This window comes from Leptinotarsa decemlineata, unplaced genomic scaffold (assembly GCF_025532065.1).
Source record: "Leptinotarsa decemlineata unplaced genomic scaffold, Ldec_3_MD MMD2_tig00026282_RagTag_RagTag, whole genome shotgun sequence".
NCBI lineage: Eukaryota > Metazoa > Arthropoda > Insecta > Coleoptera > Chrysomelidae > Leptinotarsa > Leptinotarsa decemlineata.
In genome coordinates, this window is record NW_027412668.1 from 8,673,215 (window position 1) to 8,778,876 (window position 105,662).

Below are 105,662 nucleotides of genomic sequence, written 5' to 3' on the forward strand. Positions count from 1 at the left end.
TCAGGACCTGGTAGAAGAGCGGCATACTCTGTAAGTGTCCCGCAGCGAACTGGATCAGAATTTCAACTGTTTACAAAACCGCGACATGTGTTTCACTATACAATGTCATCTTCGATATCACAATACTGACCCAGTATTGTGATGTCTGAAGATGCCATTGTATAGCAAAACACGTGTCTTAGCTTTGTAAACTATCAAGTAGAAATCTCACATTGAAGTGTTTCTTTGAATACGTCGTAATAGATTTTCATCAAGTATCGGTCAGTTTCATCATATTTTTCAAACACTGGTCAAAGTATACCATTAAATAAAAAATAAAATCCAATATTCTCAATCATCTCATTTTATTCAAATTCGGTACAGTGGTAGACAAGAGAATCTGTCAAACAAATTAAAAACCTAATACTATCACAGATGTACAGATTCAACTCTTCTATATTAGTGACATAGTGTCAGGTGCTAGCAGGCATCATCGAAATAAATAAATAAATACATTACTCATAATCTCAAATGAATCCATAAATAAAAAACTGGTCTAAGTAGGTAACTAGCATGATACAAGGAATGTATCCAAGAAAATACTGAAACATTAGATTATGGTACTCCTACCCCGTGAACCGAATTCAATACTCTGAAAAAGAAAAAACCAATTAGTTTATTCATGACATTTCATAAAAATAAACAATAGTGAACTTCAGAATAAACTGATAAAAGCATTGAAAAGTAAAATTTTTAATCAAATCATATATCACAATACACCTCAACAAATATGGGCAGACATATATATTGCTTATAATCGTATGTAAATTTCACAAAGGTGAATCAAAAAATAAATGTCAATAGTAAACAAATAAATGAATACATTCACATACATAAATTCACAATTCGTTCTTAACCTTAATTTATATCTCTTAGAATAAATAGAAGATATGGTAAGAAAAAGTATTATAAAATGTTGAAGAAATAATTCAAAAACAATTTTTGTGAAATTCTTCAATTATAATTTTATAACAAAAATATTTGGATTTTTTTATACATTTCAGGTAGCTTATCAATTATAAAAAAAACTATATACATATGTTTGCTGTGAAATTGTTTTTTTTCCTCTTTCTGAGGACCAAGTTGATTAATTTTTTTGCACTCATGTTTATATTGAATGATTGATTCAATTTTTATACAGTCTAATAATTATAAAAAAAATAACTGACATATATCCATTCCTATACTAATTTCAAAAATAAGTTTACTTGAATAGTCATATTATTTATTGAAGATCATCTACAGAAAGTATTTTTTAATAATTTCCAATTTATTCAAGACTTTGACTCAATCCTTCCCAAACAATATATTTGAACCAAACAATATATTTGGAAAAAAAATTGAAAACTTACGTTGGAATCTGCTCTGCTTGTTATAACCTCCACCTCCGCCACCATTACCGAATCTCGTATGAGATTTTGGTCCGGAGTTTTCCCGTCCCCTGAAACCGCCACCATATCCCCATCGGCCACCTTTGCTACCCCCATAGCTGCCAGCACGATTAGCAATTTCACTAAGTTTTGGATTAACAATCTGAAAAATGAGACGAGCATTAGTATTTTTTTTCTTGTTCCACTTGTGTTTACAGTGAACACCAAAAAATTTGCACCATATAAATAACTTTTCAATATTGATTTCTCAAAAAATGTTATCCTTTGTTCCAGAGTAGTATACTTATCTTAAATGTATTGAAAATTTCAAGTTGATACAAAATATACTCAAATTTGCAATAGAGTCATCTACTCTGAAAATATTTTCAATTTCTTCCTTGTAGTGGACACAGACTTTTGTTATTAGCTTCAATATATTTTTTACTCCACTTCATTCAAAGTTGAAAAAATAATTACATTTATTCTATATTTATTATTTTCTCGGTCCCAAAGAAACACAACATAGTCAAAACCCTAAAACAAGTACAGCAAGAGCCAAACGTGATGGCAATCCCTCCCGATGCGCACAAGCTCATTTTCAATGAGCTTGTGAGCATTGGCTCTTGCAAAATTGTTCTCCAATGCTGCTGGCATTTGGCATTGTCTGAATAATTTGTACTTATGATGTACTGTTTGGAACCTTTGGAGTAGTAATGAATATTACTGGAGTTGTTTCCCAACACCAAATCGTTATTTTCAACACCTCCACACGTGTTTCGATCACCAAGTGATCATCTTCCTCTTGAAGATGAAACACTTGTTGAGGTGTTAAAAATAACGATTTGGTGTTTGGAAAAAACTCCTAACAAAGTGTGTATCATATAACAATTTAATGAACTATACTACTACCTATAATACTAAATAAAATATGAAAAGAAATTACAAAGGAGTCATGTTCCATTTGCTACCCTAATTAAAACTAATTATTGGTAGACACTGGCAGGGCAAAGAACTTATTGTGATTCAATAGTAATTTAGTTAGGAGAGTCTATACCTGTGCGATCGCTGGCCATTATGTGAAATAACTTTTGTTTTGTGTAGAAAGTTCCAATTGCCAAACCGAGTATAGTTTGTAATTGACATTTCTCTTCATAAAATTCAAATTTGACATCCCTCATACACAATGAAAAACAATATGAAATTTGACTGATACATTTCGAATAGACCGTGCCTTAACTATTATCAAGAATAATTTTTTTGAGAAATTAAAAGTAAAAACAGTTTCAGGTGCAGACTTTTTGGCAGGTACTGTGATTCATTCTCTCTGTATGATGAAAAGTTCTTCAAATTTGATGTGTCAACTAGGTTCGAGATAATACAGGACCTTTTCAAAGAGGACAATCTTCTGACAAATTGGTAATGAAAATTTCCCATTCACAGAAAACAATTTGAGAGACAATACAATAATAACTTGAAAATAGTGTTGGGTAACTTGAGGATGGAATCCAGACAAAAAAGTGTGGACACCGAAGGCATATTACCCATCAATTTATATCCCTTCCAAAAGCATTCATGCTGCGCCGAAAGTACTGAGCGCAGGCACACCAAAATGAAAGGTAAAAGTAAGTTCCTTAAAAAAAAAATCCTTACCTGGTTGGCCTCTGTTAGAACCGATACCAAATCTCTGGCTTGTTTGAAGTTGGACGGTGTGAAGAATGCATAGGATGTACCAGTACTTTCAGAACGTCCCGTCCTTCCTATCCTATGTATGTAATCTTCGGACGAATTTGGATAATCGTAATTTACTACATACTTGATTCCATCCACATCTAAGAGAAAATATGTAATTAGCAATTGGTATTAGTTGCAAAAGTATAATTGCAGCAAAAGAGAAATTCAAGTGTTACTAGAGCATTAACATCGTTCCACTTTCTCTATTGTTTGAAACAATAACGTTGCCAAGATTGGAATTGAAAGTTAGTTATGACATTGTTCAGTTAGTGAATAAAACCAATTTTTTTTTCTTTGATCAAGAGTGACAGCTGTATTAAAAGTAAACATCTCTTTCTTTTCAATTATCTACCAGAATTCTCTCAATGGAAATACATGGTCTCACAAGTTGGGATCATTTTGTTATAAATATGTATAGTTTATTCTCATCAACCATTTTCTGAAAAAAAATTTAGATAAAATCAAGAGTTTGGGATGTAATTTAAACCTAAGACCAATAAATGGAAACAGCAGTCAAATAATTTGGCACAGAAAAGTAATTATGAAATCATGTCACATTGTTGAGAAATAATAATGATAAGAAAATCTTGCCATGATCAAATAAGATTAATATATTACATCCAAATACAACTTTATCAGCCTCAGAAAAAAGATTTCTCAATATCTCAGAAAATGAGGATAGTGTGATAAATTGAGTAATTACTTTTTTGTTTATAATATACTCTATAAAAAAAGTTTCAAAGCCTTTTTATAGACTTTTGTTCATGTTTAAACTATAAAAGAGAACAATCCTAATGAGAAGCCCTCTCATTATACTTACTGGTCAAACCACATGAAAAAATGTCTTTAGTACTTCACATATGTGGCGACATTATCTGTGTCAGAATTAACCAGTTTTAAATGTTAACTTCCAGTGAATATAGAGTTAGAAAATAAAGGTGAAGAACCCACTTATAGTAGTAGGCTATGAGAGTTCCCAAGATACTTCAATTTTTACAAACACGAATCTTTTGATTTGAATGTTTGATATTTCAGAGAAAAATAAAACCTCATCTTATGGTATAGTTTCAAAAATATTGATAAAACTTTTTTTGAAACACAAAAAATTTTACATGGATTTGATACGACTTTTTTTCAGTGAAATAATTTTAGTGAAATAAAGGTCCACTAGAAAAATTCAACCAGATGGAATGTAATCAGCAAATCCACTGTCTAATAGTCCTTGATTATGAAGATCCAATCAACAATGTGTTAGCAAGCCAAAATGACCTCCATATTGGTCTGATTTTAATTGAATGGAACTAAAGATTATGCATAATTAGATATATGCAGAGTATAATTCAATCAGTTACAAGAGAGTTCTTTTGATTTATTTTAAACATTTTTTTTATTGATAGACTTCTATAAATATAATGTCATGGCAGACTATTACAATATGAAAATGGTTCGCCGTTACTTGATAATATATAACAAATTCAAGGATTCTTTAAAAGTAATCAACAAATATGATCCCAGCATATCACAAGAAACTTGTCAAAAACCCCAAACACAGCAACGTACTCTAGGATAATAAAGAAACAAATTAAATACTAACCATTTCTCAATCATGGCAATAGTAGCAAAACACTGCCTGCTTCAGTACCACACAAAACTTGGAAGACAAATATCAAAAGATATGCATGGCAAATATTCGCTGATCGGCATAAAATCATCCCACGATGAGATAAAGCCGAACTATCCACTTGCCAAGCATCGTATATTCCACTGGTCTTCCTTTTTTCTGAGGTAGGCAGGAGCCCAGAGGCACCGCAAGAAACAGAATTGCATCCTCAATGAGAAAGCAACAAAGGCGTATCACTTTTTTTTTTCAGATTTTAGTAGTACGCTCATCCTGCATGTGCCTCTGAAACAAAATGGACACCCAGACTGATTAACATAACTCTAAATGAATAGTCAACTTCCAAAGTAAATTGAATAAGCTAAATAAAACTATGGTGTTTAAAGAAAAAGGCCTTCTAACATCATCGCTTGTCTAATTTCATAAGCATTAGTTTAACTCTCAATAAAAGTGCATTTTTTGCAATATCTAGCTTTTCTTGATGACATACTCCACTAAAATCGACTTTCTTCAACTGTTCGACAGATCAACAAGATTTGGTCAGGTGCAACAGCAATTTCGATGTTTACTTTGAAAGATAATTTATCTTTCAAAAAACATTTTGATGCGAGATTTCTACTTGACAGTTCACAAAACCGCGACACATGTTTCGCTATAGAATAGCATCTTCGGGTGCCACAATGCTGGGCATTGTGTATCGTGACACCTGAAGATACTATTATGTAGCTAAACCCGTGTCGCGGTTTTGTAAACCAAGTGGAAATCTCTTATTGAAGTTTTTTTTTAAATCGTTAAGTTATCAGTAAATTCTGTCATAATTCATCTTTCATAAAAATTGGCTTTAAAAGCTACAAACTTCTCAATTACAAATCCGCTTACCAATACTGTCATAAGTAATTTTTCAGAATTTTCTATAAATTGATTTGTTTTAATGCACTATAAATTTTAAGGTGGCAGTGAAAAGACTACAAATATACAGTTAACTAAATTTCAAGATTGGAAGAACCACTTCTTCAGAGATAAAAATAGACCACGTTTAAAGGGCATCTTCAAGGGTGATTATTAGTAATGGATGTTACTAAAACTAAACTAGGTATGAAAAGGTTTAAAATTGATCAAATATTTTTCCATTCAATAAAAACTATATAAGAAATGACTACTTGAAAACTGTCTAACATATGTCAGCACATTTCAGAACATTAAAATGTAAATTTACATTCGATATAGATTGATTTCATTCAAGAAAAAGTATGTTAGCAATTTCTTGGCAAAGATTAATGGACACTTATTGCTATTGAGAATGTTTCAGGGAAACCTTCTTGTAGACCTATATTTGAAAAGCTAAATATTCAATTGTATACATAAATATTGTTCATTGTATACATTAAATTAAAAGCAATCTTACATAACGCAGATTCTCATGAATATCAGATTGAACATAAGTATTACATTCTAAGTCAAAATAACCTCTCCAAATAACATTTTATTATGTCTCTGAATTTTGAAGTTTTGTATTTTGAATTTCATGATGTAAAATATTTTGTGCTGTAGTATCAAAAACAATGTTTTTATGTTGACGCCAAAATAGCCAGAACATATGAACAGTTGCATAGATAGGGACATTCATAAAAAGTTATGAGTTGTTTACGATGGTCATTTATGAAGTAAATTAGTAATTGAAGTAATTAGTTTAAAATTTTTTAGGCAATACTTGAATACTAAAAACTATTGAAACCCTTCATCTCGACCATCTTGACCAGCTCCATCAGTCTATATTATCAATTCACAATTAGCATGAAGGAAGAGTTAAACTTTTTCAGTCAAATTCACTTTGCCAATCTGAGTAGAAACTTTTCTCTCAATCAAATATACAAACTGCAGCCATGTTGAGAAAACTAGCAGAAACTTATCTAAATCAGTCAATTGCTTGACTGATATTTCTTTTGCATTTGTTTTTACTTCAACTTTTACATTGTGTTAGGATTTCAATATTAAAACTTCCTAGTCAATTTCTATATAATGTTTTACTTTATATATATCGACACAATAAGAACATTTCTATTATTTTTCTTAAAGCAATTGATTTCAAAGTAGGCAAACTCTTCCTCTAAAGTTGCATATTAGGATAAACTATCATTCAACTACTTTCTCTCATATAAATTGTTAATTGCCAGATAAAAGAAGCTGCAATGCAATCTTCTCAGAAATAAAAATATTCATAAATTGATTTCCATCAATCTTCCTGAATTTCTTAGGTAAATCCAAATGAACATGAATTGGAGAGCCAATAATATGGTGAAGGTAGTCATTACTCAATTATAATTTATTGCTCAACTGTAGATTTGATGAATTGATATACACCCCCTGATCACATGTTCAGCTGTGTTCATTTTGAGCTTTGTTGAAAAAGAAAATAATATAGAATGTCTAATGATTTAAAAAGTAGAATATGAATCAACCAGTCTGGAACTACAAATCCATGCTACTATGCCACAGAATATATAAAGCTGCATATTATTTTTATATAACAAAATTTGAAATAACCCAAAACTGAAAAACTAACAATCGAAAGTGTACATAAAAGTGTGCCCAAAATTATCTAAAAAATGTTGAACCAAAAACTCACCTAATCCCCTAGCTGCAACATCAGTAGCAACCAGAATGGTAGCTTTGCCATTCCTAAACTCCCTTAATACATAATCTCTTTCTTGTTGAGATTTATCACCGTGCATGGCAACTGCAGGCCAACCGTACCTACGTATAGATTTTGTGATTCCTTCTACTTTCCTCTTCGTTTCCACAAAGATGATAATTTTAGAGTCTGGTTCACCATTTGTTCCAATTTCTTGCAAAAGGGTGCCTAATCTAAAGGACAGAAAGGCGTGTTTAATCTCAACAAACAAATTCAATTCTGATAAATTAGATACAAGAGCGTTTTCAGTTCTTCTTAGAGGTAAAGGGTGTGCGACAATAATAATCACAGTTTTCATAAGGCTGGCTCATCATTAAAATTGAGAATCATTGAAGCAAATCAAATTTAGATAACTTTTATCTTTCAAAATCATCTTTCCAAATAGAATACAAAGCATAATAATTAATGCATTGAAGAGTTATTGGTAGGTTATTTGATTACATAATTCGTGTTTAGAATAAAGACAGTGTTACTACATAACATCAAAATTGTCACTGATATTCAGTGAGTAAGATTTTTTTCACTTTCCGAATAGAGTTAATAATCGCGGTTATGCTCTTTACGAGATGTAGTAGTCAGAATCATTCAAATATTAGTCATTGAATTCATTTACTACATAAATGTATATGAAAATTGAAGAGCTTGTGGGTGTTGAAATGAGCAATTTTTCATAAATATGTTGAAATAGAAACCTATTAAGAGTGATTCAACGTTTTATTTGATCCTCTTCAAAAACTATCAGTGAACACCAATTATTTAAATATGGCATCATGAATATGAAGGTTTGAACTCAATGTTATGAAATATGATTGAAAATTTTCAATTTTGAAACACAAAATAGTTGAATGAGTGGACATATTATAAGTATTTCAGATACTCACTTTTGTTCTTTTTCATGTTCCTGGCATACATCAACAATCTGCAGGATATTGTGATTTGCAGAGAGATTCATCGATCCAATATTGAGGTGAACGGGGTTAGTCATGAAATCAGCAGCTAGTTTCTTCACTTCCTTGGGCCATGTTGCAGACCACATGAGAGTTTGTCTATCAGGTCGAACCTGTCCGAGGATTTTACGTATTTGAGGCTCAAAACCCATGTCCAACATTCTATCAGCCTCGTCCAAAACTAAATAAGTACACCTCTCCAAATTTGTTGTGCCTTTCGACAAGAAGTCGATAAGTCTACCAGGTGTAGCAATACAGATTTCTACTCCTCTTTCTAAATCACGAGCCTGGGGTCCTTTCGGTGCTCCACCAAAAATACAGGTGTTCCTTACATAAGACGAGCTACCAAAGTCATTCGCTACCTGCTGTATCTGCTGGGCAAGTTCTCGAGTTGGTGCTAGAATCAGAGCAATTGGTCCATCACCTCGACTCAAAGGAGCTTGGTTATTGATGTGTACTATAGCTGGAAGGATGTATCCCAAAGTTTTACCGGATCCTGTTTGAGCAATGCCAACCATATCATGACCACTCATTGCTATTGGCCAACCCTGAGCCTGAATGGCAGTAGGGGCTTCGTATCCTTGATTACGAATTTCATTCATCACATAATCAGGAAAACAGGCCTCATTGAAATTCTGAATAGGGTTAGGAGCATTGGAATCGACTGTGATTTCTTTAGAATTACGATACTGTTCTACTTCAAATGCAGATCGGTTTGCTATAGACTGATGGGGCACATAAAAATCTTTCTTGATGGGCTGCAAAGACTTTCTGCCCCACTCGACTTTGCGCAACCCTTGTCCATTAAAATCACCAAACTTATCTCCACCGTATCCGGCACCTCCACCGTTTCTATAGCCCCCTCCTGAATTTCCATTCCTGAAACCTCCTCCAGAACTGCCATTTCTGAAGCCACCTCCAGAACTGCTGTTCCTGAAGCTTCCGCCGGAACTACCGTTTTTGAAGCCGTCTCCTCCGGAAAATCCGTTCTCGCGGCCCCTGAAGCCGCCAGCACCACCCACTGACTTGTTACCGTAAGACCTATAAATATTTGAAAACGTTTTCAAAGCGGCACTTGCAGATTTGATTTTCAAAAATTGTAATGCCATCGTTAAGCTTGTGATTTTTTTTATTGCAACAAAAACGTATCCTCGTGCGAAGACACACGTTGCGCCATAGAAGAGATCAATAAATTGATAATGATAACCGCACCGCAGTTAGCACATTGAACCGGAAGTTCGAAGTAGTTAAAATGGCGATCACTACAAGACGTAACTTTTGCATGGATTTTCCGCGAATGAGTCATCCAAAGCTGAGAATACACTTGTAACTATAAATAACAAAATTAAACTCACATTTTATGAATTTTCCTGTAGATGTTCTGGGTCGTTATTAATGATAATTTCAACCCTTTGGTAGCCGGCTCTTATGGAGTCAGGAAAACTGAAATATAAAAGTTAGTTATTTTACGAATCCAATAAGATGAATTAATAAATTACCAGTAGACTACTGAATAATAAATGAAGTGATAAATTGCTGAAAATATACAGCAAAAATCACTTATATAAAAAAATCAATAACCATAAATTTGAAATTATAACAAGACTTACCTCTCTGACGTCCACGGAGATAGAGAAAGAAGAAAAGGAAAAACTGTATTAGTACGAATTCCCCCACCTATGTATATGCGCAAAATTCTGCACTCGGCACAGAACTCTGGATTTTAGGTTTTAGTTCCATGCACTCGAGGGCTATACGAGAGCACAATTTTACTTATTTTATATTATAAGCCATGTTACTTCCTTTTTCTTCCTTATTTTGTTACGTATTAAGACATTTAAGTTTTTCAATTTCATTAAAATCTATATATTCTGTGTCAAAATACCTTACACAAGAGACCGACATTCCAATTAAACAAAGTCAATGTTAATTTTCTGTTTCATGAATAACGAATGGTGAATAGAACGTGTTGCTCAGTTCAATTGGTTTCTATGCATAATAATATGACTCGAGAAGTCATGCTTATTCAAATTTCACAAAATTTTTGGGAATGCCACAAATAAACCTAAATATTTGAATTGTATTGTAAATCACATAACATATACATGTTATATTATAAAAATCAAAAAAACCACATGATATACATGTAATATATCATTATTTACATTGGCTCCAGATACGAGTGCGTGAAACATTTCATTTTAACTTTTTCAATTTTTATCAATTGTAATAACATGAAACCTCAAATTTCCATCAATAAATTTTAATTTTCTCACGAAAGCTCTGTTATCCAGCAATACCATGAGAGCAAACAGCATGAATAAGTGTGGCAGTTCATTTTCCTTTTCTGTCTCTTGTATCTGTTCAATATATTGACGAGGTTTCATTCGATTCAAAAATTCATTTGAGGAGTCAGACACAGTATAGTTAGGCTCTAGTTACTGTCATAATCATAATATCAAATGTTACCTGTGATTTTCTGTTGAAACATTTATAGTAATCTCTCCAAAAATCCACTAGGAAATTTCTGATCTAAAACCAAGATCGATGCTGTAGAAATGCGTAATGACAAGCAATTCATCAAAATGTTCGTATTGTCAACGCAGATATTTCGAATCATTTCGGGGAAGACGCAGATATTTTTCTCCTAATGAAGTATCTGCAGGTGCCTTTCCTAACAAGATAAAATTTTGTGTATAATTCAAGAATTATTTTATTGCCTAAATTTTGCTACAGATTAGGAATCATAGATTCCTACTATTAGCAGAAAAATAAAATGGAGATTAATGGATTATTAGAAATATTGAATAAGATACTATTGTATAGCCAAATATGTGTGAACGGAAACGGAAATGAACTGATGAATATGTTGAATGTTTTGTAATTGACTGAAATGAAATCGTGAACTTTCCTTTCTAAAAATACTTCTCATTTTACACGAGAAAAGATATCTCCTGAGAAATGTTAGATGACCACAAAATAATCGTAAAATCCTCTTTACAATAACTAATGACCAATCAGAACAAAGAGAACACTCTAATTTTGACAGCAACTCTTCTCCATCTTTCTTTCCTGAACATATTCAATGCAGAAATTCTAAATTATACGAGATTTTCAGTAATTTCATTAGTGGATTAACAATATTCAAGAATCTATTCTAAGACATACGTAATTTTTTCTCCTATCGGAATATCTATTTCATTTACCCTCGAAAATAACAATTAAAGTATCTGCATCAGAGTATTTGTGTGTAAACTGAAAACCCTGTGAGTATATATTTACATGATGTCGAGAATTGGGCCTCTGGTTGGCGTCAAATGGATGTTATTTACCTCAGTTCTCAACAGAGGGCCTTTCAGTCAAAATTTAAGTATCAGATACTTTTCAAAGATTGCTTTCATTATGTTTGTTGATTAGAAAGTACAAATTCGAAGAAATTCATTAATATTGTTCATAATTCATCATTACTGAAGTCAACTTTATTTCTTTGAAAGACATTTTTCTGTGGAGGACTCTTACTGTTTCTTTTTTTTGTAAATATCCTTCCACAATTTGAAAATTAAACAAAGCTAAATTGATAGAGAATCTGCTGAAGTGTAATAAAGGGCAAATTGAAAAGTACAGATTGTAGAAGGTTATATACTAAAAATAATTTTAGTATCATTAATAATTATTTATTGTCACGTTCATTTCAAATTCAAGGTCAAATTGAGTTCAAATTGTAGTCTATTTTCAGATTTGTTTCTATGAATTATTGAGAAAAATATCACTAGACACAGTGCCACATGAAAATAATTCATGACTGAAGCAAGTCGTTTTGAATGCAACAACATGCAAGGTTGGGTTATCAACCCAAATAACGTTAACGCTGAAATGTGTTCTAGTAAAAACTGGAATAGAAAAACTTTCGATATATATTTTATTGTTTGAGTTGCTACCCATAAAAATGCGGCTTAGGAATAGTATATTTGAGTCGTATACAGATTTATACGATAAGAAATGGAATTTCCACTAACTTGAACATAAGCACAAGAACTGCAGGTCAGGGTGCAAATCTCGGGCTTATAATGTTAGTTATTTTTGTATAGAATACTTACTTCAACTAGTATGAGATTAAATTAGTCGAATGAAGAGATTTGGCAACGTAGTTGACTGTATTATACACCTCAGAAATAATCGGAAACAATTCAAAATGCCTTGTAGACCCATTTATGTATACCTATCCACTCTTGGATTATTTTGAGTATATAATTTAAATTGATACAATTATGTAGTATTACATTTCCTTTGATTGAGATATTCAACAGATATTTAATAAAAAAAATATATAATCAGGTATCTGGACTCTGAGCTTCAAGTTAGAATTGGATACATTCCCAGAAATTTAAAAAAAACATAAAAAAGAACAGATAGCCTTCTAGTAGCATATAATTCAAAAACTCGTTGAAAGTGATATCTCGTGAATTCAAGTTTTAGACTCCTGAGGATTGTCGTTCGTAGGACATAAAGGTCAATGACCTCTATGCCGCTCTGGCCTTGTGTACCCCTTCCTGAGTGGGGTATTTGATGAACACACTGTTCATTTCAACAGACGTCGTGGGGCCTTCACTTAACCGAGCGACGGGGCCTTCTGAATCGAGTGGGGTCGTCTATAGTGTAATCTACAGCTTCCCAAACTAATGGGTTATCATCAGCGTTGCCACATTTATTTTGGCGAATCTACTTTTATTTTTGCTTGAATCTACTAAAATCTACTAAATATTTTTTCAAAAATACCAAAAATCTACTTTTCAAAAAAAGCTTAAAATAAGAACGGATTTGGAGGTTGGGGATTAATGAAATGGTTAATTGGTTTAATTATTTATTTATTTATTGACTAAACCTAAATATATAAATTTCAAAACGAGCACAACAAAGAAAACGGAACTGACTCTCATCTTATTTTTTAAACAAACATTTTGTTCTTAAAACCAGAAATAAAAGAATTAAATTTCGTCATCTTTATACTTCAGGTTTTTATATAAAGTTTTATCGTCCATTAACTTTATCATTCTTACATCGGGTTGAAAATTTGGGCAAGACCCAACATCTCTCAGACCCTCTTTGGCATGAATTAACGCAGAAACGTTTTTGTTATGAAATTTGTTTCGATCGTCGGTTTTGATTCGATTGAATTCGGAGAAAATTCTTTCACATTTTACATTCGACACAGGCAAAGAAAGCATTTGTTTTGCGAATTTGGAAATATTTTCGTATTTAAGTTTATTATTGTTGTCCTTTAAACAGCTTATTTTATGCCAAAATTCTTCAACATTGAAGGAATTATTTATATTGCTGCTACCGCTAGAAAGCAAGTTAGATACATCTAAATCTAGTTTCATTTCCCTGTATTCATTATCAATGTCTTGAATAACTTCTTCTGGTACTATATTCGGAAACTTTGAAAGAAGATTTATGAGACTAGAAAACTCTTGGTATACAACTACCTGAGGATCTAAAAATTGTAGTTCTTTAAACAATTCTTTATCTAAGGGCAATCTAGATTTTAATTGATTACTCAAATTAATAAAAAAAAGCTGACATCGTTTAAAAAAGTCATGAGCAATTGTTTGATTTCCCTGTATTTTATACAGATTTTTTGCAACATTCACTCCTAAGTACATCTCGTTAAGAGGTAAGTAGTGCATTGAGGCATCAGGATCCAAATCAGAGAGATTAGTAGCCTTAACATAAGTACTTTTCATAAAGCAACTTAAAATTGACCTAAAGAAACTCGACATGTCTTTAAAAAATGTGTGAGTAACTGGATAGTCTACTCGAAAAATGATGTTAAATTTATTAACTATAGGTAAAACAAAATCAAGAAAATAGAAATAGAGTAAAATTAAATTATCATTAAATGAATTATATAAAAACTCACAAGAAACATTTTGCTGTTTGTCTGTCAAGTATTGCCCTTGGAAAAACAGTTTCAAGGGTATCCATTGCTCTAGAATTCTATTTACACAATTGTGTAAAGATAGCCACCTTATGTCATAGTGTCTTAAAATTTTATGTTTTTCTGAAGCAGTAAATTCTTGAAATTCTTGAAATTCTCTTTGGCGCTTGCTACTCTGGGAAAAGTAATTATAGACATCTTTAACAAGCTGTTCTAATGATCGTGGAAGAACTTTACAAGCATGGCTTACAGCTAATGCTACCAAATGGCAAACGCATTTAACAAATATGCAGTTGGGATTTATTTCACGTATTTTAGCAACAATGCCATTGTTATCTCCAAACATGACATTTGTGGTGTAAGCTGCAAAACCCAATAGTTGATTTTTCATGTTAAGTCCTTTTTCTTCTAAGGCACTGTTAAGTGCATTAAAAAGGTCTAGGGCAGACTCTCCTTGTATATCTACTGTACACAAAAATCTGGTCTTCACACAGGCATTTCTCTCTGAATAAAACTTAATTGCGATGGCAAGAACCTTTTTTGTACTTACGTCGGTACTCTCATCAATGATTACTGAAAAAGTTGAAAGTCCCGACTTCAAATCTTGTATTAATTTTTCTTCAAAGTGTCCTCCTAAAACATTATAGGCTATTGCAGATGATTTTGTTCTTTTACAGGAAAATTTTCTTGCAATCTCTGAGTCAGGAAAAGCATCTTTGATGACATCGCTTAGATGATCCATCACATGAAATGGTACATTATGCTCCACAAGCACAGACACTATTTTAATTTCTGCTTTTTTCATTCCATCCGAAACTGAGCTAGTTTTCAATAATTTATCAATCTAAAAAATAAAACATTATTCTTGCTACTACATATTTTAATTAGACATAAATAAAAACAGACAAACCTTAGAGCTTCCAGTAAATCCAATCATATTCTTCTTATGTTTCGCGGAAGTATTATGTTCTTTTAGAGAAGCCATCCTGGATAAAATTCTAACATTGCATGCTTTGCAATGGGCACTACATCCATCCTGTGCTTTACACAGCCAAGTAGAAAATAATGGGTTCTGTTCCCATTCTGTCCGATAGGATTGCTCATAAGCTCGCTTCATAATTTTCACTTTCACGAAAAAAGCAATTTTACACAGTTGTCACTTGTCGGGGAAATACAACGGTGAAACTATAAAGCATGAGGGGGAATCACCGACAAAAACGCAGGCGAAGCATCCAAATGAATAAAAATATCAAATTAGTTACACGTCTACCAACATAGAAATTAAAGTAAATGCTGGATTCAATTATTTTTTATAGTAATTATATTGTTAATGGCATTTTCACATTATTGAAAGTTATGTATTAAAATCTACCAAAATCTACTGAAGAAAATGTGCCTACTAAAATTTTCTGAAAAAGGGTGCAAATCTACCAAAAAAGTAGAAATCTACTAGATGTGGCAACGCTGGTTATCATGAGTTTCCGCTGACTCGAAAACTCTCTGATTCCTCGATTGAATGGACTGCCGTATAGTTAACAGCTTCAAATCTCTGTGGATGGCTTCATTCCGCACAAACCATGGAGCATTCACCAGCATCCTGAGAAGTTTATTTTGCAACCTTTCCAAAATGGAGAGGTTTGACGGGGCGGTTTGTCCCCAAGCACCTGAAGCATACATGATGACAGGCTTGAACATCGTGTTGTATAGTAAAATCTTATTTTTAAGATTGAGTTTTGAATTTCTATTGACCAGAGGATAGAGTTTAGCTATCCTCATCTGCACTTTGCTCTTGATATAATCAATGTGATTTGCCCAGGTGAGTCAGCGGTCTACCCAAAGACCTAGGTACTTGACTCGCGTTTGCTATTCGATCTCCCTGCCTGAAATCGTGACCCTTGTGTCTGGAGAAACTTAACGTCTCCCCAAGTGTATCGCCTGAGTTTTTTTTTGGATTCACTCGAATCTTCCAGTCAAGGTACCAGCGTTCGAGGTAGTCCAATGCGCGTTGCATGTAGACGACCGCCAACGCCCGACCCATTGAAGAAGCGAGGAGAGCCGTATCATCGGCGTAAAGGGAAACCTTCACGTGATCGAACCTCGGAAGGTCGCTCACGTAAAGACTGTACATTAGTGGAGACAGCACAGCTCCCTGAGACACTCCAGCTTCGATTTCCCTGATGGGAGACAGGGTTCCTTCAACTCGGACCTGAAATGTTCTGCCTTTCAGAAAGGACCTAATCCACCGGACTAGACCCGAGGCAGATCGAAATCAAGCATTTTGTGTAACAGGCCTTCGTGCCAGACTCGGTCGAAGGCATTTGAAATATCCAGAAGGACGAGACGGACTGTCTTCCTGTTGTTCAGCTCTGAGATAGAATTTTCGACCAGTTTCAGGGCCTACAGCTCGGTGGAGTGTGCCCTCCTGAAGCCGAATTGTTCGTCAGCAGCAGGTTCTGGCCCTGTTTCGGAATCATGACAACTACGGCATGCTTCCATCTTCGAGGAAAGTATCTGAGAGTGATTGAGCTGTTGATAATGTCCAGTAGATATCTATTCGGGAGCTGCTTCAACAGCCTGTTGTTGATTGAATCAATTCCTGGATCCTTCTTGGGTTTGGATGCCCTAATGTACCCCTTCAGTTCTTCCTCTGAAGCTGGATGGATCACGTCGTCATCATTTTCCTTAAGGATGCGCCGAACCCGGTGTTTCAGCCGGATATCACGGTCAATAATATCATTATCCGGATCAACGTTAAGTCGAAACTGACTCTCCACTGTGTCTGCAAAGGCCAACGCCTTCTCGGCGGGGGAGTAGCAGATGCCGCGCTGTCCGTGGAGAGGGAAGGGAGCGGTTTTTTTCTTCTGCGAGACTGCCAAGTTCGAGCGATTCCAAACACTCGCTCCCCCTTTCGTTTCTATAGTCAGTGATGGCCTGTTTAACCTGGTTGGTCATCCCACTAGCTGAACCTTGATGCCGTCAGCCATCTTTACTGCCTTGGTAAAGTTTACCTTATGGAATGCAGCCAGCTTTGTGAATTGAACCCACTTGTCCTTCTGGCGAACGACAATTGGGGGAACGCATGTTTTTCTGGTGCTTTGGGGCACCTCAGGACGTGGAAGGAGAGGGAAGCTAGTTCCGTGATCATTGGGGTTTTCAACCTGATTTAGATTTTGGGATGGCTGTTTTGGGCCACCCTGTATAGTTGAAATCGATTTTTCATACCTATTGTCTTCACCAACATTTCATGGTCACCTTCGACGGAAGATTCTGTTGTTGAGAGTTCTGACTCTGAAGTGTTGTTCTTGGCTTCGTCCCGGAGCTTTGCCGGTATTTTTGTTTACTGGAGCGACTGGTTTGGATGAAAGAGGAGGAAACTCTTCTGGAAGGCCATGTTTTTTGTTGACCAGTTCTTGAGGCTTGATCGTATTGTCGTCGTTGTTTGTCTCAGACTGAGCAGAGAGGGTGGTGCCGACGGGAGTATCTCTGGAGGATACATTCCGTGACGGACGCTCGAGAAGCTCTTTGGTTCCTGGTAGAGGGCCAGAGGGCTCCCGAACTGCCACCACGGAGCTGCCCCTTAGCAGTTCTGATGGACTCAAGCCCAGGCGATCAAGCAATAAACCCATGAGGGTAATTACTTCACCCCTGTCTCTGGCCATCAGGCTGTCAAGCAGTTCCTCCATACTGCTGTCGTAAAACTCACACCCTTTGATATCCCAAGGGTAGGCGATGAACAGTTCCGTGAAAGTGATAGTTTGAATGCACTCACCAGAAGTCTGGAGGGTCCTTGCGCACTACAACCAACGCACTCACCAATAGGAGATATGTAACTACTGGTGAATGGCTGATCATCCACCAGAAATAGTCGTATTTGTGGAAAAAACTTCGAAAGTATCGCAGCGAAAAATTTTCTGTATGTCAGTTTGACAGCTAACGTCAATCACAATTCACGTATCATTATAGCGGTCCGACATTCTTTATATTGTCGAATGTCCTTGGTGTGAAAATTGACACAAATGACATAATTGACATTAGTGACAGTGACAATTAGAAAGAAAAAAAGTCTTGTTTCTTTGTTCCTTTGACACATCTTCTGACAGTTAATTTTAATGCGACTGGAGATTGCAGCAGTAGTAAACTAAAATAAATAGAGATAAGTAATGTTTGTTAGAAGTCGCTTTCGAGCGTACCGTTCGGGTCTAACAGATGAATCCGTAATTCATTTGAGGTTAATCACAAAAGTGGAGTTTCTGTGAATATGAGTGAAAAAAACAAGTCCCTCTCAGGGGCGGGGCCTCGGCCCCAAATAGAATGAGACTATATGCTACTTGGGTTGACCGGACACCTTCCAACTGTATTCCAAGGTAAGTTATTTTCAAATTTGAACTCAAAGAAACCAATAGTTTCTTGTGAACGCCTACAGTTTTATTAAACATTTCAATGAAAAAAAGTAACAACTTCAATATTCTGTTATAAGTTCCCTATAGTGGACTGGTATTTAACTGTTTATGGTGAATATGAATACTTAACATACATTTCAATTGAGGGCATGTTCTGCTTAGAAAACAAGTCATTTTCCTATAGTGTCTTGGAATTTAATTGAGAATGATCAATGTGGATACCTAACATATATTTTTATTAGGGCATGTCATTTGAAAACGTCTTCATTCAGTTAAATGGAAAGTTTTTCACACAAATAAAGCATTATTTGTTTTTTTCCCTATATTCCAGGAAACGAAAGTAATACAAATTATGAAATTATGAAACAACAACAAAAATTATTTTTGCGCTCTGGTGCCACTTGATTGATTCCAGTGGCGCATTTGCTTTTTCAGCTGCAGGAAAACCAGTAAAAACCTGCAGCACCAAATCATGTGAAGATCTTGATCTGCCAATGTCCTCTCTTTCCTAGAATAAAATGTAGGGTGTCTCCAGAAGCTCCAATAAATTCAAGATATCACCAGAATATTTAGTGACACGACTATCGTCAAACTTGAACCAGTCAGTTTCGTCTTTGACCAATGAGTTATAATGACCTGATTCAACTCCAGAACCACAGTGAACAATGACTGCATAAAGATTATTATAGTGATCTGCTAGATTGAAGTGTTCATCTATTTCGAACTTTCGTAAGAGTTTGGTGCTTCTGTCAGAGGTTGAGTCATGTTTGAAGATCATCAGATTATTAGATTGACTGGTGCCTCAGCTATACTTGTTGTCTCATAAAAGTCAGTTAGTTTGGCGCATATTTGGCAATAGATCATCACCCGTTAAAAGTTCTATTTTCAGATGATTTTTCAATAAACTTTGCAGTTAGCTGGTTATCAGTTGTATTAGGAATGTAATATAATTTTACTCTCTTAGACTCGCTCATTTTGCCTTGAAAAATCACCTTTGATTCATTTATCACCTCATGGAAAATAAGTAGTTTCATACTTAGATAATTTTCATTATAAATTATTTTCAAAGATAGTGCTAGACTTACAAGTAAATAACCTGGCAATAAAAATAGAATATCACAAGTATCAACAAACAATTTGGAATAATTCTGACACAATTTTATCAGTTAGTCATTCAAGTCTAGAAATGATATACTGTCATTGATTTCCTTCCTATCCAATAAATAGGATATTGGAACCAACAGAATCGAATGAGGATAAGATATCTATTTTATTTATTGGAATCGATAAGATCAAATCATCTACATATGTCTCAATGAATATAATGAACTCCCTAATTTATCATGAGATGCAAAGATGGCTTAGATTTTCTGATGAACAGGTCAACAAAAAGCTGGAGTGAAAATAATGGTAGGCTCATACTTTAGTTTATTTCTAACGATTCAGAACTGATTCCAAAAGCTTTTAGTGTGGCACTGGTTGCAGTAGAAGATATGGTTGCAAAAAAAAACTTGAAGTAAATTTTTGCACTATTTTGGCTCAAATAAAGAAGATGAAAGTAGTGTGAAAGGAGATATTGTTTTTGAAAAACTGGGAATTTGCCGTAGTTTAAAAAAAGGGCATCGCAAAGTCGACAATGATCTCAAAGAAAGTTGAACTGGCGAAAAATATATATAATTATAATGCCTAGTATAAAGATTTCTCTACGAGAAAGCAAAAGGAGACCAAGTTACTAACATTTCACATTGTTCATTAAATTTTTTATGAATTTCATTTCTTGTAAATTACTTTTCTGTTATAGGTACTTTTTGGTAATTACTACATTAAACATTAATAGAATTCAAAGTTATTGATAAAATGTAATTTACTTAATTATTAACAAAATTTAAATAATTACATTCCATGGAATTACTTCATTGAAGTTTAATAAATGAATTACATGAGTAATAAGAGAAAGTAATCTTCATTGTCTGAAAAGTTAATTTTTTCAGTTTTGCTCAATTTCAAGCGGAATAATGAAAAATAAACCCTTAATAAGTATGTATCGTATATACCATTTCAAAATTGACATTTCAGCGGTTGAAATGAGCCCCGGGTGAACGTTTTCTTTTCATTGCCAACAACTTTTCTTTAGAACATATTGCCCAAGGAGAACAATTTAGGTGAATATAGCATAAATTCATTTCTAGTCCCTAAACAACACTCCTGTTTCATTTATTACCCAAACTAAATGTTGTAACTGTTCCTTGCATGTTGAAAATTTTATTTTTCAATACGTGTCTGCATGTGCCTACTTGAGAACTTCCAACTGTAAATGACATGGAAAAATACCTTTTTTGTGTATGACATGTTTGTTAAAACTTTTGTGCATACGATCTAAAATACCTGTCTAATTCCCTTCATATTTAATTTTTTGCTTCATCATCATACCAAAATTAAACCAAGGTCTATAAGTAAGCAGAATCCATACTTCAGATATCCAAAAGACAAAAGTTACAGTGAGTATTATTCCTAATGCGTATAAAATATTCAGTGAGTTAATGTGTGAGTATAAGCAGGATTATTTCAATATGAGTACATTTCTGAGGTAACTTTTCAAAAAAAAAATACTCTCTTGAACTATACTAATTTCTTGAAATAATGATGAAATATTTAATGACTTCATTTTGTGCACATTCACCTAAAGTTATTGTTAAAATTTCCAGCTCCTCACACCAATTAATATAAGTTGATTCCCATGACAATGACCTTTCTGAATTATGAGGATGTGAACTTAAATTATATGTCTAATTACTTGTAATTGTTTATATAGCAGGAATGTCGAGATTCATCACATGCATAATGATTTTAATTTCAAAATAACCAAGTTAACCATCGAAATATTAGGTTGTTTCAAAAGTTTTGTCCGTTTTTACGAGTCTACTTTGAACTGTAATATCTCAGTGAATTCTTATTCAATTCAATTGAAATAAGCGCCATTTGAACCAGAGCACTTTTCCCAACCTAACACAAGTCGATTAATCCCGTCAGCATAAAATTGTGTGCTCGGGATTCGATGAGGTAGACGAAAGCCGTTTTCATCTGGTCCTGATTGACGAAGGTTCTACAGGTGAGAAAGTTACCGAAGTATTTGGAAAGGTGGTATTCGGTTGGCGAGTGATTTGGGCAGTATGGTGGGTGAGGCAGAACTTCGACGCTATTTCGTTTAATTTTTTGCGGACGGGCGTTGTCTTGGAGCAGTATGGGACTCCTTCCGTTGACCAGTGCCATCTGCTGCTGACTCAATTTTTGGTACATTTCGTCGATTTCCTCACAACATGACTAGGCTGGTTTGACCTGGATGCAGAAAGTTATACTGAATCACACCAGGATAGTTTTAGTTGTGCAAAAGCAAAGAAGAACAGATCTAGAAACGTGACAATTTCTGTCGATCGTTCATATCGTAGGGCACCCACTTTTCGAGCTTCCTAACCTTTCCAATACGTTTTAAACCGTGGGAGCTGACGCCTAGTTCTTCCGCCGTCTCACGCACTGGTTTTGATGGGTCAGTCTCCACCAGGGTCCTCAAATCCTCGTCTTGGATTACTGTAGGTCGACCACTTCGGGGCTCATCTTCGAGGCTAAAATTTCCAGAACGAAATTTTGTAAACCTACGTGGAACAGTGCGTTCATTAACACTGTCATTGTCAAATGACTGGTTAATTCTTCGGTCCGATACTGCTCCACGACAACGCCTGCCCGCACGTTTCACAAATTACTGTCCGAAAATTGAAGGAATTGATCGTCGAAGTTCTTTCTAACCCACCCACCGTAACCTAAATATTTAAAAATCTACCTCTAAGTGCATTACATGTTTTGGTTGAATGCATTAATAAATCATTCAGGTATGGTATATTACCCACATGTTTGAAAACAGGTACATAAGGTCGGAGATTTGGAAGACCCCTCAAATTTCAGGCCCATTTCTTTATTATCGACCCTTTTAAAAATTATTGAAAGATGAGTGAAAAAAAGACTAATGTACTTCTTATCGATGAACAATGTGCTATCTAGACTTCAGTTCGGTTTTCAAAGTTCGAAAAATATCACAGATGCCATTTTTTCCTTTCTATAAAAAGCATACTCTAGCACAAATGATAGCAAGGCTGTTGCAGCAGTGTTTTGTGATTTTTCAAAAGCTTTCGATTGCGTTGATCATAAGACACTGCTGCGGAAGCTCAGCCTGGTGTAACACAAACTCCTTGTGCTTCAACCTAAACAAAACAAAACTAGTTACTTTCAAATGTTTACTAGACGATTTAGATTATTTGGATAACCACTACATAGAAAACAAACAGCAAACTAAATTCCTAGGCATTCATATAGACAATAAATTGAATTTAAAAGAACATTTATCCCATCTGAGTAAAAAAGTATCTAGTGGATGTTATGCTATTAGAGTGATATCAAATGAACTAGGGTACACTACAGCTAGAATGGCTTACTTTGCACTGATCGAATCTCATATTCGCTATGGAATAGCTTTCTGGAGCCATTGTAGTTTACAATTACAGAATACGATATTTAAGCTACAGAAGAGATCTTTGAGATACCTTACAAAGTCTAAGCCGAGAGATCACTGCAAGCCTTTATTCATCAGCCACAAAATATTAACTGTCACCTGTTTATACATAATGGAAACAGTATGCTTAATTCATAAAAATAAAACTAGTATGTACACTCCCGGAAAAAATTGTCACAACACCAGACAGAACCATATGCTTTACTTACCTATTCCAAAATTCACCTTGACTCAGTATTCTCTGATTTATGATAGTATTAAAGTATATAATCACCTTCCTATCATTCTAAAAAATAGCACAGATATCAAAAAGTTCCGAAGTACAGTTAAAGATCTTTTAATCAGAAAAGCTTATTATTCGATCAATGAGTTATACCATGATAACCTATAATGTTCACCATGATAACCTATAATGATGTTTTATTTGTGAAATTGCTATGTTTGTATTTTTATATTTTATGTCATGTTATTGTATTTTGTATTTTTTATATGTTATGACATTCATTAGATTTTTTTACAAGACATTGTCAATAAAATACTAATCTTCCGACAATAAAGCATAAAGCACATAACTAAATGACTATCATCTTTTCAAGCACTTCGATAACTTTCCGGGAGAACCTTCACCAATCAGAACCAGTCAAAAACGTCCTTCGTCAATTTCATCGAATCCCGAGCACGCAGTTTTTATGCTAACGAGATTAATCGACTTGTGTTGATTTGGCAAATGTGTACTGATTCAAATGGCGCTTAAAATGAATTAGAATTCACTGACATTTCAAAGTAGGCTCATCAAAAAGGAAAAAACTTTTGGAAAAACCTAATGAGACTATTGATTTCTAGCTTTCACCGTTTCTATTTTTTTTTTCACCCTTCCATTTCGATAATTTTTTTCACTTTGGTAATAAGTTTTTCATCTCAACTGTATGAACCACTGACTCTATGCTTCTTTGTATTTAGATAAGGACGCAAAAATTATTTGTAATTGCTTAATGATAAGAAATAAGTTCATTATTTTATGAATTAGGACAATGAAATTATACTTTTCACATATAGTCAATGGGCATACTTGAAGACTGGCTATAAATCAAATCATCTAAAGGAACAATTTGTTCAGGTCAGTATCAATTCCCTACACTGTAGGTTAATGGGTTGACACCTATCAGAAAACAACTACTCCCCTGGCTAATACCACGAAGGGCGTTGGATTATATCCGACAGGTGTCAGTGCAGTTATTCCTGCATATGCTGTTGGCGATACAACTGCCGAAATAGATTTTCATTTGCAGACCGGTTTTGGGCTGTTTGACCGCTCGTCAGTACAAGGTAGTGTCTATCATCAACATAAAGTCGATGATTTCCAATAATGGGGCGATGATAAACCTGTCGTTTGCTGTCTGCTTCAGCCTAGTTCGAGGAATGATACTCTGAAGGAATCCGATTTTCAATTGGAAATCATCGACTTTATGTTGAGGATAGACACAACCTTGTACGGACGAGTGGCTAAACAGCCCGAAACCGGTCTGCAAATGTGTTCCAATAATTGAAAATCTATTGCGGCAGTTGTATCGTCAACAGCATATGCAGGAATAACTTCAGTGAAGAATCCTGCACTGCCATCTATAATCGAACGCCCTTCGTGGTAGGTACTAGCCAGGGGAGTAGTTGTTTTCTGATAGGTGATAAGGGATGATGGAATCTTCCAAAGAAAGGAAGGAAGTAATCAATTTGAAAATAAGTGACTCTATACATGGATGTGTAGGTCATACAAAGAAGTAACCTTCAAACACAAACTGAAAGAAAGTCCTCCTGTACAGCTAAGACAAATATGTTAACACATAATCAGTAGCGAGTTGTGTTGACAATTTTTTGCGAATAATAGTATGTATTGACAATTTTATGCGAACTATATCTGAAATTCTATTGAATCTTATTAATCACTCTATAATGGAAGGCGTGTTTCCAAGTGTCTTCAAAACAGCCAAAGTTATTCCATTTCTTAAAAAGGGTTCACATGAAGATATAGATAACTATCGCCAAATATCATTACTGAGTATTCCATCTAAACTTATTGAAAAAATAGTAGCAAATAGAATTATTGCGGTTCTCGAAAAATACAAGATTCTAACTGATCATCAACATGGTTTTGGAAAAGCTAGATCAGTTGAGACTGCTATTGCTAGAAAATTCGAGTTTATTTACAATGAAATCGATAAGGGTAAGTACGCAGTTTCAATATTATTTGACTTGGCTAAGGCGTTTGATTCAGTAAATAGTGACATAATGGTTAGTAAGTTATATAACATTGGTATTAGAGGGTTACTTCTGAAATGGATAAAATCTTTTATGGAAGATAGGAAAATGGTAGTGACTGTGAATAATGCAGTATCTGATATTCAAGATATTATCTTTGGGGTACCACAGGGGTCAATTTTAGGCCCACTGCTTTTCTCTATCTATATAAATGCTCTTCCAAAGTATATAAAACAAGGTTTCATTATCCTACTCGCAGATGATACTACCATAACAGTTTCCGGAAATGCTGCGGAGTAGCTAGAAAACAACATTAATTCAGTCATGGATGACATGATTTCTTGGTGTGATAAAAATCAACTAAAACTGAATGGAAGTAAAGCAGTACATTTGAGCTTTGCTTTAAGGAAAACAGTGAAACTTAACAACATCCAACTCTCGGAAACAGACAAACTCCTTGGTATGTTTATAGGTAAAACCTAAATAAATATATATATATATATATATATATATATATATATATATATATATATATATATATATATATATATAAAAGCTCTGCTCCATTTGAAAAATAATGTGCCCAATCTGAGAGATGAATCAATAGTTCATAACTATGCAACACGAAATAGACATTTATTAACTATACCAAAACATGAAACATCCACATTCAAGGAATCACTTGCTTTTTTTGACATACCTCGTATGACTCTTTCTTTAAATTTTTTTTGTCATTCCAAAACCTTTCCTCTTCATTGAATAGAGAGGGATATATTTTTAGGAGATAATAATTTTTGAGAAAGAAAGCTTTTGGCTTTCTACTTCACCATCATTATAAATATTCAGTCACTTCAATAACTCACATAAAGGAGCCAATCCATATTAAGTTATCAGATTGATGGTGTGGTTCTTGAAAGAAAAACTGATACCAAAGATCTTGGATTGATACACAATTTTCATCTGTTGATCATATACGAGATATTATGAAATCTGGTAGTCGGATGTTGGGTTTTGTAATCAAACTTCTTCATTCTCTAATAGAGACATTATTAAATCACTTTATTTCTCGTTGGTAAGGCTAAAATTGGAGTCTGCTTCCATTATTTGGTTTGCGGAGTACCAAACCCATATGAAAGAACTAGAGAAAATTCAGAATAAACTCTTGAGGTCTTTATTTTTTAAGCGATATCACAAGTGGCCAAACTATAACTCAACAAGGTCTTTGGATCTATGACACGAATTTAAAATATTATCTTTAGAACAGCGACTCCAATTATCAGCAATGATATTCATGCACAAACTCTTGAATAACAACATTGATTCTTCAGCAATTCTAAGTATGTTACCATTTCACGTACCCCCTCGTCGCACCCGATTAATAATAATAATAATAGGAAACCTAATGTACATATTTATGAGTGTAATAATGACACTAGCACAATGAAATATAAAAAAAATGTATGTAAAAAATTTTAAAATTAAACAATTTGAGATTTAAACTAGCATGTGTCCAGACAATGAACATTACATATAAAGATTTCAGTATCATATGTTAGGTAATGGAATATAGGTACATATATACATTAAATTATTATTAAAACAGTGATGTTTGGTTTCATTACAGATACAAATACCGTAGTTAACAATTAAAAACAATAGATGATAGCCAATAATGTCCCAAATAATTCCACATAACTATACAATTTGTATTCTATTACTTTTTTTTTCAATTCTTCAAGTGCTCTTTTAAATTCTTTTAAAATCGATATTTTTTTTTCCGGTAATTCATTGAACTCGTGGAAGCCCTTAAAAAATAACGAGTTCATGGAACTTCCGAATGCCGGTCTGTTTATATGTATATTATTGAAATTTCTTGTATTATAATTATGAATGTTTTTATTGAATTTTATGTAATCTTTAAAATATTCTGGTGCCATTCCATTTACAATTTTGTATACTAGAGTCGTTATAAAATAGTAGAGTCTACGTTCAATTGATAACCAATACAAACAATCAAGCATACTTTTTATGGGAGGGAGTACGGCGATTTGTTTTCAAGATTACTCTCATCCCTCGATTTTGTAGTTTTTGTAGCATATTTAATTTATTGAGGTTAAATAAAAATAATAATGACGCACAATAATCAAAGTGTGGTTGAATAATGGTATTTTAAACTGTTCTTGGGACTGCATTGACAAATTTTGTGCTATTTTACTGAAAAAATATAGTTTTTTTAAATATTTTCTTATGCATATATTCAAAGTGATTGTCAAAATTTAAAAGATTATTCAGTTGAAAACCAAGGTATTTGACTGATGACACAACTTCAATTTTTTCGTTATTGATATTGAGATTTATACCATTGATATCTAGAGAAGTGTATTTATATTTCGTGGTGAATATCATTGCTTTTGTTTCTGTTACGTTTAACTTTAATTTGTTAGTGCATAAATACTAATTTACCGTTCCTAAAATCCTGTCCGTTTTATGAATAGCTCTATCTAAATTCATATCGCTACACATAAGCAACGTATCATCAGCAGATAGGTTTATGAACTCAGATTCAATAAAAAATTCAATATCGTTCAAATATTAAACAAAAAGAAGTGGGCTCAGAACGCTACCTTGGGGAACACCTACATCAATGTCTTTTTCATTTGATAGTGCATCTTTAAAACGAACTTTCTGTTTTCTATTGTTTAAATGCTGTTTCACATAAGAAGTTTTTACGGAAACCCGATTGATTATCTATCAAAATTGAATTTTTAGTGACGTGATTTAATAACTGATCATATACAGCAATTTCCAGAATTTTTTCAATTGGGGGCAAAGTATTAATGGGTCGAAATTCACTGGCTATATTGGTGTTTGCTATTTTTGGATTAGGAATAACAAACAGTATTGCTTTTCAATTTATATGGTATTTTTCCTGTATATAGTATAAGTTTAGAATAATATGACCGATGGTTTCAAAGACCCTCTACAGTTCTGGTACATATTTTACTATTTTTATACATTCATAAGTATTCCAAGGATTATATGATCTCGTATTTTATTTTTTTATCCACGTAATTAGGCTGTAATAGCTTGTTTGGATAGTAAGTAAATAAATATAAAATAATGTGGAAACTTACAAAGAAAGGAAAAAAGCGAGTAATTTCAAAAACACTCTTTACAAATATGTGTAGAACATGCAAAGACGTAATTTCCTTTTCATTTTCAAATCGTGAAATTCTCGCTTGTTTTCAGATTATGTTCACTGACGCTGACGAGATTAGTGATCTTGAGACCGTTGGGCTCCGATTTGGCAGCTATCTCCATCGCCGTCAAGATGCAGTCCAGTAAAAGGACTCTGCGATCCAACGAACTAGTTCTGACTCAGGGTGGGCTCTTGGATACTCCTTTAGACGTTACTTTTTGCCTTCAGTATCCTCACTTCCTAAAGAGAGAAGGCAACAAACTGCACATCTTGTTGCAGAGACGCAAGAGGTACAAGAACCGCACCATGTTGGGTTTCAAAACTCTTGCAGAGGGCATCATTCGAATGGATCAGGTGAGTGAAAGCTATTTTTCGATTTGTTATGGTTTCACGGTATGTTTGTATTATAGCAGAAAAATAAAGAGTCGAAGTGATTGCACAATGTTGTTTTGTTCTTGAGTCATGGCGATGTCACAAGAATTGCATTATCTGAAGTCATTGGTCGTATGTATTGCGTCGCATTTGTTGATTATTTAGTTCTAAGAAGTTAGGTAAAGTGAAGCAACTCGCACAAAAAACTAGAGTAAAGGTTGTACTTTTTGATGTGGGTTTTTGGAAAGCAAATAATAATTTGATTAAAAAAAAGGAAAAATCTCCTAGTCGAATTATACAGGGTGTTTATTGAGCAAAAAATTAAGGGACTATTCCTTGAACTATTAATAATAATAATAATAATGTTTTTATTTCTTTGAAATGATCATTTAACAATGATATAGGAAACGTCAATTTAAAAAAAAACATGTAGATGTATAATACGGAGTTGAAAAATAACATAGAGGTTACAGTAATTTGATCACAATTATTTGGAAGTATACTCAAAATGGACAATCATTGGATAGATCGCAGCTAAAAGGAAGAAAATTAGTTTTTTCCAGATTTACTGTCAGGAGCTTTTGGTCAAACCATTTTTTGAGCAAGTGGAAGTCTGTTTCTACGTTCTTTTTCAAATCAAGCCAAGTGTCTGCCTCATAGTATATCGCAGTATCGTCTGCGTATCCAATTATTTTCCCAACGCTGTCCAAATTGAATAATTCATTTAGATAAAAATTGAAAAGCAGAGGACCCAGTACCGTACCTTGTGGGACTCCACATTCTATTTGTTTTTGATTGCTAATTGTATCTGAAATTCGCACAACTTGCATTCTATTTCGAAGATAGCTTTCAAAAAGCGTTTGGCAGTTCCCTCTGATACCATTATTTTCTAAAGTTTGTAGAAGTAGTTGATGATCGATAGTATCGAAAGCCTTCGTTAGGTCTATAAATAGACATAAAGAAGGTTTTCCTTTCTCCAAGGATTTATGTATCGCGTCTTCGGTTGAGGTTTTTTCTTTGAAGCCAAATTGTCTATCTGAAATCAATTCGTATTTGGTTATAAATGAGTTTATTCTTTTCTTTAGCAATTTTTCGAAAATTTTTGATAGATGGGTGAAAAACGAGATTGGTCTATAATTTGTGATTTCAGTTTCATCTCCTTTTTTATGAATAGGAGTCACTACTGCAGTTTTGAATGAGTCGGGCCACACACCAAGTAATATGTATTTATTAATAATAAAAACTAAAGGATTTAGTATATAATGTGATATTGATTTTAGCAGTTCTGCTTTAATTTCGTCTTTTCCTACCACCTTTTTGTTTTTAAGGTCGCAGATTAAAGCGTTTACTTCATTTTTATCAGTTAGGCTTAAGACAAAAGAGTTTGGTAAAATGTTTGGATGAAAAACGAGGTTATTATTTTTGACTATTTTATTTGCCAATTTCTTTCCAATATCTACGAAATTATCGATGAATTCATTGGCTATGTCTCTGTTGTTTGTTAGGAGTACTCCCTGATCATTTTTTATTGGTCCAATTGTGGTTGATTTAGGTTTAGTGCCAGTGATTTCTTTCACAATATTCCATAGTTGTTTGGTATCTTGTTTTTTGTATTCTATTTTGTTCTTATAATAATTTTGCTTGGTGGTTTTTATCAAATTGGTGACTTTGTTTCTCAAACTTTTGTAACGGTTTTTAATAGAATGCTGTCAGGGTATTTGAGACTAGTTTTGAATAAACAATTTTTTTTGTTAATCATTTTCAGTAGTTTGTTAACCATGGTACAGTTTTGGTATTTTTTCTAAATCTCTTTTTCAGATCGGAACAACTATTTAAAATGCTCAAAATTGTAGTGATGAAGTTATTCAGGGCTATATTTGGATCTTGGATCAGGTATACGTTTTCCCAATTTGTGTCTTCTAACTTTTTGTATAATTTCTTATAATTTATGTATGGAATAAATTTGCTGTTAGATTCATTGTTATGTGTGCTTTTTGTAACTATTTGTAGTATTGTCGTTGAGTGGTCTGTTATATTTGTTTTCACTATGTGGGGTATAATCGTATCTGTTATATTTAATTTTGATTTAAAAAAATATGGTCGAGACATGAGTTTACTCGTGTTGGCTCATTGATAGTGGAAATATATCCATATTCATTTAGAGTATTCAAATATTCAAATTTATTTTCATCATCTTTCAGAAGATTTATATTCATATCGCCGATGAATATATAGTAACTTTCTATACTCATTGATAGAATAAACATCCCTCTAAAAGGTATTCTTTAACTTTCCGTTTGAAAGTAGACATTAATGGGATACTCTTTATATTTGAAGGCAGACAATTGAATAGCTTGGAGCCTGCTAGAGCGGGTGATTTTTGAAACAATCTTGTACGACGTCGCTGCAGTTGATTTAGATTTCCATTTCTTGTTGGGTAATTGTGACACTTTGAATTAGTTTCAAACTCAGACTCCTTCTTTTTTACAAAAAGTAGACAATTATAAATGTACATAGATGGTAGCGTTAACATTTTTTTTCCTAAAAATGGGTCTACAGGAATCTATGTGTCGAAGACCATACAACATACGTATTATCCTTTTTTGAGAGATGAATGCCCGACTGATGTCAATCCTTTCTCCCCATAAAAGCACATTGTAAGATAGTACTGAATAAACCATTGCATAGTAAATATTCAACAAATGCTCTTCATTCATAACCTTTTTAAGTTGTACCAATGCGTAAAAACTGGTGTTGATTCTCTTGCAAACATAATTTATCTGAACTTGCCAACTCAACCCAGAATCTATATGAATTCCTAAAAATGTTGTCTCCTAAAAATGTTGTCGTTTCTGCCGGATAGATAGTGACATTATTTATATCAACCTGTATAGGCTCTAAGTATCATCGGTTGAATAATTGAAGTAACGTCGTTATGTCGGCCTCGACTATAAGTTTATTTGTGTGACACCACACCAAGAAATTTTTGATAGGGCGCTTTGTTTCGAAGATAGGGGGCGAAAAAGATTTTCGACAATAACAATTTTGGTAATTTTAAAATTAATAACTTAGCCGAAATGAAAGTCAAGCATACTACACTGGACCTACCAAGTAATAAAAAATCTAACAATTCCGTTGGTACCTGTCAACAACATTCCGATTACTACAAACGGCTGCAGACAAGTATGTCTTGTAAGTGATCATTTGTATGTGTCGAATAGGTTGCTGATGGCAATTTATTGGAAGCTAGGCAGTTGTACAGTGAACGATTTCCTAATCGTAATGTGCCTAATAGAAAAACCTTCCAAAGTATACATCAATGACTTCGGGAAACAGGAGCATTGAAGCGAAATGGAGGACCAGGAAGGCCAATGATATTAAGAACGCTAGAAGTAGAAGAGAATGTGCTGGCCATGATAGAAGAAGATCCAGGTACCTCTACTAGAAAAATTTCAAATACTTCAAATGTAAGTAACGGGACGATTACGATAATTCTTAGAGGCTATTTGTTGTACCCATACCACATACGAGTTCAGGCACTTCTTCCTGCAGATTTTCTTCCACTTATTGTATTCTGTCAATACCTTTTGGGCACATCGGTTCAAATCCCTCAACTACTGACGCTTACTCTTTTTTCCAATGAAGCCAGTTTGTCAAGAAATGCCATAAGGAATTTCCATAATAACTATATTTGGGCTGAAGAAAATCCACTTGAGGTGCTTGAAGATCGCTTTCAACATCAGTTCTCGTTAAACGTTTGGGAGGGAATTGTAGGTGAATTCCTAATTGAACAGGTATTTCTGCCAGGAAGACTTTCCGGCGAGGTATACCGCAACCAATTTCTGGAGGATGTACCATTGGTTACAAGAAATGCAATGTGGTTTATGCACGATGGTCACCACCGCATTTTAGCATATTGCCTCGAGAGTTTTCAACAGTACTACACGGAGATCGCTGGATTGGTCGAGGTGGACCTCACTTATGGCCTACTCGATCACCAGACTTGAACCCCCAGGATTATTTACTATGGGGCCACCTAAAGTCATTAGTTCATACTACTCCAGTGGAAGATGTGGAAGATTTGAAAAATCGGATATATGCTGGGTGTATCGCAATTAGAAACAATCCTGATGTTTTTGAAAGAGCTTGGGAGTCGATGAGAAGGAGATTGGATTCTTGCATCCGAGCGGGGGGTAGTCATTTCCAACATTTCTTGTAGATTAAGAAACTTTACATGAAATTTTTGGTAATAAATTGTTATTGTCGAAATTATTTTTCGCTCCGTATCTTCGAAACAATTATCAAAGGACAAAATATCTTTAGAATAGTCCAAGGAATAGTCCCTTAAATTTTTTGCCGCATGTTCAATAGACACCTAGTATTACACCTGAAAATATTGTCAAAAATAACATTCAACCAGGGTGCAAAGGCCATAATGAAGAAGTAGAAGAAACAGTAGTTGTAGCGTTGTAGCCAGGGAATTCCTTAACACAGTGTATCCAAATCGATGGAACGGTAGGGGTGTAGAAGAACCTAACCAGGCGTGGGCACCAAGGTCCCCAGATCTAAACCCGATAGATTTTTATTTTTGGGGACATTTGAAGTCACTAGTTTATAAGACTCCAGTAGTGAACGAGGAAGATCTAAGAAACCGAATAGTAGACGCTTGTGAAACAAAAAGAAACACACCAATAATTTTTGAGCGGGTACGAGATTCAATGACTAGACGACTGATTGCCTGTATCTTCGCTGAAGGTGGACACTTCCAACAATTTATTTGAATACAATTTAGTTTCGTTTATTTTAGTTTATTCTACATATTCAAAATTTCCTGAAATAAAATGTTGACATTTCTTGCAAATTTTATTAAAACAAATACTGGTTATGCACCATTGATACAAAAATAACTATTTCGCTTAAGGATGTCATAAAGGAACGTACCCAACAGTAATGACCTCTTCAAACGAGTAAAACGTCAAATTCATTTCCAAAGCATTCTTGTGAAAAAAGCAAAATATTCGTAATAACTTCAACATGCATCGATTATCAAATAATCGACTTGAAGTTTTCAAGTCCAAATATTTAGAAAACGGTTGCTTACAGCGACTAGTAACAGGGGTAGCTTATTTACGTAGATATGATGAAGGAATCGATTTTTTTACTGAAAAATGTGCTAGCAGTACGCCCAAAAAAGTTATAAATCATTAAAAAAGAAAAAGACGTGTAGGTGGCGCCCCCTACGAGTAAGAGCAATAAGAACATCAGGTTCGAATTCGACACCTCAAAAATCTCCTATTACCAAGTTTCGTTTAATTAAGTTCAGTATTTCAAAAGTTATTTAAAAAAAACGAAAATAAAAATAAAACTTTAACATCCTGTATCTTGGAAACGAAGCGTTTCCGGACATTTATTTATTTGGACAATTCATATTAGAATATTGTGAGGAATCACCTCCTGAAGTTTGTCAAAGTACTTTTGAATCACCCTGTATAAACATACCAATTATATCAGTATCTCATTAAGTAGATTTGTGTATAGGCATCCGATTGTCTACCTGCCTAAGCTACAAAGAACAAATTCACAAACATTTTGGAAATATCCTCTGTGTCATAAAGATAAAAAAGATATTGAGATAAATTTATTCACCAAATATTTTGTTCTGTTATCAATGAAATTTTGAGGTCTTGTGGTATTATTATTGAAAAGATCTTGGTGACTTCATGTACATTAATTTCGTTCAAACAGCAATATTTGTTCACTTAAACATGAAAGAGACATGTCAATAGTTTATATCTGAAGTATCTTTATGGTTCTCCCAACAACTATTCCGTATATTGACATTTTCGAGTATGAAACTGATACTGATGTTAATGTTTACTTTTGTTGAGTGGTTTCTCTTCGTTCATATCAGTTTTCACCTTATGTTCAATGATGATAAAGTTAATTAGCTATTCTACATATTTCAAAGTATTTATCAGCACCAATACATACTCCTGATAACAACAAAATAATGGAGTTTGTATAAGTATGTGACGTTTATAATCGGCATTTTCTTGTTTGTGATAATGCAATTTTCAGAACAGAACCTGGAAAAATAATTATAGTGTCATAATCTGAACATCAAAAAAATATTACTTCCATTGATTAATGAACACAAAAGTTTATAATTTTTGAAAATACTTCCAATGAAGTCATCGAGGAATAAGTTATTGTTTTAGTTGTATTTTATGGTATTGATTCTCTCAGGCAGACAAAAAAATATGATCAGAATAATTTTCTCGACATTGAATTTTTATACAGGGCTATTCAAATTCGTTTCTGTACATGGGGATCTCGTAAACGATAAGAGATAGAGTGTCGGTTAAATTGTGGCAAAGTTGTGTATTTTAGAGACCTATTCAATGATGTAAAGAAATCGAATATAGCTCTTTTGGTTCTGGAGATATACAGGAAAAACCAAAAAATCCCAAATTATTTTTTTGCCTATATCTTCTTTATTCACAGACTTATTGAAAATCTGTCCACATTTTGCTATTGGCACTAGATGTGAGCTCTCAGAATATATCCATGAATCTTTTATACAGGGTGTCATCTGACTTGTGCCACCCCCATCTTTGAATTTTTAAATACGGACCTATATTTTTTGTTGTAGTTTTTGGATCGTAGACGTTCACTTCATACCGAGAAATCAAATTCAATTTTATATTTCAGGATTTTTCGGTAATATTCGATTATAATTGTGTGAATTATTCCCTTTTAAATTACGGCCCTGGAAATTGGTTGACTGAGTTGAATAAAAACACAATAGCAACTTTCACGTCTCCCTATGTACTGTAGAGTTTTTCGAGAGTTTTTTTTTTTCATTTTTAGGTATTTATTCATATTTTTTCCATTGCTCTGAGCGTTTTCTACAATGAACTTTGAATAAGAAAACCTTTTATGATTATCTGAAACATATCTACAACAAAAATATATTATATGTGTTCTGATGATCGGAAAAAAAATGGTAGCAATAATAACATCCGAAACGAACACTATAATTATAATGAAAATTGAAATGAAGTAAGTAATTTATATACACAAAAAAATTAATTGTGCAATAAATGTTCGAATTGGAGTCCTTCCATTTCGAGACAAATAATGGGACAAAAAGATGGTCCGCAAGATCACCAGATCTTACTATTTTGGACTATTTTCTATAGGGGACATTGAAAAATAGGATTTACGCTGGCAGAGAGATAGAAAATGTGGAAGACTCAAGATTGAGGATTTTGAATGATTTTGCAACAATGCAACAAATAAGTGTATTGAGGGCAATAAATAATATGAAAAACCGAGTTGAAAAATGTCTCGAAATGGAAGGACTCCAATTCGAACATTTATTGCGCCAATAATTTTTTTGGGTACCTATATAAATTACTTCATTTCAATTTTCATTACAATTATAGTGTTCGTTTCGGATGTTATTATTGCTATCATTTCTTTTTCTGCTTAATAAACACGTATAATATATTTTTGATGTAGGTATGTTTCAGATAATCATAAAAGGTTTTCTTATTCGAAGTTCATTGTAGAAAACGCTCAGAGCAATGGAAAAATATGAATAGGTACCTAAAAATAAAAAAAGAAACTCGAAAAACTCTACGGTACATAGGGAGACGTGAAAGTTGCTATTGTGTTTTTATTCAACTCAGTCAACCAATTTCCAGGCCGTAATTTAAAAGGGAATAATTCACACAATTATAATCGAATATTACCGAAAAATCCCGAAATATAAAATTTAATTTAATTTCTCAGTATGAAGTGAACGTCTACGATCCAAAAACTACAACAAAAAATACAGGTCCGTATTTAAAAATTCAAAGATGGGGGTGGCCCAAGTCAGATGACACCCTTTATAGAAGATTCATGGATATATTCTGAGAGCCCACACCAAGTGCCAATAGCAAAATGTGGGCAGATTTTCAATAGGTCTGCGAATAAAGAAGATATAGGCAAAAAATAATTTGGGATTTTTTTGTTTTTTCTGTATATCTCCAGCAGAACCAAAAGAGCTATATTCGATTTCTTTACATGATTGAATAGGTCTTTAAAATACACAACTTTTCCACAATTGAACCGACACTCTATCTCTTATCGTTTACGAGATCCCCATGTACAGAAACGAATTTGAATAGTCCTGTATATAGGGTCTTTCTTTCAATTGTCCGTCACGGCTTCTCTGGGTGGAGGGCATCCGAAACGTCCAATTTTCCATGAATCTGGCGCATAAATCAGGCCTAATTTGACCGACGGCATGGGTTATGTTGGCGTTGAGGACCGCTGTGGTTTTTGGCTTATTCGCATACACCATCGACTCAAGACAACTCCACAAAAAAAAAGTCTAAAGTTGTCAAATCGCACCATCTCGGTGATCACCTCCGCGTGAAATGATCATGCCCCCAAGTCGCTCCTGCAGAATATCCAATGTGGCACGTAGCGTCGTCCTGTTGAAACAACATGTCGTTGAAGGCCCAAGTCACGACGCAGAATTCGCCAAGTTGTGGTCTACGAAAGGCCGGGTTCTTGTGAGCGATGCGAAATCGGCTGCCTCGGATTCTCCTGCACCTCCTCCTCTCCTGGGTGTTGTTCGATCGTACTGACCCAGTGGACTCAATACTGACCCAGTGGACTCAATACTGAGACAGTGGACTCAATACTGACTCAGTGGACTCAAATTTATCCACCATATTGCAAATAGTGCTCTTGGTAGAACGATTATGGCGACTTTAGAATGGGGGAAGCGCGCGGTTCGTTGCCCGAACAGAGCACCCATTTTGATAAACCAATTTTATTTGCATGTGTTGTTGAATGCTATATCCGTCAATGGTGATTTGGAAAAACAGAATTTGCCAGAAGTAGTTTCAACAAGACAGCCGTTATCAATTGTCGAAGTGCAGAAGTCCCTATTGGAAAACCCTATGGTAACATTGGATGAAATATAAGATACATTGAAAAACAGTTACATACAACTGTCTGGGAAGTATGGGATTATTTACTAGTTTTTCATACAAGAAGCTTAAAAAATTTACACCCCATCCAACCGTTTTTGCTTATTCCGTCCTATTTTTGTTATGGAAAGAAATAAGAATAACAAGTATATGTATTTATCTGCATAATTCAAACTCTAACTCTAAGGAAGTATAATCAGATACTTTTATATCCCAACATTGATGTGTAAAAAAATCCTGATCTTCCAGGCATTAACCACGATAGTACTTTTTCTTTAAGATACATTTTACCTTTTTTCAATCCCAACCTAAAAACATATTATCACCAGAGGTTCTAGGAAAATAGCTTCGTTTATTATTCTCACACGCCTCCTCGAAAAACACGTTTACAGATATAGGTTATACAGTGTCATCCCCAAAGTACGCACCATATGGGAAACTTATTTATTAAGGGATTTTCAACAAAAAGTTATTCTTGATAAAAGTTTGTGCATCCCCTGAAAGTAAACATGCACTAACAAAATACAGTAAAGCACACATAATATACGAGGAGCCTTCAAATATTTAATTTTGAAACAAGAGTAAAGTACTCTCATTTTGAAAAATTTCGGGAAATATTATTTGGAAAAGTTGTTCAGCATTGAAAAATACATCTGGGTTTGAAGTCACGGTCATCTGAGTGAAGTTGTATTTTTTTTTAATGGGAACTACGAAAAAAAATTGCTAAAATGATGAATAGACAGCATCCTGTATACGACAGTTTATTTTAAAAGCCTGTAATATTACGAATTTCACAACTATGGTGTTAACCACCGTCAATTTTTTGGTGAAAAGTTATTTTTATTTTTTGTTTACATCGAAAATTACTCAAAATTATACAGTATTGTAACAAGAACTCAATATTCAATAAAATCAAACCATAAAAAATCAAAATAAAATAGGTATTTTGGACAAGAAAATTCAGAAAATCAATGAGTTTGTTCCGAAATACCCAATTCATTTTGATGTTTTGTGATTTGATATTATTGAATATTGAGTTCTCGTTACAATACTGTATAATTTTGAGTGCTTTTCGGTGTTAACAAAAAATAAAAATAACTTTGCACCAAAAACTTTGAAAATTATTCAACCCTTCAAAAAAATTTACCGTTGTTAACACCATAGTTGTGTAATTCGTAATATTACAGGCTTTTAAAATAAACCGTCGTATACAGGATGCTGTCTATTTATCATTTTAGCAATTTTTTTTTCGTAGTCCCCATTAAAAAAATAGATAAGAAAATAAAACTCCACTTAAATGACCATGACTTCAAATCTAGATGTATTTTTTAATTCTTAACAACTTTTCTGAATAACATTTCCCGAGATTATCCAAAATAAGGGTACTTTACTCTTCTCTCAAAATCAAATATTTGAAGGCTCCTCATATATTACGTGTGTTTTAATGTCTTTTGTTGGTGCATGTTTAGATTTAGGGAATGCACAAACTTCTATCAAAAATAACTTTTTGTCGAAAAACCCTTAATAAATAAGTTTCCCTTATGGTGCGTACTTTGGGGGATGATGCTGTAGATAGGTTGATACTTTTTGGAAAGTTAGGTGTTTATTTCATGCAAATAACAGGGTCAGAACATTATGTAATTACTAAAAACTCCAACTAAATAGTTCACTCATAATTATTTATGATGTTTAATATCCCTACCCAGTAATAAATTTATCCTGCTTCAGACCAATAAAAGTGTTTAATGTAAACATCCGCGCCACGTTCAAATCAGTTTCAATTCTTTATAATTCATTTAGACTGCCTGCAGTTGTGCTTCGGTGAATTCCCCAGAATACTTGGGTATTGAATGCTTCAATAAAATAACAACTTTTATAGGGATCAATAAAAGTAGAACTGTAATGAGGAATGAAGTACATGGTTTCTTGTTGGATAACTGCTACAGTATGGATGAATTTCTTGCATTCAGTGCTTAGATAAATGACATAGATTCTTTTATACATATAGTCTTTTTTAAATTTATTCGAAATCAAACATTTGTGTTAAGCTTTCAGCGTTTCACTTTTTTGACTAGTCCAATAAGTTTTCTCATTTATTTAACCCGTAACTACTACCCACATAAATATGTTACTCAACCACTACAACCAGGTCCCTGGGACCCGTTACAAAAATAAGCAGAAAAAGTGAACTATTTTGCAAAAATTTATTTCAAAATGAAAACAAATATTCTATGGTATAATGTTAACTCATTTCAAGTATAAAAAAAAATCACGAACAATTTGGACAAATTGTTTTTGCACATTGCAAACATATAGGTTTTTTTGCATATGTCGCAACTATGGTTGGTTTTACGGTCGTTCTTCGATGGACATACAGAACATCTTTTTCTTTTTGACCTGGAAACTTCAGCAGGTAGCTCAACAGGGTGTTCTGGATCGATATTGAAGATATCGGAGGCTGTATCTCGTAATTTGCGATTAACTTTTGGGTTGGAAATTCGATGTCTAATTTGAGCCTCGCACAAAGAAATTCCAAGCTGTTTGCTAAATTCAGTACGTCTGATTTGTTTTCCATATGGAGAAAATTGCTATACAGGCTGATTCACGGTGGATGGCACATTAGACGTTTCTGGTGAACCAGACAACGGATCACTTTGAAAATTTAATGGAGGGCATATTCGGACATTCTCTAGCCAACTAAAATATTTTCGACAATGCGGTGTTGCCGCTTCTATTAGAAAGCAGTAGCAACTTTGATTTTTCAAATGGAACACTCTGTATATAATATTATTTTTGGAATCTCCAACAATTGCCCGACAACTTTTCTTGATATTTCCCTATACCTATCTGTTACCGTTTTCGAAATAAAAATTAATTTCAATTTTTTTCTAAAAATGCCGATATCTTTTAGTTAAGAAGTACTATGATATCGAAATTTGGTTTGGAGTTAGGTGATACTTGGACACTTCCCACACGTCAGCCTAATCTCCGTTACTTCAATACAGGGTGGTAAAAAATACAGTTTTTTCGTTTGCTTGAAAAAGTTGGTGAAATTTGATTATTTTAAATGGAACACCCTGTACATTATTGAAAATTCGGAAAGCTGCTGAAATTTGCTTTCTTTCTATGTATATCATACCTATACCTAACTAGTCAAGTTTCGGACTTATGAACATTTATTTGTGAAAATGTCCCTTCAGAATGGTATTTCCATTCGGTATTTGGTAAGCAGGCCATGATTACTATTTGACAGTAGCGTTGTGACATTCTCCTAATAATATCGACATTTTCGTCACTTCAGAAGTTGCAAATACCTTCAAAACGATGGAACAAAACTATTCAAACGAAGTTCTTATGAATTTGTTTATTATTTTTGGACAGTGTGACAAAATTATCAGCAGAACATGTAGAAAGTCAATGAAATGTATCCGCCAATGAACCTCAAGAAATTTATACGAATTCAGAACAATTTCAATATGTTTGGATAAACTTTAAAAAAGCACCAAGAAACTTTAAATTGGAAATATTGATATGAATAATTATAAAAAAGTAAAACAATCATGTGGAATATTTCAAAATATGTTCGAATCGCTGGCCGTTCACTTCCAAGCACTTTAAAATGCGGGTGTTGACTGCTTTTGTGGTGGCAGATCTGATTTCATTGGATCCAAATCTTCAAATGTTTGGGCAATCCTTTCTAACAATTCATCTCTCGAACGCACGGGTATTTTGTAAACTTTTTCTTTAAACATTCCCCACAAATAAAAATCTAATGGATTAAGATCGGGTGATCTCGCTGGCCAATTCCATGGTCCCAAGCGCCTCATCCACCGATCGTCAAATAGTCTATCCAGTTCTGCGCTCACTTCTCTTGTGCAATGTGCAGGAGCTCCGTCTAGTTGGTGCCAACAGTTTCGTAATCTTCGAGTGGCAGATTATTCACGAAACTGTCTACAGTATTCTCCAAAATATTCAGGTAGCTTCTGGATGTTAATGACTCCTCGTATATCACGTATCACGTGATGATTTTCACTGGACCAATAATGACGATTTTTTCTATTGAAAATCCCTTCTCTCGAAAATTTCGATTCATCAGTCCAAATAATTTTATTTAAAAAAAGTGGATCTTCTTGAATGCGTGTCAACAACATTTCACAAAATTCTACTCTCTGTTGAGGATCTTGAGGCTTCATTGCTTGAATTTTGGTGAATTTATAATCATGCATTTTATGTCTTCGCAAGATTCTTTGAACCGATGAATATTTTATACCCAAATCTTCTTCAGCACTTCTTATCGATGACTCGGGAAATGCGTGAAAATATGCTAAGACATTAATCTGGTTGTCTTCGAAAGTTACGGGTCGAGGCAAGTTTTGTTGGTGCTTTTAAAGTTGATCCAAATGCATTGAAATTGTTCTGAATTCGTATAAATTTCTTGAGGTTCATTGGCGGTAGATTCGGATACATTTCATTGAACTTTCTACATGTTCTGCTGATAATTTTGTCACACTGTCCAAAAATAATAAACAAATTCATAAGAACTTCGTTTGAATAGTTTTGTTCCATCGTTTTGAAGGTATTTGCAACTTCTGAAGTGACGAAAATGTCGATATTATTAGGAGAATGTCACAACGCTACTGTCAAATAGTAATCATGGCCTGCTTACCAAATACCGAATGGAAATACCATTCTGAAGGGACATTTTCACAAATAAATGTTCATAAGTCCGAAACTTGACTAGTTAGGTATAGGTATGATATACATAGAAAGAAAGCACATTTCAGCAGCTTTCCGAATTTTCAATAATATACAGGGTGTTCCATTTAAAATAATCAAATTTCAGCAACTTTTTCAAGCAAACGAAAAAACTGTATTTTTTTACCACCCTGTATTGAAGTAACGGAGATTAGGCTGACGTGTGGGAAGTGTCCAAGTATCACCTAACTCCAAACCAAATTTCGATATCATAGTACTTCTTAACTAAAAGATATCGGCATTTTTAGAAGTCTTGATTTTCGAAGAAAAAAATTGAAATTAATTTTTATTTCGAAAACGGTAACAGATAGGTATAGGGAAATATCAAGAAAAGTTGCCGGGCAATTGTTGGAGATTCCAAAAATAATATTATATACAGAGTGTTCCATTTGAAAAATCAAAGTTGCTACTGCTTTCTAATAGAAGCGGCAACACCGCATTGTCGAAAATATTTTAGTTGGCTAGAGAATGTCCGAATATGCCCTCCATTAGATTTTCAAAGTGATCCGTTGTCTGGTTCACCAGAAACGTCTAATGTGCCATCTACCGTGAATCAGCCTGTATAACTCTACTGTTGATAGCAGATACATTCAATATCATATGGAAAATGGTCATTGGCCATGTTCTAGTACGCCGGGATGTTGAATAATTGGCGCACTTTTGGTCTAACGCGTCAACACCTCCTTTTGTACTATTATAAAAAAGGATAATTTCGGGTTTTTTACTTGTCTCTTCTGAAGTATTGTCATTGTGCATGCTGGATAACAAAACGACCGATTTATTTGGTTTAGGTACATGTGAAACCAAGGTTAACTGTGACTGAAAACCAAAAATAGAATACTGTGCGGGCCTTTTCCTCGCTGGTAGGAATTCCGGAGGGATACATCTTTTATTTTTTCTCATAGTTCCCACACATGTCAAATCTCGTTTCAGTAATTCATTCACTAATTCGATAAAAGTATACAAGTTATCAACTGTTATGTTTCTTTTAGTTTTAATGATTGGTTCCACTAACCGTAAAACAACTTGTGTAGCATGGGGTAATTCATTTTTCGTGTTCCCCCTTTAATTTTTTTCTCTAGTGGCACCTGTATAGACTTCAGCGTTAACCATATAGTATGTCTTGGAGTCAGCCATAATTTGTATTTCTATCCCATATTTTGCGGGTTTATTTGGAAGGTACATTCTAAAGCCAAAGCGACCTCGAAAGGGTACCAACATTTCATCTATGGTGAGATTCAGTCCAGGCATGAAATTTTCTCTAGAATGTTCTACGAATTTATCAAAAAGTTCAATAATCGGTGCTAATTTATTATATTTCCTTCTTTCCTCTCTCGTTTGTCCTTCATCGAAACGTAAACGTAACCCGAGCTAGGGACATAGTACAACGAAAAATATCTCTACCAGTACCATCAGTGGCTCAAAGACTCTTGAGGTCTTCATGACCTGATTCAAATAGCCCTGATAAATATAACAGCTTTCAGTTCGGCTTTAGTTGTATTTCCAATGAATGATGGCGAAAATACCTGTCCAGCGTTTTTTACGTTTTTTGAATTAATCGTGATTATTTTGTACACTTGCGATCCGATTGGTTGCAGAGCCTGATTCAGGTTTTCAGCGTTTGGCAGAGTGCCACTCTTGTAGCTTCGTTAAGAAGCTGGATCTATTTGGTCGAGTTGGAATAGATGTGATCCACAATAAACCCCCGCGGGTTGCAGTGGAGAGTCGAATAGATCCATTCACTTTAAACCTACCTGATGTTATAAGGAACCTAAACATTATCAGAACTCTAGTTTTTTCAACAGACCTCTGCAGGATGATACTCTAGAATATCGCTTCATTCTGTGGATGGACTATTTCCTCCGAAGTTTTTTGACCCTAGGAATGCCATCATACGTGCATTGCTGTTCTCACCTTTTAAACCATTAGCCAATATGATGATAACATTTGAAAACCAATAGAAGATGAGGATCCAACTTTTTTTTACGTGCGATACCGGTCATCACCATCTGAATATTAACCTCCTCCGCAAATAGTGGCATTTGAATACTAAGTTCGCCTTGACCTAATAACCGGCTACTAATCTTTATTAATCCCACTGAATAGCCAGAATTATCTAGTGAATGTTTCGTCGGCAGGTACACTTCTAATTTTTTATCGCTCCATTCATCTATTAGTCGTTCGTTACTATGATTGCCGAATGGAAAATTCACTGGAATACTAAAACTGACTCATAAAATTCTTTATGCAAGCCGCTATTTGGCTTGACATGGATGACAAACCAATCCTGATACATATCCTTTGAAAAAATAATGACAACGAAAACATCTGCAATTTGCTTAGTAATTTATTTGAAGAATTTCGCATTTGAAACAAAAATATTTTCAAAACGGTTATATAAAATTAAACGAAATATTTATTTGATAAAATGATTCAGTTTATATTTTTAAATGTCGTGTACCGATATTTGCATGTGTTGGACGAGATAATTTGAAGATATTTTTTGTGGAAATAAAAAACTTTACATTCTTTCTCAACTTTGAATTGCCAGACAGTGCGCTGTCCCTTGCCAAATATCGCCCACTTACAAAGCATTATTGCCAAATGTAATTCTACGAAAACCTAATATAAGTAATTCGACAATTCGAGCCAGATATTTCTTCGTTCAAAAGCATGGTCTTTTTCGTGTACTGACGTGCATTTATGGGTATCGATTATTACATTTATAAATAGCAGGTGCTTTTATCTTTAATTCATGTTTTCGTTAACCGTTTGAACTATGTTCGAACTCATGTTTCCTGAAATAACAATAACGACTCTACAAAACAATTAACGGGTATTACACAATCGCCGTGTAACCGTTTTTCAAGTCATTATCAGTATATAAAAAACATTTCCATCCAAGCTATTGAACTTTCCACTCAATATAGTTATTACCTGATAGTGTGAGTGATTATTCATTGTTCATTAGTTCTCGAGTGTCATTTTGCAAAGTTTAGGTTAGCCTTCACAGGTGTCATTCGAATCGTAATTTCACCCACAGTAATTCACCGTTTGGGTCAAGTTACGCAAACAAATAGGTTAAAAGTTATAAACAATTTAGTTCAACAAAAAATTGCAGATATTCGGGAAGTGAAAAAAGCTCCTTAAAGATAAAAAATTCACAATATTTGCATTTTTTATCACCACTATTGCTTTCACAAAACCCACAAGATATTGAGTGGAATATTTCATGTTTTTATTTATTTGGGTTCAAATTAACAATAGTCAGTTTTCAGATTTTTTTTATATAATACATGATAAATTTAAAAAAAAATCTCATCAACACCAAAAAATATAATCAATAACAAAATATTTCTCAAGACGTGGATCACAACTGCACGGAAAGAATAAATCACAGATCAGAAGTGCGTTACGATATGAAACAGTATACTTGTTGTCGACAAATTCTAACACGCCACTAGTTTCAGTGGATGTCTATGTAACTACAACTCAGATATACAGAACCCTGTAAATCAATAAATAAATAAATATAGTTTAAAAAACTAAAAAACACGCTTTTAAAGAGCATCGAAGTAAAAAGTTGAAAATATTTATGTTCGGTCTCAAAATTTCACTATCGAAATTATTATGTTTTTCGAGTGAATCTTAATTTTTTAGTATTTAGCCTAGATTTGCCAGCTCTAAAATTTGTACAACAAAACAAAATGTTTTATGGCATTATTTTTATTTTATGTATTGTTAACTAATCTTGTTTAAGTTATTTAATTTTTCATTATTCATAATCTGGGTTTCCCAGTTGGTCTCAAATTTACGGGTCTTTCTAATCCACTTATGCTTATAAAATTCAATTTTCCCAAATATCTTTTTTTTTATGATGCACTGTTTGGAACCTTTGGTGTGGTAATGAATATTACTGGAGTTTTTTCCCAACACCAAATCGTTATTTTTAACACCTCGACACGTGTTTCGATCACCAAGTGATCATCTTCAAAGAGGAAGATTAAAACTCCTACAATTTATTCGTCTCAAACAAACGACTTGACGTCCGATCAGGGCGCCCTAAAAAAAAGATTAATCCATCAAATATCAATATTGATAAATTAAAAAAGTTAGTTTGATATTAACAGTAATCTGCCGCAATTTCGCAATTTCTTTCTCAATTATGATTTTGTTAGTTGACAATTTTTCAAGGTTGAAGGTTTTCATTGATAATTTTTAAAATTGAAGTCTGCATTTTTTTTCTTTTTTGTTTGAGACAATTTTCATATTTTTATCACCGAAAAATATAACATAACATAACCTTCTCAGTTTTGATGGGGACTTTTATAAATGATAAAATTTAAAGTTTTTTCGAATACTTGAAAAAATCATTAATTAAACTCAACTTTATTTTGTTCAAACTTGCATTTGCCGTAATAACCCAAATTGAGGAACATTTCCCATTCTTACTAATCGAACAAAATGATTAATTCACTCATCAACAAAACTTTTAATAATTCTAAAATACAAATCATGAAATAAATTATAAAACAACAACATATCATTTTGGAGAGTGGGTTTTGCAAATTTTACGTCTTTTTACTTTCAGGATTCAATTTGTTTATGTTAGGATATCTCTATATAAGTATTCCAGACTTGATGTGATAAACAATAATATCTCTGTGTACATTTATTTGAAACGGTACTTTATCGAATGAAATTGAAGTCTCTGATCATTCAACAGCTAAAACATAAATATAGTCGGTGAATTGAAAAATAATAGTATTTTTAGGATACTCTTAACAACTATAATACTGCTCTCTCTGATTAGCAATCATTAAACTTCATTCTAAAATTATCACCGTTTATTTTATATTTGGTATTTTGTTACAAATGATTGAACTTTGGGGATTTTTCAACAACTTCTGCAACAGATGCTTTGTATGAAGCCCTGCAGTTTCCGTTTGGCATAATTGTGTAAGGTTGAGTATTATTTCGAAAGGTCAATAGAAAAGTTTATATTCCTTTCATTATAATACCTTGTCAAAACTTCTATAAGATTTCTAATATTCATTAGTTAATACTATTTTCATTTTTTTCTAGGTGTTGCAGAAGCAAATGGACCTCGAACTCGAACTCATGGCGGAAAACAACAGCAAGGACAAAGGTTCCGGACCCGTGGCTCGTCTCTCGGTCCTACAGCTGAGCTCTACTCCCGTCGATCACGATCAGAAGATCAGAGATCACGATTTCAGCGACGACGAAGATGAGATTAGCTCCGGAGAAGAAGAAGCTGCCGACTTGTCGGACAGCGAACCGATCCGCAAGCTTCCGCACGCCAGACACAATTTGAAGCAACGTTTCGTTTCGTTGCTTCGGAGATTCCGCGTTCCCGACTCTGAAGGTTGAAAATTTATTTCTTTCACATAATGTACAGGGTTTGAAAGCGATTGACAATGTTTCATGGTGAATTTCATTAGTCTGGACTTCCATTGTCTAGTATGATTCCACTATGATTTGAAATCGATGAAAGAACAAATAAAATTTAATTGAATACCTGAAATATCAATTGTATCAAGCAATAAAATCTGAAATGAAAATACAATATAAAAATGAAACCAAGTTACTTCACGACGTTTCGATTGTTCGTACCCACAATCATCATCACTCGAAGTAAATATAAAAACGTAGAAAGTCATTTACTGAAAACCTTCACACACTTAATTCGTTCAAACTCTCACTGTCAACCAGTTACTATATCAATTTCTATGTTGATGCTGATTCTAAGATAATAAAAAAAAGACAGAGTTTATAATTATTGTGATGCCACCTTTCATTAGCGACATTAGTGGTTGTTTATAAAAACCTAAATGCTAAAAATGAAGTTTTTGTTATCTGCGAAATTTCAACAGAAGACAAAACTACAGCAGTCATTAATTTTCATCATTTTCATTAATTTCATTGAATTTAAGGTGGAAGAGTGAGAGACTGCCTTAACAATCCGAGTGAATTCCAAGCTTTGTTCCAAGAATTAGAATCTCTCAGCTGCGATGAAGATTCTGGTGCGGAACAAGACACAATGTCCATATCAAGTACTCCGAAGCCTAGTTTACGTCCATATTTCAGCAGTAGTCGAAGTCTTTTGGAAAACAGTACCGTGCCATTTATCGAATCTGATAGGGTGGAAGATAAAACATGCTCAGGTATGTGAAACAATTGAAGCAGTTTTGTTATAGTCGTTTAAACATGTGTGTAATGTTTTGACGAAACCTTGTATGAATTTCATCTTTTCAATTCCAACAAAGAGATTGAAAATCAACTTGTGTTGTAGAAAATTATTTAGGAAATTTCAGTTCAGATATGCGATTTCAAAATTTTCACAAAATCACATTCAGGGGTTCAGGTATTCAAGTATGCTCAAAGTTCAGTAACACTTTATGGAAAAACATTTCTGTAATTTCATAAACTACACCTTACGATTTGATGTCCACAAAATTTATTTAAAGAAATATCACGCCATGTTTCGCTAACACAGTAGCTTTTTCATGGTGAATTAAGTACTATAAGTTCATTCTTATTCTGATATTTATTACCCTAAGTAATCCAAATTGAGACTACTTACCTAGGTACTCACTCGATCAAATTACCTGAAAGATCTACAACTTTCATATACTTAAGGTACATCTTCAATTATGGTTATCTAAAGCATATTACATCAATAATAATACTTCATTAGTTTTGTTAAAGATATGCTTTTCTTCTGAAAGATGATTTGAATATGTTGAACTTGTTTTTTATTTACATAGCTCATATGATGATCCTGGATACGACTCCTAAATTTTCAGCCAGTTTGACCAATATATACCTTAGGACACGTTCAACACTCTTATTCTGTAATTTGCATTAGCAGTATTTTTAGAGGTCTCTTGAAGTTTTTGTTTTTCAGTTCCATCAATTGAAGCATACTGTTTGTTGTCTCTCCTTAAAAAAGTATTTATAAGAGACCAAAATTGTGCCATAACACATCGACTTTATAATTGATCAATATTTTTAAGGAGAGAAAAGTTTGTGTTTCCGAAGTAATACTAAATAAAAGTTCATTACTTCTTCATTTTGACAAATTTCTGTGGTTAATCAACTTCATAGTTACAATTGATAGAAAACGCAAAAAAGTATAAATAATTTGTTGTTTTTTGATATTTAATATATAATTTTAAGCACTTGAGCATTTATTTTGATGGGTGCATAAATTTCAGTGGAGTTTTTTTTTTATTCTGGAAAACACCACAGTATCAGGGAAATATTGTGTTATAGGTGTTAAAAACCTTCTACATAAGTTTAGAAATTCTGAATTTGAATATGTTTTTCGTACACCATATATATATTGAAACATATTCATTTTGAAATAATCTTTTTTTCTGTATATGAAATTATGTGGAACAAATGTGAAGCAAAATAAATATATGCATAAAATCTTATTTGAATTTTATATATAAATACATTTCTCACAATTTAAAAATCCCTCAAATGAGCTTGGGATAAACAAACACCCATAGTAACATTTTTTTAAATTTATTCTCTTTAGGTTCTGATGGTAATGCAGACATTTGCTTTACCGACCCCGAAGCACAGAGTGATCCACAGACTGGATCACCTCCCAGAGAACAATCTGCCGGCTCTCGTAAACAGACTGGAGATAACGAGTTTTCGAATATAATGCAAGAATTAAGCGAACGCAAATCGAAATTATTCCGATCATCGGCGTCTTCAGCCAAGAAGAAGAATTCGCTTAGTGTCAGTTCCGAACCCCCTATCGAAGCTATTACTGTGAGTAAAGCAATATTTGTAGATAGTATCGCCATTTATCTTCCTGAGAGTGCATGAGTTATGAATGAGTTTCTAATCTTCATCTTTATTTATACTTTGGTGTTCCATAAAACGAAAGTTTGTGTTCAACACGTATCTTAGTACTGCAAATCGGCTGCTCTATGCCAAAACGACAGTAAATGACATGGAAACGAAAAATAGGCCATCAGATATTTACGCAGGAATTTATATCGTACTTTATTTGTGGAACAAAAGGTTCTGGCGCAGATTTTGAATTCAGGCTTCAACATTCTTCTATCAAGCGTTTTAAAAACATCACATTTGATTTGTAGCAGTGTATGGTTGAAAATCGACCTGGCGCTCGTCTATACGGATCCAAGTTATAGTACAGTCAAATTTGTTCTATTGCTGACGTATTTATGTTGTAAAAATTCATGTTGATTATAGGGTGTAGAAGATGACTTTTATCTAATTTCAACCAAGATTTTTATTTGTTACGTCCGGTTTCGGTTTATTGACCATTCTCAAGTAAACTGACGCATGCGTCAGTTTACTGTTTACTTGAGAATTATGCATATCCCAGTAAACTGACATGCAGTTTACTGCATCAATATACATAGTCTGCTCCAATACATCTCCACAGCCAAAATCAAAAAAATTCTTTAATGCCTATTTCTCTATAGTAAATCTAAGGTCCAATGTACAGAGTATATATACAATATTTACATCTCTCCCACAAACGGGAGTGGGTGGGTGGCAGGAAAAGGGTTGGTAAAGGAAAGGGGAGGAAAAGCAGGATGAGACTTCAAAATCGAGCCCCAGAACGTCCACAGGGTGGAGCGCCACCTCATATACCCACGACAGCTTAATGGGAGGCGCCCCCGCTGGTATTAACGGGTGGCTCTCTGACCAACAAAGGCTCATTTCACCATTCAGTCTAAGACTTCTCGCTTCCTGCCGAGGCTTACGCGAGATTTATCGAGATGCTGTGATTTTGATACCTCATAACTAAGTGTAATAAGTGGGTGTTAGAGAATTATCACTAGCCTCTTGGAAAAAATTTATGAAAAAACCAGGTAAGAGTAATTCTGATATCACGAGAATACGTGAATTATCTTGACAAGCACGATCGCATTCGCAATGTTCATGAAAGATATCTAGAATTTCATAAATCATTCCGTTTTTACGGGGTTGATTATGATAACTCCTAAGCACCATGACATTCCTCGTCAGCGGGCTTTTCGGCAGCCTCCTGATATGTTAAGTGACCTTCTCGACTTCTGCCAGATCTAACAGATCATTTAATAAAATGCTCCACAGCCAGCCTATTCATCATTTACTGGTTCCAGGGGCGTAGCTTACTCAACATACAGTATCTACTTTTTTTTTACTTTTTCTTACTTTTCCGACAAATTATCAATTTTTCACATATCAATTTTTGGCACGGAGCAGCTGAAATGTACTAAAAATTGCATACAAATCAATACATGGTTATATAAAACTGTTATTAGCTGCTTTATAACAATTTTTTTTTCAGCCTCGAAAAGTATTTTTAGAATTAGTTTCGAAACAGTTGCCTCCAGAAGAGAACGTACTTCCTGAAAGTGTTGTGTTGATGACGGGACCTGACAGCATAACAGTACCTCTGACTTCTAGATTTGGTCCCCAACACAAAGTATTTCAACCCGTATCAGCTGTTGAAACTAAAGCTGTTCTGACAGCTGTCTTCAATAAAATACACAAGTAGTAAGTTTTCTTTCACTACTAATTTGTCAGTTTAATTATGTATAAATAAATAATAATATTAATTTCTGATATCAACGAAATACTGGCATCCCTCAATAGCTTTGCAAAATAATACAATCAAATCTAATATCATTTCTTATTTTACGCTCAAAATCATTTTGTATCTAACTTACTACTTCCTCCAAACGCTTTCTTCATGATTGATTGACATGAGATTGACATGAGATTGACAAAGGTCAATCTCTTTCCAACAATCGGTAATTTCTGCTCCGCTGAATTTTATAAATGTGAAAGCTTGTAAGTAATATATATCAACATGTAAGATAAATTGTTGAATGTGAAAATACTATTCATCTTCATCTAAATCATTTTCGGTGAATTTTGAATGGTGAGGTGAGTAAAGGAACAAATTGCTAGCACAGTAGAATATAACCAGTAGGCTCTCTTACCACGTGCTCTGCCCGAGGTGCCGGGAACCTTCAACCGCTCTCAGGATGAGATTTGCATCCAACGCGTTCAGTGCTGTAGTATCAAAGGATTCGACGGTCCACGGGCATCGGATAAGTTATAATAAATGATTGGAAATTGATATTGTGTTTAGTTTATTCGCTGTTATTATTATTGTTTTTAGTTTTTGTAGTTGGTTATAAGTAAATTACCACATCTTCGATAATATCCTTAAATTTATTATATGGCTCCGCACTTCGTTTCGAGGTCACCAAGAACTTTGTGAATTTCTGAATGAAAGTAGTGGGAGTGGACTTACTGGTTGATTTTTACTATGTTGCTAGTTTAATACTACATAGTATAAAACAAAGTCGCTACCTGCTGTCTGTCCCTATGATGTGGGTTTTTTCAATAGACAGAGTGATTCATATGTATATAACAGGTTCATATGTATATAACATGCATAATATAGTAGAAAAACACTGATAATTTTAGAAGTTTCCAATGTAATGTCATAAATAGACCCATTTTTTGTGCTTACATTGTAAACGATGGCTGAACCCTACAAGATAGATCAAAAAATATACTATAGTATTGTACACTTCAAAAAGTTCTACAAAAAAGTTTGCTTTGGTATATGTCTATCTCTTAGGGATAACCCACAATAATCATTTTTTATCCTCGGGAAATAATGGCTTATTTACGAAGCGATTTTAAACAATACAACATTAATCCTTATCGAATTAGTCACCTTCAATAAATTGTGCATTCAATATAGACCAATATGGCCCTTTACAGCATGTAATTTAAATGAATATTTTCGAAGATATTACAGATTTAAAATGCAGGGAGATATCGGTTGCGGTGGTACCGGCCGGAGGCCGGCGACGCGTGCTATAAATAGCGCGTCGAAGGCCGCGCTTCACCCCAAAGCACTTTATGATTAGGAGCGATCGCACGCGTTTATATGTATATTTACTATCAGCATTACACGCGTGCGGAGCCGGGGCGGATCGCTAGTGGCTGATAAAATCTGGAAAAATCAGATTATTTAATTCAATGAAACTACTTGGTACCCTGTTTTGATGTGATAAAACTATAATATTTATAACAATACTTTTTGTTAATAGCAATAGTTAACTGTAAACTTTTCCATTGGAAACTTTTCAGCTGCAACAGCTGTGCCAAACCCGGCACGTTCATCAAGCTCCTCCTGATCGGTGGCGACACTCTGGTTGGATGGTTTGTTCGTCCGTATGTCGAACTTTTATCCAGCAAAACCTCTGAATGGTTATCTTTCACCCGCGTGTACATAGTCCCTTTGGGCAGCTGCAGCATATCAAAACATCTATCGTCTCTGGATCAGGGATATCAGACTCTGTTTCCTAGCGATCAAGAGTTGAAGATAGAAGAGTTGTCGCAGAGGGTGCTGAGATATCTGTCTGCACCGACTTCGGCCCCAGTTGCCCAAATTCCGGTAGGAGAAGCCATGCTGACTTGTCACGATGAGAACAGTCAATTGTTTATTCCATTTGTTAGCGTGAGTATTGATAGTTATAGAAATGTGTCACTGGAAAGGTGTTGATCTGTTTTGGTTCCAAGTATTTCTCAAACAGTTATGAAATTGAAAGTTCATACAAAAAAACTAAAGAATTAAATTTATATTAAAGAAATTGAAGTGGTTCAATACTAATCAATAAAAAAATCATAATATATTTAAAAATGAATACAGCTCCTGGTGAATATCAAAGTATCCTCAAAAATGTAAGAGAAATAGTTGATTCAATTATTTTTCCTTCATCAATAGTAATCAATAAATGTATTGGAAAAGGTATTTTTCCTGATTACCTAAAAAAACCATTCTTAAAGCAATTCAAAAAGAAGGTGAATGAAAAAAAATATTTCAAATTATCGTCCAATTGCTCTCTTGAATTTATTTGATGAAATACTTGAAAATATGTTGAAATCTCGATTTCAACATATTTTCAAATATTTCATATATTTATATAAATCATACAACTTTATATACATACATAATTTGAACTGAACAAAAAGGAATTTTTCAATTTCCATCATGAATATATTTTAACAGTTTGCTTTTGAAAATCTTTAATGATAGAGTAGATTTAATTGAATCAGGTAAATCATTGAATTGGACAAAACCTTTAAAAAATAAACTGCTCATACTATTTCTTGTATTTGTTCTATTTATATGAATGTGACTGTTGTGCCTAATCGAATGGTGATGAATGTCCTTATTGAAATTTATTAATGATAGCAAGTATGGTGGGGTCATTTTATTTAATATTTTATAAATGAAAACCATGGAACAATAGAATAATCTTTTGGATACTAAGAGCCATTGTAGAGCAGATAGCATGGTAGAAATTGGTGTATACCTATTAAATTTTAAAATTATTCTCATTCCTCGATTTTGTAGTTTTTGTATTTGTTGCACTTTGTTCAAATTAAAAGAGAATATAATAGATGCACAGTAGTCAAAATGGGGTTGGATTATTGATTTATATACCATAATTTTTGTATCTGTTGATAAGTTATTGGCGATTCTTGAGAAGAAATATAATTTTTTTGCAATCTTTTTTTCAATATATTTGAAGTGGTCGTCGAATGATAAGCAATTATCAAGTTGAACTCCCAAATACTTCACTGACGTTACTATTTCTATACGTTCATCTTCAATTTTTATATTTATATTGTTTGTATTTATTTGATTATATTTGAATCAAGTAATTATCATTGCTTTTGTTTTTTTAACTTTGAGTTTCATTTTATTGGTTTTCAGATATTTTTCTACTTTCTCTAGAACTTTATTCATTCTGCCAACAGTTTCTTCTAAATTTACTCCAGTACAGGCCAATAAGGTATCATCTGCAAATAAGTTGATGAACTCACAGTCTGTAAATAATTGAATGTCATTCAGATACAGAATGAATGATAGGGGACCAAGCACACTACCTTGTGACACTCCTGTGTGATTTGTTATATATGATCAGAAATAATCGTTCACACTTACTCTCTGTTTCCTATTTGATAAATAATTACTTATCCATTCATAAACCATCCCCTCAAGCCCATATCTTCTCAGCTTCTGAAGCAAAATACTTCTATCAATCGTTTCAAAGGCCCTTTTGAAATCTAAAAAGACAGTTACAACATATTTATCTTTATCCGTTTCATTAGTAAATTTAGTTAATGACAACTGTGGTGCTGTTTCACAAGAATGTTTTTTTTCGAAAACCAGATTGATTGCTAAACATGATTTGATTTTTGTCAATAAACTCTAATAATTGATTATATACTGCTATTTCTAAAACTTTCTCTATTGGCGGTAAGGTATTAATAGGTGTAAATTCACTTGCTTTTATAGTGTTTGTAACTTTAGGTATGGGTATAATGGTACTTATTTTTAATAATTCGGGCAATTGACCATTCTGGAGCGATTAAATTGAGGATTGCATGACCAGCTGTTTCAAATACTTGCTTTAACATTTTAGAATTCAAGATTTCATGGATACTTCATTTATTATCTAATGACCCAATTATATCATTCAAATCTCTTGAGGTAATCAATCTGAAGGTGCTGAAGGGCAAATATAAATTATTATCCAAATTGAACCATGGTTCGGAATTCTCAATACCTTGGACTATATGTTGGATGCTGTTTACAAAGTATAGGTTGAAAGTTTCGGCCATGTCACCTTTTTTAGTACTTACTACCCCTTCATCTTCAAATTGGATTACGTTAGGAAATGTATGATCATTACTATTAACAAGGGTTTTTAAGGTTTTCCACATCAAATGAAAATATTTTATAGGCTTCATCCCGTTTCTTAATTTTGATAAAAACTTCATTGTCAAACCAAGGAATATTGTTTTTCAACTTTCTTATTTGTATGGGAGAAATACTACTAATACTAAAAATACTAGAAAGAGTAGTTTACAATTCATTAATTAGCTTCCTCAATTTAAATAATATATTAAGTCCTTACCAGTATGGATTCAGAAAAGGTTTGTCTACAACTGATGCCCTAAAATCTTTGAGTGAATACATTGAGAACTGTTTTGAGGAGAATAAACACTGTTTGGGAATCTTCACTGACATATCAGCTGCATTTGACTGTGTAGACCACCAGATTTTATTATTAAAACTAAACAGATACGGGATACTTGGTACCTGTCTTAATTTCTTCAAGTCATACTTATCTCATCGTAGCCAAGCAGTAATTGTTGACAATGTCATGGGTTCGTATATGTCTGTAACGAGAGGGGTGCCCCAGGGTTCTGTACTGGGACCAATCTTATTTCTGATATACATAAATGATATGCCAGATTCCATATCCTGCAATAATTTACTAACAAATATGTTTGCCGACGACACAACTTTCTGTATACAACTTGAAAAGGGGACTGATCATTTACCTATTTATCAAGATATTATGGCACATGCTAAGATTTGGTTCACAGCCAATGATCTTTTTTTGAATGAGACCAAAACCCGTTGTGAAATCTTTAGTGTAAATGGTACAAATAGTTTGATTGAAAATGAGCACATAAAATTTCTAGGTATAGTTTTAGACCCACAACTGAGGTGGACAGCCCATATAAACTGTTTATGTAACAAGCTGTCGCAAGTGATATTTGCACTAAGAAAAATACGACATGTCACAAACATGGAAGCAACAGTATCTGCGTATTATGCATTGTTTCATACTCACTTGATGTATGGAATACAGTGTTACGGTAATGCAGTATCTACACATATTACGAGAATTTTCACATTGCAGAAAGCGGCAATAAGATCTATTTTAAATGTACCATGGGATACCAGTTGTAGAGAACTATTTCCTTCATTAAAAATCATGACCATCTACTCACTGCTCATTTATCAAAGTATAATAACAGTTAAGTCAAAGATAAATGAACATGCAACACACTCGTCAATTCACCCTCTTGATACCAGACACAAACACAATTTGTTGGTGCCATTATATCGTCTGCAACGAACGCAGAGAGACGACATACAGCTCTTCAACCTTCTTCCCAGAGAGTTTAGGAATAGACCCTCGACGCAATTCAAAAATCAATTAAAACAGATACTATCCAATAACTGTTTCTATAGTATACTTGAATTCGAAACATTCATCAAGAAAAACAGAAATATCTTCATGACCCACAGAAACCTGTAGTTTTATTTATACTGATAGCACAATTCATCATTATCTATATACATACTTTATATAGTTATAATGTATAATGCCATTGTTTTTATGTATTATTCAGCTTTTCTATTGCGTTATACCTTCTATTTTTTTATCATTAACCAATTTTAATGTATGACCTTATATAAATTTTTAAATGTATTTTTCTACTGACCTGTCTACAAACTGTATGTTTCTTGAGACCAATAAAAATTATTATTATTATTATTGACAATATTTGAACATTTTTCGAGAAATTCTTCATAAAGTAAATTAACATCTATAGAGTTTAAAGACCAATTACAAGAAATAAGCTTATTCTTAATTATACTCAAATCATTATCACAAAGATTTCTGTATTTTCTTATTGAGCTTTCTTTGTTAGATTGACTAAAGAGGAAATTGACAGTAATAATTGAGTGGTCAGTAATTTTTGGCGTTAAATGAACATTTGAAACTATATTATCATTATTAGTCAAAACCAAATCTATTAATGATTGTGTATCTAGTGTCTTTCTACTAGGTTCAGTTAATGTTTGATTCATACCATAGGTTGTGAAAATATTCTTGTTTTTTTTTGTATAGAAACTTTCTTCTAATAAATTTAAATTAAAATCACCTACCAGAATAAAACGATTGTTAGATGACACAAGCTTCTCGCAAACATCCTCGAAATCTTCTAAAAAAGTTGCACGAGAACTAGAAGGTGAATGATATAAACATCCAATCAACCATATTGCAGATTTGAAGTTAATTTTAACAATTTTGCACCAGATTTGCAGATTTGAAGTTAATTTTAACAATTTTGCACCAGTAGTTCGATTCAACTGAAAAGTGAGGGGTCATTATTATAAATTATTTCAAAATTGAAATCAATCTGTGTATGTAAGATCTAATAGAAGAAATTAATGAAAAAAGTCTAGTGACTCCTTTTTATGGGTTTCCCTTTAAAGCTCCAAATTCGATCAATACATCATCAGACCAATTTTGCCGAAAATCAGTAGTAGTTTTTTTCAGGAGGTTCGGGTAGGCCCAGCAGATCAGTCGCAGTCAGTCTCGGTCGACCTCGATGACCTCATTTGTTCCAGTCCCCCAGCGCCTTCCTTAACTCCTCCCTCGTCTCCCAACGTGCATGCACGGGAAGCTCCTTGGGAGCCTCTCGAATTGCAGGTTGACTACTGGCAGTTGACCAAGTTCAGCGAAGCCAATATTAAGACTGATAAAGACAAAGCCAAGCAGGATGGCAAAACTTCCCTTAAAGCGCTTTTCAGAGGGCTTCAGGCCTCACCCACCACAATGACTGGACTTAACCTAACTATGCACTTGGCAAATAAGGAAAAGAAGCAGAAAAGTAAGTATATAAAAAAATCATTTTCAATATATACTTTATGGTTTCAAAGAATATGTACTACTTATAGACGAAGTAGATATTGCAATTATTCATTTATTCGTTTATACTGAAGTATTCTCAGTGATAATAAACGTGATATAGATAGAAGAAAGAAATTTCAATTCAAAACGGTGGCTCGTAATTTACCTCGAAGATTAATGTCTGACAAATCAAAATAGTTGTTATCAACTTTATTTCCATTTACAGTAATTCTAGACAAGGGAGAATGCTTTCCATAATTCCATCTTTGTCAATTTTATCTCTATCTGGAAAGTTTTTTATTGCTGTTAGCTATACTCTGTTTCTACAGTCAAACCTTCAATTTTAGCATTTTATTGCTTAGGAGGAAACGACCAGAGATAAATTCTGATATCTAATGTAAACTCAGGTGTTTCCCAGGGATCGGTATTCGGACCCCTATTATTTCTTATTTTTATTAATGATTTGCCGGAACACTTATCAAATTGTCAAATCACAATGTTTGCTGATGAGAGATCTCAAAATATTGATAGAACAAATTATTTGTGTGTTTGAAAAATTCTCAGAATGGTGTCAACTTAAACACCTCATCTCAAACACTACCAAATCTGTTTCTATGAGATTTTATAACAGAAGAAGCAATATTCCAGATCACATATGCGACTCAATTGATATTGATGTAACTGTTGCTAAATTTTTTGGTACAATTTTAGATGAACAACGGGCTTGGGATTTACATATTGATAGTGTATGTTGTAAATTGAACAAAGCATGTTTTGCAGTAAACAGATCAAGTCTGCTGAATGTCTACAATGTCTTTTCACACATTTCTAACAATATAATGTTTTGGGGAAGTGCAAATAACTTCACCAGGATCTTTGTATTACAGAAACGACTAGTGAGACTGGTATTTGACATGAACTACTTGGAGAGTTGTAAGCCAGTATTCATTAGGGAAAGGCTTCTGTCAGCTCCCTGCATATACATTTATAAATGTGTGAACTACGCCAGAAAAAACGAGTTACTTCTTGAAAAAACCTCATCATGTCATGAATATCCAACGCGTAATGGAAATTTATTAAAGGTGCCTAGACACAAAACCTCCAAATCACCACTATATAATACAGTCAGCCTTTACAATGCGCTGCCGTCAGCTTTTACACAAATTAAAACAGACAAGTTATTCTTTAGGAACATTAAAAATCTCTTACTTCACAAATATTACTACAGTTGCGAAGAATTTCTGATTCTCTATATTGTGGGTTTGATACGTGTGTGTCTGATACATAATTATTTCATTGTTAACGGCAAAGAATATGATGTATATGAGATATTGTGGGTGTATTGTTAACTGGAAAAATTATGACTTGCCATATGTACATTTGTACCCAAATTGTCAATAAAGAATTTGAATTTATTTTGATAGATGTTTATACATTTGTCACCATTGAAATTGAAGAACCTTTATTAAAAAGAAAGTAGGTTTAGGTAATTTGGTATTGTTAAAACTACTAAAGGGTTAGAATGATGAGGTAAACGTTTTCGATGATAAAAATAGCATAATATAATGCACATTTTAATCAACATAGGATTGTTTTTAATTTTTTTTGTAGATGTCATTGTTTTTCATGGATTGATTGATGAATGATATTGAGTGCAATAAGTTAGAACATCTTGATTTCACATCACAGTATTCCACAAATTATCGCATAAAATTTTACCTATTTAATTTACTACAGCACACCATTGATTACTGTAAATAGTTACTCCCAAATAACTACCTTCCTGCTCTGACATTCGGCTTCTCTTGTATAGTGATTTGCTTTGAGTAAAAATGTTTTCAGTCTTTTGAAAATCCTGAATGTTTCAATTTTTCAAAATCGTAGTGAATCGTATAATTAGGGCATTTATGCCCTATTTCAACTTTTCTTTGGAGTGGCTGTGAAAGAAAACACATTTGAGATAGGTATCTAACCTAACACAACCTAGATGTCTTCGACTTCATACAGATTTTCTTAAACTCTTTGAATTCTGGACTAAATTACCTTATGAAACAAAATAAATGAAGAGTAATCGTTTCTATACTTAATAATGTTCTAATTTTGATGAGTATTATCCTAAGACAGTTGTAAAAGATTAACAGATCAAATATATGTTCTTTAAGTCTTTGGGAAAAGGCTCTCCCCGTTTGGCCAATATAAAGCTTTGGATGAGAACCACAAGTCAATCTATGTACAGTGGAATATTCGATAGTCTGAAAGCTGCTATTTAAAAAAACGTATTTGTATATTGATATATCAATAAAAGTATTACTAATAATAATAGCACTTATTGCTCAACACATTCTACAACAAATATAGAAGAAAAACAGTACTTTTGAAAAAACAAGTATCACACATTTCATATCACAAGCGTATTTTTCTCAAGCTATACAAAAATAAACTACAAGTGTTACACATCCTTTCAAAATTATTACACATTGTGTGATTTGTGGAGAACATTAGTTCTCGGATTGAGCTTATAGGTTGTTGTGTACCTTGAAATTTAGCTGGCCGAGCAGACAGGACAATCCATAGAATTATGAGCTAGTTTGTAATCTTTCAAAATTGAATCTGACTTACATAAAACGGTGATTTTTATACAATTATTACAATTCATTTCGAAAAAAAGATCATAGAATATCATTTCACTTTCAGTTATGAGGTTAGGCAAAAAGAAGGAGAAAGAAAAGGAATCAGAACCTCGTAGTCAAAATGTGGAGGGGGTTTCAAGGCTGATATGTTCTGCTCGGGCTTCACATAATACTCCAATGAAAGGTAAGTAGAAAAACGTCGATTTTGCACTCTTCCCTGAAAATTTCAAATTTTACTTTGGTGAACATAATATACTCTTTTCCAATTAACAAATATTGGTACGTAAAATAACTAACAATTCCAGTGCTATAGTGTTGCTTTCAATACTTGCTAATGGCAGTACTAAAACATAATATATTTTTTTTTACAGTTTATATTGACGGCGTGGAATTCGGAGGAGTTAAATTCTTCCAGCTCAGTTCCACCTGGCAAACCCACGTGAAAAGTCTCACCGTGGCGTTGGCCGGCGTACCTCTAGCCAGCGTAGAAATGCACTGAGTTTCTTTGCCATATAATCTACTGCCGGATGAACTTACATACTCTTTGATCTACCGTTTTTTTCGAGTTGCCGCTTCGCTTCGGTGTCCAAAATGAATGCAGAGGATCTTTGTCGCTTCTAGTCACTATACGGGGTCACCCAAACGTTTGATTTTTCTTAGGGATTGGTCAGTTTCGTGGGCAGCTATGCAGATTGGCCGTTGGTCTTCCAAATTTCAATGTTTCGTCTCGACCAATACTGAATAGTCTCGACAGAAATCGGTTTAAAATTTATAAGTAATTCTCCATAAGTGATCAGGGAGATTAACGGATGATCTGCTTATTTAATTAATATAAAAAGTTTTATTTTCTCTGACATCTGATCGTGTGTTTGATGTGATAAATATCCATTCTTCCAATCAACTGACATAAATATTTTATCTGAACGAAAAAAGAAACACAATTATACATTTCTCTACAAAATTGTTATCAAATCTAATAATATTGAGGCTTATTTTGGCTTGACAAAAGAAATTGTATTGAAGATATCTGTCAAAATGGGCCTGATTTACAAAAAATATGTGTACAAGGATATGCAGAAAAATGTTACGCAGAGTCAACAAGACTTCCAAGATTTCTCTCATGGGCATTTTATATTCAATTTCTCATTTTTCTAATTCTGTATAAATAGTAGGTTTTATGGAATCACACCAATAGTGCGAAATACATGTCTGGTTTGATTAAAAACGTATGCCTTTGTTTTGTAAATCAGTTAACTTTGAGGGTCGATGCTAATAGGGCTTCCTCTGTAAAACTTTCAAAATAATGCAGATTTTTAACCATATGAGTTACCTCATCATACACCAAAGTTGATTTTTTTCATACAAATATTCCATTCAGCTCCATCCAATATTCTGAAAGCAAGAGCGGCTACTGTTTTCAGTTTGTAATTTATAGAATGATTGTTTGGTTATATTGAAAAATATTATTAAAACCAACAAATAATTAAGTCATGATAATCTCACTCAAAGAGCCATTTTTGATTTCACAGGGGAATTGGATCCTCTGGCGAAAAAATGAATCTAAAAATAATGCTTTTTCCATATCGGAACGAAAACACAGCATCATCAAGAGATTATAAAAACTGATCATCTCCTGATGATGCTAACTTGGTTAGTGAAACGAGCTACGAGAGACAGTGTGTTTGTTCTTGTGTAGGAAAATATTTTATCTCACACAAATTTGTAGACTGAATCTGATGAAAATTACTTTCTTGCATTTTACAAACCTGAATAAAGCCTTTTTTGATGATGGTTTCATCAACCAGTTAGTCATCATCACATAATAATTGATTAACATTGCACCTTTTTCGTTATAAAGATTTCACTTTGTAACATGAAGTATTCAGGTTTGACGAAAAACAGATTTTAAACAGATTCTTCTTAGAGGTATGTGCATTTGAAGTAAATCCGGTGTTTCATCCGAAAGAAATTAAATATTCATGTCCGATTTCAAATTGGTTAACTGTTATACATCGATTACATATTGACACGTCGCAGAATTAGTCAGATGATCTTTTGTAAGAACTGAATAAGTTCTTTAGAAAAAAGGCTTTTTCTTTTTTTTCCATCATTAACCAACAAATTTGGGGGACTTCCAGAGAAAGAAAAGAACAACTACGAAAAACAAACTATTTATAAACGTATGTAGTGTGAATACAGAAGTTAATTTCAGATCCAAACCTGAAAAAAATCCCTTTTGAAGCAAGTTCTTCGACATGTTTCGGGAGTAATTTTTTTTTCTTATTTGTATCTGAAAGAAACTTCTGTATATGAACTGAATATGTTTATGAAGAATTATTATAGTTTTTTTTATACCTTTGAAAATATCCCACATTGGAAGAATTAGAAAACCAAAAAGCTTTTTTCCAAAAAACTAATCTATCCTAATAATATCCCCTTTTAAATTCAAATGAATACGTTTGTTCATAAAAACAATAACCTCAAGTTCTTAAAAATTAATTCTATAATATGTTAGTTATTATTTTTATTCCAGTTGTAAAACTGACCAATCCGGTGAACTTTAAAGTTGACAATACAACCTTTCAAGGCTCAAAAAAAACTAACAAATCAAAGACTCTTATTTAAAGAATACTCTGTATATGTGATATAGTTTGTAGTTTGTTGTTGAATCATAATGAGTATGCTTCATAATTTTTTATCAACATGATATCAAACTTTTTTATATTACCGTGTGAGAGTTGTATTGTGTAATTTGTTTTATCGAAAAAGTACAGGAAAGAAGAGGTGAATTGAATATTTGTATAAAATATTGCTATATTTGTTGTCACAAAGAATTGCTCATGGAGTATAAATGAAAAAATAGTGATTACTTTCAGGAAGACATTTTTTACAAATTGTAAATCCTGAAGAGATCCAACAGAAAAATGAGTTTTATACTTTTCTTCATTATTTTCCCTGGATTTTCGTTTTCACTTCACCTGATTTTTCCACGTACCTTTTCGATAAAGTTCAATTTTAGTAGATAAGGCACATTATTAGTGGCTAAGCCACAAAATTAATACGCTGCTTGCGTATTACTGAATATCAGTTTTATTAGAACATAAGATTTAGATGTAGAGTACGCATAAGCATTATTTTATTTTATTTCTTGGAGAGTTTATTGAATTTATTATGTGATATATAAAATATATATGTATAATATTCCTATTCAATTACCATTACATTTTTCCATATATTCAAGTGATTGGTTTTTACTTTGTAAGTTGTGATGTTTTGTTGTGATTATTTGGATTGAAATTGCTTTGGGAGTAACGAAAATTGATAGAAATTCCAGAATTGTTCCATATTAATGTCTTTCAATTATATCTAAGGATGTGGAATGTGCCATTCAAAGTTTCCAGAAGAATCCAAAGAGATTGTTAACTTCTTTAGGTGTATATGCTTCCCCATTGTCACCCTTTTGATTCTGCCCCTTTATATCTCACTATTATTTCAGTCTACAGGATGTTGGGGATGATTCGTCAAAATCTAACAGTTGACACTCCATCTTGCATCATAGCGTAATGTCGAAAGACTGAATTAAGATCCGGTTTTTTGGGCAGTTAATTTTTCCCTCAAAAATAGGTAATAAGAAATCAAGGTTCCAGTGTATTTCTAAAAATATCGCCAGTATTCCTTGATGGTTTTTAGAAAAGATAAGTTTTATAAGTTCTATTTTTCAATCATTAAGTTTAATTAGAGAGCAAATTTATAAATATCTTAATTTACAATCTAATTGGACTGTTGAAAGGTTTATAGGTTTTCAGGCTGAACTTTTCAGTTTGTCCTTCAATATACTTGAAAATATTTACTGTTGATCCATATTTATACTCGAAGGAATTTGAACCTTCTCCGTTTTTTTAACAAAACTTGAAATACTTTTTTTCTTAATAATTACAATAGCAACACTATGATAATGGGAGAACACAACACGCCAATTCAGTTCAAATCTGTTTATAATTGAAGTATTGTAGTGAAATATTTATGTAGTTTTTCTAGAAATATACTATGTAATATGTATATTCTAGCGCTCTTGAGTATAGTCAACACTTGTGAAGCTGCCGATTTTCAAAATTTACTTTATTTTCGGAAAAAATCCTACCCCTTTTCTCACTGTTCGAAAAGTGATATTTTTTTCAGAAATTGGTATTCTCATCAATTACTCATATGCATGCTTCCTTAAAACTAACACAGTATAAGAAAGTCTTGTATCCCACATAATAAAAATAAGATATGGCCAAACGTCATTTTGTGCTCATCCAGAGGAAGCTAGATATCTACTAGACCATCAAATTTTCGATGGAAACATTAGATGATAATATAATATTAAGTTTATTTACATTATGAACTTTTACAATAAAACGAAATTATGAAAAGGTTAACTTGTGAGTGGTCCATGTGAATATCTGTAATTAAAATACATAACATATCGGTGATTAATAACTACATATTTTTCTTGGTTTGGCAAGTATCCAACTATAAATTTTCTTTCCTGAAGCAACAGGATTTCTGGTCATTTTAATGTTTGTTGGTAAATTCTCAGACAAATATGTTGCTATTTATCGTTTCCACAAATTAATTTATATCATATATTACTGAATTATTTCTAGATTCTCATACAGAAAAAATATGTTTTTTCTATAAATCACCTATCGCCATCTCCTAGGAACGACAAACCTCAAAAATTGAAACTTTTACGAACTTGGGCTTAACGAGGTCTTACCTTCTACGTGCGATTCCCAGTACAGATTGGACGAAAAGCAGTGAAAATCGACGTTCCGACCGTAGGGCTTCTGATGTTTTCATTCTCAAATTCAGTTTGTTTCATTTGAAAGTAGTGTCAATCATAATTCCAAGATGAACGGATGGTTTTTTTTCAAAGTTTATCTTCAGAAAATTGCCATCAAAACAATTTTTAATCGATATGAAACATTTTCAGCTGTCAACCGAGATTTTTTACAGTTGGTAAATGTTTTTTGTCACTACTTTTATAAATTTCCTTAATTATGAAGAAATGTACGTGTTTCTATGGGTAAAACGAGGTTAGTGTTAACACCTCACAATATTTTTGTTGGCCCAAACTCTGCAAATATAAAATATTTCTCCTGATAAAAGACCTTTTATTTTAAACACAAGGGTGCTTAAGTAAGCAGGTTTAAGTACATACAAGTCGGGTTCGGTACTTATCAGTGCAGAACAAAATAGTCCTTCTATGCCGTCACTCATATAGAAACAGGTTTGAACTTGTCAGTGCTGACTAACTTGACCAAGATATACAGGTTTAAAAATTTGTGTGGGGTGTTGTATTTTAGAAATACGCACTCTCACTTGAAGGAAACAGTATCTAAAGCTACTACATCAACACAAAAACAACTGTAAGTGATAGACAGCAACATAATTATCTTAATAAGTGAAGCATATTCTGTATTAATTAAATGTGACAATTCATTTTCTAACCATGCTGTTGATACTCATGGGATTCCAAGAATATTGATAAGTTGACACTGTTGATCTACTTACGCTTCTGAAACTTTTCTTGGTTTTTAATATCAGTATTTTTTATATTATTGTGTTTTATAGAATATTTGGAAGTGCTCTTGAAGCAGACCATGAATCCATGGAAAATTTTAAAAAGTGTATAACAAAGTATTGAGAGAATAAGCGATTTTTACAAAGTTTCTTCATATGTCTCTTCAAAACCTAACAAATTGTTTACAGTTTGACTAATCTACTTTAGACCGTGTGATGCGTAGAAGAAGCATCATTCATAAAATGCCTGATGTATACGTACACGAACACTAATTGAACCTCTCAAAAAATATACATTTAATGAATATACATATATAGAACAAGGTTAGTAAACCTGTAAAACCAATTAATGACTATATTAAAATTGTGATTGGGACCTGCAAAGTTTATATCCAATGAATTTGAAAAAACACAGATGGGTGCTGAGATGTTAGCAATAAAGAAGCAACTTTATATCTAAATCAATGTTGAAATTTGGACTTCTTATTTCATAAATTTTTTTATAAAGATGGGAAAAAATTTCTGAATTGAATGAGAAATTATGTGATGCATTTTCAGTATGAAACTGCTTGAGGAAGCTATTAACGAAACAAGTGTCGCGTTTTGTAAACTCTCCAGTGAAAATCTCACAATAAAGTATTACTCGAAATAGAAATTTCACTATATTGTAATAGGTTAGGTTTTCCATTTTATGTAAATTTTTTGAAAAAGGAACTAGAATTTGACGATTACATCCCTAACTCTGTAGAAACAAAAGACTGTTATTACTTTACTTCCTAGTTGAAAATAAGGTCTCAGAATAGTTTATCAGTTATTTGAAATTTCATCGCATCGAAAAGGAGAGGAGGAAGCTAATTTACCACTCAAAATTTAGGATTTGGTATTACAAAGGCTGATAGATATAAAATTGGAAACAAATTGATAGAGATATAGTAAAGGTGTGTTGAAGAATAAATTGATATAGCGGAAATTATTTCAGTATCAAAGTTTTGTAAATTTTTGGACTTATTTATTCTAAAGTAAGGATGATTAGTGAAGTGGTACGTTTTTCAAGAGAATTATAATTGATATAGATGACGGTCCTTCAACAAAAGGTTAACAAGACCGATAGACTCATTGTGTTTACTGATTGGTAAGATTTAAGCCAACATTCTTTCAGAAAATTGTGTAATTAAATAGGAAGTTAAGATACTTAAAGAAACTTACAAATTGGTTAAGTGTAAATGTCGAGAGCAAAAAATTGATTTTGAAGTAAGTTTTTTGTCAACATTTTCAAGTAGTTTGTCTAATCGGAGATGGCTGATAATATATTTAAAAAAAATTAATTCTTTGTCATTTTTGCCCTCGACTGATTTTGTGACTGGTTTTTGGAGACAGAAACATTTGTAGAACTGTGATGACATAATTAGGCCAGATATTTGGATATATTGTTAAATTTTAGAAAAGAGAGCCACTGTAATGCCAAGCAGCTCATTCCAACTTAGAGGAGATGTTCGTTCTATTCAAACTTCAACGATTGCAGCCCAACATTCTCGCACCAATCATTGACAGTAAAACTGTGAGCACCCAAATTTTTCTGTACCGATATTTTTGTGACTTTATGTCAGAAAGAGGCAGTAGCTGCATCTACCAAAATAGAAACCAGAGTAAACAGTTTTCTAAGTAAAAATGTGATATCATTTATAACTGTCAAGGGTCTAAGGCACTAGAAGTATGAAACCAAAAGGGGGTATTTTCTAAATATTCATCTCTCCACAAAATACTTAGATCAGAAATAGCACTTGTCTTCTTTGCTATCCTGTTCGACACTCCAAATATCAACTTTATGATCCAATCACCAGTTCACGAATAAAGTAAATTTTCCATATTTGGAAATAACTGTACGCTACTTCTTTTCACATTGTGATAATAGAGCGTTCATCTCATAGTTTCAATGTTTTGATTGTATAGTTACTGTTGTATAAGCGCAATAATGTTTGAAATAGTACTGTTTATATATAAACATAATAAAGTGAACATGTGTACTTTTAATAAAAATGTTTTTTTTTGATGTCTTCTTTTCTTAATCTTTTGATTCGACTTGAACAATTGAGCCAATCTCCCTTATATTCTCTCCTGCCCTATATCGCTTACTATCTCGTACGGTTTAATTTTCAAAGTTTTTTTCTTGAATTGAAGAATTTCAGATATCTAGAAATTTCTTTGGCGATTAATTGAAACCAAACAAAAACATAGTATATTTTAATGTTTTTCTGTACCCAACTGCACTGGTAAATTTTCAACGAATCTCAATATTTAAGTAGCCTCATCAATTGGTTTATTTGGTATATCATTACTTTCAGTCTTGTCAGATTTCCGTTTCTTCAGATCCTCGGCAAGGTACCTAAACCTCATCATGCACTCCTCCTAAAAAAGTTAAATAGAAAAATTATATTACCTATAACAATCATCAAAGTAATTTTGATTAAATACATTTAAAATACGAAGGCATACAAGAATCCAATATCCAACCTTCAGTGTCCAAATATGTTGAGTTTAGTTAATTAATCTCGGAAATTATACAGTATTTTGCACAAAATTTTTTGGTTAACAGTCATATTGATGAATTGTGTACTTGCACTTATCAGCTGTGAAATATTATTGATGGATATAGACACACTACTGATATAAACTTTATCTTTGAGTTTTCCAGAACTCCGAGGTGGAAATGGGATGATAAATTATAGAATCGTCATTAAGTTGAATTTCTACTCCTATCAGATTGAGATGTATTATTAATGGTGATTAAGTCCGAGTTTTCCAAACCATCTGAGGGGGTGGAAGCGGGGTGAAAATTAAAAAGATCATATCATTGAAAATTACATTAGTTCACCTATAAGACTGAGACAAACATGTAATTCCTGGTGATCGATTCCACCAAATGAATACTAGTCCAAACCATCTGAGGTGTGGAAATGGGGCTTATTATTGAAATTTGAATTGATACACCTACCAAAAAGATGAAGTTCACCTCCAAGTTTTCCAAACTGTCTAATAGAGTGGAAATGTGGTAAAAATAATGAAAAAGTGCCTCATTAAAAATTGACTATCTACACCTTTAAAACTGAAACATGTTATTATTCTGGCTGATTCTGTATGACAAACGTATTGTTACATTGCACATACGAATCAAAAATCAGTTTCATCAAACGTAGCAAAGGTGGAAAATTTATCCAACGGTCAAGAGAAATAGTGGGGGATTTGAGTTATAAATATATATTTTTTCCAGTGAGAACTTGTCCATTGCAGTACGCTGATTTTGTTTCATATTACTAGGGTTTATGAAACGGCTAACCCACGAATTCACTGACCCATCTGGTGTTAAAGTCCTTTATTGTTAACTGACCTCTCCACACCTGGAGTATTGTTCTTCTGTCTGACCTCCTCATTGTGTAATTCATATCAAGAAAATCGAAAATGTCCAACACAATTTTCTCAGATACATAGCATATAAATCGGGTGTTCATTGCGAATATAAGTTGCTACTGCAATGTCTGAGCATGTCCTCCCTGGAAACCAGAAGGAAACAGAGAGACCTGACACTACTTTTCAATATTATTAACGGCAAATGCAGTTGTGCTGAACTCCTAGAAAAAATGTATCTGTTCAAAACCGCTCAACTCGACCGCAACAAACATTTTATGTACCATTTTATCTTTTAAACCACACATTCAATAGCTGCATTCCAAGAATCTTGCGATTAGCCAATAGTAACATTGATCTTGAGATGTTAAACATCGCCTTGCATCATTTTAAAACTCAATTACGGAATACTGTGCTTAAATGATTTAATGTATAGTTTAAGGTAGTATATGTGGTATATGTTTTATTAACGCTCATTGTCTTTTGTTTTATACTCTAAATTAACCATTTTTAAAAACATGGAAGATACCCCATATTTTTTGTTAATTGTTATTGTGTATTTCAATGTCCAAAACGTATTTCATTATACTTTCCCATGAGTCTCCCTAGGTTTTTTCATATGAATAATTATTCTAGTATAGCAACCTTTTTAAAAATCAAACATTAATAACCGGCGGTTATTAAAAAATTCCAAAAAATAGTTGATGAATTTTGACCCCATTTCCACCCCTCTTAGAAGGTTTAGAAATCTTTTTTGATTCAACGACATGAATAAAATATCACAATCATATAGGTGTAAAAAGTCAACTTTTCATTATACAAATTTACTAAATATTTCCATTTCATTTTCAACCCTTCAGACGACCAGGAAAATTAGGACATCACTCATTTCCCTAAGCCAATCAAAGAGAATATGTATTATATTCAAAGACGGTAGGTGTACAAAGGTGTTGAAAGAAAAAAGTAATCTAATATTCTTCTCTCAGTGTACTTTGTGGATAACTTCAAGCCCATATTGTCTTCCACATCTGAGACAACTATTAACCAATTTGACAAGTTACCTCTTATCCCATACTGAAATAATCTAGTAGCTTATCTGTCTATTGAGGACGCGATACTTGACAAAATAAAACACCAGAATAAGATCACAGAAAATCCCAATCGAGCACTCTCTGAATCAAGATATTACAATATTTGTTTGTAGAATACCAATAGACTACTACCAAGTCGATTTGATAAGAAGAATTTCTAACCTCTGGGAATAAAACCAGATGACCATCAGAATAAATATAGGGAGTTCCTATAGATTTCTAGAGGCATTTCAAAAAGTAGCATTCAAATATCTTTGAAAAGGATATACATATAGTAATAGACTAACCTTAAAAGTGCTTGAACGTTTTCGTTAAAAAATTTTATAGTCTGGAATGATTTAACACAGATTCAACATACCAGGTAAGGCTCTTTCTTCAAAAGACAGTTTGATGATATATGTGGGTGGTTTGATTTATATCAAGTACAGTTTTTGTTAAGATACACAAAATTTCATCAATTACAAATGGTGCAATTTGTACATTTCCTCGTTGGTAAATGGAATTTGGAACAGGCTTCCCTCAATAGGGTATAGTTCAGTGTTGAGAGTTGTTTTGCTTGTAACATCTGGGGAAGTTTGAATGAAAAATTCAGTAAATTTTATTTATATGACTAGATATTGGAAATTTAAACTTTACATTCAAACAATAAATGATCGGGTATTCCAACTACATACTTTTGATTTTCCTGAAACATGTTCCGCTATCCTATCCCACCTATCAGTACATCCCTTAGGAAACTTGAGAAGAGCATCTTCTAGAGCTTTCTGCTGGTCCTGACCCCACTTCAGAACCCCATCCCCAAGATCGATTTCCTTCTTTGTTTTCTGTTTAACTTTTACTTCTTGCACTTCTTCTTGTTCCGAGGGTAACCTATATGCATTTTCTTTCATTTTATTAGACATATACGTTACTTCAGGTACCGATCGACCTAATGCCTCGGCTATTTTTTCCCACCTTCTAGGGGAGCCCTGAGGAAATTTATTTACTAAGCGTATAAGTTCTGCCAAATCATCATCGGTCCACAAGCCTCCTGAAACAGGGGGAGCCACGGCAGAAGATTCATAAGTGGTTTTATTAGTAGCATTCGACTGAATTTCAAAATTGGGTCCTTCCGGGACAACAAACTTATTGCGCTTCCTCACAGTTTTTATTCTAACTGGTTCCTCAGGTTCTGGAGTTGGAACTCTTTTGACTTCTTCAATCTTTTGCTCTACTGCACTTTTGATAAATCCAAAAGCAGCCGGAAGAGATATTATCATGTACCATATAAGCCGAGGTATTTGAATGGGAAGTGTATCAAGAAGGGAAGGTTTAGGTATCACTATTTCAGGTTCTTCTACTTTTCCTCGTCTTCCCGGTTTCTTTTTTCTGTCTTGCTGAAAAATAATTTAGATTGGAAGTAGAAATAAACTTTATGAAATAGCTTATCTTTAGAGAAATTACTACTTGGAAAAAATTTCTTGTTTTTTACTTCTACGTCTGTGAAGGAAAACTTTCGAAGAATAGAAGGAAAATAAATATTACTCTTTTGAAAGATAATAGATCATCCACAGATATTTATTTCTGATTTTGTAGATTTGAGTAGATTATCTCTGAAATGATTAAAAGTACTGCTGAATGAAAAACAATCTTACATCCTGTGTGATTCAATATCCTCAGGGGAAATAGTTATTTCACTTGAGTTTTTCTTCTTGTTTGTATCTGGAAAAATATTGGGGGAAAATCTATACATCTTCCTCATAATATTTCTTCAAATTCAATAAGTGTTTCTTTCAGTCTTTTGAGTTTATCATTCTCTATCCACATATTACCTAAATTTCAAATGTCAAAATTAGTTGATAAAAAAATATGTTTATTAGTTCTTCACATTTTCGGAATTTTACAGTGAAAAAAATACTATCCATTAAAAAGAAATTCCACACTTTCTCAATGATAGAGGAAGAATAGTAGCTTTATATGCCAGATTATCTAATCACAACATAATCATAAGAGGAATAGTAGATTTTTTGTTTTGAAAATTAAATAATATTGCCAGTTTGATTTTTAAATAATAAGGAAGGCAAGAGTTATGGCTATATATGTATATTAAGAAGGTAATACAGATACAAAACATTAATTTTTCAAAGGAATAAATAACACGAATTAACCAACCTATTCTTCGTGATATGTATGGACTTACAATTGTCAAATGTTTTTCCAAATACACTCCCCAATTCACCAGATATTGCCCTATTGAAATAATAACAAATAAAATGGCAATGACTTCTGTAATACCCATTTTTCGGACAAATCTGTAGTAGAACAGTCCTGAACGCCAGTTTGGCAATCCCTTGATAAGAACCTCATCATAATATTTTCGCTTAGTTGTACTGCGAAGTACTTCATAAACTGAAACTAAGTTACGAAATTGCTCTGATGTATCCACTTCTTTATTCTTATCAGGGTGCAGCTTGAGAGAAAGAGCCCTGAAGGCAGATTTAATTTCAGAATTGGTGGCATCCTGAAAGTTAAACTAGAATAGTTAAAAAAAAATTATTGAAAATAAAACTTGCCTTTGAAACATTCAATAATTGATAAAAATTTTGTTTAACTTCGTCTACGGCATCAAATACTTCTAACTGTTCAGAATCCCAAGCAACAATAGAATGTACGAAACAAAATAAAAAAATGTACAGAATAAACATAATTTTCAAAAATTTTAAGGTGACGTGCACTCAGAAATATTTTGTGGGTAACTTCACATCTGTACACAGCAGCGTTGCCACGCCTTCATTTTAGTCCGGTTAAATCATTTTTAAAATCCTCGGAGCAATTAAAAATCAGGAGATATTCAACTTCACGTGAACTTGAAATAAAAAAGGAAGAAAGTTCTTAATTAATCCATTATTGTTATCAGGCAAACCAAGATGAATATTTAGGAGATAAGGTTAAAATACCCAAAACAGTAGAAGAAATTTAACATGATATATTTGAGATAAGTATGGGTGTATTTTATTAATTTTTCAAGAAAGCTCTTGTTGATTTATCATGATGAAACCGTTAGTTCTCTTTCGTAAATTCACTCAGAAAAGCTTGAAAACTTTTTAAAACAAATATGACTATTTCACTTTAATTTTTGGCAATGTACACGGCCCTCTACTTAACCTACTTAGAAAGAGACTTGACTTGAGATGTACGACTTTCGCTATCTACAATGTTGGAAACGCTGTCGTGTATGAGTAACTGCTACAAAGGCGAGTTTTTTCATCAACTTGTAGTAAAAGTCTAGTAATGGCGTTTTGTAGATATTTCGAGTATTTAATTTTCAGTTTTCTGTAATTGTGAATTTTGTGCTGATATTAGATGTTTCATTCTACGTTACTTCAACATATAACCTATGATAGGTTACCTATCAGTAACATGTGACAATTGATGAGATGACTGTCATAATTCAAAACTCAAAATTGTCAAATAGGATGCGCGTTATTTTTAAGACTTTTCAAATAAGCTATGAGATTTTTCAAGGAAATGGGTCTGGGGGGACCGAGTAAATGTTTTTTACGTCAATTTTTACGTGATTAGACGATTTTTTCTGATATCTCAGATTCGTAGATAGATAGGTATTCGAGGCGGGAAGTTTTCAGATGAACAACCTACCCTGCTTTGATCCTGTGTCCAGAAATGTATTTTGAAAAATTTATACAGTGAACTACACATTCCCAATCGAAGAACTGTTATTTCTGTAGTGTGTGATTCAAAACAAATTCATGCAAAAACCTATTATAGGTTTAGAAATATTTCAGAATTTTATATAACTGATAATGATGAGAATACTAGATTCTAAACAGGAAAAAATGGAATACAAAGCCGAAAATATTCCATGTACCTATAAGGCCCAAAAATATGTAATGAACTTGTCTCAATAACTTGTTTATGCTTACTATATGTCAACCATTTTTGGTTTACAAATTATAATATTGTTGTATCTAATTAAATGATAGAGGTGTGATATGGTTAACCCCACTCAAAAAGCATTAGTTTTTCAAAGAGTTACCAAATACTCTCTCATTTTGATTTTCTCTATAAATGTAATATCATTACAATAATTGAGTGCAAATTTGGCACCGTTATTTGTCGTTAATAATGTTAATTGTATTTATATATTTGACATTATTCTAGCTGTTAGTGGTGAGTAAATTGTTATTATTATTTTCATGTTGCATCTATGCTCTATGATTTGCGCTGACTCTTCACTTTGGTTTATAATCATCAATTGTATTACTCATATTTCTAGCAAGATGTATAAATCCAGCATTGTTGTTGACATTTTCAATTTTTCGAACATAGTTTCAACAAAACACTTTTTTGATTTAAACCAAGTGGCCCAGAGATTCCACCTTCAGGTAGTTTATATTCAACGTCATGTAGTTTTCTATCTGGTGAGAATTCGAACAATTGTTTATTACTCTCAGATAAACGATCAAGTCTCCAAATAGCAACATTTCGTGCTTTTCCATGTCTAGCTATCACAAAAAAGTTATCTTCTGTTAAGACTCCACCTGAAACAACGGCCCAATGAGCTTTGTGGCCTCTATGTAAACCCGGCGAATTGTCTTTATCAGTATCATATCTGTTCATCTTTTAAGGAAGACACGGGTATTGAATATTCCTATACATTTGTAACGAATTGAAAAGGATACGGAACTAATATAAACCCCCCATCAAGTATAAAATTCCTGATTCTGTTGGTATCCAAAGAACCACTATAAACTTCTATTTTCGTATTATCTGGCAAATTCCTTTTCGCTAAATCCGCCATTTCTTTTGTGCTAAATATTTCTCCATTGTTGGTAAAACCTAGTTTTCTTGCAGATTCATATAACATTTCAACATTTTCTTGGGTAGCATTATCAAGCACCATAGCCAAAGCAACTAGGCCACATTTTGGACCCTCTTGAAGATATGATGGTATGGGCCTATAGTAGTATTTCAGAGGTTGGCATATCTCTACCAACTGAAACATGTTACATACTTTATACAGCTCTGGGTAAGGAGTGGCCCAGGAAAAATCCATGGTGTGGTTGTGGTGTTGATGGAACAACTTTTTGTAGGTTATGTTGATGCAACCTAACCCCTCATTTCAATGCAATTTTTATCTACTCGGCTCATTTAAACTAATTTAAAATGAGTAACAATCATCGATGTGCTGGTAAGGATGGATTTCAAAGAATGAATTATTTATATCAGGTGTGTAAAATAAAAAAGTCAGTGTTCCTTATTCTATTATACTATTTTCCAGATCAGTAATTTGCTTTTAACTCAAAATGAGTCTACCAACATCGCTTCTTCTTTGTACTCCAATCTTCTAGTGAATGTTTCCAGAAAAACAGTTCAGAGAATGTAAGTAGAATGAAACTAAAAATATTGTGAATACATCAGTTTTTTTTCCAGGGAAATAGATATGAAACGTACCATATGCAAAAAATGCAGATGCCTCCTTATAGCAGGTATCACTTGTAAAGTACGAATACAGAAGAAAAAAGTAATACGCCGATGCTTAAAATGTGGTGGTTCGAAAGCCTTTGAAACATATCGAAAGCATTATGTGCCTTGGACACAAAATAAAGAAAGCTTAGTCAACACTCTTGATTACAGTGTGAACAATAGTGCAGATCATAAAAATAAAACAAAACCATAGTTCTCACATTGTTTAATTCATCGAATGAAGTTGTATTGAGTCTCATTCACAAATAAAATTCCATATTTGTAAAATAGGATATGAAATCGCATCCAAATTCACTCCTTTGGAATTTACATCAAATATAATTTTTTTTTCATTGAGACTGACAGAATTAACAAGTTTTTATAAATAAAATTTCCAAAATCTCCATTCCCCTCCTGCGTGAAGAATATATTCTATTTTTTGATAAATTTTTTTATTTCAATAGCTTGTTTCACAAGAAACTAATAAATGTTTGTGACGAAAAAAATTAATATTGGACAAGAAAATAACTTTCCAATAATCTCGAATCATTACAGTACTCTGAACAAATTTCGTATTTCCTTTTAGTATCTATTTTCGAAATCAAATGACTTATAAGCTTGTTTAATGTTGATGCTATTCGTGAAAGGGTTTGTAGGCTAAATATTAGAGGGGTTAATTTGAAAATCAACATCAGTTTTCATTATTTTATTGAATAGAGTATAAAAATGTGATCACAAATATGTGTATGTTGCACATTTCATTTGCTTATTAAACTAAAAAAAATTAATGAAATTTTGTGCGAGGAACTCGATTTCATTTGTAAAAGTTAAGTTACGTTAGCTAGGTAAAAAAATTTAAATGGTTGAATAAGAAATGAAATAATAAAAAAGAGGTTTATTTTCAAATTACACTCCATTATTTAATTTCATGTATAATAAATCATATGCAAAAACGCAGACAAGACATTTTCATTAGAGTACCTACAGAAAAAAAAATAATATGCTGTTACTTAAATTGATGTAAGAAGTCTTCGAAACGAATCTAAAGCATAAAGTGCTTTGAAAATTGCAAATTAGGATAGCTTAGTAAATACTCTTGTTAACAATGTGAATGTGATTAGTACAAAAACAAAGCCATAATTTTTTCAATAGTTTAATTCATTCAATAAATTAATATTAAAAGTCTTTTTCACAAACAAAAATCCATATTTGTAAAACAGTCTTTACATTAAAAAGACAATCATTGGCTTATTTGGTATGATTACTAAAGAAAAAATGGAATGAAACTTGTGATTATATGAATACTTGTTCAACAGCCAAACTATCGGTGAAAGGACTGACGATTTCCTTAGTGGCAAAGTAAAAGATGAGGCCAAAAGTAATTGAGATTGGCAGAGCTGGTAAAGCTTTTTTGAATATAGCTAGTAGGAGCAATGTCAGACACAAACCCTATAAAAAAAAGAATCATATTAACATCAACAATTGATATATCGATATACAATTTTTTTTTATTGAAATATATTCACTTACAATGAGAATAGCAACAAAACAAGCCAGGGTGGTATTCCAATCGCCATATGAAGAAGCTTTTCCTACTAGAACACTGTAGAAGATGAAATCACCTAGACCCAATTTCACTCCACCTGAATTCAAATAAAATAACAGTTTTAGTCATTGGAACATTGGAATGAAATGAATAAAAACACTTCTTTGTCTAAGTACCACTGGTAGATTTTATTTATACAACAGGTTTCGGGTTTGATCAAGTATAAAACTTTCAATTGTCAGAAATTGATACTAGTTTGTGGCAGGGAAAAAATTCAATTTGAAAATAGATATTTCCTTTAATGACTTTTGAATCTCGATTCATTACAAAACTTTAAATTACTTTTCCACGGATGTATGAGGATATAATTTTTTATATTATATATGAAATTAATATACCAAATGAAAATGAATGTCAGTTATGGTCACTTTGAATAGATTAAACTTCACGATGTTATTCTGAAGAGTTTTTGGATGTTAGGATCCAATTGCTATCAAGCTTAGATGAAAAAAAATACTGATAAATTAATTTCAAATATTCCAGAGGTAGAAAGTTTCCAATTCTGAAACAATTCCAATAACATCAAATTTTTCAATAAAACAGATAAATTCGTATTGGAGAGTCTTTGATGCTTTCATTCATTTGATCACAGATTGAAAGATTTTGAGTTGATTCGTAGTAAATGACCCAAGGTGAGAGTCATTTCCATTATAGCGTGTTTCTCATTGAGTTTGCATGAGAAGTTTGAGATGAAGGAGATCAGATATTAATGCATTGGGGTTCTCTCAAATATTATCCAGAAGAAGTGTAACATAAAAAAGTTAAATCATTCATATATTGTTACACAAGTCAATAAAAATATTCTCGGACAATCAAGCGGGTTAGAAGCTCTTGGCTCCTACCGAGCAACGTCTAAATTGGTAGCAAATTGCCAAAAATGACTCTCCTTGATAGGAAGGCTTGACAGAGTGTCTATGGTTTGGATTCCTGGCCATACTGGCCTGGAAGGCAATGAGGCTGCCGACTCCCTAGCAATGGAGGGTGTTGCAAACAGCTTCATCGAACCAGAACCTAACACTGGTATTGCTTTAGGTTTTGCCAAACAAACATTCAACACCTGGATGGCAAAAAGATTCAAGGACTTCTGGTAAAATCTTTCAGGATTGGCTCACTTCAAGGCGTTCGTTTACCCTTCGAAGTTTGAAACCAAATAGTTGTTGGACGACAGTAGGGATGAACTATGATGTCTAACAGGCCTCCTCACAGGTCACTGTCATCTGAATCATCATATGCAGAGATTCTGATTGTCGGAAGACAGTATGTGTCACCTGTGTTTGGAAAATGATGAAACAGCAGAGCATATACTTTGTGCCTCCCTTGCTGTGGACCGAAACAGGTTTTCAGAGTTTGGCAGATCCACACTCTTAGCATCTGACCTGAAAGTTCATTAACCATATAAACTAATCGGCTTCGCTGAAAATCTGGGTTAATTTGGTCGAGTTTAAATAGGTGAGCCATAATAAACACTTATGGGTTGCGGTGAAGGATCTAATAGATCCACCCACTTTTGACCTGATCTAACCTAACCATATTCTGAACCAAACAAATCAGAAGTTATTTTTCGATAACTTCACTCCATCTCAAACTTATCAGTGTTTGTCTCAAATTGTGCAACTTGTGAACTATTTTAAGACGTGTGGCTCTCATACTCATTTTGTGCACCAACATAAGAATTACATCTTTTACATCAGCAATCAACTGATTTCAATTAAACCATCAACTGATATTTGTAGTAGTGCCATTCATTCAGATGAATTGAAGAATGAGAAGTACATGTTAGTGGACATGCTTATTATTTACATTTTCGTACTGGTCTTAAAGGTAAAGACTAAGACAAGGACAAAACATTGTATACATGCTTTCATGAAAACATAAACATAGATACTAAAATTAGAATAGAGACGGATGGAAGCTCAATGCGACACACTGTATGATGGTTTTACCAGCATCAATCATTATGTTATCAATAAAATACAGTTATAACTTTCCCTTATATTTTGTTCAATACCAAAAACAGAAAAATTTCTGAGACATTCACTTTAATATCTTGGGATGCTTTCATCAAAATGGTAATGGTAAAAAAAATTGTAAAATTTCTTACGTTCTTCTTCTTCTTGATGTATTTGTGTACGTGGTTGCCCACTGGGCACATCATGAACTTCTAATTGTCTTTGAGTAGCTCTGCTGGCATGATTATCTACCCAGTCTTGTGTGAAACCATGGTCTTCACTAGTTGACCTTGATGTTCTTACATTTGGGACATCATCCCCTGTAGCCATACTTGTGTAGGCATACATGTATGTAGCTGAAAAAATATTAGTAACAAATTCAACTCATGAGTAGACTGACTCAGTACTTGATGAAAATAATTTACACTATTCATGATAATAATTACACAATTTTCACAAACATTTTTATTTCTAAATGCATTTAGCTAACACCCTAGCTTCCACGTTGTTAGCAAAACGTATCTAGAAATAAAAATGTTTGTGAAAATTGTGTAATTATCATGGATACAAATTCAACCATTTAAATGGGAGTGTACACTTACATGAGTATATCAATGCTGGAAATATCTGTTCATTTCTTTCTTGTGCGGTTTCCACTAGAATTCTGAGAGGGCCTTTGGGCATTAGTACTGCAATTAGGTCTAGAAAGAAAATACATTAAATCAAGTAAATTGGGAAATATCTCATTATAAGTACCCCATACTGATATAACAGCTAAAACTGCCCACGTGGTCCACTCTGGGAGGTACTTGATGAAAACCAAAGCCATCAAGGCAGCTACAAAGATCAAATATGCCTGTTGAAGAAGCAAAGGACCTTGCCAATGAATTACTATCATACCCATCACCCCAAAATTCCACATGATCAAAAGGAGAGTGGGATAATCCATGGGAATGTTATAAGCTCTCAAAATTTCCCTGAAAGCACACTATATAATAAACAAATCTCAATTTTTGCTGTTTTCTTACTCCAAGTATAAATATGAAAATATGGAAAGCAGCATCAAGGAAGAAATGATAAGCCAACCATGAATTGTTTTATAACACCTGTACTTATATAAAATAATTAATAGTACTGTCATGACAACAATTACAGTCATTAATATCAAGGCATTTGCTGCAGCATTCCATGCTTTAGTGCTTGAATCTGAACTCTCTTCATGGAAAGGGGTGTAAACTCTAAAACACAAGTTTGAAAATAAAAACAATTTTGAAAGCATGACAATAATTCTTACAAATACATGTCCTTAACAGAATAGAAGTTGACTGCCCTAATGGTTGCAACAACAACGACCATGCACAAAGACACTGGGGCAAACAGCTTGATAACATGTTTGGCTCCATATTTCAGTTCTTCCTCTTCATCTGGTTGTGGGCCTGGACAACTGAAATCCCTGCGTATTTCTTCTCCGGTGGCTTCATCTTCAGATCTTTCTTCAGTGGAATAATTTTCCGAATAATTTCTTCGCTTCCTTGGAACTTCCTGGCTGTGTCTCAAATCTGTAGGAGCTGAACTTCCACTACCATTCGTAGCAACATGACCATCCATCAGTCTTGTTTTTTCAGAAACGGCTTCGAAGTCGCTTTCACTGTCAGATTCAGACATTCACGGTTTCCCTTTTTTGTTTTAGGCGTGGGAGAGAAACTGAATCATTATGAGAAAGTCAAAACAAAAATAGTACATGAATTATCTCTCTAAATCTTTTAGTGATAAATAATTAGTAGGACATTTCTCTATTCTAATTCAGTTGTTTGTTGGCTATATTGAAAAGTGACAGACAGTAACGTCATAGCATTTTCCACTGGTGAAAAGAATGTATTTTCAATATATCTCTGTCCTTCATGCATGCATTAATAAAGAATTGAACTACACCAACTCTGCACTGGTTTCAACAAAGGAGAACACTCTCATCAATTCTAGGGATAGAACTTCGAACTTCTAACTCCCAATTATATCTCAGAACAAGAATTCAATTATTAACAATGCCATGATACCATATTCTGAATTGTTTACTCATGATGAGAGGTACCTATCAAATTTGTAACAAATAAAATTATACTTCGAATTATGCGAGTCGTTTCCATCTATTTTATTATGATGAGTTATTTCATTAGAAAATGTGCTAATTTCTTCCTGTGAATTGATCACAGTGTACCAGCGATTACACTATTTGTAGTCACAGTTCCTGACTAAAAAATATTATTTTAATTAATTCGATGATAGAGAATCAAAAATAATAAGTGAGAGAGATTTCTTATATTAGATAAACGATTTTTCTTTTGAATTCTCACCTGAAAATATCAATTTTTGATTAAAAATAATATTCTTTATTTCTTAAAAAAATCTAGTCAATTTTATGAACGAAGGTTCCTTTCCGGGTTTATGATGATAAATTCGATGATAGAGAAAGGATAATAACAAATGGAAGGGATTTTCTATATTACGTGAGCGAGTTTTCTTTTGAATTCTTACAGAAAAATGTGAATTTTTGGTCAAAAATGATATCCTTTATTCCTCAAAAAAAATTATTCTATTTATGAATGAAGGTTGCTATCCGAGTTTATGAAAGAAACAACAGATAACCTTATATACCGTATTAGGTATATCACCAAATAAGATTTCGGATAGATCTGTTAATGAAGGGTGGTATCACTAACATATTCAAAAAACTCTTTGTGAGATTTTCACTAAACAGTTTTACAAATACGCAACACGTGTTTTGCCATACAATGGCTTTTTCAGGGGTGTCTTTACTAACTCCTACTCCTAGTAACTAAAAAAAAGTATCACTAACAGTAATTCTTCAATATCCTTTCAAAATCTTGATAAATTTTGAAGAATATTTAACTTTTTCAACTCTAATAACCACCAATAATCAATCACATATATTGTAATAATTCCAAATAACAGGTTATAGAAATAAGCCAACAGCGGAGAGTAATCTTAAATTATTTGATTATATTTTCGAAGTTAACACCGTGTCACTGCCGAAACAGTGGAATTTGATAGATTTTACTTTTCAAGCAGCAACCTATGATGTTCGGATGTTCGAACTTTATGAGCAGAATTGAATTTTGCCTATTGTTCTGAAGGTCACATCTGATCACTGTTTATTATTATATTCGTATAGATTAACCATATTTTCATATCAATAGATAGAGGAGAAGAATGATGAAAACGAGATCAAAAGGTTTCAAAAGCTTGCGACATGTCTCTATATATTTTACATTTTACTTTCTCGGTTAAAAAAACTGTAGGGTAACTATGTCGTCAAGCTTTTGTACCTAATATCTATTTCAACATTCCTTAAAGTGAGGGTTATGTGGATTTTTTTCTAAAATACATTCAAGTTTCATAATATACTACGAGAATAGCAGAATTACGACGTAACAATAAACGAATAATGTGATCTTTCACAGTCGAGGATAACTATGTTGAAGCTATTTTCCGTATCTGCAGTTTTTTTATGCCAGACATTTCGTCTATTACTGTGGTAACGTTATTGAAGTCCGTGACAAAATGTTGTAGTTATATTCACATTCACAGCAGATACTGAATGATAGGACACATAGGGCACTACTTCGTTCGTTGCTCCATCGTCCACTACAGTCGTAGACGTAACGCCAGGCATGAATCACGACAAAAACCTGGACAATATAAGTTTGGGGCAATAAACAAATACTTTATATCTAACAATAAAATAAACGGGATAATTATGTGTGACATAAATTTTGTGAATGACATTGAAATAGAAATTAATCGCTATGCAATTTGTAGGCTACGAAATGATGATGTTCTCATAATTCAAGAATTGTCACCGAATGATTTGTTGATGTAAAGTTTCCCGACAGATGGATTAGTAATATAAAATACCGGTTCAATTAGATACAGCATTTGCCAATAAATTCTCCATTATAGAAGTACGAAGAGTCGATTGAAGTGCTGAAATTCTCCTTTCGAAGTTTTGTACACCAAGTGACTGTACTAGTCATATCAAGCTATCATAATTTTCAAACGCCAAATATTGCAAGAATATCATGATGAGTAATGAGCAAAAAAACATTCAATACAATTTTCTTTCAGGACGTTACTGCAAATTGGCTGAGGTTATTGAAATCAGTTATCGGGTTAACATATTATTTTTATAAACTAATCAGTACAAAAATACTGAGTACGACAAAAGATAAGAAATATATTAATTGATTCCACCACTGGAGGCCCTTTTCTGAATGGATATAAGGCCATATTGATATCGAATAGTATTCTTAAAGCTTCTAGTAACAGATAATTTCAACATTAATTTTTGAACTGATACTCATTTTCATTTGCCAATTTATTGAACCTATAGAACATAATTTGAAAAAATTCCATTTTTCTTAGACATTTTCTGTCTAAGTTCCCACTACACTTTTAGTGAATCAATTAATATCCAATGATAACTATAAATGACGAATGACACATTTTGTTGCTTGAAAGTGAAATTTACTGCTTTTTATAATTTTCATGAATAGTGAAACTTTTGTTGCGAAAATCCTTTTTAAAGAACTCAACTACAATGTATTCGTAAGAAAAACGACAAAAATAATATTAATGAAGTGGATCTGAAGTTTTATACATTTCTGAGTTTGTTGTCAGTTCCAAAAAATTTCGTTTATGTTTCGATTTAAAAAGGGGGTGGTTGGTCATTACTTTTTGACTTTCCTTATATCCTACATGGTGATTCGACTTATCATATTTTTTGAGAAAACTTCCTATTTTTTTGTGACCGCATAAATAAATGGTTGGAAGGATCTAGTTCGTGATCCCTTATCGATTATATTATGTTGTCTTCATTTAAGTGTTCATTATGAATTCCTTCTGTTTAGTATATATATTTGCAAAGAAGTCTCTCCATATATTTCAATTTCAGCTCGCAGTGTGACCTGAGAAAGGTCTTCGTAATCTTCGTATTTTCAAAGATGTCAACCACTCATGTTGTGGATTTATTTTTATTCCATGTCATTTTATGTTGTCCGGATGAACAAGCAGCAGGGCCCGCTGTCGTTACATGATATTTTATTTGAACATTTGAATATTCATAACTTGAAGACATTACATTCCTTCCTCACCTCATCCCACCTCAAGCTGTAACGGATTGATTTGCGCTGACATTGTAGACCATTGACGATAGTTGTGATCACCTTCCGAATTGACTCTGTGTTTACATTGCGAACAACCTATGTGCTTCTTAGTGCATGGACGTCTTCTTAGTGCATGGACAAACATTGTTTTCGCCTGTATAATATAACTGGGTTATTTTTAGCTTGCCGTGCTTGACAAGTACCTGGATAGTAATTTCAACCCAAATGTGGATGGGCTCGCCTCAGATCCACTTAAGCGTGGCTACATTTGGCTTTAACAACTTTCGTTTCCAACTGGCCGGATAGCCGTAGTTGCTGAGGTCATTCAATCGAAAAAGAAGAATGGCATTTCTGCCAACTGTCGAAAAAAATTGTGTCAATAGTAAGCAATTGCTATGACTTGTAGAATTCTGTTCTTGTTATTCCCGTTTTTATTGGGGTAGATACTTTTGCTCATTTGTAGTTGATAAATTTATCTAATTTCTTCCAAAAAGCGAGTTTTTCACAAAATCTAAAAATGCCAGCTGGAGGTGCTTTGTTTGGTAGCGCAGCCGCGGGTCCAGGTTCAACTGGTGGAAACAAACATTTAATAGAAGTACGAGCAGGAAAACTGAATTTGAAAGGTATGTTGCTGTTCCTTGAGTGATATCTTCCATATTAATGATTTTCTGAAATAGGTAAAATGGTGACATCAGATAAACGTAAAGGGTTATTGTATGTATATCAAAGTGAAGATTCTTTGATGCATTTTTGCTGGCAGGATCGAACCACAGGAGTAGTCGAAGATGATTTGATAATCTTTCCTGATGACTGTGAATACGTCAAGGTCCCCCAGTGTACCACAGGCAGGGCATACTTGTTGAAATTCAAGTCTTCTAATAAGAAGTTCTTTTTCTGGTTGCAGGTAAGAATATATTTGTTTTTCAATCATGCTACTTAATTTAATACTGATTATTGATGATTAAATGGTTTAATTCTGAAATGAGTAGATGATTTCAAAATTTGGGAGTCATTTTCAATCATAGTTAACATTCCACATATGAAGTTGGATTCATGACCCACTCTTAAGATGTAAGTCATGGATACTAACATTCTTACAGATGTAAATATTATAGTATATTTACTATATATCAATGTGCTGTCCTGAGTTTTTAAAGTAACAATTGAAAAATGAATTCTTTTGACTTGAAACCTGTACATGAACCTTTAATTCTATTGAGAGCAAAGCATTCAAAATCATTCGTTTTATATTGTAAAATTGTTAAATCAATCAGCAATAGTTACAATTTACCAAGTTGGTAAACATAGCCTAGAAGCTATTCAAAACAAAATACTATTGAGGATATTGAAATGAAGGGCCTACAGGGGTAATGTTTTATAAATATTTTGTATTTTTTTTAAGGAGCCTAAGACGGATAAGGATGACGATAACTGCAAAAGAATTAATGAACTGTTGAATAATCCATCAAGTGCTGTCCAAGCTACACCAAATCCAGATCAAGATCTTCAATCCCTTTTGAATAATATGTCTCAGTCGCAGCTGATGCAGTTGTTTGGAAATGGTGTAGGTCAAATGAGTGGTTTGTCCAGTCTCCTAGGAACGATTAGGTATGTTGAATAAATATTTGGTAGCCACATTTGAAGATGAAAAAACTTGATTTCAAATTGATTGACCTATTTAGATGATGGAAGTCCAACTCTCAATTGTTGAAAAATCATCATCTACTAACATTTGTTAACTTTGATATTCATTCTCAGAAAGAGCCTTAGGAAGTTGAAAAGAAGAAATACAGATATATTTTTATAATAATGACAAGAATAATAATAAACATTAAAAATTACAAAAACTGCATAAGGTATAGAATACCTTAAAATGAAAATATGAATTTGACATGCACTCATAAAAATACAAGTATGCGCTAATAGATATGATAGAGATTCTTCCATAACCTAACCAAAACGGTTATTCAAAGAAAATAATTTGTTTTTTGTCGGACCAAAAGTATGTGTTTACTTGCTTAGTATTCACAGGTGAGTTGTACATTCTAATTCTATTAGTGAAAGGACCCTCAAGTGGTATTTTCAGATGATTTTAAGGTGTATAAAGATTGTGGCCAAAACTAGTGGGGTGATTATGGATATCATTGTGAAAAAGTTTATTTCTGTTTTATATACGTATATGTAGCATGAAATTTCGAGTAAATATATGCAGCAGAGTGACAGGTAGTTTCAACCTTTCAAATGAGGTCTGCATGATTCTTTTTGATTTTCATTCGTTATTGTACAAATTCACCTTTTCTGCTAAATAAATAATCTATTTGCTGAAGAAGACATTCACCATAATATGCCATAAGAAAGATGCGTAAGTTATTGGAACTTTTTGTAGTTTAATAAGTATTTTGCAATATCTTCTATGTACAGTGAAAATGTGTCTCGAACAAGCACACTTCCTTGAGGAATTCAAACGTCTGTAGGTGCAAGTTGTAAATTGTGTTTTGTATTTGGGCTACCCTTCTCATTACAAGATACTTGAACAAATTGTTATCAATTTGTCAAAAATGATTTGAACCAGCTGAAAACACATTCTCTGATCCCATATGACCAGAGATTGTCAAACACCCGATCAGGTGATACTCAAATCTTACCTAGAACTTTTTTTGCATCTAGTCCATTAAGTATGCTTATATAAGGATTCCGTGGTTGCTGTAGCTGTGGATTTGAACTTTCTGAATCCATGCTGTTCTGTCGGAAACAAGATAAATTTTGTAACGTTGGTCATCAAGGCCTGATGAACACTCATTTTTAAGGTTCGAAAACAATGTTTTCATTTCTTCTTCTGTAGTTGGAAATTATGTTTAAAATAATTGCAATAATTTGTAGTATTTCTGCAAGAAAGTTATTGAACAGATTTGCTACCTCATCAAAACTTTTGAAGTATAAGATTTTTTTCATTTTATAGGGTATCAATAATTGACCAGGAAATTTCACTTTTCTTCTCGGACTGTTGAATTATTTCTTTGTATTCATTTGGCTTACAAGCCTTGACGAGTTGATTGTGATTTTTCTATCTTCTTTTTGAGAAAATCAACGTTGTCAAGATGCATGTAATCAATGAACATTTTTTTGCAGAAGTTGTTTCATTAATATCTATATTCTTTTTTATTTTCAGGGGTCCAAATAGTGGCAGTGCTCGTACCAATACCACACCAGCAATAACTCACCGCACAACAGTTCCGAGCACTCCGACAACCACAGCTGCTGCCAATCCAACAACCCCGTCAGCAGGTCTAACCACACCTCAGAGGTCAATTCCGACAGCTGTTCCTGATGCTCCTAAACCTAGAACTAGCACCAGAACTCCTGATACTGCTTCACCCTCTTCCTTTGCTAATCCCATTCAGCTGTCAGACTTGCAGAACTTCTTGTCTGGACTTTCTCCACCAGTAGCAAGTGCTGATGGCACTCAACAGCAATCAGGTAGGTTGCTGCTGTTGTAGTTTTTTTCGAAGTTGTCCAGCTAGGTGAGGGCTTAGAGGATTACCCATTAGGAGGCTTCTTTGTTGTTATATGTGGTATCATTAAATTCAAAATCATAAACACTAGAACTGCAATACTCTTCTAGACGCAGGTTTCACCAACCGATTTTTTTTAGTATTACACTTCTGGTGTTTGGAAAGGCACTTGTTTTGGCTTCAGATTCAAGTATATGCTTGTAAATGAATAAAGTTTTTAACATATTATTATTAAGTTTTTGAAGATGATAATTGATCCTTGATTGGATTACTTCCTTTTAATTAGTTTCAGTAGTGTTCTCCCACTTATTACATCTTATTGTTCTAGTGGATCTATCAACTGCTTTAAATACTGAGACACTTTCTGGTATTCTGAGTAGCCCCGCAACCCTTGAACAATTACAAGGTCATCTGCCTGCAGTTGATGGTGATCCACAACAGGCTCTCCGATCCACATTGGCTTCACCACAGTTTTCGCAGGTAAATATTTGATTCTCATATTCTCTTTAGTAATATCTAGTAGAATGGACTTCTCAAAGATGACCATTTTCAGGCTGTATCTCAGTTCTCCAGTGCTTTAGAATCTGGCCAACTCGGTCCAATAGTGTCTCAATTTGCTGTCAATCCTGAAGCCGTAGCCGCAGCAGCCCAGGGCAACATGGCGAATTTTGTGAAGGCGTTGGAAAGTAGCGGATCCTCTACTGAAGCCGGTAAATCTGCTGAAAATAAAGATAAGGTCAAGGATAAGACCACCAAGAAGGACGATAAGAAAGATGATGATGAACATATGCAACTTGACTAAATTTCAGTACAGCAGTAGGGAACTTTTTAGTAAAACTTCTTTTAACATGTCTGTTACATACATGCTTCAGATATTGCTTTAACTTAGATTTGTTAAGAAAATGTTTGATATACATACATGCTTGATGGAAGTATCACATCCCAATTTTGTTTTATTATAAACCTGATGGTTCATCTCTGTAATGAAAATATGAAGTGTACAGCTACTGGACTGAGTCATGACATAAAGTTTGGGTTGGTGTATGACAAAGAAAGTATTAGGAAAAAAGGAATAGAAACTTATTAGCAATTTTACGTATATGGATGTTTACAACTCGAATAATCCAACAGACTGTTAACCGATTTCTACACATCTACTGCACATCTTGATGAAGGTGTTTCTCATCGGCAGCTGTAACAAAGGTATATAAAACATATTGTAACAAGAGGAATTTCAGATTTGACAACTTGTAGGAAAATGTTACAAAGTAATGTTTGTAAGTATTAAATTATCTGCAAATATTGATAAGGTTTAAAAAACAACCTAGGGAAGTATGAGTTGAGAACAATTTTGAGTAATGGTGAGGTACATTCATTAGTGTGGCAAAAAGAGACGATGCCGAAATTATTTGGACAATCAGCTGTTGTCAACTTACAAATGACAACTCTAAAAAGCCAAAACTAGTTCAAATTAAGGGGACTTACATTTCAATGTGCAATTCCCAGCACATCACTAGTGCAACTAGAAATATCAGTCAAATGAAAAACAGGGAAATGAAAAAAATAATTCTTTAATAAAGACAAGTAAAATCACTAGAGACATTTATTTCTTGGACTTGAGTTTTTTCTTTTTGTTACCACTCACTTCTTTTGTATCAGGAGTTTCTTGAAATTTTTTAAGATCCGCACAGAACAGAACCTACAAAACAAAAAAATATCAGTTATGGAAAAGGAAGTGAGTGGAAAAAAAGCGTACAGTAGAGTACTTTATTTGACCATTTTACATACAATAGTATATTTATGGCAAGCCATCAATACATAATCCTTGTTTGAAATTACTAAAAGCAGAGAGTGTAGGTTAAATGAAATCATAAATATAAAAGCAATGAAATGGTTTATCAAAAGGAGAACATATGGTGATTTAATAAGGCTTTTAACAAGTTATATACCTTGCCAGATCAATATAATATTAAAACAGTGTTGAAGAAGCAAGTTTTTAATAACAGATTTGAATTTTGCAAGGTATAGTGACTTCAGAGATGAATTAGGTGGAAGTTTCATGTGGATACACAGCATATGAATTCCAAATAGTGACCTTTTAGCAACACCATAATCTCTCAAGTCATTTCAGAGTTACTCAAGGATATGATTGTTGTTTTTTTTGAAGCTCACAATTTATTTAGTGGCGAAGCTCAGCTCAAAAAAATTCAATTCTACAACACAAGCAAAAAAAAGGATATGGAAAATATTTAGTTACAAAAAGACAGAGTTTTCCTGCGGTGTGGGAAAAGTGTTTTTTTTTTTAGATTCATTTCATGCCAAAGGTTCCAATTCTATCTATCAAACTGAAACAAAAAGTGTGAAAGTTTGAAGTGAATTGCAAAGAGAGAATCGAAAATGTTTTTTCTACAAAAATCTTCTAGCATATGGTGAAAGTTGAGGGATTGGTAAATATTCCCATTCAAAAGTGGGGACACATTCTCAGTGAATTTGACAAGAAATGTTCTCTAGACCCCTCTCAACCCTTTCAAGACTGAACATGAACAAACATAAAAAAAAACGCTTGTGTGGTTCATTATACTAACAGTATGTGCCCATCCTGCTAATGGGCCGTACAGCATCCTGAAATGATCCCCTATTTCCTTATATACTTTTTCTGTCACCGTTTTATTTTCTACCAGTTTTGGCAAATACAACCTTTTGGCTATTTGGTAAATGTGGGTGTCTACTGGTATTGCCTGTAAGTGACCTAGAGACATCAGGCATATGCAATCTGCTACCTAAAATATTGAAAAAACTGAATTCTTCTTCTGGGTTTCAGGGGCTCTTATTATTTGACTTCTTACCTTTGCTCCTATTCCTGTCAGAAGCATTAACGTCTTTTTTGCTTCCTCGTATTTCATTTCCAGTAAACATTTTACCCATTGATCTCCACCTTCATTAACTATTAGTTCTGCTGATTTGCTGATGTATTTGGCACGATATCCAAAACCATTCGTTCTCAGATTTGCTTCTACAGATTTTTGGGCTAAAGATTCCACTTTTGGGAAGGAATAGTATTTTTCCCCGTTCAGTTCACATATTTCTTTTCCATAAAATTTAGCAAGTTTTTCCACCATACCGCTTATCCTGAATTATTCATTTTGCTTTCATTAGGTACCTGAGATGAAGGATTTATTTCGTTCTAGAACTACTATATCATAAAATGACAATACATATTGTGAAACTTTTACTAAATCATTCATAAGAGAGCAATTCATCCTGAAGACTACTAGGTATTTCATATCTAGTATAAAAGATAATTAAAAACTTTAGTTATAAAGTACTGAATACAATCCCACCACAATAATGCTAATTGACATTAAAAAGAGAATACATAACATTTAAGCGGTAACATATCTATTTTATTTATCTGAAAACAGTTTTTTGGTTTTCTATTCTCCATCTCTTTCAAAAAGTATGCGAGAAACTTTCGAAGGAAGGAGGAAAGCAATTTATTTTAAAATAAACTCTTCACGAAAATGTGTACAGAAGTTTCTTTCAGTTACAAACTGGAAAAAAACTCATTTGAAATAACTACTTCCAAACCTATGAACAAGAAAGACATAAAAATTGTTGAAAAAGAATATCTGGTTTTCTTTTGGTGAATTTGCTTCAACCGGTCAGTGAGGCTCAAGATTGTTTTGATAGATACTTAAGGCAAATTTGGAGAGATTGAAGGTACTATGGTTGGAGCTCCTCACCGTCTCTAGTTACCGGGGGCGGGCAGTTGTACCAGAAACTTACAGTCTGTATGAAACATCAGATTAGAAAGTAAAATAAAAAAAAACAACAAAAATATGAGCTATAATAAACTTGATGAGAAAAACGTTCTGGAATCACACAACCATTGTTAATACATGATAATGTCATTTCAGTGCTTCTCAACATTTTGCCACATGAGTGGTGTGCCAGCAAAACGTTAGGAAAAAAATTGAATGGAATGCTTGAATAATTTTACAGGAACATTCCAAAAAGTAATTGCTCGTTATAAAAATAAGAATTTTTAATTCTTAACAAATAAAACAGATTTGATGCCTTTCTTACCTTGAGATATGATTATTTGAGGAGCAAATAAACGAAAATATATTTTCTATAACATCCTGCTTCAAGATTCTGATTCCATAGAACTGCTTGGCTGCATTTTCAAAATATTTATCTGACTTGGACCATTCACTATAGTACTCCTCTAGATTCAAATTCAACTGAAAGTAATTCCTCAGGATGTCATTATAGTTATTCTCATTGTGTTGAGGTCCTTCTGTATCACCAAAGACCTTATAAAATATACAATCATTCTCTTGTCTCAATATCCAAACTTTATCTGAAAACACCCCAATCCAAACATCCTTGCCTTCTTGAACACACGTTTTCCACCTTAAGGGTTAAAATTAATTTGTGTTTTGCCACCATGATTAATTCGTGTTTTACCTGAAACTTTGTCCTCCATTGAGAGTGCCAAGTAATTGTAATTCACTGCTCTTGCATATTAATTTAAACCATTTATTAGCCATGATAGGATTTGTATATCAACAATCAACAACAAAGTCTATAGGACATAACCTAACCACAATTTCTTCTAATCTGTTTTCCCCAACGATTACCGTTTCAGGAGATTCAAATTTATAAACTTGCCAGGATCAAAAAAATTTTAACTTAGAAGCGATCTTCAAACGACAGTTTTAAAATCCCTGAAAATAACGAAACAGGTGATACTTGAGTCTCTTACCACGAGATGGCACTGAACGCCAAACCAAAGCCTTAAATTTCAAACTCTGAAGTATAGGAGTCGGCATTAGCGTTCTTAGAAGTCAAACAACGGTATTATCCTAGGAAGGAGCCTGACTATAGAAAACACATGAACATTTTATTTCTTGTGTTCAACAAAATTCATTATTCGAGAAGAAATATCTTGACCACTTTGGCATTCTTTTACCATTGTGATTGACTGATAAATCCTTTGACAATGACTTTGGGGCCTTTCACCTCCCACAATTTGAAAAATATAAAATTATTAACTTCTATCTTTCAGTTGAAGTAGCTTATCAGTAAATAAAAACTGTCTAAGAATACAAAGCCCATAGAGGCTCAAAAGTGGCATTTTCGTGTCACCTGAAATTTTTAGTACTTACTCAGTAGCTATTCAATGTATTAACAGAATTGGTTACCTAACAGTTGCTGACAACAGTGACAACCAGTCGGCCGGATCATATCGAAGTCGGGATGTTACGCTAAAATTGAAATAAATTCAAAACCTGACTGGTTTGTCAGCGACTGCTACCCAGTTACTATTCTCCTTTAAATTATAAACCCTTGCGGGTTTCGGTGGAGAAACCCGCAAGGGTCGAATAGACCCAATCACTTAAGACCTCCTTTAAATTATTTTCTCTGCCGAAAAACAGATGCCACGGACATGTAGATGAACTATTTTCTTATCAGACAAGCATATTTCTGATCTTTTGATGGAAGTTTTTACAAAAAGTAGTTATATGACCATGTCCAGGACGAGTGACCCCTTATGCACTTCTTCAAGATCATCAATAAATTGTGCTAAAACTTTCCCAGCAATCACACTTGTTGCATTTACGTAAATATGACATAAAATTTACGAAACATGTTTATGTAATATCTACATTTACGTAAATGCTCCATTACATTTCTGAAATACTTTTAACCCATATTTAAATGAAAAATTTATGTGAATATGTCGTAGAAAATACGAAAAAACTTATGTCAATATGGTAAGTATATTATATTTCACTTAACTCCTATGTAAAGTTGTTACTTCAATATTACCTACGTTCGCTGTGGTTTCAAGTTGGTAACATCCAGACGCACTTTTCTTTTTGACAGATGAGAGTCTCTCTGAGTTTTCGAGTTATATGTTGGTCTGTGTAAAGTTCTGCGGGAGCGGCTAGAGATTTTTAGAAATTCCTATCACGTGATACGTTGAGATTTGTGTTTTTGTTAATGAGTATTTTTTACAAAAAAAAACTGTGTAGGCAGAGTTTGGTCAGGAAGTTTTGATTTTTGAAGGATGCCTTTTCCAGTTAATTATTCCAAGGTTTTTTGCGAGCGAATGTATTTGTTGTATTTGTGGCGGACATTTAGCCATAACAGGGATGTAAGTTTTACATAACATAGTTACAAAACACGTATTATCAGTTATGTAACATTCATGTCAATTTTACATAATTGTGTTTGCTGGGTTTGACTGTATTCTATCATTTTTTTTGAATAAGAACAAAAACTAGTTTTTCAATTTTTGTGTATCAATTTCAATGACAAATAAACCTACGTAGGTAGGAATCAACATTATAGTGTTTAATGTAATTGGCCCTATTGTGAGATGTTCACAAATCATATTTTGTGAAAATATCCTATTATGAGAAAGTGACACATGGTAAATCAACTTGAATGTCACAATTTTACCTAGCGTATGGCGGTCAAGGACTCAACTCTTATATAGTCTAGCAGCGATGGACACCGTAATGTCACTATGACCACCGTATGGAAGTAAACTTCTATACGGTGCTATGACCAACACGGAACCTACGGAGTGAGAGGGGATCGCGGTAGCTGATTACTCGACAATTTTGATGATGTTAAATATTCTAATGAGACATTTGTTAGTAAGACCTGATTGGGGAAAGAACCCCATGAACAACTCCCAGTCAATAAACCTAGTATTTAAGTATTCTGAACAACCCCCAACACCCAAAGTTGTAACAATATCATTAGGAAGAACTGAGGAAAAAATAACGAATTAGTATATTTTATTATTATTCTCTACAGTTTTGAAAATACCAATACAACCCCTTTAAAAGGAGGTCACCCGGCACGACTGAACTAAAGTGCCCTCCTAGCTACGAAATCTCGTTACATAAAACACTAACGTCATTCTAGCTCGTACTTAACAGTCCTGTGGAAATGCGAAAATCCGAATTCTAAATCTAGCCCCGAGAAATAGAAAAGGAATTGCATCAGCTCGAGGACAATCCGGCGACCAAAACGACTTATTCGCGTCGCGGAAAGCACAAAATATGCAAAAAGTTGGAAACGGGCCAACAAGTTTGGAAATTGCAACGCTACATGGAGCAAGTTTCATGTGTTGAATTTATTCCGGTTTTGTTTAAGGAACTGGCAAAGTTTCGATTTGCATAATATCGTATCGGGACAGTTGAGTTGACTTCATCTTGCCAATCGCGTCAGTGTCAGTTGCTGCTATTGAAAGTTCAACAGTTGGCGTTTGTTTCTGGCTGAGGGTGAAGTTTCTCAGTAAACTTTTACGCAGAGGTAGAGCGAGACAGAGCGATTATCTGACTTTTGCACCAATCGCAAATGAAATATTTATTTACGGTACATTTCCAGAGAGTTATATATATATATATATATATATATATATATATATATACTCTTATAACACAAGTTATTCCAATATTTCGATAAAATTTATTATCATCTTCAAGGAAAAGCTACAAAATTTGAATGATTCTGATATAATATAAAGATTATTATGAATGGTCTCAAACTTACTGTTAGTGAGGTTGGCCGGTGAGGTTGAAACATGTCAATACAATGAACAAGTCACTTCATTAAACGAGGTTGACTCCTCACTGGATACAAAGAAGAATATTGAATTAAAATTTACTAAAAATGGATATTTGTTTTAAAGTTATGGATTACCGGTAAAAGCCATGTGGTTGAAGAACAATTGAGAGACAAAAAACAATTGGCAATGACAGCTGTCATGTAATTCAGTTTGAAAAAGTGTGTTAGTTTGTCGATGATAAAACTATGGAACTATGATTACACGTGCAAGTGTGATCAGAGACATCTGCTGTTCTGTAAGTAACTCAATGAGAAAACCCAAAAATCAAATATGTTACCGACCGAGCTACTTGATATACGTTTGTCAGCAGACCGAAGATCAAGGTGATATATTTCAAAATGAAACCTATTACTGTGGATGATCGCCATAGGACTTAATAAATCTGAGAGATTCTAACATGTTAATTGTCTATTCTTGATGTAGTCTCTTTTTTCTTCCCTTGCAGTTTCACTAGTTTTGATGGTCTGATGATAACTTCTACTACAAGAACCAGGCCTGTTTTTCACCGTCTGAATATAGATAATATAAATATTCCACAGATTTTTGCCTTAATGAAGTTCTGACATCATATACATTGCTTACACGTTTGAATTTTTCAGATAGTCTCGAAATATAAGGTATTACGTTAGTTGTGAAAGGTGTTGATATGATTGTGGTCAATGATTGATGTTGATTTTATATTATTTGCCAATATAATTTTTAATTTTTTTTTCAGTTCGTAGTATAGTTCATCACAAAAAAAAATCAATGATAATAGAGAAAACAGATTAAATTGGTAATAAGTCATATACAAAATTTTAATTCTGTATAAACTTTTGCATATTGAAATTATCAACAATAACAAAATCGCAAATGGCAGAGAGGAGGTTATCCTTGATGGCCATGGTACGATTGCGCACGGTTGGTGTATACCTCGAAGTAGGAATGGGTCAATTGAGGCTGGGCGTGTGGCGGGAAGCGCTTACTGCGCAACCTCTGCTGCAAGCAACAAGCGATGCAATTGAACCCAGGTTTGTGTTTAATAAACCCTACAAAATACAGATGAAGCAGAACATAGAGTCAGATGATACAAATGCAATACGGATTTACACAGACGGCTCAAAAACCAAAGAAGGCTCAGGGTGTGGAGTGTACTCCAGATCACTAAGCCTAAGAATCAAGTGGGGAATGGGAAGAAATACCAGCGTGGTCCAAACAGAACTGGCTGGTATCTCAATCGCCACAAAAAAATTAACCAAGAAAGGAATTTCTGTCAAAAACATAACAATCTGCACTGACAGTAGACAAGCCCTATTAGCCTTTAACAGACAACGTATAACCTCAGGGCTAGTACTAGAGTGTCACCAAGATTTAGCCAAAGCCTCGGTAGATAATAACATTACCCTGAGGTGGATTGAAGGGCACGACAGGAGTAAAGGTAATCGCATTGCCGACTTTTTAGTCAAAGAAGCGGCTGGACTCAGAATTTTAGGACCCAGTGGCACCTACGGCCTGATGACTTCGACAATTGCGGAACTAGTCAAGTGTTACACCCATGCTCAATCCTTAAAGAGATGGGACGAAACCAAAGGATGTAATCTTGCCAGGATCACCTTGGGTGACCCTGGGAAGTTGGCGCCGAAGAAATATTTGGCAATGACCAGGAAAAATCTACGCCTAACAGTAGGATTTCTGAATGGTCAAATAAGGAAACACCTACATAATATGGGGCTGGTGGACACACCTCTATGCAGGATGTGTGAACAGGAATATGAGACTGTCAGGCATGTCCTGTGCGAGTACCCGGAGTTATCGTCAATAAGAGAGTGTGTGTTCGGCAAGTCTTGGCCTACACCTACCGATATAAAGGAGATGTCTCCCAGTGACCTGTCCACCTTTCTGGAAAAGACAGGATGGACGATGACCTAGGAGGACAACTCCTCGGGAGGATGTACAATGGGTCACATGTAGCCTAAGTACTGTGGGCTTACACTCACCCTCCCTACTCTAAAGATACAGACAGAGATCCTTGAATTACTTCGACTGGGTAACTATGAAACAAAGAGAATAAGAAGGAGGAGAAGAAAAGAAAGAAGAAGGAGGAGAAGAAAAGGAAGAAGAAGGAGGAGAAGAAAAGGAAGAAGATGAAGTCTTTCACTGGGTCATATTCGACTCGCTAAACATGAATATCATAAGTAAATTATCTGTATATTGTTAAAGAGAGTATATCGTGACCAGAGACAGAAATACCAAACTCTCGCTGAACGACAATTTTAAAAATAAAATAGGACATTATTAAAGGGACACGACAGTTATTATTCGGAACCCTTTGACGGTTCTGATATATTATTGACTTTCACAATGAATATTTCTGCTTGTTATTGAAATATCAAAGATTGCTCTATTTTAATAAAAGAAGATGAAGATCTTTCACACAATTACAGTCCAACTTCCATTATTTCAGTCTTAGTGAAAATTATGAAATTTCATTAATTGTCTGACTTTGTTCCTTCTCCAACATATAATTATCTACGGGTCACAATTATAATTTCCAATTAAATTCTCGCTCTGCAATTCTTCAAAGACAATCAACTTTTCCAAAATTCAATTATTGAATTATATTCGAAAATTGATGCTTCTTGATGTTGCCTGACTGTAAATTTTTGTTATGTAGGAAAATAACCATAGCAGCCTCAGCCTTATTTAAAAAACGCAAAAATGTTCCTCTATTATTATTGTTGTAGTGGTATCGATAAGTAACATCCGATTTCACTGATTTGACACATGGTGTACCGCAGAGGTCTATTTTAGGGCCATTGTATCCATCTTATATACTCTTATATGACAAAGATATACGAAAGCGTATCGCAAGGCAGCACTGCTAGAGTAATCTTAATAAACACGCCACACATATAATCATCTTTCTATGTACGAAATCAGAGTTTTATCAGATTGTGGAAGGTGAAAATACCCAAATATTGCATATAGTTATATTTCAATGAAACTTTACAATTATTTCATTGGTATGTGAAACCTCAAATAACAAGAGAGAAGTTTGCAATTCCAGCGACATAATTGTGCTAAGACATTTTAACCCCCAACAAACTTATAGAAGCAGAAAGAGGAATTGTTTGACCTGACATTATTATATCCGGTTCGGAGACATTTATCTTCTTGGAGGAAACCGATGCCTGGGTTTTTGTCGCATTGAATTGAACCTGGTTACTTTCACGCCAATTCGAATTCACCTCTAGATCTTCATTGAGATATGCAACCTCCTGCTGCCGGTTGAGATGTACCTCCCTAGCCGATGTCCTGGAATCCAAATGGAATGACGATTCTTGTTTTTTTCCAATAAGTTGTTGATATACAATAAAAAGAGGGTTGGAGAAAATATGGATCCCTGGGTAACACCGGCGTTGATGGTGAAAGTATTCAAGATATACCAATCGACGACCAATTGCAGGGAACGTTTTTTCAGGAAACTGAAGAGCCATACACGAAAATGATTCGCCAAAACATAGCATCGAAGTTTGGCCAGCAAACCGTCATGCCTCACACGATCCCATCGACTTTATATTCTCGAATTATTCACCATCGCTGCGAGTTCATTCTGAAAATACGGTAGGCGGACGGATTTCGTTGACTTCAAGTGACGTACTCACCCATTTGCCATATTCGCATCCATACTCATCAAAAAACGTGATGTGATGTGTACAATAATACATCCAGACTATTTGTTCGATAAAATCAAATCCTTTTGAAATCCTTATACGAGTATTGTGACTACTATAAATTCGAGAAACATCTGAATTTTCAGTCATAGAAGCTCAAAATTCAAAAGTTTATTTTCTCATCAAACTTCTTTTATTTGATGATAATGTAGACGTTGTTTATATATCCATGAACAGCCTGAAGTTTTGTATTAAAAATTCATCTGGCACGACCAGGTTTCTGTAAACCAGTAACTTTCTACATAAAGCCGTATCTTAGTACTTAGTACTAAGATACGGCTTTATGTCCGACAGTTGGATGCGAAGATCCAAAGCTGCATCCAGTTTGTTTCTGTACTTATTTTTTATGTAAGCGTAAGCTGAAAATCCAGTTTTGCTTCGGCAAGTCGTCACTAATGAAAGTAGAATTGAAATAGCTCATTCAACAATTGCAGGGTATTTAGATCTTCGACAGAATGCGCGGAACCTCTGTGGCTTTTCTATGGAACCCCATGGTTTCGCGGACTACCATTTAGAACTGTAGGACTTAGAGAATCGAGAGTAATTGATAGCGACCACCAGGAATGAATGTTTTACGTGCATTTTGAGTTTGACAACAAAAGGACGCTTTGCTTTGTTATCCATTAACGAGTGATATATATATGTTTAAAATATGTTTTTCCGTTAATCAGCTGTCGCTCCCATACGAACGACAACTCTCAGAAGTTGAGAAACTTGTGCGAGCTAAGGACTAACGAGGTCTTACCTTTTAACGTGTGATTCCTAACATGGTTGCAGAATCATCCCAGCTTCAACCAGATAAATTCTCTCAAGAAAAATATCTGGTCGAGGCAGGAATCGAACCCACGGTCTTCCGATTGTGTGTCGGGCACACTATCACCGCGGCCAATTCCACAACTTACCCTTGAAATAAAACTGTTTCAGACTAGAGCGTAGTAAAAGCTCTGTATAGAGAGGTTTAAGGTGAGATTAGGTCGAATTATTGTTGACCTACTACTGTGTTAAATGAAATGTTCATACGTGCATTTGTTGAAGTTGAGATTAGCACAGAATACTTCATTCATGGAAGTTTTATCAGTCTGAGTGTCTGTCAACACTAGATTGTCACCCGTTGGTCCATCTGGGCACTTTTTCATTGGAGTCCTGTGGCTTTAACTTGAAAGAGGTATTTTTAGAAAGTTATCGGGAAAATTTTGTGAAATGGTAAGTATTTAATTTTGTTGAGCTAATGAATTATTTTCGAACAGATGAATTGATTAATACTGAATGGAACAGTGTACCTCAGCTGAGGGTTTCAAATTTTTCTCAATATGCTAGACGTTTTCAAAACTGTTCTATAATCTATGTTGCGTTTGCGCATTTCGAAAATGTTATTTCGTTGGGGATATTTGTGCAAAAAATAACTATCGCGAGTACGTTGTATAGAATATTCACTTTGCATGATAATTGATTCGTGTTAACACGTTTTATGTACGGACAGAAGCAGATGATTTTTATGCTCGGTGATGAATGGCTGCAAAATAGAGATAATGGAAATTGTAATGTATGGTTTTGTGTTTCCACCGAATGCATTATTTTTTTGATGTTTGCGTTCATGGATGATATTGACTTAACTACTTTTTCACCAATAATGTTTTGATGTAGTGTGGTGGAATGGAAACAATGTGCTGATTGAATTTTGGCGTTGAAAAAATATGTGGAATAACAACAAAAACTGCTTATGAAAATGTGGAGATTGAGAACATAAATCACATCAGTGATGAACCACGGGTATTTTGCTGGACTTACTGTCTTTGGAAGACAAGCCTGAGTATAAGTATCAGTCAGAAAACCCAAATTTTCCTTATCCAAATGAGCAACAACCCCTAAACCAAACTTCCATATTGACCGCCGAATGCTATCTTTCTCTCCCTGTAGTTTTCACTGCAAAATAACAAGATGGAGCCATTGGCTAAAATGAAGGAATTTTAGTAAGGAGACATGTTTGCATATGGGGTACTGATAAACCCAAAAGTGACGTCGAGACTGGTCTTGGAAGGCCATGCAAAACTGAGGAAACTAGCGGACTGGAATAGATTCACTCTATAAGGTGAGCTAAAAAGTTTGTACGCTAAAACACAGATGACGCTATCGAACCCTAACCTTCAAATGACACGTGTATACATTTCACAGCTATCAGACCACTTCTTTCTGTGATAGAATGTTTTGAGGGAAGCAACCTTTGTTAGTTTGAAAAAAATGATTGAAAAGAAAGTGCGTGTGTTAATAAAGAATTGCTTTTAAGCGAAAAAAAAATACTGTTGATGTAAAGGCTTGGCTTGATAAACATTATTTGGACTTTGCACCAGAAAAATGCACGCAGTGGACGCCCCAAAGATGCTGGTATTGACGGAAACATAAAAAAGTCCACAAAATGATTTTGGATGACCGCAAAGTGTAGTTGATCGAGATAGCTGAAGATCTGTATATATCAAAGGAACGTTTTGGACATATCGTGTAGGTATCTGTTGTGCCTGTTTAAAATTTGTTTTTCCGTTAACCAGCTATCGAACTCCAACGAATGACAACCCTCAGAAGTCGAAACTTGTGGCGAGCTAAGGATTAACAAGGTCTTACCTTTTGACGTGTGATTCCTAACACGGGTATGAATCTTGTTACGTGTTCCAAAGTTTCATAATTCAAATACAATTGTTTTGGTTCCATCATTGCTTTATGTAAAGAGAGACTTCAGAAAAATCAATACCACTTATTAAACACATACCTGCCATATGGGTTATCTATTCTAAGGGACTATTTCTTTATAAATATACTGAACTGAAAGGAAAGAAAGCAAAAAAATGAAAAAAACACATCCTACTTGATTTAGGTGGAAATATCACTTGTGCCGATGTCGTCTCGAGTTTAACTTTGTTTTGCTCTTCTCTAATTTGAGGATAAATTCTCAAGACGTAAAATTTGTGCTGAGGAAGTAATTGGTGAATGGATTTACAGTTCCTGTTGGAATCATTCCGTTGAGTTGGTTTTTTTTACTCCTCTAGCTATCGACTTAGTCGGATATTTTTTTGTGTTTACCGGCACTTTGTCTTCTGTCCTTGCGTAGGACAGCTACGTTTCAAGCCACCCTTCTTCCACGTAAGTTGAATTTTCTTATTTTTTTTCTTCTACTTCTGGATGGTCGAAAATCCTTATTATTTTTTTCATTGATGTTTTCTCCTAGGGCTTGTTCTTCCACCCCTAGATTGTTTGGGGCCTACTACCCTTGACTCAAGTCATCTTTGTTACCCGGAACGAGTCCTGATGGGTAGGTGTTATCCTGCGCTCCAGACGATCATTCCTGAATAGATCGGTTCCAGTCCAGGAGATCTGACTTTTTATCCCGACTCACCACCCTGAATAGAAACATTAGATCCACTACCTTCATATTGGACAGAAACAGATAAGTCTAGCCAATAAGACAATTATTTTGAATTCCTTATTTATTTATTTTTTTTTAAATTGTATTATAATAGAATATCATTATAATTTGTATGGGGTTGTGCTACGAAAGAGTTAGAAGAAATTGTATATGCTTATGTCGTTGATTATTCTAATGTGAGACGCAAGTGAGATCTCCCTTGAGTACTATCTCAAATGTTCATGTTCATTGATCTAAAATCAATAATAAATAAGGCGAATTCATGAGTCAGGTTCGTTTGATTCACTTGGAATTATTTATGATATCAGAACCCGCTATACAGAGAACCTACCCCCAAGCTAGGCAAAGTTTGTGTTTTAGTTTTCAGGATTATAGTTGATAAGGGGAGTCACTAGAGCACGTTAAATATTTTTCTTATTATAACTTTCAGGTAAGAACAAACCCCTGATTAGAAGAACGATATAATTTTGTTAATGGTGAATATCACCAGATATTCTCCCTCCCCCCTTATGTAATAATCTACTCAAACTAAAATTAAAAAAACTTGAATTAAAATTGAACCAAACACATAAAATAATACTTGAAGTAAAATTGAAGCAAACATACAAAATATGAAAGATTGTCATAGGCATACAATGATGATTAAAACATATCAACTTCATTCAACTTCAGCTTCATTAAAATAATGTGAGAGAGAAATAAAATTATGAATAAAAACCTTTTACGGGTGGTTTTGAAAACCTGAATTCTATCAGTAGTTTCAATGATTCGGGCAGTTTGTTATAAAGTTTTAGTCCCAAGTAAGAAGATGAGTTAGGGGTTATATTATATTCGACGGAATTGATGTGAAAATCGTTGCATTTTCTTGTATTTGAATTATGGTAAGATAGTGAAGAAGATGAATATTTGGGTATGCGAAAATAAACTAAAGAAGTTGATTAAGGTAGATAAGACTCCAAAGATATCAAAGAAACGTGTCGAAAATACCGTACATGAATATTTCAGTATGCGAAAGCTCTCTTCAA

General features: G+C 33.6%; 8 protein-coding genes and 2 long non-coding RNA genes across 10 annotated transcripts; 4 read left to right on the plus strand and 6 right to left on the minus strand.

Annotated features, from left to right (window-relative positions):
- Window positions 1-327: 327 nt before the first annotated feature.
- Window positions 328-10,076, minus strand: LOC111514746 (ATP-dependent RNA helicase p62). The gene is made up of 7 exons (XM_074179765.1): window positions 10,008-10,076; window positions 9,753-9,840; window positions 8,332-9,438; window positions 7,385-7,623; window positions 3,060-3,238; window positions 1,392-1,572; window positions 328-631 (listed from the first exon to the last, which is right to left on the minus strand). Coding segments are annotated over exons 2-7 (1,716 nt in total). The 5' UTR covers window positions 9,755-9,840; window positions 10,008-10,076; the 3' UTR covers window positions 328-623.
- LOC141484583 (SCAN domain-containing protein 3-like) lies at window positions 9,756-15,803 on the minus strand. Its single transcript, XM_074179554.1, has 3 exons — window positions 15,246-15,803; window positions 14,161-15,179; window positions 9,756-9,840 (listed from the first exon to the last, which is right to left on the minus strand). Exons 1-3 carry the CDS (start codon window positions 15,450-15,452, stop codon window positions 9,756-9,758), a joined length of 1,311 nt encoding a protein of 436 aa, XP_074035655.1. The 5' UTR covers window positions 15,453-15,803.
- A 2,601-nt stretch (window positions 15,804-18,404) lies between these two features.
- On the plus strand, window positions 18,405-69,701 carry KrT95D (phosphofurin acidic cluster sorting protein KrT95D). The gene is made up of 10 exons (XM_074179766.1): window positions 18,405-18,699; window positions 28,799-29,102; window positions 47,951-48,251; window positions 48,820-49,050; window positions 50,433-50,674; window positions 52,212-52,420; window positions 54,038-54,407; window positions 59,104-59,437; window positions 62,152-62,271; window positions 62,459-69,701. The coding sequence occupies exons 1-10, from the start codon at window positions 18,647-18,649 to the stop codon at window positions 62,584-62,586; spliced, it is 2,292 nt and encodes a 763-aa protein (XP_074035867.1). The 5' UTR covers window positions 18,405-18,646; the 3' UTR covers window positions 62,587-69,701.
- A 182-nt stretch (window positions 69,702-69,883) lies between these two features.
- LOC111509891 (uncharacterized protein F54F2.9) lies at window positions 69,884-75,862 on the minus strand. The gene is made up of 4 exons (XM_023165746.2): window positions 74,701-75,862; window positions 74,328-74,648; window positions 72,823-73,524; window positions 69,884-70,061 (listed from the first exon to the last, which is right to left on the minus strand). The coding sequence occupies exons 1-4, from the start codon at window positions 74,830-74,832 to the stop codon at window positions 69,951-69,953; spliced, it is 1,266 nt and encodes a 421-aa protein (XP_023021514.2). The 5' UTR covers window positions 74,833-75,862; the 3' UTR covers window positions 69,884-69,950.
- Window positions 75,863-76,161: 299 nt separating this feature from the next.
- Window positions 76,162-77,201, minus strand: LOC111509892 (actin maturation protease). The gene is made up of 2 exons (XM_023165747.2): window positions 76,828-77,201; window positions 76,162-76,757 (listed from the first exon to the last, which is right to left on the minus strand). The coding sequence occupies exons 1-2, from the start codon at window positions 77,199-77,201 to the stop codon at window positions 76,457-76,459; spliced, it is 675 nt and encodes a 224-aa protein (XP_023021515.2). The 3' UTR covers window positions 76,162-76,456.
- On the plus strand, window positions 76,177-77,312 carry LOC141484648 (uncharacterized). The gene is made up of 2 exons (XR_012466724.1): window positions 76,177-76,315; window positions 77,000-77,312. It is a non-coding gene; the product is annotated as an uncharacterized lncRNA (long non-coding RNA).
- A 1,436-nt stretch (window positions 77,313-78,748) lies between these two features.
- Window positions 78,749-83,031, minus strand: Psn (Presenilin). Its single transcript, XM_023165745.2, has 7 exons — window positions 82,461-83,031; window positions 82,195-82,404; window positions 81,923-82,143; window positions 81,769-81,867; window positions 81,319-81,522; window positions 79,142-79,254; window positions 78,749-79,060 (listed from the first exon to the last, which is right to left on the minus strand). Exons 1-7 carry the CDS (start codon window positions 82,829-82,831, stop codon window positions 78,905-78,907), a joined length of 1,374 nt encoding a protein of 457 aa, XP_023021513.1. The 5' UTR covers window positions 82,832-83,031; the 3' UTR covers window positions 78,749-78,904.
- Window positions 83,032-86,706: 3,675 nt separating this feature from the next.
- Window positions 86,707-90,804, plus strand: LOC111509886 (proteasomal ubiquitin receptor ADRM1 homolog). Its single transcript, XM_074179768.1, has 6 exons — window positions 86,707-86,969; window positions 87,024-87,250; window positions 87,749-87,954; window positions 89,516-89,823; window positions 90,187-90,338; window positions 90,412-90,804. The coding sequence occupies exons 1-6, from the start codon at window positions 86,864-86,866 to the stop codon at window positions 90,658-90,660; spliced, it is 1,248 nt and encodes a 415-aa protein (XP_074035869.1). The 5' UTR covers window positions 86,707-86,863; the 3' UTR covers window positions 90,661-90,804.
- A 609-nt stretch (window positions 90,805-91,413) lies between these two features.
- Window positions 91,414-94,595, minus strand: Ogg1 (8-oxoguanine DNA glycosylase). The gene is made up of 5 exons (XM_023165744.2): window positions 94,329-94,595; window positions 93,945-94,274; window positions 92,705-92,987; window positions 92,444-92,638; window positions 91,414-91,557 (listed from the first exon to the last, which is right to left on the minus strand). The coding sequence occupies exons 1-5, from the start codon at window positions 94,409-94,411 to the stop codon at window positions 91,462-91,464; spliced, it is 987 nt and encodes a 328-aa protein (XP_023021512.2). The 5' UTR covers window positions 94,412-94,595; the 3' UTR covers window positions 91,414-91,461.
- Window positions 94,596-103,878: 9,283 nt separating this feature from the next.
- Window positions 103,879-104,903, plus strand: LOC141484649 (uncharacterized). Its single transcript, XR_012466725.1, has 2 exons — window positions 103,879-104,354; window positions 104,440-104,903. It is a non-coding gene; the product is annotated as an uncharacterized lncRNA (long non-coding RNA).
- Window positions 104,904-105,662: the final 759 nt, after the last annotated feature.

What these genes read in the sequence shown, in the direction of transcription:
- LOC141484583 (XM_074179554.1), bottom strand. Translation starts at nt 15,452, where the DNA reads ATGAAGCGAGCTTATGAGCAATCCTATCGGACAGAATGGGAACAGAAC. An exon ending in GATTTACTGGAAGCTCTAAG is followed by an intron (nt 15,180 to 15,245) that starts GTTTGTCTGTTT and finishes TTTATTTTTTAG; the next exon opens with ATTGATAAATTATTGAAAAC. An exon ending in GACATGTCGAGTTTCTTTAG is followed by an intron (nt 9,841 to 14,160) that starts GTCAATTTTAAG and finishes TTTATATTTCAG; the next exon opens with TTTTCCTGACTCCATAAGAG.
- LOC111509886 (XM_074179768.1), top strand. Translation starts at nt 86,864, where the DNA reads ATGCCAGCTGGAGGTGCTTTGTTTGGTAGCGCAGCCGCGGGTCCAGGT. An exon ending in AGGAAAACTGAATTTGAAAG is followed by an intron (nt 86,970 to 87,023) that starts GTATGTTGCTGT and finishes TTTCTGAAATAG; the next exon opens with GTAAAATGGTGACATCAGAT. An exon ending in AGTCTCCTAGGAACGATTAG is followed by an intron (nt 87,955 to 89,515) that starts GTATGTTGAATA and finishes TTTTATTTTCAG; the next exon opens with GGGTCCAAATAGTGGCAGTG.
- Psn (XM_023165745.2), bottom strand. Translation starts at nt 82,831, where the DNA reads ATGTCTGAATCTGACAGTGAAAGCGACTTCGAAGCCGTTTCTGAAAAA. An exon ending in TCTGTTAAGGACATGTATTT is followed by an intron (nt 82,405 to 82,460) that starts GTAAGAATTATT and finishes CTTGTGTTTTAG; the next exon opens with AGTTTACACCCCTTTCCATG. An exon ending in AGCTGTTATATCAGTATGGG is followed by an intron (nt 81,868 to 81,922) that starts GTACTTATAATG and finishes TTTTCTTTCTAG; the next exon opens with ACCTAATTGCAGTACTAATG.
- Ogg1 (XM_023165744.2), bottom strand. Translation starts at nt 94,411, where the DNA reads ATGGCTAATAAATGGTTTAAATTAATATGCAAGAGCAGTGAATTACAA. An exon ending in AATGGAGGACAAAGTTTCAG is followed by an intron (nt 94,275 to 94,328) that starts GTAAAACACGAA and finishes TTAACCCTTAAG; the next exon opens with GTGGAAAACGTGTGTTCAAG. An exon ending in TCAAATAATCATATCTCAAG is followed by an intron (nt 92,988 to 93,944) that starts GTAAGAAAGGCA and finishes TGAATAATTCAG; the next exon opens with GATAAGCGGTATGGTGGAAA.
- KrT95D (XM_074179766.1), top strand. Translation starts at nt 18,647, where the DNA reads ATGAGACTATATGCTACTTGGGTTGACCGGACACCTTCCAACTGTATT. An exon ending in CCGCGTTCCCGACTCTGAAG is followed by an intron (nt 48,252 to 48,819) that starts GTTGAAAATTTA and finishes ATTGAATTTAAG; the next exon opens with GTGGAAGAGTGAGAGACTGC. An exon ending in TTCAATAAAATACACAAGTA is followed by an intron (nt 52,421 to 54,037) that starts GTAAGTTTTCTT and finishes GAAACTTTTCAG; the next exon opens with CTGCAACAGCTGTGCCAAAC.
- LOC111509891 (XM_023165746.2), bottom strand. Translation starts at nt 74,832, where the DNA reads ATGTTTATTCTGTACATTTTTTTATTTTGTTTCGTACATTCTATTGTT. An exon ending in AATTATTGAATGTTTCAAAG is followed by an intron (nt 74,649 to 74,700) that starts GCAAGTTTTATT and finishes TTTAACTTTCAG; the next exon opens with GATGCCACCAATTCTGAAAT. An exon ending in ATGTTTCAGGAAAATCAAAA is followed by an intron (nt 70,062 to 72,822) that starts GTATGTAGTTGG and finishes TAACTTTTTTAG; the next exon opens with GAGGAGTGCATGATGAGGTT.
- LOC111509892 (XM_023165747.2), bottom strand. Translation starts at nt 77,201, where the DNA reads ATGGATTTTTCCTGGGCCACTCCTTACCCAGAGCTGTATAAAGTATGT. An exon ending in GGGGGGTTTATATTAGTTCC is followed by an intron (nt 76,758 to 76,827) that starts GTATCCTTTTCA and finishes AAAGATGAACAG; the next exon opens with ATATGATACTGATAAAGACA.
- LOC111514746 (XM_074179765.1), bottom strand. An exon ending in TGTTGCAGCTAGGGGATTAG is followed by an intron (nt 3,239 to 7,384) that starts GTGAGTTTTTGG and finishes ATTTTCTCTTAG; the next exon opens with ATGTGGATGGAATCAAGTAT. An exon ending in TTCTAACAGAGGCCAACCAG is followed by an intron (nt 1,573 to 3,059) that starts GTAAGGATTTTT and finishes CTCATTTTTCAG; the next exon opens with ATTGTTAATCCAAAACTTAG.